Raw genomic sequence first — 129,551 nt, 5'->3', positions numbered from 1 at the left:
TATTTGGTCTTTGCATGGGCACTAGTGAAGCACTAAGGATACTGTGACATTCCCCCTTACCTGTCTCTATATACACTAGAGGTCATACAGAGGGACAGTGAGCTAAATGCAGGATGACATTTCGTGTTAATTATCCAGCTACCTGTCTCAGCTTGCACATTTAAATATATGGGCTCATGTTGATACAGTTCCCCCTACAGACCAGCAAGGATATCACATCTTGAATCAGTGAAACGCTGACTAATGTTATCAAACATTTTGGTATGGTTGACAGGATTACTGTAGGGAAGTAAAATTGTAGTTGTATATGTCAATGTCCACTATTTGAGTTTAAAATGATGTTATTCCGCTGAAGGTATGTTTAGAGCCCTAAACACTGCTAGAGGGGAATCCTCCTTGGATGAATGGTTATTGCCATCAGCATGTCTAGCATGCACTGCAAGTCCCTTAGTCTCCCTCTGAGTTCCACGGCATTGGTTTCTCTTGATGGAAGATGCCATGAAATCCCACACAACAGCACACTTTTGGATGAAGGATGGCAAATTGAATTTCTCCTCAATTTGCTGAATGCCCTTGGAAATGGATGCTTATTGACATCTGTACCGGAGAGCCCCAAACATCCAAACCTCAAGTCAAATCAATATTATCTATCAGCACGCCTATGCAACCAGTCTAGGTGAATTAATAATATAACTCAAACTAATATCTGTGCAAAAATATAGATTTATTGTTGGTTCTCCGTCATATCACTTGACTCCATTCATCTTTGTCATTTCGACAACATTGTCTATCAATCAATAACTGTGGGCCAAAGTAGTCAAGATGAATAATGCTCTGAATTAGGATTCCTAACCATTATCGATTATGAATTTGTCCCTGTCCTTGAACTCATTCACTGGGCCTAAATGCTTTTATGTGAAGGGAGTGCTTCAATCTCTTTATTTGCCAACTTTTTTTAACAAACAATATTTATCCCATGCCCATCTTGTATACCAAGATGCAGGTTGTTAACATTACTGTATGTATGGCGTGAGATTCCTTGACATTACCCTTTAGAACAGAGCGAGCCAGTATTGCTGATGAATCATGGCTGCAGTGGTTATCTGCATCTGATAACCTGGTGAGGGACATAACGTGCTGAGTGCCAGAGAGAAAGGCCTGACAGCTGTGAAAATCAGCCCAGAATATTTCCCGGGAAACAGGCTTTGTTGCGTCATGGCATGAGGCCTTGGCAAAGTACAAGCCAGAAACATGGAGTCTGAAATTATGTCTCTGTCTCTCTGGGTAAACAAGCCAGCACACATTCATTACACAGCCCCAGCACACACTGGGCCTCAAATGTGTATTGAACAGCTGGGGGCAAATGGGAACTATTTCCTTCTATGAATTGAACCCATTTGTTATATTTTAGGATGGATTCTTTGTCATGTGAACCATCAATACCAGTATGTGGATGTGAAATACGAAATTATGTTATCTCAACAAAATGGATTCCCACAAAAATGTCATCTCTCTCTGACAGATTGAAGATCTTTATCAAGATGCCACCCGTAAACATCAAAAGAATGTGGCTGTATTTTTTAAACATAACATTTGCATTTTCATGCATTTAACAGTGTAATCGTGAGCCTTGGCCTGTCCAGCAGCAACAGTCTTTGCCCCCCCCCCCCCCCCCCAAATACCCTGTAGAGAACTATCCAACAAAGCAACTCTGACATGGCATCAGTGTTTCATTTAACTGATGTTTGAGAAGCCATTACCTTGGCACATAGTAGACAGCTTTATTTAATCTACAAGCTGCCAGGCCTGTCGCCTTCCCAGACTGGCACAGCAGGTGCTTGTTCCTCCAATCTGCAGGGGTTGGCACGAGCCAGGTCATTTTATTAAATCTGGGGGGGCTGGAAAATCTGGCAAGGAACAAAGTTCAATGCTGACACCTCCAGGTAAATGTATAATTACTGGTACCGACCATACGCTTTCAATCTTCCAGTATACACCAGACAGAGGACTGCAATGGAGTCAAATTAAGAGGTCAAAATGACTGCGCTGCTCTGGTGGAATTTTGGCCAAATGCAGCATTTGATATACTTGATTATCTATTTAAACCTTTTTTTAATGTATTTTTTCCACATCTAAGCAAAGGAGGTCTGACCAAGTAATAATAGATGCCTAAATATTGGAGATGGTGAAATACCTCCCATATTGAATAGATATTCCCCATCTCTTTTTCATAGAATCTAGATTCAGGATCAGGGGAGCATTGCCCAAGAAGACTGTCATTCAGAGTGGACAATTACCTCGTCTCATACAGGGATAATTATTTTAAATTAGGGAGAGTAGGGCCAGGTGCTAGGATGTAATGTTATGCTGTCAGAGCCACAGTGTGTCTGGGAACAAAGGTTGGTGGAATCCTCTGTCTTCAGTCTGGAGTCTGGGATTACATGTGGAAGAAGAGCTTCTCCCCAGGATCTACCAGGCCAGAGGGGTTAAAGGCACAGCTACAGGACTTGTCAGAGATGCCATGTTGGTGTCCCGATGTCAGGATTAGACCATGATCATGAAATACATGTATGGTAGCTATGTACACTCAGGGAACTACGACATTAGATACTTAAAGCAAAGGGGAGCTGTGGTCATAGTGGACATTCGGGCTGAGCATTTGAGTCATATTTCATTAAGTTAATTGTACATAAATGGCCTTTGTAGACACTTCAACTGAATATGACTCATATTTTCATGTAGCTCATAAAAGTGGTTGTATGCCCACAATCATTTTGGACAAAAGCGTCAACATCAGAGACATCAGAAACAGACCTTTTGTTGCACCCCAATGGAAACATTACCATTGGACAATCTGCTATCAATGGTTGAGATGTTATGTTTTATTATATTTTATTTGACAAGGCCGTCACAGTATGATTGTTTTGTTAACCTCCCCCATAACACCACCACCACACACACACACACGTTTTAACAAAGCACCTTATTATGTTATTTTTAAACAGCATTGTCTTTTATTTTCAAAAACATTTTGTTATATAACATTTTTAAATTCAGTTATTCTGACTCATGTCTCCCTTTAGTGGTGCTCCACCTCTCCATTTCAATTTTTCTGATAGACAGAATATAAATTGAACATTTATATTGTCTTACATTTCTCATGACTCTTGAAGAAGAGAGGACGCACCACTGTCATCTGTTATCTGAGCTTGTTAGTTTCCCCCAGATGAAATGTGATTTGTCCGCACCAAATCCCCGCCATTTAATGTGGGATGTGATCAAGTGTGCTCTGTGTTGCTCTGCACAAGGAAAGGCCTATAATAAGTCCTCTTTCACCACACCATTAGAGAGCATGTCTCTTCATTTCAGTGTACACTGATAATTTACATGGGGCCTGACACAGTAAATGAGAATAACCGGGGTTATTTGTTTTTTTGCTCTCCTTTTCCAGTCTCATCAACATACTGGGGGATAACGCTTTTCTTCTTCATATGCATTGTCTAAAAACTAGTTATTTTATTCTGTAATTGTTGAGCGGTAAACACAACGCTTGTTGACATTTGCAGAAAATAGGTGTTGATCAGTGAGCCAGAGCAGATTCGCAAAGCCAGTAATTGAATAGTGAGGAGTGCAGTGAGGGAGGGAAAGATGTGGCAAAGCTTGCTGTGAACAGCAGATGGCACTGGCGGAGCAGGAATGAGTGTGAGAGCTGAGCTTGGTCTATCTGTGCTCTCTTTTCTTGAGGCTGGCTGGTCCATCCACTCCACCCAAGGTGAATAATGACGGTGTATAACCCACCCGAACACTAGAGTAGCACTTTTTAATCTAGTTCAGATTTATGATGTTAACAGCATGAAAATGCCCCCTGCTTCTTGTTTGGGATGAAATAGAATGTATGTGTGGGCATTTAATAAGAGGAGGGTGTTTTGAAAGGTGATAGAAAAAGGCCTTTGCCTCGGCTCTCACTGAAGTGAGTGGAGTTGTGAGTCATCTCTCAACCTTTTAGATGTGCGAGTGAGGAGGAAAAGCATGAGGTGAACTGATAACCAAGGACTACATCAGACAGGAATGAATTGAAAGACGAAGTGTAAATTGCAGCAACTCCAAGATAGATGAAAGGGCAGAAGCGAAGAATGTTGAAATTGGAACTCAAAACAGGGCCATAAAAAAAAAGATGATGAATAGCAAATATAGATTGACTGTATCTAGTGCCTCATTCACCATGTGCACCCCTGTGGCAGAGTTCCTCATTTCCATAAAAGTCTACTTCCTCCGTCTGACAAGAGAGAAAACACTAGCTGCTGCTTTACAAGAACACTGGGCATGCCATTAAGAATTCTCCATTACATGGCTGTAAATGTACTGTGCATCTAGGTATGCGTGTACTTCACTGATTTATTCATGAATTTATTAATTCACTCGTTCATTTCCGAACGATACCGATGGTAGCAGTTCAATATGAAATCCAACATGGGAATATATGGAAATACAATGTAATGTCGCAATTGGGAGTATAATTTTAAGATACAGAGTAACTCTGCAATTGTCAACAATGAACAACAAAGAACGGATGAATTGTATCGCAAAGGATGTAGGAACTGAAGACCTGATACTCCAACTCCAGCCTCGAGCAACAAATGAGGGGTCAACCAACAAATAGACAGACTGTGAAAACATTTGACAAGCCAGAGTGTGAGAGATTAATGTGATAGATCAATCTAAAGATTTATTCCTTCCCAGCCAAAGGTCTCCATTTCTGTCAAATGCCTCCTTGCTAGATCACTCACCATGGACACAGCGCCATATCATTATCTCCCTGAAAGAATTGTTTTGTTGGCTGGCAAACAGATACCAGCGGATGACCTTAATTATCATGTGCCAGCAATGCTGGGTTTTAGATTACTGAGTTACTTGAGCAGCCTGCTTCAGTAAAGTATGCTGCATGTTATATTGTGATTGTGTGGGCAGGAGCCGATAGCCCCTCTCCTTTCCCCTGTATGGAACCTGATGCCAGCACAGGACACTCTGGGGAAGGTTTCAGCAGGACAAGGCATTCAGCCAAATAGCACTGCTGCTCCCACATAGGTCTACAATTTGTCTCGCTGCTCCCCTGGATACACCTCATGAAAACAAATGAACTCTCACCTTTGTTGCTACGGCAGGGAAGTACACAACATTGTTAGTGACAACGATTCATTACAGGATGCTCAGGGTTATTATGGGATTGTTGAACGCCACCCCCTCAGGGTCCAGAGGCCCTACTGTACGGCTGCATCTGAGATTTGATTGTGATGAAAATTGGATGGGGGAGAAAAAGAAGTGAAGGATATTTAGTGACCTCAGTTGTCCAGTGATGTTTTGTCCTAAAGGGTTTTCAGGACTACATCAAAGACAAGAGCAGGGAGCAAGTGTAGAAAAATTCAGTCCAGGGTCAGAGGTCATGGGCTGTATAAGCACTCCTGGTGAGGGAAGATCATAAACCATGGGGTGTTAAATCGATTTTCAGTGTTCCTGTGTGGCCCGTGGCTGAAACAGTGGGGGAGAGACATGTCCGTCATCTTTATGCGTACCTTTATAGTGCCTATGAGAAAGTGTGACCATCCAAACCTCGTATATCAATATATTTTAGACCAAGTAAAAGTAGTACAGTAGTTGACTTTCACAGTAGACTGAGGCTAATAAGAACATTAGTCTTTGTCATACGGCGATGAGAAAAATAAAGACAGCGATCGTAATGCACTGTAATCACGAAATGGATTTATGAAATGAATGAATATCTCAAATGAATCTTGTGTCTTACCGTCATAACAGAAAAATGATCAAGTAGATTATTAATCGTTATGACATTGTCATCATGTTGGCTTAGTTTAATCACAGTGAAATCCCATGCCATAGCCGTACCCCAAATGACCTTTTCACATATGCTGAAACGTTCATTGGGATGTGCTTAACATGAAGGTACAGAAAGGTCAGCATGGGATTGAGGGTTAAACACGGTAATCCCTGATTTGAAGGGTTTTCAATGAAAATGAGCTTTGTCTTTCATCCCCTAATCAAAATTATAGTGGATTTTTTTAATCAGCGATTGAATGGCTTCTGTGGCGCATCCCACCAACCATGCATGCCTCATTGTTGAGTAACACAGAATGAGTTCAAGAATTCAAGCTCAGATTCAGGCTAATTGAGTTTGTGTCTTCAAATAAATGCAGGTAGTGGTCTTTGTAGCACAAGCCTATTGCCACTACTGCCCATGATTGACTTCAATTATAGGCTTTGGGGATTAGGTTGACCCAGGGTGGAAGTAAATTGTCTGGCTCTGCATACATAAATGCGTGATTATCAATTCTTGATCTAAGGGTAGCATCCCAACGCAATTCACTGAGTGCGTCAATAGAAATGCTGTCACTTTTATAGAGCTATTAAATGTTAGGACGTATTTTCCTGCCTTAGAGCCTAACCATCAGACTGGGTTTCAGACACCACCATTACTATGTCGTCATCGTTTTCCATCCGTCACCCCACAAGCGTCCTCCTTTAATGCCCTTTCATAGCAAGACATCAGATGTTATATCATTAGAATAGTGTTCAGAAGTCATTAAGGTTGGTTGCCTGTGTATAGCGCTAAGTATAGGTATGAACCACATTGCCTCAGTGATCACACAGCTTGGACAGATTCCAGGACTCACTTGCTGCCTAGTGAGCAGTCATGGATGGGTGCAGTGAACAAGGATTGGGTTTTACCCAGGACATGTGCAACCTCTGACTACAGGACCCCTTTTCCTGCTATTATGGACTTCTGAAACAGGACTCAGTTCATTTGATATTTCACGTTTGATGCATAGCTGGAAGAGGAAACAATTAGCAGGCTTCAACCGATATAGATCTCTATGTATAGCGTTGATCCTAGACATAGAAGTGAACATAATCTACGGTATGCAGATTCAACACAAAGATATGTTATCTGCCCTTTATGAGTCATTTGGAATGATTTGGAGGTTCTCACTGGTACCTCATGTTAGAAGTCACCATCTCAGGTATCTCCACTAGAAGTGCACTTGTATACCATCTTAACCGGCAGGGAGGATAGACATGGTTGCAGGATCTCTACACTAATTACACAAAGCATGCATGTTGCATGCAGATATCCAGATGTCTTTATCTCCTCTCCATCAGAGCCTGAATGGAGTTGTAGAATGCAGAGGAGCCAGTGCGGGGTCAGTGACGGTGAGTGCAGCTGCGCATGTGTCAGGAAGTTAATGGAGGCTCCACTGTAACAGATTACAGCAGCTCTGTCAGAGGAAGAGGGGAGGCAAGGCCTGCAGCACATCCATCACTGGGCCCTGTCTATGTGCAGCCTCAGTCTCCCTAAGCCGTGTGATAAAGGTGCATGTCAGCTCCCCTCCGCTGCTCAACTGCGTCCAATCCCTGCAGAATCCACACAGAGGCTCAACACTGGATAGGCTGGTACTGTACTGTACCTGCAGCCTGCTATCTGCACAGCAGGACATAAACATATAGGCTTGAGCTCTCACCAGTGTTATTTCCTTCTTCTTTCTTTGGTCCTTTGGATACCTCAGACTCAGACCCTCTGTCCAGATTCATTCCTGCATATTACACGGTTCTCTCTGTTACCAAAGGCAATTATAAAGGGTCGAGCTTATTGTGTGGCAAATCCCCAATCGGCTTGTCTGCACAGGGGACTCTAGAATTAATCCTGTCTGAGAGAGGGAGAGAGGGAGAGAGAGAGTGAAGAGAGAAGAGAGAGAATAGCAATAGTAGAGAGAGTAGAGAAAGAGTAGAGAGAGTAGAGAAAGAGTAGAGAGAGAGAGAGAGAAGGCACACTGAGTTTTCATGTCATTAGTGTCATGCTAGCAATGTGTTGAGAATACTTTGTTCAGGTTGTGTCTCTGCTCAAGATTACAACATCAGATATTCTTTAGTCCATTAGCGGCACAAGCTTATGTTGCTTTTAGACATGCTTGTGTAGACCGCTGAGAAGTTAATTTATTTCTCAATCATATCGTTTCATTTTTATCGAGGAGGATAGTATGGCGTTGAAAAACACCAACAATTAATTTTTGCTAATATTCCTTATGACATTACACTGTCTGGACCCTAATGACAGTCATTACCAGCACAGATGTATGTTTATAGCACAAATATCAATAATGCTCGGGAATTCCACTTGTAATATTTCATACCTACTGTAGAGGCTAACGATGATACTCTGTGTTATGTAGATTGGTACAGTGGGCAAGCTTATAGACTCATCTGCACTAAACTCAGATGCCTCTGCAACACGCTGATGTGACATATCACCATTCATATTAAATGCACCAATGCAATAAGCATTTTGTACAGCTCACAACTCCTAATATTGTAGCAGCGTTTACAGTTCAACACATGATTACAAATACATTCACAATGCATTACAGGTGGTTTCTCTATGCCGTTACTTACCGATGCATTGAAAACATTCTCAAAAACGGATGACTTATTTCTCTCAAAACTCTGCTTGTCAGATATCACTAGTCTTCCTTGACTCCGGGAATACTCAATTTATTTTAGTTTGCCTGGCATGGGTTTTTCTGAGAGAGAAGCATATGTTATTTTCTGGAATTCTCAAAGCAAATTGTTAATTTCAGTGTGCAGGGGCGTAAATTCCATGCACTCTGTTTAAAGTAGTTAAGATCAATCATATTAAAAATCTTGCTTTCAAAAGTTTGTGTTCCTTCCACAATTAACAAAAAATTTATATTTCCTTTTTACATGAAAAGGGAGGGACAGCTGGAGCTCTACCAAAGCTGTGTGATGGGAACGGACAGCATACTTAATCAGTTCAATTAGACCTAGTTGCCACCAATATCTATTGATAATGTGATGTGAACATGTATCACAAGGCATACCTTTGATCATCAGAAATGAAGGAGATAGCACATCTGCCAGTTACCATCAAACACAGCGTGTCTTTAAAGAATAAAGTTCCAACTGGGTTAGAGAGAAGCCTTTATTATTCAGTAAGCCAACTATTCAGATGTTCGATGTGGACAGAACAAAGATGACAACTGGGTTAGAGTGAAGCCTTTAGTATTCAGTAAGCCAACTATTCAGATGTTCGATGTGGACAGAACAAAGATGACAACTGGGTTAGAGTGAAGCCCTTAGTATTCAGTAAGACAACTACTCAGATGTTCGATGTGGACAGAACAAAGATGACAACTGGGCTGAAGGTCAGCCACAAACGTAAGGGCAGTCATAGATTTGAGCTTTTGTTGAATTAACTGCACCGACTTTACTGGGAAGCCTGATGGGAATCTCATAATTGGAATAAACTGTGTTGCACATTCAAAATGGTGGCATTTGTACAGGAGGTTATATTATTGATATCGATCCATGTTTTATGATGGTGAAATAGAAGAGGTTGTTTTGATTGACACTACTGTGGACGTGTGTCCAGCTGAGGTATATCTTTTCAGAGGGAATGTCGTCCTAGACATATATATTTCAAACTATCTCAGTATCAGTCGGTCTGAATTTACATTCCGTGGACGTGTTTAATAAACAGCTTTATTGTGTTAGGAAATGTGTTGTTATAGGCAACAGATGTATGGTCATAAACAACATGGCGTCTGTATACTTTTTTGGTGACTATGGATTTTATGTGGCCTCAACATGGTTTTATCTCTCTCAATAGTCCCCAAATGATACATCTGAAGACTACAGCATTGCCACGAGGATATTAACATCCATCCATCCATTATCACGTATCTCCCCATGTATATTTACCTTCCTGACTGACTTAAAAGCCTCATAATTCAAGAATATGAGATATACTGCAATTATCAATGTCCCCTGACAATTTGAATCCTATTCTGTTTTGATTAAATGCGTAGAACACCAACCAATAAAGTCATGCTTTGCTGTCTAAAAATGTAGCACTCTCATTCTGAAGCATAATTTCCTCTGAGGTTTATAACGACTGGGCCTCAAATTAAAACGAGATGACCAATGTGCTGCAAACCTTTTTCAGATAGCTTTTTAAATGCACCTATTTGTTTTAATCTCCAATCTCTGCCCTACCATTAGGGTTTCCCATTAAGCCCTGAAAGACAGGCAGGAACCTGGCACATCACAGGAGCAAGAGTCCTAAACAGACATCTGTCTGCCACTCAGCAATGCCTTAAATACAGCAAGGCCGTAAATACATGGAATTGAATTAGTTAACATAAAGAATGAAACCTTCCCTCTAATTGGATTAAGTGATGGATGCCCCACTAGCATAAGTACAGACGTATAAGAACATCACTGATTGTTTCCATGGATTTTAGCTGAGGAAAGAGGAAGGCTGTGCTGTGGATTGGCTTTGCCTCATAATGCAACCTGGTCTCAGAGCATTTCTTATTATTCTCTCTGTAAATCTGAGATATTCCATTTCGTAAGATATCTAATGTTCGTATGATATGTATCCATTTGTGGATGCCCATCACCCGTTTTGTATGTATGATATGTTACAAATTACAATGCGTATTATATGTTACGAATTTACAAATGTACAAAATGTTACGAATTTGCTAAACGTACAATATGTTACAGTCCCCTCCTGTACTCCCTGTTCACCCACGACTGCATGGCCAGGCACGACTCCAACACCATCATTAAGTTTCCAGATGACACAACAGTGGTAGAACTGATCACCGACAACGACGAGACAGCCTATAGGGAGGAGGTCAGAGACCTGGCCGGGTGGTGCCAGAAAAACAACCTATCCCTCAACGTAACCAAGACTAAGGAGATGATTGTGGACTACAGGAAAAGGAGGACCGAGCACGCCCCCATTCTCATCGACGGGGCTGTAGTGGAACAGGTTGAGAGCTTCAAGTTCCTTGGTGTCCACATCAACAACAGACTAGATTGGTCCAAACACACCAAGACAGTCGTGAAGAGGGCACGACAAAGCCTATACCCCCTCAGGAAACTAAAAAGATTTGGCATGGGTCCTGAGATCCTCAAAAGGTTCTACAGCTGTACGGTACGACAATTGCTTGGCCTCGCAAGGCACTACAGAGGGTATTGCGTATGGCCCAGTACATCACTGGGGCTAAGCTGCCTGCCATCCAGGACCTCTACACCAGGCAGTGTCAGAGGAAGGCCCACAAAATTGTCAAAGACCCCAGCCACCCCAGTCATAGACGGTTCTCTCTACTACCGCATGGCAAGTGGTACCGGAGTGCCAAGTCTAGGCCCCTGCACATTGGTTAACCGGGCTATCTGCCACCTGCCACCCACCACACCCTCTTTTACGCTACTGCTACTCTCTGTTTATCATATATGCATAGGCACTATAACCATATCTACATGTACATACTACCTCAATCAGCCTGACTAACCGGTGTCTGTATGTAGCCTCGCTACTTTTATAGCCTTGCTACTGTATATATCCTGTCTTTTTACTGTTGTTTTATTTCTTTACCTACCTATTGTTCACCTAATACCTTTTTTGCACTATTGGTTAGAGCCTGTAAGTAAGCATTTCACTGTTTCACTGTTGTATTCGGCGCACGTGACAAATACACCTTGTTTTGATTTGATTTGAAATTTGATAAACTTATGATATGTTTACGAATTGTAGCTAGGTGGCAATTGTAAACTAGGCTAGGGTTTAAGGTTAAGTTTAATTAAGTTCAGGAGTTAGGTTAAAGGGTTAAGGTTAGTGTTAGGGGAAGGGTTAGTTAAATGGGTTAAGGCTAGGGTTAGGGAAGGGTTAACTAACATGCTAAGTAGTTTCAAAGTAGCTAAAAAGTAGTAAGTAGTTGAAAGGTTGCTAAATAGCTAAAGATGTCCGTGATGAGATTCGAACTCGCAACCTTTGCTTTTTGTTCTACATTCCATTTCGCTTCACCACTTTGTCCTGGATCATCTGTCCTTGAGGGTGTGTTAAGGGCACCTAGGTGTTATGAAGAGAACCATGATCAGGGCCTGGGTTCATTCTGCTAAGGCAGATCCCTCCTGATCTCAATGACTTCACACAAGGAGGGTGCTCTCGGTAATAACACTGCTAGATGATATCTAATCCAGGTACTTGAAGTCTATCTGCACTCGCAATTGGTGTGTTTTTTTCTCCATTTCCCATCTCCCAACAACACATGGGTCTACGAACTGCAGTACATATCAATGACAGCAAGGGCAATAGAAACATTATTAATGTGTTCATTTACAGGACAGGCGAGGTGTGCAGGGCTCAGGAGACTGCAGTTTTTTTGGACCGAAGGGGATAAAGCTGGAGGAAACGATTTCTATGATGATGGGGATCAAATAGGAAATATGAATTATTAATCACAAGCGCTTTGTCCCCAATGCCCCCGAGGAAAGAGAGACTGCTGCTAACACAATCCCCATCCCATTTATTTTTATGGAAAAGTTATTAAAGTGTGTACTTGAGATCAAATGGCACAAGAGGAAACGATGAAATTAATGTCATCGCCCGGGTCCGAACATTTGGAGGCTTTTAACAAGCGATCAGACATTTGCTGCCGTCCAGCAATAAATTATGACCTAGAGAAAACTTTAAAACCCTCCCTATTTATTTAGCTAAGAGTTCCTTTTCAGAAGACAACGGTTGGCTGCCAAGTGACCGGGACTTCTCTGAGGGATTAGGTGAGTACATACAAAATGATCCAGTCTATTTGGCCCTCATTAAACCAACCTGCCTCAGCTCAGCCATATTCTCCAGATAAACCTGGCCACACCCCATTCATCTAAATGTAACCAAATGTGCAGGATCCCAATATTCTGCTGCAAAGCATACACACCATAATGCATTATGTAAAACTCCCTAGCATAGAATTCCATTACAGAAAAATTATCGCTCTGCTGTGCCAAATGATAATTAACCTGCTTGAGTGCAACTTTGTCGACTCAGGGTTGTGCTTACAATGGTAATCACAGTAATCTTATGTGAAATATTAAGCGGCACTAGAGAAATCCAATCAGTGTTGCCTATATGGCAAAAAAAAAAGCATGTGTCACAGTGCATGGTACAGAATACAGCTCAAATCAAATCAAATTGTCTTTATCACAAGCGCCGAATACAACTGGTGTAGACTTTACAGTGAAATTGCTTATGAACCTTTCCCAACGATGCAGAGTTTAAACATAATAATACAAGTACAATAGTAACTAACACAAGAGGAATAAAATAAAATACACAAGAATGGAGCTATACTCTATACAGAGAGTACCAGTACTAGAGCAATGTGCAGAGGTATGAGGTACTTGAAGTAGATTTGTACATGAATGCAGGGCAAAGTGACTAGGCATTCGGATAGATAATAATAAGAGTAAAATGAAGAATACAGTAGCACCAGCAAATGATGATTGTAAAAGTGTGTGAGTGTGCATGTGTGTATGTATGTGTGTTTGTGTTGTGTTGTGTCGGGATACGTGCGTGTGTGTTATGTGTGTGTGTGCATATGTAGGGTTTGTGAATTTGTGGGGGTTTTGTGTCAGTGTAACAGTGTAGAGTGTGTGAGTGAGTGTGTATATGGTGTGTATATAAAGTCTAGTGAGTGTGTCTATGGTGTGTATATAAAGTCTAGTGCGTGTGCATAGGGTCAGTGCAAATAGTTTGGGTACCATTAATTGACTATTTAGCAGTCTGGCTATTTAGAAGTCTGGCTATTTAGCAGTCTTATGGCTTGGGGGTAGAAGCTGTCTCTGAGCCTGCTGGTTCGAGAGCCGGTGCGCCGGTACCGTTTGCCGGACGGTAGCAGAGTGAGCAAATATTTTGGGGGGGCAATTTTTCGAGCCTTCCTCTGACACTGCCTGATATAGAGGTCCTGAATGGAATGAAGCTCGGCACCAGTGATATACTGGGCTGTCCGCATCACCCTTTGTACACGTTGCGGTCAAGGGTTTGGGGGGCGGGACACCTGCTCTTTCCATGATATAGACTGACCAGGGGAATCCAGGTGAAAGAATCCAGGTGATGTCACCTGTTAAATCCACTTCAATCAGTGTAGGTTAAAGGGGAGGCGAAAGGTTCAAGAATCATTTTTAAGCCTTGAGACAATTGAGACATGGATTGTGTTTATCTGTCAATCTGTGAATGGGCAAAATATTTAAGTGCCTTTGAACGGGGTATGGAAGTAGGTGCAAGGCCCACCTGTTTGAGTGTGTCAAGAACTGCAATGCTGCAGGGTTTTTCACATTCAACTGTTTCCCGTGTGTATAAAGAATGGTCCACCACCCAAAGGACAAAGGAGTCTGACACGAATTGTGCAGAGCAACAGACGGGCTACAGTTAGTCAACTGACATTCCATAACAACATTAGTGCCCAAAGACCTATACAAGAATGAACAACTCATCGTACCTTGACATGAATGGGGTATGGCAGCCGACAATCTTACAGAGTTCCACTTCTTTCAGGAAAAACCAGAAACTGCAGTTGCAGTGGGCTAAGGAACAAAAACACTGGACACTGGAGAATTGGAAAAACATTGCCTGGTCTGATGAATCCCAGTTCCGGCTGTTTCAAGCTAATGGGAGGACTAGGGTATGGAGAAAACCACATGAGTACATGCATCCATCATGTCACGTGTCAACATTGCAGGCTGGTGGTGGTGGTGTGATGATGTGGGGTTTGTTTTCATGACTCACATTGGGCCCCTTGATAAAAGTGGAGCAACGTTTGAATGCCACAGAATATCTGAACATCATTGCCAACCAGGTGCATCCCTTCATGGCAGCAGTGTATCTATCTCCATGCCACAAGGCTAGGATTGTCCAGGAATGGTTCCATGAACATGATTGTGAATTCAGCTTACTGCAGTGTCCTGCCCAGTCACCAGATCTCAATCCAATTGAGCATCAATGGGATGAGATGGAACGAGCTATTCGGAGTAGAGATTCACTACCGAGCCAACTTGACACAACTGTGAGAAGCATTGGAGCCAACATGGGCCAGCATTCCCGTGGAACACTTTCAACACCTTGTAGAGTCCATGCCCCGACGGATTGAGGCTGTTCTGAGTGGAAAAGGGGGTGCAACTCAATATTAGGAAGGCGTTCCTAATGTTTTGTACACTCAGTGTATATTTATCATGCTGTACGAGAACACTACAGTATTTCTTGAGGCAAAGATCGCTGAAACAAGTCAATGTTTATTTTGGTCAGTGGAATCCAATCAATCACGTATAGTACTTTGAGCTGTGTCTGTGTTGACCAGGGAGTGTGTGTGCTCAGCTGTAGTACTGATGTAATGTGAATGACTTCAGCTCTCAGCCTTCCCGTGTGGTTGTCCAGGGGAAGCTAGCTGATGAAGAAGTAGAGAGGCATGGCCACAGGTCAGCAGTGTTTATGACTAGTGTCAACACGGCTGACAGACTTCCTGGGGAGGGTTTATACACTTCCCACAGCGAGCGGCACCTGCCGAGGGGGATGTTTCCCATGTTTCCTTCATGCCTAAGGAAGCTTGGCATGTATTATGAATGTTTCCATACACCACCAATGTAAATCACCCACCAAATGTGACTTACCACATATCACAGTGGAGAGGTGAGGAATGATTGCACCAATTGAATCTGGAGATGATTAGATGACCATGAAAATTGGAGGAGCCAGGTTGGGAATTTAGCCAGCACACCAGAGTCAACACCTTGATTTTTACAATAAGTGCCTTGGTATTTTGTCACCACAGAGCCAGAACTGTGGATCAAATGCCCAATCTCATACAATCCCCTAGATCTCAACTCACATGGAATTTAATCTGATGCCAACTAAACATTGACAGTAGGAATTCCATGGAAGTATGATGATTTAGATCTGGCTTAGATCAGGTTTACTTACTGACAGTGCATTCGGAAAGTATTATGGGGTATTGTGTGTAGATTGATGAGGAATTATTTTATTGAATCCATGTTAGAACGTGGGGTCTGAATACTTTCCGAATGCACTGTACCTACCTACTTACTATGATGATGTCCAAAATGAACACTGTGCTCTGAGATGGGCCTCCTCATCTATTCATTAATTGTGCAAACTCACGTAGTGCCAAGTGTATTGGGGTAGATCTTTGTTTGAAAGTTTGAAGAACAGCACCCTTTGCAGGGCAGTGAACCAATCGGTGCCCATGGCCGCTATGGCCTCCGATGTATGCTGCTTTCTAATGTATGTTACTTTCTAATGTACACCACTTTTATTTCCCCGATACTGCTGTTAATCATAAAAAGATGGAGGAGCACACCTACAGGTCCTTGACACTGAGGCTTTGTGACAGAGCAGGATCATTTTCATTCATGAAAGCCATCTTTAATTGAAATCTTCGTTTGTCATTTGGAGTATGTCCACAGTATAAAACAGTCCCTGACATAAGCAGTGCATTGGAATTATTATATCATTAGGAATTAAATAGGTAATACATTCTGGTCTTGACTCTGGGGACAGTTACATTCTCACATTTCTATCACATTTCTCTTTTGAATGACACATTTTTGTTCTTGCAAAGCACAGATAAGGCTAATTGGACAGTTGAAGGCTCATGAATTGATGATATGGCTTGTGTTGCTTTCCATTTAAGATGTGGACGGAATTAATGAATGAAAGGTCTTTCTCAGGTTCCTTGAGTTCTGTGTGACCTTGGGGATGTTTGTGGAATATTTCTTCGTTTTTTTCTTCTCTTTTCCTTGTCTCCTTTTGACAATGACAAGAGGCTTTACATGCATACCAATATGGCACGTGGATGGAATATGGTGACACTCTGAATGTGAATTCTCTGAACGATTTGAGTCATCGCTAAAGTAGTCATTAATGATCAAATCAATGCCAATATAAAGACTGCAGTAAGAGGAAGCAGTACATTGGTCTTTAATAAGTCCCATCCTGTCTCTGCCATAATGATGCTTTCTAAAAGTATCAATCTTTTCTCATCATTGAAAGCCTTGTCCAGAAATTAAATGCAATTCTTAATACATAGTGGATAAGCATTATGGAGGGTTTATTCTGTCATTAAAGCTGGCTGTTAATAAACTTTGTGTAGAACAGCTTGGCAATGCTTGTTCTATTAATGTTGTTATGAACCAATGTTTCCATGAATCAGTCAGCTGCTCACATTGCTAAAATGCCCAACTAGCTTTCACAGTCTCACGACTGAATTAGATGTTTATCAAATGTCACATTTCTAAGTTGTTGCAAACATCAAATGTTTAAGGTTACGTTTAGGCTTAAAACAAAAATCTCAAAAATCTATAACTGGATTCGAACTTGCAACCTTTGGAATCAAAGGCAGAGGCCTATGCCCATCCACTATCCCAATACACAATTAAATTGCAAATCCGAAACCTACTTGAAGGTACAAGCGCTCACTGTTGCCCCTCGTGCCAGTTTCCACGTCATCTCCCAACGTCTTCAGACATGGATGGTCATCTCCCAACGTCCTCAGACATTGATGGTCATCTCCCAACGTCCTCAGACATGGATGGTCATCTCCCAACGTCCTCAGACATGGATGGTCATCTCCCAACGTCCTCAGACATGGATGGTCATCTCCCAACGTCTTCAGACATGGATGGTCATCTCCCAACGTCTTCAGACATGGATGGTCATCTCCCAACGTCCTCAGACATGGATGGTCATCTCCCAACATCCTCAGACATGGATGGTCATCTCCCAACGTCCTCAGACATGGATGGTCATCTCCCAACGTCTTCAGACATGGATGGTCATCTCCCAACGTCTTCAGACATGGATGGTCATCTCCCAACGTCCTCAGACATGGATGGTCATCTCCCAACGTCTTCAGACATGAATGGTCATCTCCCAACGTCCTCAGACATTGATGACCATCCATGTCTGAAGACGTTGGGAGATGACCATCTCCCAACGTCTTCAGACATGGATGGTCATCTCCCAACATCCTCAGACATGGATGGTCATCTCCCAACGTCCTCAGACATGGATGGTCATCTCCCAACGTCCTCAGACATGGATGGTCATCTCCCAACGTCTTCAGACATGGATGGTCATCTCCCAACGTCTTCAGACATGGATGGTCATCTCCCAACGTCCTCAGACATGGATGGTCATCTCCCAACGTCTTCAGACATGAATGGTCATCTCCCAACGTCTTCAGACATGGATGGTCATCTCCCAACGTCCTCAGACATGGATGGTCATCTCCCAACGTCTTCAGACATGGATGGTCATCTCCCAACATCTTCAGACATGGATGGTCATCTCCCAACGTCTTCAGACATGGATGGTCATCTCCCAACGTCCTCAGACATGGATGGTCATCTCCCAACGTCTTCAGACATGGATGGTCATCTCCCAACGTCTTCAGACATGAATGGTCATCTCCCAACGTCTTCAGACATGGATGGTCATCTCCCAACGTCCTCAGACATGGATGGTCATCTCCCAACGTCCTCAGACATGGATGGTCATCTCCCAACGTCTTCAGACATGGATGGTCATCTCCCAACGTCCTCAGACATGGATGGTCATCTCCCAACGTCTTCAGACATGGATGGTCATCTCCCAACGTCCTCAGACATGGATGGTCATCTCCCAACGTCCTCAGACATGGATGGTCATCTCCCAACGTCCTCAGACATGGATGGTCATCTCCCAACGTCTTCAGACATGGATGGTCATCTCCCAAAGTCCTCAGACATGGATGGTCATCTCCCAACGTCTTCAGACATGGATGGACGTCGAATACTGACTTGTATCACGGGTGACCCGGCTGAAAACGTCATGGTCCAGTATAGTATCACAGCCCCAACAGTCTCCATTCTTCCATGCCATATTGACTGACCATCAGCAATAGGCTGTAACTCCTAAAGCAGAGCAATCAAAGTGAATCGACAGGCAGTGGAAGCAATATGACACTTGTTGTTGTGTTTCTTCTCAGTGAAGGGATTATGCCTGATGTTGTGGGCTAGAGGGAAGAGTGGGTGTTTACCTGAACTGATCAATAGGAAACTCTCAAAATGGCTTATTTTTCAAAACAGAGATGTATATTTTTGAGTACTCACAATAAGATCATCAAACAACATTCTTTGAATAATCATAAATATAAAAGGAGTTGTTTGGTTCCTGGATGCTGATTGGTTGACAACAACTCCCACACAATATCATGACGTGTTAATCTCATAATTCCACTGTCCCACAGCCCAGGCAGGAAATTCATCTCCCTCTGGAAAAAAACATCTACACATGATTTTTCAATGCTACTATTTGGTTTGCAACAGTTGGGGGTTGTATAAACCTATCTGTCTGCCTCTACGACCTGTGTGATAATGTATCATTTGACTAATGGGATCTCTCCCATACCAGCAAAGAAGAGGCTGGCTGTCACCAACCAGCTCCCGGACCATGGACAGTTCTTACACTCATGTGCCATCAACGGAAACGTCACTATTAACATCACTAACTATCTTGGTTAGCTCTGACTCGCCAACCATTATAGTTGTTGCCTATTTAGGCCGATTAGATATTTATTAAATTATTATTTATTAAGGTTCTTGTCTCTCATTATCATTTAATCTCTGCTAGCCAGCTACAGAATTATTATTTTTTAGCATAGCAACGTCGAATGAATAGAATTATTAGAATTAACGACTAGGTCAATGAGATAGCTATTTACTCATTAAATTAATATTTGTCATTAATATTTATATAAATATGTTGGCAACCGTTTTATAAAAGCCCTCAAGCATTATTGCTTAAATAGTCGTTTATCTTTGTTTTTAGAATAAGTGTCTGGTCTTTGGTAAATTGGTTGCTAAAACCATTTTTTCTTCATCACAAAATGTCACACTTCAACGATAAAAACTCAATATATCCTGGGTAGAAATGGAAAAACTAAAGCTTAATCGTTATACCTTTTCTCACAACAATAAACTCCCCACCTCCGTCCATATGTTATCCAACTCCTGTGGGCAAGATCATATTTCTTAGTTCGCCGTCTGAAAATGTGTATCTTCCCACTCGCCTGGTATACAACGGCTCTATATGAAAAGGTACTCCATCTCTGTACGCTTAGTGTTTGATGAATAGCCCTTTGTATATCGCATGTCTTATCCATACTAAATACGTAAACAGGGACTACAACGTTCTGTTTCCCTGGAAGTAAAAGAGAATTACGCTCATGGAATTCTGAAGCATATGATACGTAATGCTCTAAATCTTCGCCCGATCGCATCTGCTCTGCTGAAGAAATTAAGCGTTCTGTGTCCCGTCGTCATCGGGACCCTACTGAGCCCTCTAAGGTCACAGAGATCATTCGCCTGTTAAAAATGGCTTAACACCGACTGCAAATGATCACTGCTCGAGAATGATAAAGCTGATGATCTCTGGTGTCGATTCTCTGGGTGGTTCAGAACGATACATCTTCCTCACCAGTAAAACCTTTTTCACCTTGTAGTTCTAACATAACACGAGAAATGATAAATAGGCCAGGTGGAACTCACCATTTTATAGGACTCCTAGCCTGGGGTCCTGAAAGGGCACCTCCATACATTCTGCAGCCCACTACTCCCCCTCTAAAATAATGCTGTGGCCTACTGAGGCTGAGTAAATGACGTAGACTGGAGAACCACAGTGGACATGGCTCAGTGCTCTCTATCTGAGGAGAAAAACGAGACTGGCATGCTGTTTCTGATAAATAAGACACGTTCAGAGAGGATGGTAGTTGTCAGAGGCCATGCTCTGGAAGTTCAAAGTGAAGCGCTTCATGGAGTTCTGCAAAGGGTCTGTTGGGAATATCGCCCACAAAATATATATATATCTCCTTGTCCTTATACCACACATACTGTGATGCATAGATATAAAGCATAGCCTCCAGACACTGGTGATTCTTTCAACTTCACACATACAAGCAGTACAAGTTCTGTAACATATGTAAATATGAAATTCTACACACAAGCTGCTCAGTTGCTATTTTCTCTCCTGCTACAAAGAGTCTTTGTAATATCACATGCATGAGATGTATACTACACGCATGTGATGGAAGATCATCTTTTTTGGTGTATGGCTAATTGTAACAGCCAATTATCCCATGTTTTCATTATACCGGCTCGACAATTTGAGGGTCATATTTCGATTTTCATGCTCCGTTTGGAGAGAGCAAGCAAGCTGTGATTTTTTTGTTGTTGCGGAGTAGCATGCCACGTTTTTGATGTGCGTATTTGTTTATGTCTTGGAGAAATATTGTGAGTATGTATATTTTTAATTGGTAGTGGGGGTGGTGGGAGGCAGGCAGGGGAAGTTGGTTATATTCCGTTTTTCTGCTGTATGCTTGTTGTGCGTGGCTGCTGCTTTTCACTCCAGCTTGCTGTATGTTCACCCTGATATGCACCCTCGGGCAGTGTGCCTTTCATTATTTCTTTTGAAACTTTCATCTGAATTCTCAGAGGGATTAGCCCTCTTGATTCCTGACACAGTCAATGAAAAACAAGCCTCGTACACTGGGAGGCTTACAGCCGGCAAAGCCGTGCTCAACCCTCCCTCCTTGCCTTCCCTGTGCTGTGTGTGTTGGAGCTGGGATGATTCACACAACGAGTGGATGCTCTTTTTCTCTGCTGTTTTGTTTCATGTCAAAACTGGGGTCATCTTCAGTTTTCACTGAAATTCGTCAAAGCTTCAGAGCAAGAGGTCAATTCAGTGGAAAATATGAGCCATTTTCCATTTCATATAAAAATAAGACTAATTTGTATAAGTCATGATCTGTGGCATAGCAGGTCCAACCCTATGTTGTTGGTATATGAGTCAACTCTCAATATGAAAATAATGAGGGGTGTTTGAAAGGATGGAATTGATGATGTTGAAGAAATAGATTTGGTAGAACTCACTCCAAATGTGACTAATTAATGTAAGCCGATTGAATTGATCTCGAGTGAGAATTGAATGCAAGCACTTATCTGGAGGATTTGAATGTGAGTTATCGGGATCAACCCTTACTTATCCCTCATCTTTAGTATTCAATTCGCACGTAGCTCTCAGCAAAAATGCAATTGGTCTTTTGAGCACTACCATGTCCCATTCTTCTTTAATAAGGGATGTGCACCCATACAGGCTGCAGAGCACCTTGGAGATCTGTATGTGAGATACACTGTTCACTTCATGCCTAAGAATAATAATTAGCCTGTCTTACCTCCGGTCCTCCCAAACCAAGCATGTTCATTAAGAATGGACAGGGCACTATGATCACCTTCTGCGCCTGCAAGAATAATGTTAAGCCTGTTTATGTGGTAGTCTGGGGAAAATGTTGGAGTCCAGATTCCTACTGCTGTATGGAGAGTTGGTGGATTATTAAATAGTGTCTCTGAATTCTTTGGGGTTTTAAATGTTGTGTGTTGTTGACACCCTCCCTCCTCCAAGTTCTCCTTTGTAGCTTATCTTTGTCAGCAGTTTTATTACTTTGCAATGCGCTACTAAGCAGGTGGAGTTAATCTATCTTGTTTGCCCTTCAGTTATGGTTTACTGTCCGGGGGACTGGACACAAGTGTCTCCAATAATCCCTTAATTAGGCGATGATGGACTGTTCATTTAGTATGCAAAGCTGCAAATCTTCCTCTCCACTGATCGGGGAGTGCCTCTGCAGTGGTACGGCAGGCCAGCACTAATGATCTCAGCAAGTGGCAGCAATCCATTGCAGCGCTGCAGCGAGGGCACATTAATCTTGCAGGTGATCTGGTTGATGAATGACCCTGGCCCAGAAGCCCTGGCAGATCCCGCCTTAATTATGCTGTGGGAGCCACACTTGGGAGGCACCGGGTCGCACCGCACCGTGGGGACGTCTTGCAGATTCAGGGATGGCTGACTGGCTGGGACTCAGGAGGAGTGGAGCCATCACACCAGCTTACAGGTTGTTCTCGTCTCACCACAGCCTAATGCTGGACGAGGAAGTAGAAGCTCCAAAGCGCCCTGGGAGAGATGACAGTGTTTCCTGATTCCACCCCTCCAGAGAGGAGTTGATGTGTGGGACATGATCCCCAGGTGGAACTTAGCGGAAAGGGCAAATAGAAAGTCATCAATCCCAAACGTCACAATGATAGGTCATTAGGAGCCAAGTGATTTCACAGGGTCTTCTCTCTGAATGTGAGACTCTTTGAAGGAGCTTTTTTTTTCTTGTGATGTGGCTTCGAACGGTGCAGTGCATTTTCACTACTGCTCCAATGGCACTCCATTAATTCACAGTGCTCAGCAGGGCAAGGTGTTGCATCAGCGACACACCCAATGACCCTAAGATAGCTCAATAGTGCAACAATGTACAAGTACAGCATAAGAGAAAGAGAAGGAAATGATTTCATCTGAACAATTCCGGATCAACCTTATTTCTCTGAAAAGGACTATAACCATTCCAAAAAAAAGTCCATGTTAAGTGACACATGAAGTGGCTGAAACAGACCAAATGAGTCTAAAGATTGTCATTGTCTCTTTCAACATTCTTCTTGATCCTCTCCTGCTATTTTACCAATGTGCCAGACCCTTAATACTGTAAAGGTCTGCTGGTGTTTAGGGATGGTATTATGCTTCTGTCTCTCAAAGACAGATTGACCATACAGAATGTATTGCAAATTGCCATGAAGCCTGTCAGGCAGAAACAATATGATTAAGTACAACCCGTAGCACAGTCCTTAATGAAGCAAGAGCCGGGACAAAAGTTCTGCCCCCCAAGGACCTGCTGATGGTGGCCCTATGGTGATCCAGTGGGAGAGGCCTAATACAGGTAACTGACAAAATAAAGGAAACACTTGAGGAGGGATACAAAGTATATTTGAAGCAGATGCTTCACACAGGCGTGGTTCCTGAGTTAATTAAGCAATTAAAATCCCATCATGCTTAGGGTCATGTATAAAATTGCCCAGTGGCCCATTAGTTTGGCTACCATGGCTAGAAGAAGAGATCTCAATGACTTTGAAAGAGGGTTCTCAAAGGAGCATATAGGGTTTTAAGTGTGTGTGTGTGTGTGCGTGTGCGTGCGTGTGCGTGCGTGTGCGTGCGTGTGTGCGTCTGTGTGCCTCAGTCTCCAGATCTCAACCCAATTGAACATTCTGGAGCGGTACGAGACAGCGTTTTCCACCTACATCAACAAAACACCAAATAATGGAACTTCTCATGGAAGAATGGTGTCGCATCCCTCCAGTAGAGTTCCAGAATCTATACCAAGGTGCATTGAAGCTGTTCTGGCTCTATTAAGACACTTTATGTTGGGGTTTCCTTTATTTTGGCAGTTACCTGTACATCTCAACTCTGGTACTGCGTGAGTATCAGCCCCCACTGTCCTCCCTCTAGGTATGGTCTCTTGGTCTTCACTGGTTGCTCTATCGAACATACAGTATGACCCATTCTGAGGTTATTGGATTATTTCGCCCAACAAACCCCACTGTGGATAATTTGTCCCTTTGCTTGCAGTCCTAGACAATTACTTTTTTATCAGGGCAAATTTTGTGAAACCTCATTATCTTGAGCGTTTGGAATGAGGATCAATAGAGATTTATCCTTTGTTTTATTTATTACAGTGGAATAGAGGAAAATACCCATTGTCCATTTTCCAACTGCTTTCCATGTAGGACGTTGCCATACCATATTTACACCTTTAATTGTTCTGCCGTCTTCCGTGGGGTTTTCAAGCACAGAGAGGCCACTGCTATCCCACCACAACCTTGGAGTCAACTGCTGCATTGCAAACATCCAGCAAATTGATTTAATTGCATTCACATACAATAAAGTGGAGATGTAAAAGGTCAGTAAGAAATGATCCAAAGCCCAAAGGAGGTTGTTTTAAGGTGCCAGCTGAATTTAATTCACATCCATCACTTTTTATCATCTAATTAGTTCACAGAATGGCAGGCAACATTGGGGGAAAACAGCATTATCGATCACATAAAGGCCTGATATCTATCACTTCACCTCCGCATTGACAGACTCCAGCCATTTCTAACCATGGGAGTCTATGTGGCTTCAGCAAAGTGTTCTGAGCATCTCACTGAAGTGACGCTTAGCCAGACAGCATGTCTCTACAGCCCGGTGCTGACATCCTCCTGTGATAGTTTACAATAAATACTGTGTTTACTTATTAATTATTTATATCATCGATTGATTTCAATCGATTTAAAGGCAAAGAATGACTTTGTTCTTGGACAATGGCTGCTGCCATTGCATTTATTTTGCATACTGTATCTGTGTGACTATATAGTGCTTTTGTGGTGCAACACATCAGCTCATTATGTCAGTGGGAGGCTAAAACATGCAGGGAGTTAATTCATGTAAACCACCTGTATCGATGGGAAATGATATACATTCCAGTAAGCTCATAATGACTTCAAACAATGATTTGCCACATTGATGAGTTGAGATTCTAATGAATGCATAGATATCATTTGGTAAGACAGGAACTAAAAATGAACTGTTCATTTTGAAACATGGACTCCATTTTATGCCAATTTTGAAGAATGCAATCAAAATTGATTTACTGTAATAATCCCTCCCTAATCTTAAAACACAGACATTCTGAGACAGACTGTCTTCCTCCAGAAAAATAAAAAGCACCCAGGAGACAATGAGTCCTGGATATAGTGATCCCCGTAGGCCGGCTCCAACTACCTCCACATTCCACAACCCACACTGTACCAAAGTACCATCCAACTTTTCTCCTGTTGACGCCAATACATGCATTATTCAAATGTGATTATCTCATGTTAGGCGTTATCAACCAGTTGTAATATATAATTATAACTTACCAACCTTCAATTACCAATCAACAATTATTAAATCAACAGTTATTATAACTTCTAGACAACCAAATGTCTCGTATGTGTGGACTGCAGGATCCCTGATACAGTACTTGAATGGCAGTGGATATACAGGTATACAGGTAACTGACAAAATAAAGGAAACACCAACAGAAAGCGTCTCAATAGGGCGTTGGGACACCACAAGCCAGAACCATTCCTGTCTCAGCCTCCAGTATTTATGCTGCAAAAGTTTGTGTCGGGAGGCTAGGGTCAGTCTGTTATATCTGGAGTATTTCGCCTGTCTTATCCGGTGTCCTGTGTGAATTTAAGTATGCTCTCTCTAATTCTCTCACTCTCTCTTTTTCTCTCTCTCTTTCTCCTTCGCTCTCTCTTTCTCTCCGAGGACCTGAACCATAGGACCATGCCTCAGGACTACCTGGCCTGATGACTCCTTGCTGTCCCCAGTCCACCTGTTCGTGCTGCTGCTCCAGTTTCAACTGTTCTGCTTGCGGCTATGGAACCCTGACCTGTTCACCAGACATGCTACCTTGTCCCAGACCTGCTGTTTTCAACTCTCTAGAGATAGTAGGTGCGGTAGAGATACTCTGATTGATTGGCTATGAAAAGCCAACTGACATTTTCTCCTGGGGTGCTGACCTGTTGCACCCTCTACAACCCCTGTGATTATTATTATCTGACCCTGCTGGTCATCTATGAACATTTGAACATCTTGGCCATGTTCTCCACCCGGCATAGCCAGAAGAGGACTGGCCACCCCTCATAGCCTGGTTCCTCTCTAGGTTTCTTCCTAGGTTCCGGCCTTCTAGGGAGTTTTTCCTTGCCAACGTGCTTCTACACCTGCATTGCTTGCTGTTTGGGTTTTAGGCTGGGTTTCTGTACAGCACTTTGTGACATTAGCTGATAAGCTGATGATTGATTGAAAACAGTTTTAATGCACCTTGGCATAAATTTTACACGTTTCTGGAACTTTATTGGAGGGACACCATTCTTTCACAATAAATTAAATAATTTGGTCTTTTGTTGAAGGCAGTGGAAAATTCTGTCTAAGGTGCTGCTCATGCTCATCAAACCATTCAGTGGCCACTTGTACCCTGTGGGGGCATAGGCATAGTAGCCAAAATAATGGACAGCATTTTTATGCATGACCCTAAGCATGATAGGATGTTAATTGCTTAATTAACTCAGGAACCACACCTGTGTGGAAGCACATGCTTTCAATATACTTTGTATCCCTCATTTACTCAAGTGTTTCCATTATTTTGGCAGTTACATTTACATAACTTTACTATAACAAAGCATACTGTATGCTGAAGTGGCTGTACAGTATGTACCACAGCTGCTAAGAAAAAAGGAAGGGTGTGATTTATCTGCCTTTCTCTGTGTAAGAGATGTCCTATTGGATTGTTCAGCATTTCCTGTCCTGTGGGAGGCCATAGGTCTAACGCAAAAGAGCTGCACTTTGATTTTTTTGTTCACTACTCTAGGATTATTGCGTTTTGGCAATAAAATATCTTTGGTCTCACCTTTCTTCCTCCTTGCTCAGTCATTTCAGCCACTGTTTGATTTGCCAAACTGCTGGTTACACAATCTTAGAGATGTGATGGGAAGAGAAATTTGGCCAAATAAGCATTCTCTCATATTTTCAGATGCTAATACTATAAGATGACCCTGTCATTCTGCTTTGAGAGCAATGAGCCCTCCATTTATTGTTGTACAGGCATTGCTGTGGTGCAGATATTTCTGGTGTGTTTGAGGAGTATGATGAATGAGACTCTCTAATAAAAGGAGACATATCTCAGTGGCTCACAATCTAGAATCTCTTATTTTACCTCCCAAAAGGGCATAAGTCAAATTTGTCAACATTTTTCAATTCAGAGAACAATACTGACTGTCACCTTGTGTAATAAATGTGGTATAGATATGTTCTCCCTACATAAGCATCTTCAATGCAAAATATCTCAGTAAGGCTACACAGCCTAGTGTCCGTTCCAGCTCACTTACAATGCACTCCCTAGCACTGTCATGTGCCCCTCCTTTGTATCAGACCAGCATGCATGAGAAGCAACAACCTCTGTGATATGAATTGGTGGAGTGAAATGACGATTTTCATCACACATAATTTCCATCGAAAAAAAGATTGATCTATTCTCCAACCATCCATCCTACCTTCTTGTGTAAAATCTCCCAAGATCACGGTTACAACTATTGCAATGTTCCAGAGAACACCAGTAGGGAGCAGCCATGAGCTGCTTGTATAATAATTATTTAGTAGTAGTCATATAATAATAATAATAATAATAATAATTACTATTATTATAATTATGACACATTTTATTCAGTAAATAATTTGAGGAAATTCAGATGTAGCCTACATTAGTTGAGCAAATTATCTTCAAGATTTCTTCTTAAGTGCATACAGGGCAATACACCGCTTTCTACTTTTCCCTACTCACCCTTACATTCATCCAGCAACATCTTTGTCGATCATAAGGCATAGAGAAAGGAGAGGAGGAATAGTCATCCCGCCTTCCCAATGCCATCTCAGTGCTATCTGCCTGTCGTATCTGACGTCTCATTGGGTTTCCTACACACTGGCACCGATTGCGAAAAGTGGGTGTTCACTTACAGAGTTTGTGGTGCTCCTACTAATATAATAGTGCTTCCGTGCGGGTGAGCTCACAGAGTTGATGCGCACATCGTATCTACCAATCAACAGAAGGCATTAGGACAGCAAGCAACATTCCTGGCCACTGAGAGAGCGCAGTCAATTAATATTTATGCAAAGGTTGTTCACTTTCTACTGCACAAAGTTAGCAGTGAGAGGACCAATGTGTGGCAGTTTTTTCACCCTTTTTGGGAAGATCCATCGGATTTGTAATTGGCCGCCAGTGTATCGGGACGAAGACGTGCTTTGCACACTACTTCAAACACTTTGGCGTTCCCTTTTTTTTTTCCGTAAAATGCCAAGACTTCGTCCATCACATTCTGCACATTTCAAACCAGGCTGCTCATTTGGAAGGACGCCAGACCGCAGGCTTGCTAATCTGCAAATTCAGTCCAATAAATGGTGACATTGGCTGTCAGCGTTGGAATAAGAAATCGATAGGCTACTCAAAAAAGGGACGCGATATTCTTTCGGAATTTTAACGATCTATTTCCTGTATCCTTATAACCATGCGAATTAGGGGTATGCTGGAGTGGTTCAGCTACTCACATTTTCAAATGGAGCTGTGCTCATAGTGACAGATTATTGTTGTTGAGTGTCCATGCAAGTATTGGGGTGGAAACATGTCTGGCCACTTCTTTGAGAGGATCACTGCTATCAGAGATGGCATTTTGGTCCAGCACTTCGGTTTTTACCTCTAAAGTGCCCCGGAAAATGTTATTCATGTTCATCCTCTCCCTTTCTGTCACCTACTTGTTCTATAGCCTGATGAGCTGTTACAACTCGTTACAGTTCCCCTTGCAAGAGAACTACGTGTACCAAGGGAGGCTGGTGACGGAGGAGACAACTTTCGTAACATTAAGGGAGAAACTTTATTCCACTTCACCCCAGGGCTATTTGGACGAGGAGCTGATAGAGGTGACTGCTGCCGAGAAAACGATTGCAATTTCCACCGTCAAAGATAATGTGGAGACCGAACAAAGAACATTGGATTGGGTTCGGAATCAGGCGGCTCCAACTAAAACTGCCGCGGTGTATCAATCTCCCGCTCTGGAGAGGGAGCACCAGGAATTCAGCACCACGGACAACGAACTCAGGGTGAACTGCACCTCGGATTATGGGGTGAAAAAATTACCCCAAGCCATTATAATTGGGGTGAAGAAGGGAGGTACCAGGGCTCTGCTCGAAGCTTTGAGGGTCCATCCCGATATCAGAGCCGTTGGGAATGAGCCACATTTCTTCGACAGGAACTACGAGAAAGGGCTGGATTGGTACAGGTGCGCGCATCCACTCTCACTTAATAACCCTATCTGGTTCAGAGGTCTCATTACCCCACATAACATAAACCATGTGTTGGTAGATAGCCTCGATTGGTTCACATTTTAAATGCATTAGATTATCTCTAATAATACCTATACCACTATCAATGCAATTATTTATTATAATCATAATAAAAAGAACAACTCTGATGAAAAATTGCCTACCTATTAGATTGGATATCTGCCAAGTAATTCTGCTTAAGCATGTTTCTAGTCTAGTAAAATATCCCCCACTTGTTTTACATCCAATGATACAAAACAGTTGACCAGGTAGCCTCATTTTTCTATCCATTCCACTGCATCAAAATGAGAGCTAGACTGATTTGGATGATAAACTAAAATATTCATATCACTTAGAAACCACACCTAGGGAACAAAGTAGCCTTTATGCACTACACCTTTATCTTGCTTCTGAAGTACAGTGAACCTAGTTTTGCAATAATATACAATGTTTTATCGTAGCGTGCATGTATATGAACATAGCATGCAGCAATAGCCAACCTATTCAGTCGAACAGGTGTTCATGCGAGTGCATTCATTGGAACAATACTCAGATCCCACCTACAGTTGTGGTATTACCTTTCTACAGTGTTCAGAACTGCCCCTGTGCAACAGGCCTGGTACCTTAGCAATGTACTCTGTGTTCGGAATATTATGTCCAGTTAGTATTCATACTGTACAACATGTTCTGATAGTGTCACAAATATAGACAATCTTGCCTCATTTAGACAACATGTATTTCCTTGTTTATTTCCATCTGATAATCGCTAGTTCCCAATATTGCGTTTATTTAGCAAATGCCTTGCAATGTCCACCATTGCAGGAAAAAGTCTGGTAGCTTGATAACAAAATGAAAACATTCTGCGCTCACCAAGATCCATATCTGAGTCAGTGTATATTGTAGGAATTGTGAAAAAGTGGTCATTTTAAAGCTATTTAATCTGACACAGAGCTGAAACCAAATGCATGTAGCTAAAGGCCTATTTAAGTCTATCTATCTAAAAGCCATATTGCCAGGCTTTTGCTGTATGACTGCATGGGGGTAGAGAGATCATCATTTTGATCAGCTAATTCAGATGTTTCTCTGCTGATCCTGAGTGTTGTGCCATCCATGTCTTCTCACATGCAATACATTCAAGGTAAAGATTCCCCCAGTCAGGTTCATCACCCAGTCAGGTTCATCACCCAGTCAGGTTCATCACCCAGTCAGGTTCATCACCCAGTCATGGTTTTTCTTTGTTTTCCAACACTGCACATCTCACTTCCTCCTTCGTGATTATTGTTCTGTTTATTAAAATATAAACATGGCATTGAACCACAGTCTGTTTGAGGGTTCTTCCGTCCCTCCGTTTGACAGTGGCACTCACTCAATAAGGTGCCAGCATCTAGCAAGATGATGGTCTGACCAACCAGGGGAATGCTGGATTTCAAATGGACTCAATGAGCAGAGAATGAAAATGAAGCCAGCCAGTAGTACACAGAGTCCCTGACTCTGTGCTTGTGCCCAGAGGGATGAATTGATGTGCCTGTGAACCCAGTCTAGTACAGTGGCTCGGGGCATTGGTATACAGGGGACCATCTGCCTCAACTCATTGCAGTGTGGATGGGAGCTATGCTCTCCTCTGTCCTCGGCTGTTGGCTGTTCATTTAGCCCGTGTTAATGTGAGACGTTTCATTACGCTTTCGGAGTCAGGCTCATTAGACGACAAGATGACAGGCTTACATAAATAACACCAAAGTGTGCTTGTATGTTTTAGTGCCCCTGAGCCAACCAAATCCCTTAAGCGCTCTTTACATTTATTTCCGCGTTTCGTCCTCTGAGTTATGTTAACCTCAGGATGACGTATGCAGAAATGTAACTATCGGGTAGCGGTGTTTTTTACACCCATGGGGAAGATATAGCAATGTGGCTGTTCTGTCTGCCAAATTTGAACAGTGGTGTAGTGTGACAAGGGAGAAAAAAGGTTACACTCAGAGCTATGTGATCTGCCCACGTCCTGATGCTACAGACAAAGCATGTCATTTTTGTGGTGTTTTTGCCGTTTAAAAAAAATATACTACGTCACGTCTGTGTGCAGGCCTGCTGTGTAGGCAGTGTGCCTAAATCATGATTACGCCAATATAACATTGGCTTAGGAGGTTGAGTCCAAAAAATGTTGTCAAACGCACTGAATCAATTTGGTTGTGCAGCGGTGGCTCGTTTCATACTTTGTGATGGCTTGGAGAGTTAGACACTGGCAGAGGATGAATGTGGTACCGTTGTAAAAGATTTAAAAGAATCCAGTACAAATGCACAGCCTGAAGAGGTGTGCACTGAGAGAGCTATTCTGTGCTTGCCACAGTTATACGGTGCTCCAGAATCCCGGTACGCATACAGAATTCATCTGGTAGAAAATATCAAGTGAAAACATATTTTTATACCCCATCCGCTGGGCATATAATTCACAAGGAGTAAGTTCATCTTCTTGTTCATGAAATATGATGCAGCACCTCGGTGACATCTGTTTTACCCGGGTTACACAGTGTTTAAAAGGCTTGTCGGGGAGGACCTTATGCCTTGTTAAACTCCTTACCGCTTTTGAGGAGAAGCTATAGTCTTTAACCAGAAGGTCATTCTTGCTGTGTGTCGGGTCATAATAGCTATACCATCATTAGAAGAATCACGCCGTTGCCTGGAAGCCTATCTCGGGTTTAAATGGGTGCTGCAAAACAGCAGACGATTCATTGAGCTGGTATTTAGGAACAACTCTATTGCTTGTGTTACAGTTGATTTTCCAGGAAGATGATTTGGGTTGTACTACTATGCTGATCATATTGTGTGAGTTGTCAATGAGATGCACAGCTCTGAAGCGGCTCTGAGGTCTCCGAGCCCCTTATCATTGTGTTGAGAGAATGACACTTTGTAAGCCTTGTAAGCGATAAAAGCTGAGGCAATGTGACTGTAAATCCTTTGAGCTGTTTTGTACCTTTGCAAGGCAAATGGCCCTGTGTTGCACAGTGTGACAAACAATAATGTTAATTTACAGTGGTGCTTGTTCTGAACGTGCTCTCCTTCCCCAAGCTATTTCACCTCAGGCGGAGGTCTTGGTTGCTGCATGCTGGCTTTTATATGAGGTGGCCTTTAAATAAGATGCCAAAGAATCAGCCTTGCCATCACCAAGGACTTTCTCTCTTTGTGTGAATTGTAATGCATTCTGATCAATAGGGACCTACACAGCTCAGAAGCCCACACAGTGCAGGCTCTACGCTCTGCCAAGGCCTTGCATTGAAGTGCTCTCATTCTTTTATCTACTTTTTCATCGAGGCTCTGTTTCCCACTGAATGGTGGAAAAAGCTTAACAAAATAATTTCCAGTTTGCTGCTTCTTCTTTTTCAGTAAATACGAAATGCTAGTAGTGTAGAGACCATGTCAGAGCACCATGTCTTTGCACTGCTGCAGGCCCGGGGGGACTCTGAGGAGAATAGCATGAATTCCAGCCCCAGCTTTATCCGCACCCTTCAGTGTAGTAAGACAGGACCCTCTGACAGGAAGTGTGTGTTGGAGACAGCGATCTACTGCTGAGAGTAGCATCAGTGAGTCTAAATCCTGTGTTTATCCCTTGTTTACCCCTGCGCTCGCACCTCAGCATGCAGCTCCACGGCTCAGCTCCCTGAGTCTTGCCACCAGACTAGGGGCCCGTGACTCCAGTCGGCGGGGAGATGGGATGGAGGGAGGTGGGCCAGATCCCTGAGCAGCAGGCTGGATGCCATCCCCTCCATCTTCCAGCTGGGCCTGTGTTGCTGCTGCTGCAGCTCCTCCACGTCCTCCGCTCCTCCCCGGCAAGCCGGAATCTGTCTGTGTCTGATAAGATGGCGCCAAGGCTCGCAAGGACGCACCTCTGGGTACTGGGATGCCAACGCGGCAGTCGTGGAATTAAACTTTTTAATTAGCAGCATGCCCCAGTGCCTGTCAAGAGAGTGGACCACTGCAGTCAGGTTGGTCTCAACATCCCCCCTCCCCTTTTCCACTTGATTAAACTCCCAAGCACCACAGAGCCCAGAGATTCCACCAGCGTCCACAACAGAAACATATTTATTTCCCGTTCCAGCGCCTTTGACTGGATGCAGACATGGCACAGCGCTATGACACAGACGGCACCTTCCCGCCAGAAAGCCTTTGTGTCATCTCTGTCTGGCTGTTAAACATGAGTTTATGAAGGAGAATAATCAGAACCTTCAGATTGCTGCACCACCAATTACTGTCAGTCTGGATAAATATGGATACTGGATCACACTTAAATAGCCTAATGTAACTCACTCTGTAGCAAGTTCCTACAACTATGAATGGCAGGTTTGTGTAGCCGTTTACTCTAGTGTATTATCACATGCAAGATATCTGTTACAAGTTAGCTAGTGAAATGTCTACTAGATATTTAGGTTTGTGTATAGCTAGCTATCTTATGTGTATGTGTCTCTACAGGGATACTGTGGGAACAATTCACAGCACTTTATCTTTCCAGTTCAACCATATCAGCAGGTATTATCAAGATAAGTCTAGTCATGAACACCATCCACACAGCATTGCACTGCCTGGGAAAATGTTTTTTTCTGCAATGGAATCAGTGTTTTGTGTTGGGAGAATGTGGATTCAATTTGTTTTGTGTTACTCTAGGGTCAGCCTTGGGGGGTTATCTTAGTCTATTTTTATTGTGACACTAGAATTATGAAAGAAGTAACACTGCTGCATCCTTTGTGGCTTAGAGAGAGAACAAATCACTCTGGCAGTGGGTTAGTGCAGACAATTTCATTCTACCCCAGCTCCTTCTTGCTATTCACATGCAACACCTTACCCTCTCTCTTTGACATTAATTTCCTATTCCGTGTCATGGACAAAGCTACACCCAAACACCTAAAGTGATCATTCTCCAATTCCAGTAAAGTTGACTTTACTTGAGCTTAGAATTTAATTTGCTGATTCAATTTGCCAACACAATGAATTGGCAATGGGGCATGGTTGCCATCAAGGCTCAGCCTCCCTTTAGGTTTGTGTCTGTCAAAATAGAACTGGATGGAATTCTGCCTTGCATTCTTCTCCATTCCACCGCCAATGGGAAAACAGGGAATTCTTAGCCCCCTATTTCAGTTTCATGTCATAGATGGATTGCCGGAAAATGACAGCCCCAGTCTCGCCTGTTAAGTGATTTATTTTGGACCAAAAATAAAGTATAAGCACAAGTCATTTTAAGCTTGAAAGGATTCCTATCTCCCAGGGATTATTTACTTGCCGCAGAATTGCCGTGATGTGCTTCTAGTCAGAAGGAACAATGATTCCATTCGGCAAGAATGCTGCTTTACAGCCGTCTTTAAATCTCTCTGAATAATACTTCCTTTAGGGACAAATAAGCATGTCAATCATACTTGTCAAGATTCCAATTTTCCTTTAGCCTCTCCTGGAGCACTTGGTGCTGTGCATACATGCCCCTTATCGGTTGTGAGTGATGCAGTCTCATGACACAAACCCAAAAGCAAGCTCATGCATTGGTTCAGTCAGAGCAGGATTCTCTCTGACAGGGCTGGCCATGGAGCCAAGACGTCACGCAAGGGCTGTTGGGAGCATGTTTCAAATATGTGGCTGTGACCTGACATGTACTCCAGGAGTGTGTTAAGCTGAGGGATGTGGGGAGAGTGGAAATCATAACTTCTCTCTCCATGCTCCACCAGTAGCATTATTCCGCCTGCATGCCCATGACATGTTACACACAGAGCTTATTCATCGGAAATACAGCAGCTTGGCCGTATCAAGATGTAGGAATTACCTTTGAGATATAGTCTGGGATGACATGGAAAGCAATCGCCTTTTTATTTCAAGGACTTGCCAAAGAACAGAGCAGAATGAAAAGGCAGTTCTAGCTATAGAAATACACATGTATCCTGTCAGCTCACATGCACCTCGCGCCACTGACGCCATCCACAGCTCACAACAATATTGAGAGGCTTAATTCAATTATGGCAGTGTGATGTGCTGAGACTCCAGAGGTGTGAGCTAATTCCTCTGTTTATACCCCTGAGTCACTGTCACAAACAAAGAAATTCATTGGCTTCCAGGAGCTTGTTTGCTGCGATTGTCCCGTTGCCTTTGAAGTTTCTCATCGCTTTAAGTTGTTTATTTATTCATGCTCTTTCTTTGCCTGAAATCACCATGGGGTATTCTGCTAGAATATTTTAGCACAGTGTGAAACAATGAAAGAGCTGAGTATTAGACATGTAAACTAGGCATAACACAGTCCTTACATTGAGATGGTATTCTGATTCAGAGGGGCTGGGTTAAATGCGGAAGAAACATTTCAGTTGAATGCATTCAGTTGTACAACTGACTAGGTATCCCCCTTTCCCTTTCTGTGTTGATTGGGCTTTTCAAGTAGGACATCTTCATTGGGAGTTGTGTTTATTGAAACCCTTTTATAACTATTTAGGTTTTCGAGTTTCAACCATCTGCATCAAGAACACTTTATCAATCAGACCTCCACCATGAGAATACTGTCCTCTATTCTCTGTATAGGCTGGTGGAAGTGATTTTTATATAGAGGCTGTGGCATTGTGCCAAGCTCCTTTGAGACTTAGACTAAACTGATGAAATGCAAAAGGATTCTTTTAGGGATTATGCTAATTACTAATTGGTGTATAAGAAGGTGATTGTTTTTCCTGGATTTGGATTATTGACATTAGAGATTTAGTTGCAAGTTAACGTGCTCTTCCTGTTTTAATGGGGCCATTAGCTCCTCCCAACCATGTGAAGTCAACTCTTAGTTAATGTGGCTGATAGTTTTTCTTTATGCCTTTAACATGCTCAGCCACACACACACACGTGTGCAGGGTGACACACGAGGAAATGTGTTTCGGTGCAATCATGTCAAAGATGAGTGTGTGTTTAAAAGAAAAGTGACATATGCCGTAATCCTTCATGTATGGGGGTAAGTACACAGGGGTACACAGTCAGACATCACAGGTACAATCACGTTTCCCCATGGTTTTGTTTTTCTGTTGAATGTCTGAATTTAGCTATGAAGCTTTGTATTGATCCAAAAAAAGGTAGATGCCAAACTGTAGTTACAGTATATATATGTTTTAAATATTTTATTTAACCAGGCAAGTCAGTTAAGAACAAATTCTTATTTTCAATGACGGCCTAGGAACAGTGGGTTAACTGCCGGTTCAGGGGCAGAACCTTGTCACCTCGGGAATTTGAACTTGCAACCTTTCGGTTACTAGTCTAACGCTCTAACCACTAGGCTACCCTGCCATATTCGCAAAATATGTTTCAGAGCAGGAAGAAAAGATAGGAGTGAAAACATGCTAACCCATACCCAGGGCTATAGCAGGATTAGACTCTCTTTTTGTCTGAGGTTTATCTTGAGATATGTGAGCTACACTTGGTTATTCATCCCATTCATTTTCAGTATGCCTGGGATGACTCTGCTCACGGTCGCCTTCCACTCCCATCGACCTCCAGTTTGTTTCACATCTGCACGACTCTAGGAGGGAGAATGTGAAGTATGAATTGATTTTTAAGTAAGCATACATTTACCTTCAGACACCTGCGGAACATGTTGGGCTCGTGCTGCATTGCAAAACAGGCTATTTTAATTGATCTTTGTGATGAACAATGAGGACATATTGTCTTTGGAGTCAAGGTGACTTTGGCATCACAATCCTATGCCGAGTCCCTTGTTTTTTTTTTATGATGGGACAACTTACCATGAAAGCGCATCTGGGCAGAGGTGAGAAGGTAACAGTGCTGTAACTAATGGGTTTATTTTATTTAATTTACTGGCTGTGGCCCCCAGATCATTGGAGGCATGCTGGCCACAGTGAGATTGAGGTTGCAGTGGGAAAGAATGAAAGATTAACCCTCTTTTCAAAAGGGCAAATTTCACTCTCATGTCATGCCGGATTTTCTTGCCGAGATAGCAGGCCAGTATAAATCTGCAGAACTAAATGAATACAGGTTTGCGGTGAAATGGGCCTCTCAAGCTTATTTCGTACAAGCCACCGAATCAACGTCACGCTGGGGCCATGCTCGCTGGGCTGGGGAATCGGTCATAAATGAAGACTTTGTCAACATGTCCTCAGATGGATGCAAGGGAACATTTGCAATAACAATTGCTTCTGGATTCGAAACGTTGACGTACCAACGGAAGGTCAATTAGGCATATCTAACACGACTGAAGTTTTTTTGAGAGGAAAGTTGTGAGGGCAAGTATTTTCCTAATGATTAAAGGTATATAATTCTGTAGAACAGCATGGTAGGGTTGTTGCTGTCATCACTAACACCGGCTTTTAGCTAAATATTATCTTTGATGCCATTGTTGTAGTCACATGTCTCTCCATATCTGTTTCTGGCCACATTGTCTCCAATTAACAGTCTCACAATTTTCTGATGCAATCAGTGGAATATAAATGAAGCAATCCCAGTAGCCTCTGGCTCTGCGTCGTCTCAGCCTCACGCTGAATCACTCGCTGTTAGATCTGTTTTGTAATAAACCCACTTTTTACAGGGCTAAACACGTACTCACTGCACCTTGGGTAAACTCAACAAACGCTTCAGGGTTTCAAAATTAATGTGGCATAATAATTAGTTAACCAACAGTGCGATGCCAGAGGAAGGAATTTTACTCCTTGTGTTTAATAACAGTTTAATTTGCCTTGCTACTAATGTTGCATGTGTTTCTTCATGCTATTTAATAGTTGGGACTCACTTAGCTGGCTCCTTCCCTCCACACATATGGATCTGCACAAATATACCCATTTGCTGATTTTCCACTGATGGTTGCTCACGGCGGAATCCGATCAAAACAAAGAAGCTGTGTTTGGTTAGTTCACTCAGTCAGCCATTGGCTGATCGATGGGTTGGTCTGCATTCTAGTGGATGTTATTGAAGTACATTTTTAGGACTGAGGCATTTTCTCTTATAGGCTACCCCAGGTTTAATATGATCACTTTCCCTCTCACCTGTCTGTTGGGCTAACCCAACTCTAAAGCTGTGAGAGGGGTGTGTGTTTTTGTTTTGTTCGAGACGAGTGAATGTCCAACGTCAAACCAAAAAGGCATTCCACGGCACCACCCATAGATGAAGAGACTAACACTCTTAAAGGCCAGTGCAGTCAAAAGTGTGATTTTCTTATGTTTTATATACATTTCCACACTATGAGGTTGAAATTGTGAAATTGTGAAAATTATGATAATGCCCTTTAATAGAGATAGGCGTTCCGTCAACAGGACAGTTGTAAATCATACAGCGCCTTGTGTCACGATAGCAGATTTTAGAGAAACAACAAATGTCGGTATATATAAGTGTCTTATATTGGTTGAAAGCTTAAATTCTTGTTAATATAACTGCACTGTCCAATTTACAGCAGCTATTACTGCTAAAATGCCATGCTATTGTTTGAGGAGAGCTCCTAACAACAAAACACTTTTTTCACCGCGATAAGTTTGAGAAATTCACCTCTGAAGATGAAATGTGTACTTACGTTCTGAAATCTTGCTCTGATTTATCATCCAAAGGGTCCCAGAGATAACATGAAGTGTCATTTTGTTAGATAAAATCATTTTTCATATCCTAAAAAGGTCCATATAGAATGCACAATCGATTTTGTATTTCCACTCGTTCAATTTACAAAGAAAGGAATCTGTGAAAATCTAACCCTAAATGTTGTTTCAACCAGTCAAATCACATTTGTATGTATTCCTCAGACATCCTAGAATGTAACCAGTCTTCACTATATCATTAGGGGTGTAGTATCTCCTATAGGACACCAAATTTGGTCAGAGAGTGATGGCAAGCGGACGACGCAGCCGGTTTTCATTTGATCGACTGTATCTTTGTCAAATAAGCACCAATCGGGGTCAAACAAAGCTAGCTAGATAGCCAATGAGCTGGCCTTTACGGTAGTATCCGGAAACCCTGTATATGTCGCAAAATGTAGCTGCCAACCTTTTGCGACAACATGCCTTTTCCTTTTTGGTAAAAATTACAAGAATATTCATAGTTATGAAGTTATGAAAACTGGTTGTTTTGCAAATGTTGAATTTATAATTTGGCTACTAATACTGGAAAAGCTAAATCAAAGTCCAAGTATACAGATTTCATGATATTCTTGTAGAAAATGTATTATGAATGCAAATGTCTACTTCATGATTTGCCCAAATGTACCTGGGTGACTTCACACTAAATGCCATGTAGTTCACTCATACTTCACGTTATCAGTATGAAACTTTGCACATACACTGCTGCCATTTTGTGAACACCATCGGAATTACAACCAGAGTGATGGCTGGAACTGGGACCATTCTCTTGCATTTCAAGATGGTGGTAGAAAATAATTGTTGTTTTTTTCTTTGTATTTTCTTCTACCAGATCTATTGTGTTGTATTCTCCTACATTCAATTCACATTTCCACAAACTTCAAAGTTTCCTTTCAAATGGTGCCAATAATATACATATTCTTGCTTCAGGGCCTGAGCTACAGCCAGTTAGATTTGGGTATGTCATTTTAGGCAAAAATTTAAAAAAGGGGGCTATCCCCATGAAGTTTTGGTGGGATGCAGTTTTGGACTGTCTTGTGTAGGGTTGTCGACCGATTAATCGGCATGGCCGAATAATTAGAGACGATATCAAGTTTTCATAACAATTGGTAATCTGCCTTTTTGGACACCGATTATAGACGATTACATTGCAATCCACGAGGAGACTGCGTGGCAGGCTGACCATCTGTTATGCTAGTGCAGCATCAAAAGGACCTTGTGGCTGATTGGAGTCAACGTAAGTTGCTTGCTAGCATTAAACTGATTGTTTTTATAAGATTAAACTTCACATAATCACTAGTTAACTACACATGGTTGATGATATTACTAGGTTAACTAGCTTGTTCTGCATTGCATATAATGAATGCAGTGCCTGTTAACTTCGCCAAACGGGTGATGATTTAACAAAAGCGTATTCGCAAAAAAAGCACAATCGTTGCAATAATGTACCTAACCATAAACATCAATGCCTTTCTTAAAATCAATACACAAGTATATATTTTTAAACCTGCATATGTAGATAAAATAAATGTATGTTAGCAGTCAATATTAACTAGGGAAATTGTGTCACTTGCGTTCAGTGCAAGCAGTCAGGGTATATGCAGCAGCTTGGGCCGCCGGCTCGTTGCGAACTGTTGACAGGCCATTTATTCCTAACAAAGACCGTAATTATTTCACCAGAATTTTACATAATTATGACATAACATTGAAGGTTGTGCAATGTAACAGCAATATTTAGACTTAGGGTTGCCACCCGCTCGATAACATACGGAACGGTTCCGTATTTCACTGAAAGAATAAACGTTTTGTTTTCGAAATGATCGTTTACGGATTTGACCATTATTAATGACCAAAGGCTCATATTTCTGTGTGTTTATTATATTATAATTAAGAGAGCAGTCTGACTGAGCGGTGGTAGGTTGCAGCAGGCTCGTATCCTGCATTTGCCAGCAGATTTTTGCAGTGCTTGAAGCACAGCGCTGTTTATGACTTCAAGCCTATCAACTCCCGAGATTAGGCTGGCAATACTATAGTGCCTATAAGAACATCCAATAGTCAAAGGTATATGAAATACATATGGTATAGAGAGAAATAGTCCTATAATTCATATAATAACTACAACCTAAAACATGTTAACTGGGAATATTGAAGACTCATGTTAAAAGTAATCACCAGCTTTCATATGTGCTCATGTTCAGAGCAAGGAACTTAAACGTTAACTTTTTTACATGGCACATATTGCACTTTTACCTTCTTCTCCAACACTGTTTTTGCATTGTTTAAACCAAATTGAACATGTTTCAATATTAATTTGAGACTAAATTGATTTTATTTATGTATTATATTAAGTTAAAATAAGTGTTCATTGTTCATTCAGTATTGTTGTAATTGTCATTATTACAAATATATATATATAAAAATCGGCCGGTACCGGCTTCTCTAAGTCCTCCAATAATCGGTATCGGTGTTGGAAAACCATAATCGGTCGACCTCTAGTCTGGTGACATCACGAGGCGGTAAATTAGATAAAATAACTCAAATAAAGATAGTTCCAAACCTTTTCAGTCCCCCACTCAGATAAAAAAAAAAAGATCCGTCTTGAATTTACAACTGATTATTTTCCCTTTCATGAGATATAGACAGTTTGCATCATCTCTTGTTTTGTAGCTTTTTTGTGCGCTTTACTATAAATATTGTGAAGCGGAAAAGATCTTTGTAGATCTCATTAAATGTTCCATGAATTTTTCATACAGGCATTTGGTTAAACTTGAATGATAACTGCATTAGTTACCCAATTGTCTTCATTTTACTACATTCTGGTTATCCGTATTCAAGTGTTTCATCATCAGTGCATGATGGCATTGGCCATTTTTTAGTTTTAACGTAACAGCTCCATTGGACTCCTGCTCTCACCGGGAGCTTTCGCACTGAGATTAGCCACACCGCGTCTCTAAACTGTTCTGACAGGTGACTTGCCCATAGTCTTTTGATGAGTTGTTCACATTCTGATATAGCAAAGTTCCTATACATAATAATTCCACCGTAAACGCCATTCACAATTGAATCATAGATGTCTTTGCTTGACTGAGTGCACCAGTTTATTTGTAAATATCTGAACTTTTTGGTAAAATCGCCCATAGATATGGTGGAAATACTGGATGCTGCTTCTTGCTCTCCCTTTCCCCCCACTCAAACCACTCCCAGACTGTCCTAGCAAAATCCTTGCTTGCGAAATTGTTTATTTTTGACCATTTTCATTTAAACAATCGCAGTAAGGTACTTAATTTTTTACCCAGAAATGATTTAATATTGAGAAAAAAACGACTGGATTGGCCCTTTAAATCCCGGTTATCATAAACCAGTCCACTCATGCCACCGTCAGACTGCAGCAGAAGTGTAGGTTGAGTTTAGGTTATTGCAGTGTAAGTCAAAATGATATGCCTCCCGTATCCTCACAAGTTTGAACAGGAAAGGAGAAGGTAGGTAATATAACTTTTTCTTATTGCGACAGCGTCTTTAGAAAGGCATTCAAAGACTATCCCTAGTAATACAGGAGTATGGTAATTAATATCAGTGAGAAACAATATAGTGTTCAGACAAGCCTTGACATTGAAAGGGCATGCCCCCCAACTCAAATAAATGGTGCCCCACAGAGCCAGACATGGCCCTGGCATTCCCCGATTTTTAGTTCCTTTTGTTTCACGAGTCAAGGGCCTTTTTCTATCAGACTTGTCCATTATCTGAGTCTGAAAGACACAGCAAAGTCCACCACATGGTCTGTCAATTTGTGAAACTCACCAGAGCAGTCCTGGTGTGATAATGAATGTAATTTCTTTCCTCCTATGGCACAGACACAATTATTTAAAATGCCTGTGGACCTGTGCATGCGGCGAAGTGTAAGATACACCAAATAGTCATCTTCACCCACTCCTAGATTAAAATAATTGTCAACGATGATGTCTTTCTTTATTATAAGGAAAGTAAATGTTTTAATACAGAAACACGTTCCAGTAGGGCTTCAATAGGAACAGGAATATTTCCTAATAATGTCACGTGGCTTATTAGCCACAGCATCAACCACGCATTTCTTAACATTCTACAATGCTGCCCGCTGTGCTGGTTCATCTATCTGGCTTGCACCCGACCAGAACTGACAACCCACTGGATTGACTGACTGTCACCAAGGCACCCGCTATAAAACCATATCAGCCCAGCCTGAGGTTGTGATCCCAGCCTCGTGTTGTGTCTGGCTGAGGCATGTTTGTTTTGGAGAGAGCACTCTGCCTTCCTTGGCTGTCCACTTTATTGCAGCGGCCCCTAATAGCTTGATTTAATGCACTCTCAGAGGTCAGATATTGCGCTGGCAGCCACAGACCACTTCCTTCCTCACTGCCCCATTAATAGCAGCAAACAAATCAGAGATGCACTGTAAATTCTCTCCCTGGCATATTGGAGCTGTTTGGATGTGAGACGTGGACAGATTTATTATGGGGAGGAAGGATATCTCTAGCCAGGTTTTTTTCCCATCTCTCTCCAAAACATGGGCTGTGTGAACACTAATTAAATGTATTATTCCCAGTAGGATAGCTTAGCTAGTGTTCCTTCACATATCCTCTGATCCTTATGGTATGACTGTGCAAGATGTGTACTGTATGTAGAGTCATGTGCAGAGTCACTCATCAACTTCTTCAGTAACCTCATAAAGGCTTGTAAGTAAAGCCTGTTTATCCTGACCTGCTTTTCACAGGACTACTTCCTACAAACAAGAAGCTCAATCTCAAGTGGTTTATTTTGTCGTTGAGGTTTGCTAATTGTGCCTTGTAAATGCCTTGTAGATGTGTACAGTGACAGTCATAAGCATATCAGTCCAGAACCTTTGACATTGTGCATCTTGGCTTTGGAGAGTCATGTGTTGTGTTTAGGGACTATCACCTAAATAAAAACTACCGGTCAAAAGTTTTAGAACACCTACTCATTCAGGGGTTTTTCTTTATTTTGACTATTTTCTACATTGTAAAATAACAGTGAAGACATTTAAACTATGAAAAACACATATGGAATCATGTAAACTCAGCACAAAAAGAAACGTCCATTTTTCAGGACCGTGTCTTTCAAAGATAATTCATAAAAATCCCAATAACTTCACAGACCTTCATTGTAAAGGGTTTTAACACTGTTTTCCATGCGTGTTCAATGAACCATAAACAATTAATGAACATGCACCTGTGGAACGGTCGTTAAGACACTAACAGCTTACAGACAGTAGGCAATTAAGGTCACAGTTATGAAAACGTAGGACACTAAAGAGGCCTTTCTACTGACTCTGAAAAACAACAAAAGAAAGATGCCCAGGGTCCCTGCTCATCCGCGTGAACGTTCCTTAGGCATGCTGTAAGGAGGCATGAGGACTGCAGATGTGGCCAGGGCAATACATTGCAATGTCTGTACTGTGAGATGCCTAAGACAGCGCTACAGGGAGACAGGATAGACAGCTGATCGTCCTCACAGTGGCAGACCATGTGTAACAACACCTGCACAGGATCGGTACATCCGAACATCGCATCTGCGGGACAGGTACAGGATGGCAACAACAACTGCCCGAGTTACACCAGGAACCCACAATCCCTCCATCAGTGCTCAGACTGTCCGCAATAGGCTGAGAGAGGCTGGACTGAGGGCTTGTAGGCCTGTTGTAAGGCAGGTCCTCACCAGACATCACCTATGCCTATGGGCACAAACCCACCGTCGCTGGACCAGACAGGACTGGCAAAAGTGCTCTTCACTGACGAGTTGTGGTTTTGTCTCACCAGGGGTGATGGTCGGATTCGCGTTTATCGTCGAAGGAATGAGCGTCTCACCAAGGCCTGTACTCTGGAGCGGGATCGATTTGGAGGTGGAGGGTCCGTCGTGGTCTGGGGCGGTGTGTCACAGTATCATCGGACTGAGCTTGTTGTCATTGCAGGCAATCTCAACGCTGTGCGTTACATGGAAGACATTCTCCTCCCTCATGTGGTACCCTTCCTGCAGGCTCATCCTGACATGACCCTCTAGCATGACAATGCCACCAGCCATACTGCTCGTTCTGGGTGTGATTTCCTGCAAGACAGGAATTTCAGTGTTCTGCCATGGCCAGCGGAGAACCCAGATCTCCATCCCATTGAGCATGTCTGGGACCTGTTGGATCGGAGGGTGAGGGCTAGGGCCATTCCCCCCAGAAATGTCTGGAAACTGGCAGGTGCCTTGGTAGAAGAGTGGGGTAACATCACACAGCAAGACCTGGCAAATCTGGTGCAGTCCATGAGGAGGAGATGCACTGCAGTACTTAATGCAGCTGGTGACCACACCATATGCTGATTTTGACCCCCCCCCCCCCCCCTTTGTTCAGGGACACATTATTCCATGTCTGTGGAACTTGTTCAGTTTATGTCTTCTGTTGAATCTTGTTATGTTCATACAAATATTTACATATATTAAGTTTGCTGAGTCTGTGTGAATCAGGCCTTCATGGTCAAATTGCTGCAAAGAAACCACTACTAAAGGACACCAATAATAAGAAGAGACTTGCTTGGGCCAAGAAACACGAGCAATGGACATTAGGCCAGTGGAAAGCCCAAATTAGACATTTTTGGTTCCAACCACCGTGTCTTTGTGAGATGGGGTGTGGGTGAATGGATGATCTCCGCATATGCATTTCGCACCGTAAAGCATGGAGGAGGAAGTGTTGTGGTGTGGGGGTGCTTTGCTGGTGATCTGTCTGTGATTTATTTAGAATTCAAGGCACACTTAACCAGCCTGTCTATTACAACATTCTGCAGCGATACGCTATCCCATCTGGTTTGCGCTTAGTGGGACTATCATTTGTTATTCAACAGGACAATAACCCAACACACCTCCAGGCTGTGTAAGGGCTATTTTACCAAGAAGGAGAGTGATGAAGTGCTGCATCAGATGACCTGGCCTCCACAATACTCCGACCTCAACCAAATTGAGATGGTTTGGAATCAGTCGGACCGCAGCGGGAACAAAAAGCAGCCAAAAAGTGCTCAGCATATGTGGGAACTCCTTCAAGACTGTTGTAAAAGCCTTCCTGTCACACCCTGACCTTAGAGAGCCTTTTAATGTCTCTATTTGGTTTGGTCAGGGTGTGATTTGGTGTGGGCATTCTATGTTTTGTTTTTCTATGATTTTGGATTTCTATGTTTTGGCCGGGTATGGTTCTCAATCAGGGACAGCTGTCTATCGTTGTCTCTGATTGGGGAACCATACTTAGGTAGCCCTTATCCCTTCTTTCTTTGTGGGAAGTTGACTTTGTTTATGGCACATAGCCTTTAGCTTCACGGTTTGTTTTTGTAGTGTTTATTGTTTTGTTCAGCGTCTTTTTTCCAAATAAAAAGAGAAATGTACGCTCACCACGCTGCACTTTGGTCCTCTTCCTTTAAAGGCCAGGTGAAGCTGGTTTAGAGAATGCCAAGAGTGGGCAAAGCTGTCATCTAGGCAAAGGGTGGCTACTTTGAAGAATCAAAAATATAGTTTGATTTGTTTAAAATGTTTTGGGTTACTACATAATTCCATGTGTTATTTCCTAGTTTTTATGTCTTCACTATTATTCTACAATGTAGAAAATAGGTTAAAAAATAAGAAAAACCCATGAATGAGTAGGTGTTCTAAAACTTTTGACAGGTAGTGTATACCCGATATGAAGCCGTCACAACCATACCTGAAAACGAAGCTTGTAAATTGGAAGTAACCTTTTCTCAGACAGCCCTTTCCTTCCAATCACATCTCGGCTTTGCAGCAGTATGACGAAAGATTTATTTTCATCAAATGATGTGTATTTGGTCAGACAGGATAATTATTATTCTAGTCAGCATGTGTTTATCTTGATGTAGCCCTCAATAATCAACTAGATCCAACAAGCACATTTCATTCAGGTGCCACTGCAGTCAAAGCCCTTGCATTTCTAAGGAACAACATCATTTTCAACAATAGTGGTAAAATGAGTTCCTTACACAATGTTAAACATTTGACTTCTATTTCACGCTGTAAATATAGCACAAGGGTGTATATATCAGAGCCTTCATTATTCAATATTTTTTATTGACATGACTACAGCATTTGAGAATCATCAATTATGTTTCCTGGGATAAATGGAACAATGTCAAACATGTGGTTTCCATATGTTTGATGTGTTTAATACCGTTCCATTCCAGTCATTACAATGAGCCCGTCCTCCTACAGCTCCTCCATCCAGCCTGCTCTGATCCTAAGGTGCATTTACTGTAAAGGCGTGACTGTTTTTGAAGCGTTTCCAACCTTCCCTGTAGATGTTACACGAGCACAGCTGCTTTGAAAAAATTACCCAGAAACCCATTTTTTTTCCATAGTTATTGGGAATTGGCCACCACACTTGCCAACAATCATTTAGAGAGACATGGCAAAGCTACATAACTGTTAACCCTTCTGTAGCTTATCTTTAAAGGCCTTCATTATGAGTTAGAGCCATATACTTAGAGTTTTATGAAATCTATGAAACCAACTGGCCGGGGGTCGTAAATGAATCATGTTGTGGTGTATAAACCCGGGATGGTTGTGATTTTTAGGTAGAAAGAGCTCCTGTAATGCTGAATCTCTGAGGCAGATGTCTGTATTTAGACAGGGCAGGTAGCATATTTGAGCAACAGATACTCTAGGGAGTAAAAACCTTTCAGTGTTCTGCCAATTACAGTGTTCTGTGTTCTTACGGTGTTCTGCCAATTACAAAAATTGCCTTGGAAATGCACAGTCCTCTTCTTATACTCCTCTCCATATTGTTTATACACCAATCTCCCACTGCATTCTCACCTTCACTTTTCTTATGAAGAATAAACTGCCCGGGGCTACTCTCATGCAACAATGGTTCACACTGTCCATAACACAGAAAAGCATTCACCTTACTCACAGGAGACCATGACTATTTCAACAGTATAGACCTCTTGTCACAAAAGAGCAGGAGCGAGGGAGGACGGTATTGTGTGCGATTGAAAAGTAGACATTTTGCCCATCCCTACATCACTTGATTATGTTGTGGAGAAAGAGAACTTCACAAGGAGTGGAATATCAATTTTCTCTTATGTTCTAAAAATGTCAGTAATCAAAGACTTGGTATTAATTACACACATAAACAAAGCAGCCTTTTTAATGGTGATCAACATCAAAGGTAGTGGCGGACTCAACAAAAATAATCCTTGGAGAATTCAGTGTGGGGTTGTGTGTGTGGGGTTGTATGTATGTGTGTGTGTGGGGGGGGGGGGCAGGGTTGTATGTGTGTGGGGTAGGGGTTGTGTGTGTGGGGTTGTATGTGTGTGGGGTTGTATGTGTGTGGGGTAGGGGTTGTATGTGTGTGGGGTAGGGGTTGTGTGTGTGGGGTTGTATGTGTGTGGGGTAGGGGTTGTATGTGTGTGGGGGGGGTGTATGTGTGTGGGGTTGTATGTGTGTGGGGTAGGGGTTGTGTGTGGGGGGGGGGGGGGGGGGGGTTGTATGTGTGTGGGGTTGTGTGTGTGGGGTAGGGGTTGTGTGTGTGTGTGTGGGGGGGGGGGTTGTAAGTGTGTGGGGTTGTATGTGTGTGGGGTAGGGGTTGTGTGTGTGGGGTTGTATGTATGTATGTGTGTGTGTGTGTGTGTGTGTGTGTGGGGGGGGGGGGGGGGGGGGGTGTGTGATCGGGTCAGTGCTTGTGTGCATGCATTATGTTTTGTGTCAGTCTGTCTGTGTGTTTTTGTTTGTGCTGAATGAGAATATTTTCAATGTGGAAAGTCTGTGATGATTCATACTTTGCTCAAGGAAAAAGGCAACATGTTGGTCTGCCCCACTAAATAACCAACAACATTATGAATTCTATTTCTCTCCCCTCACTATTAAAAATGAACAGGCCCACTATGGCTGCAAAACTTGGCAGCAGGGACTTGGTCTTGATTTGCGGGGGAACCAATAAAACGGCTTGGCGGGGGCGTCCATTCTCTCAGATGTTAAGACATGAATTATGCAGAAACCAGCTGTTCCAATATTTATCACTATGTGTGAATATTCTTTAATGCATATGGGGGAAGCCAAAGTCATTATATCTGTTACATATTTAGGCATACATTTGGTTGATGGATGCTAAAGGATGAAATATGAGGGTATTAAGAATTGCACTTCATGCAAATCCTTAAATACGGTTTGCAGTGTTCGGTATTGTGCTAGCATAACAATATCCCAATAAACTGTCCTCAGCTGCTCAATGGTAAGTGATCTCATTATTTAGGATTGGGCTTTATAGTCAACACCAAGGAATTTTGAGGCAACCAGGAGAGTAAAAGGATCTCATGTTTCCTTTCTTTTTTTTTAACACCCAATCTAAATTATGCACAGTAGCATTGTTTATGCGTCAAACCGGGCCTCGTTCCAGAATCATCACAAAGAGGCTCAGTATTAATTGGCAACAACAGAATGGAGACACAGCAAACAGACACCTTTCTCACTCGGTCCACGATGCAAATCATATTCAGTATGGGAAAAGCAGAGCCAACTGTCTTTTAAGTTTCATCCCCTCAGTTCTAATGCCAAATTCAGTTGAGCTGTGCAGTGTTTAACCTCTCCACCTCCGGATCCCCAAGGCTCCGAAAGAAATATCCTGACCAAAATGAATGCAGGGGTAGACGGCGATTGGGGAGGTGAATGAGGGATTGTGAATAACGCTGAGATAATTGGGGTCTGCTGCAGCTCTCTTTCCCCCTCTCAGATCCAGGGACAGCCAATGGAAGGGGAGACAGGGGAGAGAAGAGGTCAAAAAGACTTATTCAGCAGTGGAACACATTTGAGGTGGGCATGCACACAACCTCTACTTCCTTGTACTCTCATAGTGGCCCCTTTAGTACACAGGGAGTGAGTTAGGTAGATAGATTGCGTGCATCTCATCTATATTGAGAGTTACTCCTCAGCGGTGCAATCAGCGGCCCTGGTGGAGAGTGCTGACCACGCTTGAGGGGGAATGGGGGGAGTGGCTAAGTGGTGCACCTTGGCGAGGGCTGGGTTTACCCACGAGACACTCACAACACTGACACACTTTCACTTTGGCTAATAAATCATTAAAAGTCTGATGTGCACCGATGGGAATGCAGTGTCAGTTTTGATACTTGATTAGCATTTCTGTCACTTCGCTTTATGCTTAACATAACTCCAGCTGTGCAACCAATTCCCACTGCCCATCGGCATGACAATGCCGAGCCATTCCTCAAACTGACAGGCCGTCATGACAACATGTCCACTAAAGGGGAATTGCACTGAACGTCCAGCACACACATGCAAAAAAATGTTTTCCTTGGAGACATTACACATCTCAAGTGTCACAGTATCAGACTGTGTTGGTCTCTGTGTGTAGAACACTGCCAACGGATTGGGGAGTCATGATAACTGCACAACATAGTTTAGTTCGACACTGGGAATGCTCACTCACACTCGTATTGGATGGAGAAGCTGATGCCACGTCACACACAACTCACCAGCACTAAAATCACTGACTACCGGTGGAAAACAAGCCGCAGCCATGGCTATAAACTTTATATGAGTGTGGCTTATTAATTTATCAGTCCCAGTTGTAAAGCCTACTCTACTGGAAACTTCCCCACTCAGGGATGGATCTGCAGAGCGCAGGGCAAGTAGTATGTCATCCTTGTTTGATTGCTACTGTTTTAATGGTGATCATGACTCTGCTCATTAAAACATTTCATTGTCTAATATTATCTCATTAGATTGATTTAGATTCAGTGTAGAAGATCAGGCTTTGACTCTGACCTTGGGCACCCACCTTGCTCTGGTCTGTGGAAGTTGCTTAGTCTAGGTCCTAACACACACTCTTAGTATGGTAATGAGCGATGTTAATATTCCCTGCCTGACTTCCTGGTTCACCATTGGTATGTTGAAATCTGTCAGTCGGCTGCATCATTTCTGATAGCCCCCAGTCAGTCTGCTCTGACCGTTCCCTGTCAACTAGGAGATCGTTGCGTTGCTCTTTAAAATCAGGCTGGCTAGAAATAGATGATTATACTTAAATGTATTACTGTGGACTTTACAGGACAATGTTACATTTAATTTAATCAAGCTCTTTTGATTTTATGGTTCACTGCCGTTTTGGTGATATAATTCAACTTGAAACAATAAAAAGATTGCTGTGCTTTATTGTTTAACAATAAATTGCATAACCCTTGGAATTGTTCAAAACACTTCTACTACACAGTAAATAAAAATGAAACAATAACTGAAGCATCATTTTCCATCTCTGCACAGATGAGTAGCGTCAAAAAATAGAAATACTCTGGAAAATAGTTGTTACATAACAGCCTAATGTAATTGTGACTTTTTACATGGTTTTGTTTGTTTTATTACTGAGTGTCTTTAACAATGTATAACAAGGCCAAGCTGTTCTCTGTGGGTTTGGTGGGTACTCTCTGATTCTTTACCAGAGCATGACCATAGTATCTATCCACTGTGGGGCCTGACCCTTGCTTGAAGGCGCATGGCCTACATTGTACTGAATATAGTAAGTCCTCTTTGTCTTCTCCTCAGAGGGGCTCTGATTCAAGAACATAAAGGGATAAAGAAACACATGGCTTAGAGAATGAAAATACACTCTAGGGTATGTTGCCATTCCTCGGCTGGTTTTGCCTGTCCATTATGATTCAATTTCACCATGTCTTTATGCAGTGGACATGCAAATAGCTAGCTACAAAGTATTACGCGTTATGCTATTAACATTCAGCTGTGTGCATATCTTGGGAAAAGCATTGTGTTCTACTTTCAGATAAGATATTGGAGATAGCGTGACAGTACGATACTTAGCTTTCAGAAGGCATTTCGCCCTTCAAATGACAACAGACCTGAAGTCATTACATTCTTCCTGTATTCTCTATCCACTATGAAGGTCTGGACTGGAGAGCAGATCATGGTTAGCATCAGCAACAGAACGAGGATGAAAGCCTTTCTAAAACTTGTGTGACCTGACTAACCTGCACAATGACTTTGACTAATTAGATGTCATGGAGCGTGGTGCGCTGGTTCAGAATGCTAAGCCTGCAAATTAATATTCCATCATGTTGTGCTTAACAAGATAATTAAATGCTAATATACGCTAACAAGCAACTCTGTTTGTATAATTGGTGCTAGTGGCATTGTGCTGTATGTGGAAATTATTTGGATGGAGAGTGAAGATTGTAGGATTTAAAATATGAAATAATTCTAAGGAAAGTCAAGTTTAATACGTATCAAAGCATTTGTTGTGACAAGGAACCTGTTCAGATTATGGTCTGTCTTTAGACTAATTGATAAACAATAGATATAGATTCAACCTATTGTTTGGCTTGATAAGTAAGGGGGTGTTTTTGTTTTCTACTTCCAGACAAGATGAGCGTAAGTACAGTAAATTATTGAATCTAATTCTAGTTTTGTTTGACATGGATTGCAGTATATTATTATGCAGCGTTTCTGTCGCTGTATATTTTCCCATCACATCTTGGCTGTCACTCTGGGTGTATCCCTGCCTCTCACTCCATCATATTTGTTGCTGTACATATTTGAGTTTCACTGTAGCACCAGTAATAGCCTTTTAGTGCTGGCAGCTGTACATCTGCAGTGCTATTACACGTCCTGACAGCTTTAGTGGCACAGCTGCATTAACCCAACACTAAGGGAAAGAACTCAGAGTCTACCACGCCAGTCCCTCCTGATCTCACCCGATGCCATTTTCCCGAGTTGAGCTCACACCTGCTGAAACGCCACACATTAATCTGTCAGAAGTGAGTTCCGTCATAAGTCTCGTCTAAAAATGTGTGACAATGGATTCTTTTCTTTTTTTTGCCACACTGTAGGTTAAGGTGGGAACGGACGTGTTTTCAACTGGTCCAACTGACTAAGAAAATGTTTTCTGGTTGGCATGTTTCTAGGTTGCTGAATTTGTTCATTGCATGTGAACTATGATTTTTTTTCCCTCCCTGAATGGTTTCATTGGAGTCATAATATGTTTGGATGAAAACCAAATTGTTCCTTCAGAAGCATTAGTCAAGGTTAAAGACAAATATTGAGTGTTTGTCTTGGATGGTGGCCCATGTTTTCAATATTAATTGGCACTCTGAATAACACAAAATTGACAGTTTTACTGGCACAGCAGACTTGGTTCTGGCCAAAGACTGTTATTCGGGAGTCAAATCAGAATCAATTTAGACATCTATGCACCGAAAGTAATGGTGGGTCTAGAATGTTACTAGTGATTTCAAATATGCAAATTCTCAGCCCTTTAATGCACCATACCAATATTACTACAATTGGCAATGTACTGATTGTTTGCTTTAGACTAGAGTACACTAAATACACATGGTGATTAAAGTACACTGTAAGAGCTCATTCCCACAGAGACATGCAGATGCAATCAGTGACACCCGGTCAAGCACTCAAAGCCTATTCTATTTAACCTCAGACGCCTTGCCAAGAGATGATTTTTAGCTCCAAATTAACAGGTTTGCCGGCAAGTCCAAACTGAACTTTTCTAAATTGAAAAAGTCTTCATTGTTGATCTCAGCTGTAGCCGTATATTTACTATGTTTGATACAACACAATTGTTTTCTGTTAATGGGTTTCACACCTGTAATTAAAACAGAAGGTCAAATATTAGAAATAAGTGCTATTCAAATCCTTTGTAATTGAATAGTTGAATGGCTAATTAAAATCCCTGTTGTAGGGTGAGATAAGGGAAATTAGCCTCCTTTATGCACCTGCTCTGAATATGCCTCTGCGTTTCCCTTGCTATTCCTTTCTATGTCGTAATAGAACGATTCCTTTTCCTGGTCTGTCACGCTGGTTTAATAAAAGATAGCCTGGAATTAGAGTGAAGACAATACCCAGTGTTTGCACCCCACCCCCCACCCCCCACCCCCCCCCGCTGAGGTAATGGCCTGGGGAGCCTGATTAAATACCACAAGAGCCTCTAGCCAACCAGCTCGCTCTGCTCCGTCCCATAAACTGCTGTATGTGGGTGAAGCATCACCATTCCATAGTGTTCACACCCGCCCCTAGAAAAGAATGAAATTAGCCACACATCCCACATATTCCAGGAAAGACTCCTCCTGCACCCTTTATCTTTAGATCCCCAAGTCTCTTTTCTTTCTGTCCTGTTTTTTTCCCTCCTTTTATTTCTATCGCAAGCAATCAAGTCATCTAATGTATTTTGTCTTTTGTCTTAACGCTGCACGTTGGAGTATTTATAGAAGTGCAGTTAACAGTAGCACAGAGCTGGGGGAGGAAAATCATCTGAATGCGTCAGCTTCTGCAGCTCGTATCAGCTCTGTGAATCCAGTCCCCTTGTGGGATCCATGGAAAGACGGGGGAAATTTGCGAATCTGAAAATAATTTTGCTTGCTGTGAAACTAAACAGATTTTCAACTCCCACTAGTCCTGACAGGTCTCACTGAAGTTGCAGGAATCGTGATGACAGTACACTTTCATATAAAACTGCATACATCTACCCTGCTGTCAGTTGAGCTTAATTTCATGTAATGCAATCCTGATGAATATTGTGTCTTATGCACTATATAAAAACAGGGATTAGCCTTGGACTAGTCAGTAAAAAATTGCATTTCAGAGATCACTGTTTGATGTGTGTCCCAGTACTCTGGTACTGATGTACCATTCCAACATGTGCCCATGCTGTGGAAACTGCCAGAAATCTCCGGTTGATTCTCTCTCATTTCAGTGCACTCAGCACGTTGGGCCCATAATGCCTTGAGTGGTTCCCTGAGCCACATGACATCACTCTGTGTAGCCACTCTCTCCAATTCTAGTTTGTCCTCCATTATCCAGGGTAACAAGAGCGGAGATAGTATTGGGGGGGGGGGGGGGGGTGTTGGGTTCCTCGACTAAGTCCCAGAGCAGCCTCTCATGCAGAAGGCAAAAAGCTCGCCCGGGGCATGATACACCAGAGAGCTGTCTGGCTGCACGCTAATCTCACCAGCCACCCACCAGCTCTGACCCGTGTTTCCAGTGTCAGTAGCAGACTTCAGGACAAGCCCACCCCTCCATCACTGTCAGAGCCAGGCCTAATGAGCGCCAGAGGGCACCGGGTCAATAACTAAGCTGATTTGCCTACTGATACGCCGTCACCAGGAGACACAGCAGTAAGGAGCAGGAAAAGGAGACTTCTCTGCTGTGTCTAGGCATAGTTTCTCCCATTACAATGAGTCATGTGGTTTCCCATTACCTGGGCTGGCGGTGGATGTCTACACTGATCATCCAACTACCCCTCACAATATACGCATGACCTACTGCAGAAAATCTCAGGGACACCTGGAACAGATTGTGAGAATCCAATGCGAGTGCCAAGAGCACAATATATATAAACGAGGATGAGCACAAAGGGGGATTAACTCAAAGAATACCCCCTATAACATCCATTGCAGAGTTTGTAATAAATGTCAGATATTTCCTTGTCAACCTCAAAAGAGCCGCATTGTGTCTTCCAAGCTGCATGATGCATTAATAACTTAACACCTTTATTTCTACCTGATCTGTTGTTATTCTTAATGCTGGAATAAGGGATGTGAGACTGAAACTGCTCCTCTGTGATTTTAAGAATGCCATTCAAATATGTCAGCGATTACAACCTCCGAGCTAATTTACATGTGATTATGCAGCTGTTTCTGTGGAAGAAAAAGAAGACAGGATGGCTGTAATTGTCTAACTTTTAGCATGTAATTATACAGCAATTTGCTCACTGTAGTCTTAGATGCTATGGTAAATGCTGTGTGGCAGAATTAATTGCAGAAAAGAGGTGCATGTTGTCTCGATATACACTTTCCTTTTTGTTCACTTTTCATTGTCCCTCATATTCAGATTGATTCATTGTCCCTCATATTCAGATTGATTCATTGTCCCTCATATTCAGATTGATTCATTGTCCCTCATATTCAGATTGATTCATTGTCCCTCATATTCAGATTGATTCATTGTCCCTCATATTCAGATTGATTCATTGTCCCTCATATTCAGACTGATTCATTGTCCCTCATATTCAGACTGATTCATTGTCCCTCATATTCAGATTGATTCATTGTCCCTCATATTCAGATTGATTCATTGTCCCTCATATTCAGACTGATTCATTGTCCCTCATATTCAGACTGATTCATTGTCCCTCATATTCAGATTGATTCATTGTCCCTCATATTCAGATTGATTCATTGTCCCCCATATTCAGACTGATTCATTGTCCCTCATATTCAGATTGATTCATTGTCCCTCATATTCAGACTGATTCATTGTCCCTCATATTCAGACTGATTCATTGTCCCTCATATTCAGACTGATTCATTGTCCCTCATATTCAGACTGATTCATTGTCCCTCATATTCAGACTGATTCATTGTCCCTCATATTCAGACTGATTCATTGTCCCTCATATTCAGACTGATTCATTGTCCCTCATATTCAGACTGATTCATTGTCCCTCATATTCAGTTTTCAATAACAATCACCTGGCTCTATTTTCTCTGTGGAAACGTTCCTTTGTGTGGTAGAGACACAGGCTGTATGAACTCTGTTTAATTTCTTGAAGTATACGCAAGTATCAGGCTCCTACACTGTGTCTAAACTCACATCTAACATAGAGGGGACAAAAAGTGATGAACAATTATCCCCATACCTTCTCCTCCTTGTGTTGCATGGATAGCTCCTTATCTCCCGGTCACTTTGCCAGCTTATCTCCCGTCTCCCATTTAACTTCACTGAAAGCGCCATCGAGCTGCTGATTACTTTAATCTATTGGAAATGAGGCCTATATTTAACAGTGGAGCTCAGAGCATATGACATTTCAGGCAACCAGGGCTTATCCTCTGTCAGTCAGCGGTTGGATCCATCTGCTGGCCATGCCTCTCTGTCTGGGGGAGGTAGGCTTGGTAATTCTAGATACACACTTGATGCCTTTATTTTGGCATGGCCTTCCACGTCTGACTCTTGATAGGGAGTATTGGCAGTTCTCAGGAAGACTGGCAGCAGGCGTAATCAATCGGGCCATCCTGTGTCAGGGGGAGACAGCTGAGCCTAGAGGCTGGCTATCCATCAGGGAGAGCAGGCAGAGCCGGCCTCCACAAGTACCTGGATCTCCACCGGACTTGTAAAAGTTCAACAGCCGTGTGCATAAATAAAAAGGTTGTTTTAATTAGGTAGTGCACTGTTGAAGTTTATTCAAGCCTCTGTGCCTCCTAAGTGCCATTAAGATGTGGTTAAATAATGCATCAGGTAGAACGGTGAAAGGTAGATTTTTTTGCCTTCTCCACTCAGTGGATTTGAAAAACATTGTTACTCTCTGAGACATCAGGGGAGTGATTTGGCCTCTTAGCCGCCCCCACTAGAGGCTGGAGTTGTGCGCGGGGGAGTTGTTGCTCCGAGGACAGGTACAGCAGTTCTCTTAGCTGCTGGAGATGAAGGACTCAAGAATTGTGTAGTTCTGCACAATTCTGTGGCTATTCAAACTGAACTTTATAGTGTGAGGGTGAAAGAGTTCAGTTGGAGGTTCTCTGTCTGTCTTACTTGGTCTGAGTAAGACACCGATATACAGCGGGTAAAGTTTGGTGAGATTGATTTCTGCTTCCACATTTGTATTCTATCTATTTGTTATGTACTTGCCTGCAGTGGGCATGGTATTTGTTTGTCCACCTTCCCACGGTGTGAGTCACTCTCCACTAGTAGAGCCCTAGGGGCTAGGGCACAGTGTCTGCTGCCCCCACAGAGTGTGCCCCTGCCTGGCCTGACTCTGACTGTCGTATGGCCGGAGGGGGCAGAGCACCAGGCTCAGGCAGCTTACTGAGGTGACATTTGTAGTAAGTGATCCGGCACCACAGTAGAGGGACATTAACAGAGTATCAACTTCCATATGAGTCAGTCTTCCCTTGCATCCTGCCCCCTGCTATGACCATTATACAGTCAGGTACACTGACATCAGTGAATCATAGGACATGACCCCAGTGCTCCCAAGTGCATAGGTCAGATCAACCCACCCTTTTGTACTGCGTGGGAAGTCATGTGGAAAATTGTTTATCATTAAAAAAGGACACATTTTCATGATGAAGATCGAAGCAACGATTCCATCCGCCATAAACATTAAACAACAACAGACCCTGCCAAATAACCATTATCATCATCGCCCCCCACCAAACAACACTCATTAAGAACAGAGCTTTCAGTGACACTCTAACCCTGTGACTAATGTGCTCCTACTGTGTGAGAGCCATAATGGTGAATTAATGCTCTGGTTGCACAAACTGTACATTGTGAAAGCCACCCGCTGTGAGTTCAGTAATCAGTGTTTGCATTTTTGTGTGTGAGGCTTAAACATTGATGGAATGTTTACTCAGGACCCACTGTGCTCATCCCTGACAGCTGATGAGGTTTATTAATACAGGGACATGTAATTACAGGGTAAAATTAGACTGGATAAAGTCATTTGAATGGATGCAGTACAAAAAAAAGGAGAGATACCAGTACCACTGTCTCCCCCACTGTTCTTCAAAGCATGGAACGGATGCTATTGGCATCTATGAAGTATGATTTCTTGAGTCATAGCAAGAAACACGTTTAATGTCCTTAAAATCATGTGTATTTTTCCCCCTGCTGCATTATAGGCATGCAACTGCAAGTGCTTTCATGTTCTTTCCCCACATGGCTAAATGTGTCAGCGTCACTTCTGATATGCTTTATTTAGATCAGTCATTTCAATTATGTCATGCAATACATCCTGGGAAGAAAGTCAGGATAGAACTTATGACGGAATCAAGCGTTATCTCTCTACGTGTGGAAATAAATACCGCCCTCCTCCGTTCATGCAGGCTAATAAAAGCTGTGTTGAGTATAATCCTGCCAAAAGGTCCAGCAATACTAATTACCTGCTGTTTACTGGGCTCTATACACCCCACCTTTCTCGGGACAATCGATGACTACACACAAAGGCCGGAGGAATCAAATCACCGCTGATAACCATTAGAATGAAATTGGAGGAAGTTCATTAGTGATTCCTAGGGCATAGACTGGTCTGCAATATTGGAGAGACAACCCTCCCCTCTTATCCTTTGGTCTTTTGTTCTCGTCCTGTGAGGAAAGCATACAAGTTGGGACTTCTAAGACAATTAATTCAACTCGCAGACGATAGGCAATCTCATGCACTGCCTGCCTCACAGCAATCTGAAGGAAGATTAGCTGAATTTGATTCTCAATGTTTTTCCTGCTGTTTGGTTATTTGCACACGCTGTCTCCAGTGTTTGTCATCTGGCATGACTGCACTGATGTTGCCGTCCCATCACTGTGTGTGTTGTTCAGCAGTGTTTTCATGGGTTGGTCTAGAACAGCCTCCTCAAGCCTCCTCTCTGTTGCCAAGGCGCAGTCTTAAGTCCCTCTCCCACCATGGCACAAGCAACACTTTGGGTTGGAATCACTGCCAGATATGTTTAAAGAGAGCATTTTTTTTGTCAACAATGTGTCACCATTATGTGTTTTGGTCTAATTATTATTTAAACATTTTTGTGAAGTGTGTTGCGTAATCTGGTAATTGCAAGGTTCGTTCCATTCTTTGGCGACTGTTATCAGAGGAAAAATAACATGATGTGTTACTCTCAGACGATCACAATAGCTTTGGGATTATGAAAGATGCCATCTGGCCAAAATGCCAGACTTGTAATCATCAATTAAGCATCAGTAGAGGTTGGTCTCAGATAGTATCTAGCAAGTGTAAAAGTGTTTTAGGATGTTTTGGATTTAGTGTTTTAAATCTCTGGCTGGGAGAAACAAAGTTTGCTCTACTGTGAAGACTTGAATTCCTCTAAAATTACTTCTGCAACCTGCACAAAGTGAGGTCACTGCAAGGCTTACAGACAATCTTTTTCAACCTTTACCAAAGCAGAGATTGTGCGGTTGGTTGGTTGCACTGATGCTTTTTATGACCAGATGTATGTGCTGCTTATAGTTCACAGTTCTGCTGTATAGTACACTGCACTGTATAATACATCTGTGGTATATCCAAATAATGACCTTATATTTACTGTGGAGGGCTATTTGCATGTGCTGAATATTTATAATGAATGGTAATGTATTAAAATCCTGTGATTATTTTTTTTTTTTACAAATTCAAGTAATTATATTCGCATGCTACTTATTAAATCATGTCAACTGTAAGGCATGACAGAAACACAATTTAGAGACAATCTGTGCACCTTTAAATCGGTTTCCTTACAATGCCTATTTTCACTTGAATTGGTTGGAGAAGTTAGACTGCACTCTAACTACACCAGCACAGAACACAAACCGTAATACTCTCAATTACACGGCATCATTTTGAGTAATGAACGTGTGTTATGACTTGTGCATTATACACTAAATCATTCGGCCTCTCCTTCATCCCGCTATCGCATTTGAAAGTAGCTGTACGAGGTAGATTAGTGTAATCCACACAATACTCTGGCTTCCATGATTTTAAGACAATTAATTTCTCCATTGGACCCTCAGATTAGGTGAGTTGTATTGGACAGAGTGGCCTCTAACCTATGGCTTTTGCCTTCATCACAAATCGTATTAACTCACATGGCCTATCTAATTAAGCATGCAACAGACCATGAGCATCGAGCCAACGAGTGAAGCGGGAACAATAGATTGGGCAATATCAGCTAGGGATACGCTGTGGCTGTTTATTGTATAAAAGCCCTCTACAGCTCTCACTTCGAGCCGGATAGGAACAATTGTCCTGGAACATTAATTTTGTCTTTCTGTTTAGATGTTCAAACACTTGACTCATTTGTTTTTTCACATGGAAGGCCTATTGTACTAAAGTCCACCTTTACCAAGGTGGAAAGGAGCATTGTGGGTATCTGTATGCTCTAACCCAGGCTCCCTACACCTCAAATATTCAAGAGGTGTCCGGAGGCCATTCTTAGCAGGTTTAGTCCAAGTGCATCACCTGTCAAACTGTATCGATTCAGCCTCTGACTCAGCTGAAATAAAAACAGAGACACATGTGTACCTAAGCACTGCTACTTTCCACGTACACGTGCTCACTACTCCAGGAAGGGAGCGTTACGCGATGTGGCCAAGCCATTTGCTCTGCCTATAAAATGCTTGGCTGGTTCTCTTTCTCTCCCTTTTTACTTCGGTGAACGTATTGGAAACCACAGTCCGTATAAACTGTTAAATGCAAGGAGCGTGGAGCATGTCACTGCATGTCAGAGAGCAGATAGGGCAAACTTTATTTATCACAGGAAAAGCCTTTTCACCTCCTAATAATGACTTTGAAACCATTGTGTGTAATGATTTCATCGAAGGTCTTGTGTTGTGTCTCCTTTTTTCTTTTATACAACTTTTTAAAACCAATATTCAATTCATCATCAATATTGCAGGTGGCCTAGTGGTTAGAGCGCGTTGGGCCAGTAAATGAAAGGTCACTGGTTTGAATCCCTGAGCCGTCAAGAGGAAAGATCTGTCAACTTGCCCGTGAGCAAGGCACTTAACTCTAATTGTTCTAGAGTTGCCGTTGATAATGGCTGACCCTGGCTGTGACCCACATGTAGAATGTGGAGAACTGTAAGCAACTCACCTAATTATGGTTATTAACAGTTGAAGTTGGAAGTTTACATACTCTTAGGTTGGAGTCATTAAAACTAGTTTTTTAACCACTACACAAATGTCTTGTTAACAAACTATAGTTTTGGAAAGTTGGTTAGAACATCTACTTTGTGCATGACTCAAGTCATTTTTCCAACAATTGTTTACAAACAGATTATATCACTTATCATTCACTGTCTCACAATTCCAGTGGGTCAGAAGTTTACATACACTAAGTTGACTGACAGCTTGGAAAATTCCATAAAATGATGTCATTGCTTTAGAAGCTTCTGATAGGCTAATTGACATAGTTTGAGTCAATTGGAGGTGTACCTGTGGATGGATTTCAAGGCCTACCTTCAAACTCAGTGCCTCTTTGCTTGACATCATGGGAAAATCAAAAGAAATCAGCCAAGGCCTCAGAAGAAAATTGTAGACCTCCACAAGTCTGGTTCATCCTTGGGAGCAATTTCCAAACGCTTGAAGGTACCACGTTCATCTGTACAAACAATAGTACGCAAGTGTAAAAATCATTGGACCACGCAGCCGTCATACCGCTCAGGAAGAAGACGCGTTCTGTCTCCTAGAGATGAACATACTTTGGTGCAAAAAGTGCAAATCAATCCCAGAACAACAGCAAAGGACCTTGTGAAGATGCTGGAGGGAACAGGTACAAAAGTATCTATATCCACAGTAAAATGAGTCCTATATCGGCATAACCTGAAAGGCCGCTCAGCAAGGAGGAAGCCACTGCTCCAAAACCGCCATAAAAAAAACAGACTATGGTTTGCAACTGCACATGGGGACAAAGATCGTACTTTTTTTGAGAAATGTCCTCTGGTCTGATGAAACAAAAATATAACTGTTTGGCCATAATGACCATCGTTATGTTTGGAGGAAAAAGGGGGAGGCTTGCAAGCCAAAGAACACCATCCCAACTGTGAAGCACGGGGGGTGGCAGCATCATGTTGTGGGGGTGCTTTGCTGCAGGAGGGACTGGTGCACTTCACAAAATAGATGGCATCATGAGGCTGGAAAATTATGTGGATGTATTGAAGCAACATCTCAAGACATCAGTTAAGTTAAAGCTTGGTCGCAAATGGGTCTTCCAAATGAACAATGACCCCAAGCACACTTCCAGAGTTGTGGCAAAATGGACTACAAAGTCAAGGTGTTGGAGTGGCCATCACAATGCCCTGACCTCAACCCTATAGAAAATATGTGGGCAGAACTGAAAAAGCGTGTGCGAGCAAGGAGGACTACAACTCTGACTCAGTTACACCAGCTCTGTCAGGAGGAATAGGCCAAAATTCACCCAACTTATTGTGGGAAGCTTGTGGAAGGCTACTCGAAACGTTTGACACAAGTTAAAATATTTAAAGGCAATGCTACCAAATACTAATTGAGTGTATGTAAACTGCTGACCCACTGGAAATGTGATGAAAGAAATAAAAGCTGAAATAAATTATTATGAAGGCATCAGATGGACTGTTATTGTTATAAAAACACTCAATGTTCGTATCCCTTCTCAGCTTCTCTCACCACATGTTTCTTTTAACTGTGCTATGTGTCACAGATGTCCAACTTGCACCCCAAAGGGGATTTTGGTGGTTCTAGTTCTACATATATTTTTCAGTAAGAAGGATTATTTACTGTGTGCCGGGGGAAACCTTACTTCACTCTTGTATATGTACATCTTTCAAGTTTCTTCTCTGCAGTCGGTGCTCTAAATCAAATGAGCACAGACCTCTTTTTTCCTCCCCCATCTCCTGAGAGATATTTTGTTTCAGGGTTCAGAAAATAAAACAGTTTAGTCAGGGTTTGAGGGCATTGTTTACTGCATTAGCAACACTCCTTGGAAAGAATTCTGACATCTTATGATTTGAAACAGAAGGTGGTTTGTTTTGTTGCCTCTTGTACATTTACTGCCATGTCACCCTGCTGTATCTCTCTGTGTACAAAGTGTTTGCTAGGGGAGTTATCTTTGATAGAGATCTGTGAAGACCACTGATAACCTTTTAACGTGCTTATCCATGTCTGGTTGGGTGCTTGATGAAAAGAGAAGAGTGTCTCAAACAGAGGGGAGGTGAAAGTGCTGCCTATGCCCTTCCAGTGACATTATCTCAAGTGCGACACTACTGGAGAGCGAGTGGACTGGAGTGCAGGGAACATCTCAGAAAAACTAAAGATGACATTGATCAAGGAGACAAATAGGATGCCTCCACAGAGCCATTCATCATTACCTTTCTCTAATACTAAAACCCCTCTACGTTTCAAAAACATACTAGTCAGATACAGTAGAAATAAAATGCATGAACTAAGAAGTGCACAATACAGATTGCAGCCCAAAATAGTGGAATTACAACAACCCTCTTTCATGAGATAAGAATCATTAAACAAATAAATATTTAAGAAGCTAGCGATGAAACTGTGGACTTTAAAGCTGCATCGGTCAGGTCAGGATAGATGGAATACTGGTAGTCTGGAATAAAGAGAGTTTGTGACCTTAATAATTCCTTCCCAAACCACTGGAGACCCTCCACCATTACCAACACAAAACACCCTAAAGAAACAACTGCCATGGCCTTACTTGTTTCCATGCCATTAGGTATATTCTGGAGCAGGCATTAGCTTTGAGCAAACCTTAGCTTATTGCCTTTTCACCCAGGGCATATTGCTTACATGGCGGAACACAGTATTTCCATAAGAAATGCCCAGGCTTATTCATCGGAGTGTTTCAGGCCATTATGAGAAGTGCCCTCTGTGAAGATGTTTCCTGTCCTCTAACAACTAAAACAGCACAAGGAATAAGTGAAAACCATATGTCTGGTATACCCTCGGCCTGCAGTGAAATCACTGGTAGTTTCACTTCTAAGGAAAAGACAAGTGCATGAAGATCCCTCTTGCTTCTGGGGTGGGGGTGTTTGCTTTAGGAAATACTGAAGCCCCAGCTAAACTGTTTTTCTCAGTTCCATCCACTGTTTATCCATCAGGCTTTTCCCTCCCACTCGGATTAGTTAGAAACCCATGCGCCAGTTTAGAGGGGTTAGCCTACTTGACGGCAATTGTCATCAATGCATCTGGAGGGTATAGCTGTACTGTTTGGCTTGCAGTTCTTTCAGGTAATTAAGAGGGGAAGCCAACCGCCTCCCCAATGTCTAACGGATTTCACTATCAGCTTTGCAAAGAGCTAAATGAAATTAGTAGTCTGTAGGCTACCGGCGGTTAAGTCTAATTTATCTCCCTCTTCAGACACTGTCCTGCGTAGCATTTTTAGACAGGGGGTGCTGTCCCGTGTCGGTGACGCGATCATTAGAAGGTCAGCGGCACACAAAAGAGGACAGCTTGCACAGCCACCTCTCAACAGGACTCATCTAATCTCGTTTACAGCACAGTGGGTGCTCCGCTCCACTCACAGGACGCTATGCTAGCTAAGGAATGTGACGTGGCTAATACTGACAAACTACTGGAAACTATATAAATAAATAAATAAATAAATAAAACACCTCCAGACGAACCACAGAGTGGCCTGCCTGTGTTTTGAGATGCAAATGTGTCATTAAGGGTGAGCTTGTTACCTCGTGTTTCTGGCCCCATTGTCACATGGCCGACTACTGCTGTCTGAGCATTCAGTTTAATGATACCACCTGTAATGAGGCAGCTTTTGATGAGAAGCTATTGCGACGATGTTGATGTCCACTGGATGTAAACGGGATTCCAACTACCTTGAGTAATGTAATCAATGCTGTGCTTCTATACCACTTAGCCTGCTTTGAGTTGTCATGAACGAGATACGCTATGTCGCTACCTGTGCTGTAGCGCTGTAATGAAACTGTTCATTACAATGGGGTTGAGCTTTGTGCTGCATGCTATGTTGGCTATGTCATGTCACTGACCCACAACTGATTCCAATGATTCAATGCTATTATGTTTCACACTAAAGCTAACACCTCGACTTACTGTCTTGCAGTTATAACAGGATCATACATGTAATTTCTTTACATTAGCGGTAAACTATTATAGTTGACCTTTTTAATAAGCTTTTGCTCATTGTAAATCTAAGCTTGAACGATTTTTCCAATTGTCTTAAATTAGTTTTCCAAGCTCAATAGTGTCATTGGTGTGTTGTTGGCTGCTGGACATGAATACAGAGCCCATTGTGATCACTATATGTGTCTACAGTAATGTGTGTGCCTCCCAGCCAGCTCTTAACTGATGGCTGTGATTGACATGACGGCTGCCACAAGGCTCTGGATCTCAATTATGACTCACACCCCATCCCTCTGTGAAGCACACACACCCACAGACTCTCCTCTCTGAAGCACACACACACACACACACACACCCTATGTGAAGAAAACGCATCTACAGTGTCTCTCCCCTGTGAAGCACACATATCCACAGCCTTTTGTCATACACTGTGTCTGACTGCACATCAAAATAGCAGGGTAGTCTCCAAAATGTTGCTAATTCTAACTCACTACAATGATAGCAATATATTCTTCATCCACAAGGCAGTTAGTTATTCACAGTGCTGCTTGTCAGTTTTAGCGCAATGTCCAGGCTATGAAGAGACACTTTGTATGGTGCTTTTTATTCGGGGCAGTAAGGGCAAGCATTCTGGGAATGTCTATGTTCTTTACGGCAATCAATTTTTCATACTTAAGTCATATTTTAGCTTTTAAATGGAGAGAGAGGAAGTTGCCTACTGATTTGCTAGATTTCTACAACGCAAAATGTGGAAAATGTATGACCTACTTTATATTTCTGGAATAAGATGGGTGGAAAAAATGTTGTTGAAAAAATTTGACCACCCTCATCTCTTCCTTTTCGAGTGCTTAATTTTTGCCTCTTCCTCTCTTTCTCCCACTACATTACCTTCTTGCGTTCTCTCTTTTTTTCTTGTAGTTTTGTATGTACACCTTGCTTTTTTCACTCCCCCTTTTGTTTAGCTTTTAAACATTGATAATACCTGCAGAGAACATGGAGGCCCATGTAGGGAGAGTGTTGGTGACCTCAGGTGATGGGAACACCTGCCTCTCTGAGGAGATGTGTGAGGAACAGCTATGTTCCTCTCCTCTGCTCTCCGAAAGGACTCGTACAGACCCTCTTTTTCTGACTGATGATGAGCTCTCTTTCCTGGTTGCCAGTCCCAGATGTGCCTTTGATCGCTGTGTCTATTTTTAGAGCCTTTCATTTTCGCCAAGGAGTGAAATTGATAGAAAAAAATATATCGTTAGAACAAATACAGCATTGTGCAGCATTCAAAATATGTCGAAAAATTCAGTCTCATTTTTCGTACCCGAAGACACATCTCAGATGTTTGACAGCAGGCGCTGAATTAGTGACACATTTATTTTCATTACTGGATCTTCCTTGTGATTGATTATGGCTCGAGCTGTTTAAAGTTGAACACCAGGCACTGCATCCACAGTGATGAAGAGGATGGGCATTCACAACTCACACCTAATTTAGAATTCCTATTTTAGCACCACATGTTTAAGCATCATAGATTTTCCCCTGGCACCCAGTTTTGTACTGATTGCTGTGTTTATGGAACTGACACGGAGCAGCATGTCCTTGTATATTATCGGATGTGGTGCACAATGTCATGCCTCTCTTTGCTTGCCCTAGTAAATGGAGCTTTCTATTTCCAAGGAGACGTTTAGTCATAGCTCATTTGGTTTGAGGATACTCAACACGCTCAATTAGTTAAGTTTATGCTTTTGCTGTCATTCCTTTTAATAATAATTATTGTCTGTTTTTATGGTCAAATCAAATCATGATTGCTCGCTGTAGAGAGCTAGCCTCGCTGTAGAGAGCTAGCCTCGCTGCAGAGCTAGCCTCTCTGTGGAGCTAGCCTCTACACTAATGTTTAGACATAATATTACGCCTGTAGAGAGAGAGGTCTCTAGTGAATTAACTGTTGTAGATGCACAATGTCAACGAGTACAGATTTAGCCACACATCACCTGCTGGTCTGCATTGATCTATGGAACTGGGATTTACTGTAGATGCTCAGAGCACTGTTGGACCATAATGCTGTGTAAAAGCAGATAGATACAGACAAATAGTGGATGAAAGTGGTCGTGCTTGGCGATTATTGTCCTAAATTCCCTGAAATGTGTGGATTTTAGAGGATTAATAGAATAGAGCTGTTGTGCGCAGCCATTTCCAGATGTTGCAGCTGTAATGATTGATGCTTACTGCCTCCTAGTCAGTGGGTGGTTTTAACTTTTTATTTCACTTTATCTATGGAAATGTTCTTTCCCGGGGAGTTGACTTGGAAGCTCGTCAATGTTCATGATGAAATATCACCGCCAAACTGCTTTGATAATGCACTAAAAATGGATTTGTGTCTTACCTGGGACTTCTGACGGCATGTCTTGAGATAAAACAATTTCCCAAACTGACAATCTGCCAATTGAGTGAGAAAGGTCCTATTCTAATTGTTAGTGCCATGTAAATGTTTCCTTTTATCTTTACATCCCACTTGATGTAAAAATCTACAGTGACTTAAAGGGTAATGAAAATCACATTGAATATAAAATGTGCATATACTGTACATACACAAAACATAGAAATATATACACATACTGAAAGGCTTCACATACACCATATACACAAACATCCCTTTTCCAGGACCCTGTCTTTCAAAGATGATTCATAAAAATCAAAATAATGAATAAATAATGAATAATAAACAATGAATCATAAACAATTAATGAACATGCACCTGTGGAACGGTCGTTAAGATACTAACAGCTTACAGACGGTAGGCAATTAAGGTCACAGTTATGAAAACTTAGGACACTAAAGAGGCCTTTCTACTGACTCTGAAAAACACCAAAAGAAAGATTCCCAGGGTCCCTGCTCATCTGTGTGAACGTGCCTTAGGCATGCTGCAAGGGGGCATGAGGACTGCAGATGTGGCCAGGGCAATAAATTGCAATGTCCGTACTGTGAGACGCCTAAGACAGCGCTACAGGGAGACAGGACGGACAGCTGATCGTCCTCGCAGTGGCAGACCACGTGTAACAACACCTGCACAGGATTGATACATCCAAACATCAAACCTGCGGGACAGGTACAGGATGACAACAACAACTGCCCGAGTTACACCAGGAACACACATCAGTGCTCAGACTGAATGCCACCAGCCATACTGCTCATTCTGTGAGTAATTTCCTGCAAGACAGGAATGTCAGTGTTCTGCCATGGCCAGCGACGAGCCTGGATCACAATCCCATTGAGCACTTTTGTGACCTGTTGGATTGGAGGGTAAGGGCTAGGGCCATTCCCCCCAGAAATGTCCGGGAACTTGCAGGTGCCTCGGTGGAAGAGTGGGGTAACATCTCACAGCAAGAACTGGCAAATCTGGTGCAGTCCATTAAGTACTCCACTGCAGTACTTAATGCAGCTGGTGGCCAAGTTTGCTGAAAATAAATGCAGTTGACAGTGAGAGGACGTTTCTATTTTTGCTGAGTTTACTATGAACATCAGTACTCATATCTTAGATAGTCAGTGAGTATGCTTACATGCACACAATAATATGATTACTGTGAATAGTCAGATTAATATAATATAATGATTTAAACGTTTACATGCTTTGCGAGAAGAAGAATTTCCCTAATAACCCTGTTTACATGGACACATCTGAAATCAGGGTACCTCATGGGACTTTGATAAATGCAGAAAAACATCTATCAAAATAAACATTCTAACACAGCGACTGTTATTTTTGGGAAGCCTTTTCGGACATTTAAAGTTTGTATGTGAAAACTTTTTCTAAGATGCATACTTTCAGTTTTTCCAAACTCACTTGACAGAAGAGGGAGGTTGCTGGTGCTGGCACATGCGCAGGACAAATACACTGCTGGAACTCTAAACTGTTTAACATGTCCTAATAATATGAAAGATTGCTCAGAAAACCAGGTGTTTTATCTGTGCATGCTTAATTTGATGATTGCCTTATGCCGATAAGATAAGCAGAGTAAGGTGTTTGCATGACTAATGCTGTACTGGGCCTACTGCCACAATCAGTTTAATAGTGAATGATTAGTGTGCATGTAAACCTACTAGTTTATGATGTATACTGTATGAGGGTAACTCGTCATTCCATGTGCCAGCTGAATTACATGGGTTCATTGCTTTAAACCTCCCAAACAGGCAAGTGGAAAAGGATTACAGACATTTGAGTTGGATTTAGGAGAAAATATGAGCTATAATAAATCTTGCTCTATGCCTAATCCTTGGCATAGAATCTGATAACAGATGTATCACATGCAATCCTTTACATTCTATTGGCTGTACAGTAAAATCATTAACTACTGAAGGTGAAATTGATTAACACTAATCTAATCCCCATTGGCGCCGGAAGAAATGGCAGCAGTTTTACGGGTGCCTAACCAATTGTGCTATTTTGTGGTTTTTTTGCGTTATTTGTAACTTATTTTGTACATAATGTTTCTGTCACCGTATCTTACGGCAAAAAAAGAGCTTCTGGATATCAGGACAGCGATCACTCACCTCGGATTAGACAAAGATTTTTTCTTCAACAAGTACTTCGAACACCCGATAAGGCCAACATCCCCATCATTGGCAAGAGAAAGAGACGCAGGTACAGAGGACACAGAGCGGTGTGCCTCGTTAGGGTCCACAGACGGCGAGTGGGACAGCTGCCGTTACCGTCAGTATTACATGCCAGCGTACAACCATTGGACAATAAATTAGACGAGGTATGATCACGAATATCCTACCAACTGGACATCAGAAACTGTAACATCTTATGTTTCACGGAATCGTGTCTGATTGATGACATGGATAGTCAGCAAGTGGGATATACGCTGCACCAGATAGATAGAACAGCACAAGACGGGTAAGACGGGGGGGGGGGGGGGGGGGGGGGCTGAGGGGGGGTCTGTGCATATTTGTAAACAACAGCTGATGCATAGAATCTAAGTAAGTCTCTAGATTTTGCTCACCTGAAGTAGATTATCTTATGACAAGCATATATTTTGGTGGATGTTTATTTACCACCACAGACAGATGCTGGCACTAAGACCGCATTCAGTCAGCTGTATAAGGAAATAAGCAAACAGGAAACCGCTCACCCTGAGGCGGCGCTCCTAGTGGCCAGGGACTTTAATGCAGGAAAACTTAAATCAGTTTTACCTAATTTCTATCAACATGTTAAATGAGTAACCAGAGGGGAAAAAAATCTAGATCACCTGTACTCCACACAGAGAGACGCATGCAAAGCTCTCCCTCACCCTCCATTTGGTAAATCTGATCACAATTCTGATTCCTGCTTGCAGGCAAAAATTAAAGCAGGAAGGACCAAATCAAATCTTATTGGTCACATACACATGGTTAACAGATGTTAATGCGAGTGTAGATAAATGCTTGTGCTTCTAGTTCCAACCATGCTGTAATATCTAACAAGTAATCTAACAATTTCACAACATCAAAGGAATGAATAAGAATATGTACATATAAATACATGTATATGGATGAGCGATGGCCGAACGGCATAGGCAAGATGCAGTATATACATATGAGAGTAATGTAGGGTATGTAAACATTATATGAAGTGACATTGTTTAAAGTGACTAGTGATACATTTATTACATCCAATTTTGAATGATTAAATTGGCTAGAGATTTGAGTCAGTATGTTGGCAGCAGCCACTCAATGTTAGTGGTGGCTGTTTAACAGTCTGATGGCCTTGAGATAGAAGCTTTTATTTAGTCTCTCGGTGCCAGCTTTGATGCACCGGTACTGACCTCGCCTTCTGGATGATAGCGGGGTGAACAGGCAGTGGCTCGGGTGGTTGTTGTCCTTGATGATCTTTTTGGGCTTCCTGTAACATCGGGTGGTGTAGGTGTCCTGGAGGGCAGGTAGTTTGCCCCCGGTGATGCGTACCCTTTGGAGAGCCTTACGGTTGTGGGCGGAGCAGTTGCCGTACCAGGCGGTGATACAGCCCGCCAGGATGCTCTCGATTGTGCATCTGTAGAAGTTTGAGTGTTTTTGGTGACAAGCCAAATTTCTTCAGCCTCCTGAGGTTGAAGAGGCGCTGTTGCGACTTCTTCACCACCCTGTCTATGTGGGTGGACCATTTCAGTTTGTCCGTGATGTGTACGCCGAGGAACTTAAAACTTTCCACCTTCTCCACTACTGTCCCATCAATGTGGATACGGGGGTGCTTCCTCTGCGGTTTCCTGAAGTCCACGATTGTTTCCTTTGTTTTGTTGACGTTGAGTGTCAGGTTATTATCCTGACACCACACTCCGAGGGCCCTCACCTCCTCCATGTAGGTTGGTAATCAAGCCTACCACTGTAGTGTCGTCTGCAAACTTGATGATTGAGGTGGAGGCGTGCATGGCCACACATTAATGGATGAACAGGGAGTACAGGAGAGGGCTGAGAACGCACCCTTGTGGGGCCCCAGTGTTGAGGATCAGCGGGGTGGAGATGCTGTTTCCTACCCTCACCACCTGGGGGAGTCCCGTCAGAAAGTCCAGGACCTAGTTGCACAGGGCGGGGTCGAGACCCAGGGTCTCGAGCTTAATGACGAGTTTGGAGGGTACTATGGTGTTGAATGCTGAGCTGTAATCGATGAACAGCATTCTTACATAGGTATTCCTCTTGTCCAGATGGGTTAGGGCAGTGTGCAGTGTGATTGCGATTGCGTCATTTGTGGACCTATTCTGGCGGTAAGCAAATTGGAGTGGGTCTGGGGTGTCAGGTAGGGTGGAGGTGATATGATCCTTGACTAGTCTCTCAAAGCACTTCATGATGACGGAAGTGAGTGCTACGGGGCGGTAGTCGTTTAGCTTAGTTACCTTAGCTTTCTTGGGAACAGGAACAATGGTGGCCCTCTTGAAGCATGTGGGAACTGCAGACTGGGATAGGGATTGATTGAATATGTCCATTAACACACCAGCCAGCTGGTCTGCGCATGCTCTGAGAACATGGCTAGGGATGCCGTCTAGGCCGGCAGCCTTGCGAGGGTTAACACGTTTAGATGTTTTACTCATGTTGGCTGCGGTGAAGAAGGGCCCGCAGGTTTTGGTAGCGGGCCGTGCCCGTGGCACTGTATTGTCCTCAAAGCGAGCAAAGAAGTTGTTTAGTTTGTCTGGGAGCAAGACATCGGGGTCCGCGACGGGGCTGGTTTTCTTTTTGTAGTCCGTGATTGACTGTAGACCCTGCCACATATCTCTCGTGTCTGAGCCGTTGAATTGCGACTCTACTTTGTCCCTATACTGACGCGTAGCTTGTTTGATTGCCTTGCGGAGGGAATAGCTACACTGTTTGTATTCGGTCATGTTTCCGGTCGCCTTGCCCTGATTAAAAGCAGTGGTTCACACTTTTAGTTTTGCCCGAATGCTGCCATCAATCCACGGTTTCTGGTTGGGGAAGGTTTTAATATTTGCCATGGGTCGAACATCACCGATGCACTGGCTAATGAACTCAGTCCGTAGACACCAGTGACTCGGTCTATAAAAAGTGGTCAGATTAAGCAGATTTGTTCCGGGATTCTTCTAATGGCATTGAGGAGTACACCACATCAGTCACTGGCTTTATCAATAAGTGCATTGAGGACGTCGTCCCCACAGTAACTGTACGTACAGTGGCTTGAGAAACTACTCACTCCCCTTGGCATTTTTCCTATTTTGTTCCTGGAATTAAAATTGATTTTTGGGGGGGTTGTATAACTTGATTTACTTAACATGCAAGATGCAAAATATTTGTATTGTGAAACAAACAAAAAATATGACAAAAAAACTGAAAACTTGAGCGTGCATAACTTTTCACCCCCCTAAAGTCAATACTTTGTAGAGCCACCTTTTGCAGCAATTACAGCTGCTATTCGCTTGGGGTATGTCTCTATAAGCTTGGCACATCTAGCCACTGGGATTTTTGCCCATTCTTGAAGGCAGAACTGCTTCAGCTTCTTCAAGTTGGATGGGTTCCACTGGTATTCAGCAATCTTTAAGTCATACCACAGATTCTCAATTTGATTGAGGTCTGGGCTTTGACTAGGCCATTCCAAGACATTTAAATGTTTCCCCTTAAACCACTTGAGTGTTGCTTTAGCAGTATGCTTAGGGCCATTGTCCTGCTGGATGGTGAACCACTGTCCCAGTCTCAAATCTCTGGAAGACTGAAACAGGTTTCCCTCAAGAATTTCCCTGTATTTAGCGCCATCCATCATTCCTTCAATTCTGACCAGTTTCCCAGGCCCTGCTGATGAAAAACATCCCGACAGCATGATGCTGCCACCACCATGCTTCACTGTGGGTACGGTTTTCTCGGGGTGATGAGAGGTGTTGGGTTTGCGCCAGACATAGTGTTTTCCTTCACGGCCAAAAAGCTCAATTTAGTCTCATCTGACCAGAGATGTTCAAAGTTTCTGCTAATTTTTTTATAATCCAACCCTGATCGGTACTTCTCCACGACTTTGTCCCTGACCAGTTTGGAGAGCTCCTTGGTCTTTATGGTGCCGCTTGCTTGGTGGTGCCCCTTGCTTAGTGGTGTTGCAGACTCTGGGGCCTTTCAGAACAGGTGTATATATACTGCGATCATGTGACAGATCCTGTGACACTTAAATAAAGTCCACCTGTGTCCAATCTAACTAACTATGTGACTTGTGAAGGTAATTGGTTGCACAATATCTTATTTAGGGGCTTCATAGCAAAGGGTGAATACATATGCACACACCACTTTTCCGTTTAAAAAAAAATATTTTTTATATTTTGAAACAAGTTATTTCTTTCTTTTCATTTCACCAATTTGGACTATTGTGTGTATGTCCATTACATGAAATGTAAATGACAGGTTGTAATGCAACAAAATAGGAAAAACACCAAGGGGGTGAATACTTTTGCAAGGCACTGTACATACCCTAACCAGAAGCCATGGATTGCAGGCAACATTCGCACTGAGCTAAAGGGTAGAGCTGCCGCTTTCAAGGTGCGGGACTCTAACCCGGAAGCTTATAAGAAATCCTTCTATGCCCTCTGACGAATCATCAAACAGGCAAAGCTCCAATACAGGGCTAAGATTGAAACGTACTACACTGGCTCCTACACTCGTCTTATGTGGCAGGGCTTGCAAACTGTTACAGACTACAAAGGGAAGGCCAACCGCGAGCTGCCCAGGGACACAAGCCTACCAGACGAGCTAATCAATTCTATGCTCGCTTCGGGGCAAGCAACACTGAGGCATGCATGAGAGCATCAGCTGTTCCAGACGACTGTGTGATCACTCTCTCTGTAGCCGATGTGAGTAAGACCTTTAAACAGGTCAAGATTCACAAGGCCACGGGGCCAGACGGATTACCAGGACGTGTGCTCCTGGCATGTGCTGACCAACTGGCAGGTGTCTTCACTGACATTTTCAACATGTCTGATTGAGTCTGTAATACCATCATGTTTCAAGCAGACCACCATAGTCCCTGTGCCCAAGAACACTAAGACAACCTGCCTAAATGACTACAGACCCGTAGCACTCACGTCCGTAGCCATGAAGTGCTTTGAAAGGCTGGTAATGACTCACATTATCACCATTATCCCAGAAACCCTAGACCCACTCCAATTTGCATACCGCCCAAACAGATCCACAGATGTGCCATCTCTATGGCACTCCACACTACCCTTTCCCACCTGGACAAAAGGAACACCTACGTGAGAATGCTATTCATTGACTACAGCTCAGCATTCAACAGCATAGTGCCCTCAAAGCTCATCACTAAGCTAAGGATCCTGGACTTCCTGGCGGGCCGCCCCCAGGTGGTGAGGGTAGGTAGCAACAAATCCGCCATGCTGATCCTCAACACTGGAGCCCCTTGGGTGCATGCTCAGTCCCCTCCTGTACTCCCTGTTTATCCATGACTGCGTGGCCAGGCACGACTCCAACACCATCATTGCAGATGACACAACAGTGGTAGGCCTGATCACAGATAACGACGAGACAGCCTATAAGGAGGAGGTCAGAGACCTGACCGGGTGGTGCCAGAATAACAACCTATCCCTCAACGTAATCAAGACAAAGGAGATGATTGTTGACTACAGGAAAAGGAGGACCGAGCACGGCCCCATTCTCATCGACGGGGCTGTAGTGGAGCAGGTTGAGAGCTTCAAGTTCCTTGGTGTCCACCAACAAACTAGGATGGTCCAAACACACCAAGACAGGTGTGAAGAGGGCAAGACAAAGACTATTCCCCCTCAGGAAACAACAAATATTTGACAGGGGTCCTCAGATCCTCAAAAGGTTCTACAGCTGCACCATCGAGAGCATCACTGTTGCCTGCCATCCAGGACCTCTACACCCGGCGGTGTCAGAGGAAGGCCCTAAAAACTGTCAAAGACCCCCGCCACCCCAGTCATAGACTGTTCTCTCTGCTACCGCATGGCAAGCGGTACCGGAGCGCCAAGTCTTGGACCAAAGGATTCTCAACAGATTTTACCCCCAAGCCACAAGACTCCTGAACAGGTAATCAATTGGCTACCCAGACTATTTGCATTTCCCCCCCCCCCCAACCCCTCTTTTACGCTGCTGCTACTCTCGGTTTATAATTGATGCATAGTCACTTTAACCATACCTACATGTACATACTACCTCAATTAGCCCGACTAACCGGTGCCTGTATATAGCCTCACTACTGTTATAGACTCGCTACTGTGTATAGCCTTTGTACTTGTAATGGCTCTCATTTGTAGAAGAGCCATTACAAGTCCTCCCACTTCGGTGGCGCCTCTGGTGCAGGGATCGTCTACCGGGACCTCTGGACCGACTGGGAACCCTCACTGAAGGCTCTGGCCTGGGGACCGTCGCTGGAGTCTCAGGACTGCGGACCGTCTCTGGAGTCTCAGGACTGCGGACCGTCTCTGGAGTCTCAGGACTGCGGACCGTCTCTGGAGTCTCCGGACCACGGACCGTCGCTGGAGTCTCCGGACCGCGGACCGTCGCTGGAGTCTCCGGACCGCGGACCGTCGCTGGAGTCTCCGGACCGTCGCTGTAGTCTCCGGACCGCGGACCGTCGCTGGAGGCTCCGGACCGCGGACCTTCGCTGGAGGCTTCGTGCCTTGGATTTTCACTGCAGGCTCCGGGCCATGGATCATCGCTGGAGGCTTTGTGCCATGAATTATCACTACAGGCTCCGGGCCATGGATCATCACCGGAGGCTCCGGGCCATGGATCATCACCGGAGGCTCCGGGCCATGGATCATCACCGGAGGCTCCGGGCCATGGATCATCACCGGAGGCTCCGGGCCATGGATCATCACCGGAGGCTCCGGGCCATGGATCATCACCGGAGGCTCCGGGCCATGGATCATCACCGGAGGCTCCGGGCCATGGATCATCACCGGAGGCTCCGGGCCATGGATCATCACCGGAGGCTCCTGGCCATAGATCATCACCGGAGGCTTTGGGCCATAGATCATCACAGGATGGATGGATCATCCCGGAGGCTTCGTGCCATGGATCATCACTACAGGCTCTGGGCCATGGATCATCACTGGAGGCTTCGTACGTGGAGCCGGAACAGGTCTCACTGGACTGAGGAGACGTACTGGAAGCCTGGTTCGTGGAGCTGCTACAGGGCTTACCAGGCTGGGGAGACACACCGGAGGCCTGGTACGTGGAACAGGAACAGGTCTCACCGGACTGGGGAGAAGCACTGGAAGCCTGGTGCGTGGAGCAGGCACCGGATACACTGGACCGTGGAGGCGCACTGGAGGTCACGAGCGTAGAGTTGGCACAACCCGTCCTGGCTGGATGCTTACTTTCGCCCGGCAAATGCGGGGCGCAGGCACAGGACGCACTGGGCTGTGAAGGCGCACGGGAAACACAGTGCGCAGAGCCGGCGCAGGATATCCTGGGCCGAAGAGACGCACCGGAGACCAGGAGGGCTGAGCCGGCACCATCCATCCTGGCTGAATGCCCACTCTAGCGCGGCAAATACGGGGAGCTGGAACAGAGCGCACCGGGCTGTTAATACGCACTGGAGACACAGTGCACATCACCGCATAACACGGTGCCTGACCGGTCACACGCTCCCCACGGTAAGCACGGGGAGTTGGCTCAGGTCTAAACCCTGACTCCGCCAATCTCCCCGTGTGCCTCCCCCAAAAAACATTTTTGGGTCTGACTCTCGTGCTTGCTTCGAGGTCGCGAACCCCGGTGTTGACGTTGTTCCTCCCTCGCTGCCTCCGTCTGCTCCTCCCACGTCCAGGATCCTTTACCGTTTAAGATGTCCTCCCATGTCCAGTCCTCCTGGCCGCGCTGCTTGGTCAGTTTTTGGTGGGATCTTCTGTAACGGCTCTCGTTTGTAGAAGGAGACCAAGGTTCTGCGTGGTAGGCGTACATCGTATTTTTATTGACGACACCAAACAAAATAACAAAGACAAAAAAACGAAAGCGCACAGCTCTGTCAGGCTCAGATACTAAACAGAAAACAAGATCCTACAAAACCCAAAAGGAAAATGACAACTTATATATATATTTTTTTATTTTACCTTTATTTAACCAGGCAAGTCAGTTAAGAACAAATTCTTATTTTCAATGAAGGCCTAGGAACAGTGGGTTAACTGCCTGTTCAGGGGCAGAACAACAGATTTAGTACCTTGTCAGCTCGAACTTGCAATCTTCCGGTTACTAGTCCAACGCTCTAACCACTAGGCTACCCTGCCGCCCCAATCAGAGACAACGATAGACAGCTGCCTCTGATTGGGAACCACACTCGTCAAAAAACAAAGAAATAGAAAACAGACTTTCCCACCCGAGTCACACCCTGACCTAACCAAACATAGAGAATAATAGGGATCTGGCGTGACAGTACTGTTATTTTTCACTGTCTTTTTACTGTTGTTTTTATTTCTTTACTTATCTTTTGTTCACCTAATACCTAGTTTTTTACTTTAAAAATTGCACTGTTGGTTAGGGCTTGTAAGTAAGCATTTCACTGTAAGGTCTACACCTGTTGTATTCCGCGCACGTGACAAATAAACTTTGATTTGATTTGAAATACATTCCGATTGTATATGATTTTTTTTATTAATGGCTGAAACAGTTTTCTTTGTACATACTCAGAATGCATGCTGAAGAATAGCTACTGTATTCCAGGAAATTTTAATCACTTGTTTTGACCAGTTTTAATCTTCTGGAGAGTTAAGAGTCTATTGGGTAACTCAAAGCATATGACATGTCTGCTGTGGAGAATTATTTTTAAATAACTCGAGTGCATGAATTAAAATGGATCCAATGTGTTCAGCGAGCTAACTTTTAATTAGCGTCAGCTGTACAAGTTGAGCCGAACAAACCCCTGCTATACCGAGCTTAATTAGAGGCTGACTTGTTGTTTTTATTGATTTACAAAGCCTTTCATAGACACTCAACTCCCCTGCTGACGACTCATTGTGACCAACGGGAACTCACTCACTCAGTGCTATGCCTGCTGGGGGGGCCTGCGGGTCGGCATTCTCATCCTCATATTCTCATCCTCAGCCATGCGTGGAAACAGCAGAACTCATGTCTGATAGAGCTTTTTCCATTCCTCTAAGCATTTTGCCTTTTGACACATTAGTCATTTGGTTTGTGGGGTCCAGATTAAGTCAGCACACTATCATCCAAATGAGGTAGGAGAGATAAGTAATCTAATTTACATTTGTTGTTCTGCTTTAAGCATAAACAGCCAGATGCTCTATTTATGAGACTGTCACAATTAGCAAATAAACATTTTCACATTAAACCTGATTAAAATTCATAGGAGGAATTTGGGTATTCAATCAAAAGCAAGGTAAGAGGCACTTAGTGGTAGCCCGATATGGTGTCTTTTCCTAAGGCATTCTATTCAAATTTTAGGAATAACCTGTTCATTCTAGTAAATATGTTTGGTAACTTAGTTCAATAGGCATTATGAGAATGGTACTCTATCTGCAATCAATAGGGTTCATGGCAAAGAAAGCACACTTGCATAACCCACAAACCCGTCTATGGTCATTGTAAGCCACGTTGCTTCAAACCGAAATTAAAAGAATATTACGTCATCCAGAAACAATGCTTCCTATTCAGCCCTTTAAGAGCCAGTCCATGTGACCTGTTGATAAAAGCTCAAGATGTGACCAGTACAGTCTGATTATATGTTAGTGAAATTGATTGAAATACTGTACTTCAAACACTGCTAAAGAAAATGTTATTATAATTATTATGAGCTTGAGTAGCATTGGTGCACTTAGCCAGAAATGGTATATCATTTGCACAGCTCTTAGATCCCTCCATTTAGAATGTTCAGGACTATGCGTCATTGCAGATATGTCTGTTAGTTGGTAATATTCATAGGATGACAGAGTAGTCGCCCACCTTTTTCCAATACATTTCATTTTCTACAGATTACAATAGCTAGCAACCTTCTACAGTTCATACATGGTACAGTATGTACGTACTGACCGCATGTTTGCGCAACTAGCCTATGCTTCCCTTTTCAATACAGATTTGATACTTCTATTGAATCTAATTCACCCACACACCACAGGCACACAGTTACCCGACTTTATCCGCAGTATTCAGAAAAACATTCAAAACGACGATTATTGTGTGGTCATTGTCCTACCATTTCGTATTTAATTGATTCCTCACATTTTACATTTGCTTTCCCCATGGTTAGGTGATTACTTTTGGGTCCACTTTATTAAATTCTATATCCTGGTCAATTTTTTTTGTGATGTGAGCCTCTCCTCATCATTACCGTGGTGACCACTCTGAGCAGATGAAAGTTTGCTGTAAATATGTCCCCCACAATAGCTCTGTGTCTCCCAGTAGAGATGAGACTTTAAATACGGGGGAAAACTAGTATACTGTATATTGTTCTTTTTAAAACATAAGCTGACTCCAAGGCCACACTTGTCAAGGGAAATGTCAGTGTGCTCCTCAGCCTTTTATCATGCTCGCCGCTGCTGTCATAATGAAGCGCCATTTCATTTCTCTTTCCCCAGATGAAGTGATAAGAGTTGAAAAGTGGTTTTGACATGTAGATGATGGAGGAGAGAAGTAAATAAGTCCCACAGCTCTGTGGAGCTCTGCTCTGTACACTTCAGACAGTGTCTGGAAGCAGGATTGCACAAGGGTTATGTCTCCTCCGGAGATGAAAGAAACCAGGCTTGATTTTGTCTGGGAAACACTTTACATAAAAGCCATATAGCGTGCAACTGTAAAATGTTGATCAAGAAATAAGGAGACAAAACTAATTGAGACAAGGTTGTTTTCTGTCAAGCTTGTTAAAGATGACATGAGGAGGAAGAGTATTTTTAACTGCAGTTGATTGGAAAATACAACAAGCATGTTTCATTATTATACAGCAAATTGGAGAACACAGAAGACGGCCAAAGTAGCTACTACTGGATGGTAGCTACTAACTCCTATGGTATGTTAGTGAGGTTTATTTCTATATGCTATCATTAATAATGATGAAGGTGATGATGATGACAATTATGATTCGTAATGGCTGACAAATCTAGCATTAATGGATATGAGATATTGTTGGCTATAAAGTGGCAATACATAAACTAACCTCTTCAAACAAAAGCCTGTGCTGCCCACTGACATTAAAGGATGTGCATAGTGCTCAGCAACTCTTGTGCCAGTGAGGAGGAAGGCAACGACAGTTAGCTACAGCATTGTGTAGAGAGGATTAAATTGCAAAGCAACTGTAATTGATTAACCATTCAAGAGTTGACTGCCTTCAAAGCAGGAAAATTGAATTCTGACCTCAATGATGTAGCATTTCAAATGACCTGGCTTATAGAAGGGACTTTGAATGTGTGCTGTGCGAATTGCGACGGAGAGGCCCAGTTTTGTGCCTGAGGTTTGTGCACAGAATCTCAGATTAGTTCTCAGAAATGTAGACTTGATAAAACTGTATAGCTAATATTTCAGTTGAATTCTTTTGACATTACATTTCCCCAGACTAAATGAAGCCTACTGACTAAAAGGTCTTCTCATTTCATGTTTTCATCACCCGTTTCTGTTTTTTTGAACTTTCTGATACACTGTAAAAGTATGCCTGTGTTGTAGTAAAGGCTTAAAATGCATTTGTAGCTCTCCTTCAGTCGCAACTCTCTCAGGGCTTGTGTATTCCTTCTCTGTGCCTTGTTTCTCTTTAATAGCCCTGTCTCTATGTCTCTCTGGATTACCATGTAAAGGAACCATTTACTTGGTCAAATACTGTATATTAGAAGAAAAGACAATCATGCATTTTTAATGATATTGTTTGTTTCTGTCTCTCCTTTTTCTCCAGAGTGCCATCCACCCTGAGCCAGGGTAGTTCTGGCGTCAGTTCATCCAACATCAAGTGCATTTTTCATGGGGCAATCTGTGTGATTCTTTTCATGTGAGCAATTCCTGCCCCCCCCCCCCCCCCCCCCCCCCACACACACACACACACACACACCAGCCTGCTTCTCTGTGCCTAAGCAATGTGGCATATGAAAGGGACTCATCAGAAAGGAATTGTTTTGTGTGCAGAAGAAAAGAGGCGAGAGGAATAACAGTGTCTGCAGGTCAATTTAGATGTCCATGACAAGGCCTCAGAAAGGTCATTGTGGCATTTCTTTATTTTGCCAGTTTATAAAGGCCATGTGTTGTAGGGCATGGAGGGCAGCAATGAGCAAGGGGGATCTTGACTGGCAGATTGGCACATTGGTTCAACCCCTACCCATGACATGTGCTCGCTACAATTATATAAAGGACTCTGTCAGAACAACCCAGCAATATTGGAGGTAGCAAAGGTCATGGACATTGATTCCAACTAACTGATTTCATGTTACAGGTCTGTGGAACTCTTCACATGAAGCTGAACTGCTCAGCAGTCGGAGAAGCTCCCAGTCTTCTGCAAACTAATTGCTGTAAAATGGAAGTGTCGTGAACCGGATGGCTCTCATATCAATCTATGGCATATTTATCTTTAATTGGGCGCAATACATTTATAGGGCCCTGATCTGTGCCATTTTTTCAGATGACATTTAACTGCTTTTGACTGCCATTTTATTCACAAGTTTTCACAAGTTCACCAAGACACCAATCAAAGCACTTCTGCCTATGTGGGTAATAGCTTTTTCCTCTGGCAGTAGTCTTCTTTGTGCAAGCTTTAGAAATAGCTATACAATAATTTGCAACAGACATTAGGCAAAGATAACATGGTATTGAGCATAGAATGATGAAAGCAAACCAAATCATTTCTCTCCTATCCATAGAGGACATTTGTATGCAGTGATGTGTATTTTTTTTATTTAACTAGGCAAGTCAGTTAAGAACAAGTTCTTATTTTCAATGACGGCCTAGGAACAGTGGGTTAACTGCCTGTTCAGGGGCAGAATGACAGATACCTTGTCAGTTCGGGGATTGGAACTTGCAACCTTTCGGTTACTAGTCCAACACTCTAACCACTTGGCTACCCTGCCGCCCTAATGTCAGTTATGTAGATACAAGCATTGCTACTCATGTGCTCATGTGTTTTCATATTTTGACAAAAAATTCACCCAAATCAGAAATATCCTGTAATCCTTTAATTTCCATAATACTGACTAAAATCAATTTCCCCTCATATGCTAAATGCATTTTACTCTGTGCACGTACTGTAATTGTAATCTACATTTGTTAAATAGTCCATTTGAAAACGTCAGAGTTATTTATACGGCTAGCTGCTTGTGTATACTGTACCTGTAATGGTGTCTAACTATTTCCAAGCATAATTATGAGAGCAAAAATCATTAGTGCTCTTCCACAATCTATTTCAACCCTTAAAGACTGTTGAACAGAATCACCAGATAAACATGTATGACTTTGATAATAAAAAGAGTAAGAGACACCAAAATCAGCATGGTACCAAATAGTCCAGGCGATATGTGCCAAATTTAACTTTTTCATAAAAGCATGAAACTTGGTACACTTGTACCGTTTGGTGCCCTGAATATTTTCACAGATCTCAAAAACGCTTCCTGTTTGGCATTTTCCATTCCACCATAACCAAATTATGTATTTTGCATTATATAGCTACTGAACCAAACATAATAACCCTGAAAAGGTGATGTTTACACCTCTGTTTTGATGGTCAATGTTTACAACAGTGACATCTACAATATCATAAACAGTTTAGATGTTTATTTAATGGTGGACTTCCAAATTAAGCCATGGGATGAAATTCAATAAAATCGTTGTTTTTGACAACATACCCTATTGGTTATTATTTGTTTGGCACACAGAGCCATACAGTTGTCTACTGCTGTCGTCTTGTCCCTGGTTGTGAATGTGGATACTGTGTGACACTGTGTAAATTCATGGAACACAAGGGAGGTTTTAGAAATAGTCTGGACCCAGGTATTTGGTGATTTCATGAGCACATTTGTACCTCAAGTGCTTGTCGGTCCCAAACGCGACCCACCACTCCTCAAATAATATTTCTGAAGAGAACATTTCCATTCTTGAGCACTTCACAATTGTCCTTTAAACGCACATACAACATAAGAAATGACTCCAGACGGCCATTTTGCTATTCCCCCATAACCAGACAATGTATTTTCCATCGTTTTTGCTGAACCAAACATGATAACAAAAAAATGATGTCTACCCCCATGTTTTGATGGTAAGAGATTAAAATGGTACCATGTACAACACCATAAACAGTTCAGATTATCATATGTCAAGAAATCCAATGAAATCGCCGTTTCTGACAACCTACCCAATATAGTATTATTTCTGTCGTTGATTAGAAAATTGTATTACATGTCTTTTTTTACATAATGCTTGAAAGTGAAGCTCAATGGTAATACCACAGAGGTTTCAAACCCAGAGTTACAAGTGGCCAATACTACCGGGAACGTCTCGAGAAGCAGACTCGACAGACCAGACGTGGGTTTGGAGAGTCAATGGGAGAAAGGAAATTTTCTTCCTTATTAGTTACAGTGCCTTGCGAAAGTATTCGGCCCCCTTGAACTTTGCGACCTTTTGCCACATTTCAGGCTTCAAACATAAAGATATAAACTGTATTTTTTTGTGAAGAATCAACAACAAGTGGGACACAATCATGAAGTGGAACGACATTTATTGGATATTTCAAACTTTTTTAACAAATCAAAAACTGAAAAATTGGGCGTGCAAAATTATTCAGCCCCCTTAAGTTAATACTTTGTAGCGCCACCTTTTGCTGCGATTACAGCTGTAAGTCGCTTGGGGTATGTCTCTATCAGTTTTGCACATCGAGAGACTGACATTTTTTCCCATTCCTCCTTGCAAAACAGCTCGAGCTCAGTGAGGTTGGATGGAGAGCATTTGTGAACAGCAGTTTTCAGTTCTTTCCACAGATTCTCGATTGGATTCAGGTCTGGACTTTGACTTGGCCATTCTAACACCTGGATATGTTTATTTTTGAACCATTCCATTGTAGATTTTGCTTTATGTTTTGGATCATTGTCTTGTTGGAAGACAAAACTCCGTCCCAGTCTCAGGTCTTTTGCAGACTCAATTTTAACCATCTTCCCTGTCCCTGCTGAAGAAAAGCAGGCCCAAACCATGATGCTGCCACCACCATGTTTGACAGTGGGGATGGTGTGTTCAGGGTGATGAGCTGTGTTGCTTTTACGCCAAACATAATGTTTTGCATTGTTGCCAAAAAGTTCCATTTTGGTTTCATCTGACCAGAGCACCTTCTTCCACATGTTTGGTGTGTCTCCCAGGTGGCTTGTGGCAAACTTTAAACAACACTTTTTATGGATATCTTTAAGAAATGGCTTTCTTCTTGCCACTCTTCCATAAAGGCCAGATTTGTGCAATATACGACTGATTGTTGTCCTATGGACAGAGTCTCCCACCTCAGCTGTAGATCTCTGCAGTTCATCCAGAGTGATCATGGGCCTCTTGGCTGCATCTCTGATGAGTCTTCTCCTTGTATGAGCTGAAAGTTTAGAGGGACGGCCAGGTCTTGGTAGATTTGCAGTGGTCTGATACTCCTTCCATTTCAATATTATCGCTTGCACAGTGCTCCTTGGGATGTTTAAAGCTTGGGAAATCTTTTTGTATCCAAGTCCGGCTTTAAACTTCTTCACAACAGTATCTCGGACCTGCCTGGTGTTTTCCTTGTTCTTCATGATGCTTTCTGCGCTTTTAACGGACCTCTGAGACTATCACAGTGCAGGTGCATTTATACAGAGACTTGATTACACACAAGTGGATTGTATTTATCATCATTAGTCATTTAGGTCAACATTGGATCATTCAGAGATCCTCACTGAACTTCTGGAGAGAGTTTGCTGCACTGAAAGTAAAGGGGCTGAATAATTTTGCACGCCCACTTTTTCAGTTTTTGATTTGTTAAAAAAGTTTGAACTATCCAATAAATGTTGTTCCACTTCATGATTGTGTCGCACTTGTTGTTGATTCTTCACAAAAAAATACAGTTTTATATCTTTATGTTTGAAGCCTGAAATGTGGCAAAAGGTCGCAAAGTTCAAGGGGGCCGAATACTTTCGCAAGGCACTGTACTTTTCTCTGAAGGCACAACCTAGATTCAAGCCAATGTCTCAAATATCTGAACATGTAATTACTACAACCTCATAAGTGACAAACTGACACATTTGAATTTTAGTCCAAAACAACTTTATATCAAAGGAGGGCCTTTGATTTGATGGCCTGCACATGCGCAGACCGGCGGGACACCGACCTGATTATGTGTTTCTGTGCATGAGTTTAGCTAGCCAACGATGACATCCCTACAAGCGTGATGAAGGATTTCAATTAGAGAAGCAGTTTCTAGAACTCTTCATGTATATTCTCTTTGCAGTACCCTCTCTAAGTGGTTTCCTGCACAGTCTAGAGTTAGACAGGTCACTCATCTCTTCTATCCTCTTTCTTATTAACATTGACTGGATCATGACCAAAACCAATCAAACAAACCCAGTGGTATTGAGTGGACTCTGTTCTCTCAGCTGGAAGATCTCTAGACAACAATCTCTCATTGTGCATTTTCCAAACTCGTTCCCAGGAACAGGCCCAGATCCTCTTCATTTGCATGAATAGAAGGCGGAGAAAAAGGGGCCAGAGGGCGGGCTGCCTTTTGAGAATTCGTAGGCGATCGAATAAACCCCCACTTCCTTCCATTCTGCTAACAAACTTGCAATCTTTGGAAAATTAAATCGATGATCTACACGGAAGATTAAACTACCAACAGAACATTCAAAACTGTAATATTGTCACGTTCTGACCTTAGTTCCTTTGTTATGTCTTTGTTTTAGTATGGTCAGGGCTTGAGTTGGGGCTGAACGACGACATTATCTACATACAGCTGGCTGGTTATACGCTGTATTGGCAGGACAGAACAGCGGTGTCTGGTAAGACAAGGGGCAGCAGACTATGTATTTTTGTAAATTACAGCTGGTGTACGATATCTAAGGAAGTCTCGAGGTTTTGCTCGCCTGAGGTAGAGTATCTCATGATAAGCTGTAGACCACACTATCTACCTCAAGAGTTTTCATCTGTATTTTTTGTAGCTGTCTACATACCACCACAGACTGATGCTGGCACTAAGACTGCTGAATGAGCTCTATTCCGCCATATGCAAACAGGAAAACGCTCACCCAGAGGCGGTGCTCCTAGTTGCCGGGGACTTTAATGAAGGGAAACTTAAATTTGTCTTACCAAATATCTATCATCATGTTAAATGTGCAACCAGATGGAAAAAAAAACTCTGGACCATCTTTACTCTACACACAGAGACGCATACAAAGCTCACCCTCGCCCTCCATTTGACAAATCTAACCATAATTATATCCTCCTGATTCCTGCTAAAAAAACAAAAATTAAAGCTGGAAGCACCAGTGACTCAATCAATAAAAAAGTGGTCAGATGAAGCAGATGCTAAGCTACAGGACTGTTTTGCTAGAACAGACTGTAATATGTTCCAGGATTCCTACGATGGCATTGAGGAGTACACCACGTCAGTCATTTGCTTCATCAATAAGTGCATTGATGAAGTCGTCCCCACAGTGACCGTACGTACATACCCTAACCAGAAGCCATGGATTACAGACAACATCCTCACTGAGCTAAAGGCTAAAGCTGCCGCATTCAAGGAAAGGGACTCTAACCCGGAAGCTTATAAGAAATCCCACTATGCCCTCCGACGAACCATCAAACAGGCAAAGTGTCCATACAGGACTAAGATCGAATCGTACCTCACCGACTCTGACACTCATCGGATGTGGCAGATGTGTCGCCTCCATTCTCATCAACAGAGCTGTAGTGGAGCAGGTTGAGAGCTTCAAGTTCCTTGGTGTTCACATCACCAACAAACTAACATGGTCCATGCACACCAAGACAGCTGTAAAGAGGTCACAACAAAACCTATTCCCCCTCGGGATACGGAAAATATTTTGCAATGGTTCTCAGATCCTCAAAAGGTTCTACAGCTGCACATCGAGAGCATGACTGGTTGCATCACTGCCTGGTATTTCAATTGCTCGACCTCTGACCACAAGGCACTACAGAGGGTAGTGCGTATGGCCCAGTACATTACTGGGACCAAGCTTCCATCCAGGACCTCTGCACCAGGCAATGTCAGAGGAAGGCCCTAAAAATTGTCAAAGACCCAGGCACCCTAGTCATAGACTGTTCTCTCTGCTACCGCAGGGCAAGCGGTACTGGAGCGCCAAGCCTAGGTCCAAGAGGCTTCTAAACAGCTTCTACCCCCAAGCCATAAGATTCCTGAACATCTAATCAAAGGGCTACCCAGACTATTTGCATTGACCCCCCTTTCTTAGGGATTGTCCCCTTTTAAAAACATTTGGGCCTAAAATAGTTTGTGGAAATGTGAATTGAATGTACGAGAATATAACCCAATAGATCTGGTAGAAGAAAATGCATTGAAAAAAACATTTGAAATGCAACAGAAATGTCCCACATTTAGCCATCACTCTGGTTGTAATTCCGATGGTGTACACAAGATGGCAGCAGTGTATGTGCAAAGTTTCAGACATAAAACTTGAAGTATGAGCAAACTACATGACATTTAGTGTGAAGTCACCCAGGTATATTTGGGCAAATCATGAAGGAGACATTTACATTCACATTACATTTTTCTGCAAGAATATCATGAAATCTGTATACTTGGACTTTGATTTAGCTTTTCCAGTATTAGTAGCCATATTATAAGTTCAACATTTGCAAAACACCCAGTTTTCATAACTTCATAACTCTCCATATTCTTATAATTTTTGTCCAAAAGGAAAAGGCTTGCTGTCGCACAAGGTTAGCAGCTACATTTTGCGCAGCCCAGCTCATTGGCTATCTAGCTAGCTTTGTTTGACCCAGATTGGTGCTTATTTGATAAAGTTAGTCGATCAAGTGAAGACTGCCCGCGCCATCGGCGTGCCATGAAGGCACCACTCTCTGACCAAATTTGGTGTCCTATAGGAGATACTACACCCCTAATGATATAGGAAAGTCTAGTTATGTTCTTGGATCTCTGAGGAATAAATATGAATGTGATTTCACTGGTTGAAACAACGTTTAAGGTTAGATTTTCACAGATTCCTTTCTTGCAAATTGAACGAGTGGAAATACAAAATCGATTGTGCATGCTATATGGACCTTTTTAGGATCTGAAAGAGGGTTTTATCTAACAAAACTACACTTCATGTTATCTGTGGGACCCTTTGGATGATAAATCAGAGCAAGACTTCAGAATGTAAGTACACATTTCACCTTCAGAGGTGAATTTATCAAACCCATCGCGGTGAAAAAAAGTGTTTTGTTGTTAGGAGCTCTCCTCAAACAATAGCATGATATTTCTTCACAGTAATAGCTACTGGAAATTAGACAGTGCAGCTATATTAAAAATCATTTAAGCTTTCATTCGATATAAGACACTTATATGTATCGACATTTGTTGTTTCTCTAAAATCTGCAATCGTGACACAAGGCGCTGCATTATTTACAACTCTCCCGTTGACGGGACGCCTATCCCTATTAACACCGCTGCTACTCCCTGTTGTTATCATCTATACAGTCACTTTAATAACTATACCTACATGTACATATTACCTCAACTAACCGGTGCGCCCGCACATTGACTCACATTGTACCGGTACTTCCCTGTGTATAGTCTTGTATTGTTATTTTACTGCTGCTCTTTAATAACTTTTTACTTTTATTTCTTATTCATATTTTTTTTAAAGCTGCATTGTTGGTTAGGGGCTTGCAATTAAGCATTTCACTGTAAGTTCTACACCTGTTGTATTTGGCACATGTGACTAATACAATTTGATTGGAATGTCTTAGCAGAACAGCCTCTAAACAAATATCCGCCTAGAATAGAACAGCTATGTCAAATCTGTTCTGTTGTATTGTTTGGAGTGTTGCCCTGTTGTCAAGAACGACATGAGAAGGGTGGAGGCTTTCAGCAGTGGATGTCTCAAGAGAATCTGCTGTGTCTTCTAGACAAATAAAATACACTACAGTAAGCTATACAAGAAGACCAGTTGCCAAAATCTCTCTGATGGCTTGACCACATTCTCAGAATGCCCAGATTTAGACTCATTATGGACTTATGTCCCAATGGGGATGAAGTGGATTGAGCGGATTGAGGCCTATTTAGAATATGAGATGTTTGTCGGCCTATGTGGACAACTCTCTGGCTAAAGTCTCTTGTACACTCTGATCTACTATGGTCATCCATGCCGTGAATATTGCCTAAATGAACAACTGGTTAATTAATGGTCACATACTTTACCTGTACTCTCTTGCCTAAATGGACAATTTGTCTGGCCTAGATGGTCATATGCACTCCAAACTTTGCTGCTGCTTGCTCTTTGTGGGTCTAGACCAGGTTGTTGTAAAACACTGTGACACTCGTTGTTGTGAAAAGGGCTATATAAATACATTTTGTATTCATTGATTTTGATGTGCTGCACCAAAGTTTAATTTGTGGGAAGATCTGCACCTTTTCTCATCCTTTCTTCCTGAACATCTCAAAATGAGCTTGATTGATGTTATCTTGACTGTCATAAAAGAGAATTTTGAATTGCTCCAAAATGAAAATGTTATTTTCTGAAACATCATTTGAGGAGTGATGAGTGGCATTTGGGACCGACAAGTACTTGAGGTACATACTGTATGTGCCAATGAAATCACCAAGTCCTTGTGTCCAGACAATTTCAAAGACCTTCCTGTGTTCAATGAATTTACATTGTCACACAGTATCCACATTAACAGCTAGGGGAAATACAACAGCAGGAGACAACTGTATGGCTCTGTATGCCGCAGAAATAATATTCTATTGCGTACGTTGTCAGAAACTGGGATTTGATTGGATTTCTTCCCATGGCTTACCATGGCAGTCCGCCATTATATAATAATCTGAATAATCAAAACATAAGGGTAGACATGACATTTTCTGTGTTATCATGTTTGGTTCAAGAGATATGAAGCAAAATACATTATTTGGTTGGAAAATGGCCGCAATGAGGATTTTTTGCGATTAATAATTTATGCCAGCTTTTGTTTGTTGTAGACTTAGTTCACACCCACGCACGCACACACACACACACACACACACACACACACACACACACACACACACACACACACTGTTCCTCTATCCATGTGGGGGGGATGAAGTTAGTTTGTTTGTGGGGTAATTAATTGTTTAGGGAGTCCTTCAGATGTGCAACTTTCTCTCTGGAGGATATGAATCCAGATGTGCACGGGTCTACCGGGAGTGACACTTCATGATATGTACAGTTGAAGTTGGAAGTTTACATACACTTAGGTTGTAGTCATAAACTTGTTTTTCAACCCCTCCACAAATTTCTTGTTAACAAACTATAGTTTTGGAAAGTTGGTTAGGACATCTACTTTGCGCATGACACAAGTAATTTTTCCAACAATTGCTTAAAGACAGATTATTTCACTTATCATTCACTGTATCACAATTACAGTGTGTCAGAAGTTTACATACACTAAGTAGATTGTGCCTTTAAACAGCTTGGAAAATTCCATAAAATTATGTCATGGCTTTAGAAGCTTCTGACATAATTTGAGTCAATTGGAGGTGTACCTGTGGATGTATTTCAAGGCCTACCTTCAAACTCAGTGCCTCTTTGCTTGACATCATGGGAAAATCAAAAGAAATCAGCCAAGACCTCAGAAAATAAATTGTAGACCTCCACAAGTCTGGTTCATCCTTGGGAGCAATTTCCAAATGCCTGAAGGTACCACGCTCATCTGTACAAACAATAGTACCCAAGTACAAACACCATGTGACCACGCAGCCGTCATACCGCTCAGGAAGAAGGAAGGAGACATGTTCTGTCTCCTAGAGATGAACTTACTTTGGTGCAAAAAGTGCAAATCAATCACAGAACAACAGCAAATGACCTTGTGAAGATGCTGGAGGAAACATGTACAAAAGTATTTATATCCACAGTAAAACAAGTCCTATATCGACATGACCTGAAAGGCCGCTCAGCAAGGAAGAAGCCACTGCTCCAAAACTGCCATAAAAAAGCTAGACTACGGTTTGCAACTGCACATGGGGACAAAGATCGTATTTTTTGGAGATATGTCCTCTGGTCTGATGAAACAAAAATAGAACTGTTTGGCCATAATGAACATCGTTATGTTTGGAGGGAAAAGGGGGGGCTTGCAAGCCGAAGAACACCATCCCAACCGTGAGGCACGGGGGGTGGCAGCATCATGTTGTTGGGGTGCTTTGCTGCAAGAGGGACTGGTGCACTTCACAAAATAGATGGCATCATGAGGTAGGAAAATTATTTGGATATATTGAAGCAACATCTCAAGACATCAATCAGGAAGTTAAAGCTTGGTGGCAAATGGGTCTTCCAAATGGACAATGAACCCAAGCATACTTACAAAGTTGTGGCAAAATGGTATAAGGACAACAAAGTCAAGCTATTGGAGTGGCCATCACAAAGCTCTGACCTCAGTCCCATAGAACATTTGTGGGCAGAACTGGAAAAGCGTGTGCGAGCAAGGAGGCCTACAAACCTGACTCAGTTGTACCAGCTCTGTCAGGAGGAATGGGCCAAAATTCACCCAACTTATTGTGGGAAGCTTGTGGAAGGCTACCCGAAACGTTTGACCCAAGTTAAACAATTTAAAGGCAATGCTACCAAATACTAATTGAGTGTATGTGGGACTGTGATGAAAGAAATAAAAAAGCTGAAATAAATAATTCTCTCTACTATTATTCTGACATTTCACATTCTTACAATAAATTGGTGATCCTAACTGACCTAAGACAGGGAATATTTACTAGGATAAAATGTCAGGAATTGTGAAAAACTGAGTTTAAATGCATTTGGCTAAGGTGTATGTAAACTTCCGACTTCAACTGTATATACAATGCCTTCAGAAAGTGCACCCCTTGAATTTTTCCAAAGTTTGTTGTGCTACAAAGTGGGATTAAAATGGATTTTATTGTCAAAGGACTACACAGCATACTCTAATTTCAAAGTGGATGAACAAATCTAACATTTGTTTAAAAATATATATGAAAAATAGAACACTAATATTTCTTGATTAGATAAGTATTCAACCCCCTGAGTCAATACTTTTGGCAATCACCTTTGGCAGTGATTACAGCTGTGAGTCTTTCTGAGTAAGTCTCTAAGAGCTTTCCACGCTTGGATTGTGCAACTATTATTATTTTTGAAAATTCTTCAAGCTCTGTCAAATTGGTGGTTGCAAATTGCAATCATTTTCAGGTCTTGCCAAAACTGTAACTCGGCTACTCAGGAACATTCACTGTCTTCTTGGTAAGCAACTCCAGTGTAGATTTGGTCTTGTGTTTTAGGTTATTGTCTTGCTGAAAGGTGAATTAATCTCCCAGTATCCGTTGGAAAGCAGACTGAACCTCCCCAGTCCTTAATGATTACAAGCATATCCATAACATGATTCAGCCATGACTATGCTTGAAAATACAGAGAGTGGTACTCAGTAATGTGTTGAATTGGATTTGCCCCAAACATAACATTTTGTATTCAGGACAAAAAGTGAATTGCTTTGCCACATTTTTTGCAGTATTACTTTAGTTTCTTGATGCAAATAGGATGCAGGTTTTGGAATAGTTTTATTCTGTACAGATTTACTTCATTTCACTCTCTTGTTGATCCGTCCTCAGTTTTCTTCTATCAAAGCCATTAAACTCTGTAACTGTTTTAAAGTCACAATTAGCCTCATGTTGAAATTCCTGAGCTGTTTCCTTCCTCTCCGGCAACTAAGTTCGGAAGGACGCCTCTATCTTTGTAGTAACTGCATGTATTGATACTCCATCCAAAGTGTAATTAATAACTTCCCCATGCCCAAAGGGATATTCAATGTCTGCTTTTTTATTTTTACCCATCTAACAATAGGTGCCCTTTTTTCTGCGAGCCATTGGAAAACCTCCCTAGTCTTTGAGGTTGAATCTGTGTTTGACCTTATAGATACTTGTATGTGTGGGGTACAGAGATGAGGTAGCCATTCAAAAATCATGTTAAACACTATTATTGTACACAGAGTCCATAAAACGTATTATGTGACTTGTTAAGAACATTTTTACTCCTAAACCTATTTAGGCTTTTCATAACAAGCTTTTCATATTTAATTAACTTGTAGAAATTATGGGGTATTGTGTGTCTGACACTGACAAAAAAATCTAAATTTAATCCATTTTAAATTCAGTCTGTAACACAATAAAATGTAAATATTTATTTTTTGTCAGCAAAACGGGACTAAGGAAACTTAGTGACACTCCAATGGCCCTAACAACATTATGGGATAGAGATGTGTGGGACCAAACACTACTATACATCAGGGTTCCCCAACTGGCGGCCCACGGGTGGTTTCATTTGCCCCCCCCCCCACAAGATTTCTGAACTACAAAAAAATATTAAAATAAATGTTTATTTTTTTATTTTTACATTTTCATTGTTGAACATATATTACTGTAAAAAGGCCAGGAAATCAACTCCAAATTATTTTAATTTAAAAAATCTGTTTCCAAGTATTCCCACGCATAATAAAGAGATGTGATCGTATACAAATTTAAGCAAGGTTTGAAATGATTATGTTTTAGTCAAACATATCTGTTTGGACTTCTTGCGGTCAATTTGCAGTCTACAAATGATTTATTTGTAATTATGTTCCGGACCCCTGACCATCCGCTCAACAAAAAATCGTCCCGCTGCTGAATCTAGTTGATGGTCCCTGCTGTACATACAGCAAGTTAAGTCTAGGGTTGTTACAATTGCTGGAGTGAACGACACACAGTTTGGCATAGCTTGACAGGTATTCAGAAACTCCCCATACCTCTATTTTAGACAGCCAGGAGTTGCTCCCAGGGCCTTCCAACATAGCTCATCCCACATGAGATGGACTGTCACAGTCTGAGGCAGCAGACTCAGTGCAGGGGGAATGTGTGAGCGGCCTACAGCCTTATGCCTCTCTGTCATCATCAGGGCCAGTGACAGCCAGGCAGGCAGACAGGAGCTGGGGTTTTCTGTGACTCAGCTTTCAGGGTCAGGATCAGGAACCCATAGGGCCCTGTGCGGTGTTATCTCATATGGGAGCGGGGAGGGAGGAGAGGGAGGGTGAGATGGGGGGCTTTGGTCAATGATGAGCAAACTGCCCATGGCTGGTTTATGCAATATGGATGCAAGCTGTCAGATCAGAAATGTCACTGTGAGGGAGGCTGTTGAATGAGAATATTATTTAAGTGATAAAATGTTGGGGAAATTTAAAGTGGGGTTGGTTTTTTTCCTTTTAATGTTTTATTTTTTTTATCAGAACATGTGTTTGTGATTTAGAATGAGAACGAAATCGGTTCTATGTTGGCTACAGATGTAGGATCTTAATTTGAGCCAGTTTGCTACACCAGGAAAATATTCATTTAGCAACAGGAAATATGAATTATTATGTGAATTATAATTAATGGATATTTTTATAGGGGTAGATACGTTTGGGGGTGGGGGTGCTGCAAAAATATTTGTGTCCCCGCTACAGATGGCTTTATCGGTCCGCTAATACCAGTAAAGGCCCAGTGCAATACTTTTGTGATGTAGATATCTTTTTTTTTGTATATATATTTTTTTAAACATATTTTTGTATTATTCCGATTTTTCAGGGGGTGCTGCATCACCCTCAACACTATTTCCCACAGCAATATAAAATACACTACAAGTTTAAAATGCCATTGCAGGAAAATTCTCCTGCAATAGGGTGATAAAATGAAGATCCAACATCTGTGTAGGATATTTTTAGTCAGTCCTGCTCTTGAGTCTGGGCTGATTGGTAAATGGAATGTTTAGGCTAAACAGGTGCTTGAAGAAAAGACAAGGTGCCCCAAAATTGTTCTTTCAATCAGTTTCTCTCTTTGGATCTCATCTCAAGCAGCAATTTCAAGTCCATTGTAATTCACTATATGGAGAAACTAAATACTCAAGTCACTGACTTTCTCTCTGAAGCAAGTTCCCCCTAACAATTGATTCCAATGTCTGGTTCAGAGCACTTAAGAAGCATGAATAATTACACTCTGCGGTAGGATGGGGCGACAACAGCTTGTATGTGTGCATGCATGTGTGTGTGTGTGAGTACAGTGGTGGAAATAGTACCCAATCGTCATACTTGAGTAAAAGTAAAGATTCCTTGATATAGAATGACTCAAGGGCCTCCCGAGTGGCGTAGCTTTCTAAGGCACTGTGTTGCAGTGCTAGCGGCATCACTACAGACCCGGGTTCGATCTTGGGCTGTATCACAACTGGCCATGATCTGGAGTCCCATAGGGCGGAGCACAATTGGCCCGGCGTCGTCTGGGTTAGGGGAGGGTTTGGCCGGGGGGGCTTTACTTGGCTCATTGCGCTCGAGCAACTCCTTGTGGTGGGCCAGGCGCCTGCAGGCGGAGGTCGGTCGTCAGTTTAGCGGCGTTTCCTCCAACACATTGGTGCAGCTGGCTTCCGGGTTAAGTGGTCAGGTGTTAGGAGGGTCATGTTTCGGAGGATGCATGACTCAACCTTCGCCTCCTGAGCCCGTTGTCGAGAAAAAGAGGATAAAATACCAAAAGTAAGTAAAAGTGAAAGCCCCCCAGTAAAATATTACTTCAGTAGAAGTCTAAATGTATTTGGTTTTAATATAGTTAAGTATGAAAGTAAATGTAATTGCTAAAATATATTTAAGTATCAAAAGTAAAAGTATAAATAATTTCATATTCCTTATATTGCATAAACCAGATGGCACAATTTTCTTGTTTTTAAATGTACTGATAGCCACACTCCAACATTGACATAATTTACAAACAAAGCATTTGTGTTTAGTGATTTCGCCAGATCAGAGGCTGTAGGGATGACCAGGCATGTTCTCTTGATAAGTCTGAGAATTTGACCATTTTCTTGTCCTGCTAAGCATTCAAAATGTAACGAGTACCTTTGGTTGTCAGAGAAAATGTATGGAGTATAAAGTACATCATTTTCTTTAGGAATGTAGTGAAGTAAAAGTAAAAGTTGTCAAAAATATAAATAGTAAAGTAAAGTACAGTGCCCGGTTGCATAAAATATATAAAGTGTTTCCCTTAAGGGTTTATCGTAATAAATAATGTTCCCTTACCTAAGGGAATTGTTTAAGGTTGTTGCATGGAGCCCCTCAAATATTTCCTTCGGTAAGGGCATACTTAAGGGGTTTTACGGTAGTTTAAAAGAATGTATGACAGAAAGAGTATCTGGCTACAATGGAGATGGCCTGATTCACTTACTAAACATCTCCTCAAAGAGATCTCTTTTGTTTTGTGAGATTGGAAAAATAGAACTGCTATAATCAAGACAGAAGATAATAAAACAGGTTTCTTATCAACTTGTTTATATTACTTTCTAGTACACAAAGCTAGCTTACAGAGTAGCTACAGCATAATAAACTAGCCAGCTATCTTTGTAGCCAGGGATAGTGCACCTTCCATTGTTTATCTAAGTAGCTAGCTAGTTGAGGTTTTACTTGTGTAACCAGATCAGATGAAAGCAACATTCACCTCCACAAATGCTTTTTACATTGTTATTGATACTGAATGACGCAGTTAAGGGACCTCATGGGGACCTCACTTAATTTAAGGGGCAAATTCACCTTAAAGTGTTTTATGCAACTGGGCCCTGATACCCACAAAAACGACTTAAGTAGTACTTTAAAGTATTTTTTACTTAAGTGCTTCACACTACTGTGTGTTTGAAAACAGCATCACTAGTGAGTGTGTGAGGTCTGACTGTGTGTGACTGTCACCAGCTGCACATTAGGGCAACTTGATTTCATCACTGTTCAACTGGGGCTGTTGTCACACAATAATGAAAGGCAGATTCAGACCTCCCATTGAGCTTGTATCGTGCTGCTTTAGTAATGTCTTTAAGGCCATCGAACCCGCATTGCAGTATTCTTGTTGTAATGGTCAAAGAGAATCACAGAATGGCTTTGAGTACCGTACAAACAAGAGGAGGCTAGTGGGAGGCGCTATAGGAGGACGGGCTCATTGTAATGGCTGGAATGGAATAAATAGAACGGAGTCAAACATGGTTTCCATATGTTGGATGTGTTTGATAACGTACCATTTAATAGCTTTCCAGCCATTACAATGAGCCTGTCCTGATATAGCTCCTCTCACCAGACCTCCTCTGGTACAAATTTACAGGGCCGGCTCCAGGCATAAGCCAAAAACCTACTGTTGAGAGAGAATAATCGAATACACAAGGTGCAAGTTCGATATTTAGTTGTGCATCAGCAATTTTTCAATTTTTTTGGTTAGTCATTCTCACTCATTAGCATGGCATAAATCATGGCTAAATGTTTCATGCAATTCTAATAAAATCCTCTCTGGTCTATGGCAAAATGTGTAGAATCTCAGTTAGGGCCCCCAAAGGGCTAGAGCCCTGAATAAGACACCTGAATAAACATTGCTATGAATTCGAACTCTTCGATAAAACCACAGATTCAGACACTATATTGGTGTAGATTGCAGCACTGATGCACTGAGAGATAATCCTTTCATGGAAAGTAATGTATTGCTGCATGTGAAACTGTCCCCGTCCCCATACTGCACTCGAACCAGTGTTTCTCTGCTTGCAGACACACGTGATCTCCCTCCTTGACAACGTACCAACTTTTTTGAGCTATCTAATTCGATAGCTCCTTCGGTGACATTTCAAGCTAGCCGTGGAGTGAGCTTATGGTGCGTTCTTAACTCCAGTATACATGGTCATTGGGTATAATGGTGTGAAAGAATTCCAAGCTGCATGATGCTAATTTCAACCCTAACCATGCTGTGGACATGCGAGGAGGCAGGACACTTGGGAGGACTGTGAGATGCCGGCGTCATTTGCTCAGGGAAATAATGAACAGTTAAAGGGAGAAAATAAGCTCGTTAATAACTCACTGCCTGTGTGAGGCAATAATTAATGTAGAAACCATTTATAATGAGTCCATCAGGAGCTTGGACCTCATCATAATACCCTTGTGCTCATTTGGTGGACAGCAAAGCCATTTACTCACAAGCCTTGCATGGACGTGTCATGCTCTTACCCTCTTCATAAGTGAATTGTTCACCATGGTCTTGGATAATCAATGTACACATTATTCAAGCTTATAGTGCTCTGTGTATGTTGATTCCTTGAACGGTGCAAACAACTACCACTCGTATACAGCACATGATATTTCTGCCTGTAGTTTTGAATCTGCTCATTTGAGATGTGATCATGTGAAATAAGCAAGCAGGGAATTAATTGCCTGGAAAATTCCTTCGACAAGCGTTTAACTGCTGTGCTCACATATAAAAACTGTCTATTAAAAACATTAATAACACCAATGTTATTCATCAGTGGATGTGAATGCTTGACATCTGTTTCCAATACAAAATATGAGTCAAGACAGAATTAATTAAGCCAATTCTGAAGAAAAATGTACACACTTTCACTTTGATTACATGGAAAGTGAATATGCATGCAGGTGTGTCAATTGCTAAATGGTTGTGAAACTAACTGTACACAACCTTAGCTAGCTAGCTAACCATCTTAGCTAACCTTGGGGTTAAAGAATTCACTTGTGTGTGTGTGTGTGTGTACACTTATTTGCTGTTAGCTGCACACCACTCTTTGCTAGCAAACAAAAGCAGTCTAGTCAATCAATATACAAAGTTGTGTGCTATGCAGATGTCCTTTAACTTCCTTGTTGGTCCACATTTTCAGTTGCTTCTGTGAGGCATTATGGATCGATGGCCCCAACCAAATTATTCAAAGCAACTATTCATTCCTCTCCTAACAGGAATGCACCCAACACACCACCTGTGTCAGATGCAGCCTTCAGTAGGAGTTCAAGGGCCGGTCATCTTACCGCTGATGGCTGTTGCTTTTAGATGATAGTTTCTACTAGATGATAAATCAGTACAAAACCCAGCAGTTAATGACGTATACAGATGGACCACTTACTGTAGTGTTGATGAAGACATGGGGCATTGTTGTAGTGAGTGTTTCATTTTCAGCCACATAGACAGTGAAGCCATTTTTATGGGGAGTTTCAGGATGAGTAGCTCTGTTTCAGGTAGAGTAGGTCTATCTATGTGTCTTATAGTTTAGCTGGAGGTCACGTAGATTTAAACGCAACCAGACAAATGTATAGCCAGTCATGCTGACAGTCTAGACCACCCCCTATGTCATGTTGAAATGTGGTATTGGCATTCCTCATTATGATCAATCTTCAATGAAGAATCCAAATGTATTCTGAACTAAAGTCTGCAGGTTCTCAGACAGGGGAAAATTTAAAAAAAATATGCTTCCTCACTATAGGTTGACTCCACTCCCTCCTTCCTCCCTCATTATAAAGAGTCTTCTCTTTGAAATAACATCTGTTTAGGATTCCTCGCAGTAGGGGAGACACCAGAAAGCCGCAATGCAGTTTGCTGTGTCAAATCATCAGATCACAGTACTTAATTGAATGTTGTTCAGGAACTAGGCAGCAAGGAATAGTCAGCCGGCTAAATTCAAAGTAATTCAAATATACAGTTCAGTTCATAGCAAACAATTTTGATCATTTAACCCTTTAACCTTCTGTACCACTCGGTATAAGCACTTTGTGACAGCTGCTGATGTAAAAAAAAGGGCTTTATGAAATAAAGAGATAGATAGATACTTTGGTTGCAGAGGAATAGGCCTGATATCATTATTATTCCACAGTCAGAGGTGTATGGTGATGAACTATCATTGCATTTTCATGGAATGCAAATATTTTCTTTTAACCTACAGTTCCGCGACATGACAGGTCTTGACAATGTGCTGTGGTCTCAGAAACCGGGGCTTATTATAACAATAGTGTAGATGGGGAACATGTTCCTGATGAGTGGAGTACCCTCCACTTAAGTGCTCTCTGGTAACCAAGCTGGAGCACGGGTAGCAGTCCCCATGAGCTTTCCAGGGCTTTACTGGGATGTTTTATCCTTTTGTACCCTGTCTCGCTCAACTTAATGGGGCCCAGGGACAGTCTCTGGCACTGGGGTGACTGAGGTTATAGGAAGTTCTCAGGTATCAAGTGTAAGGTATAAAGCTGCTAGTGAACCTTCCTTGCTCCCCATGATTCAGAAGTGCTTGGGAAGGGGTTTATCTGATCAGCAGAATGATTCCTGCCAAGGCGGTATTATGTGATTATACATATGCAGCACCACAGGTAGACAATGTAACGAACAAGAAAAAATGTACACAATTCTTGGATAGGATTTTTTAAACTTGTAAAGTCATCAAATTCTCCATAATGTTTGATCACATTAAACAATCTTTGGTCAGATTTGAGATCTGTTATTATATCCAGTGATTCTGACACTCGGGTTAATTGACAGGCAGTGGATCGTCCTTAAACAGAAGAGACTCTCACAGCAGTTGAGGAAAACTAAAGTGGGTCATGAGGGAGTTGTTTGAGGGTCGAGTGTTAAAATGAGGCTGATGGAACTACAATGGTGCATAAGAGGGAGGCTGTACTATTACATAGAATATATCTGCATGTATAATAGGAGGGGAAATCAGCCTCAGTGGAAATTATGCCAAAGGCCATCATTTCATGACCACACAAGTAAGATGACTTTCCCCTCCTAATTTCTCTTCATTCATTTAAAAGGATGTCTCATTTTCTCAAATATTTGCAGCGGTTGGTTGCTAAACTGTTCTTTTGTAAATAAGTTCCTTATATCAGGAGAAGACATGGACTGACACTCTGCAGATGATAAGTACAGACATTCAGTTGCATCGTGAAATCGGTGAAACACATTTACTCTAACAGCTTTTAAGGTAAAAAAAAAAAGAAATCTGCAGAAGCGGAATATAGGCCAATAAAATAGAAATTGTGTAATGTACTGTAGCTAGCTGAGGAAAATAAACAAACACCAAATTCATACTCGTTTGTAGAAAAAACTGGTGCCTCTCTATTATATCATTCCTTTCAAGGAGCTAACTGTCATGGAAAATTGTAAATGTACCATTTCACTTTTCTTCAAAGTTTTTTGTTTTTTTTATTCTCCTGAGCTACCGTAGAAAATGTGATCTAACTGAAGCAGTATGTGGACAAAAGTGGGGACAGTAAACTCTCCAAGAGGTCATTCATTGGCCAGATACCTTTTAGTCCACATCCTTGCCATTTCTGAAGTGGAGCAGGCCTTCTTTGTGGCAAGCTTCAAAGGTTCTGACTGTGCTGCATACAGTCCCAGGTCAATCACTCCATCACACAGGCACAGAGCCAGAGATGTGCCCCTGCTTTAACTAATCAGGACCATCACCGCCCACAAAGTCATGCAATCATAACAGTTCGCATTTAGTATCAGACATTTGTATGTGTATTTCTGCAACTACTTTGGGTTGAACGATAATCTGCGTTCGTACAGAAGGCCACCTGAAGTTTCTGTTTCACCGCAGTGCTCCACCCAGTAAAATGTATTTCTGAGGTGACGTCGACTGTTGTTTAGCAGTCAAATGTGTTATATCGCCCTGCCTGCTAAATGAAGATTTTTCAAGGTTGGCTGTGCAGCTGGGGATCGAAGGACAGGATCCTCCATCAGTGTCTGGAGATGTATCTTATTTCCAGTTAGGAAAAAAAATCCTCTTGGCTGGTTTAGCTTTACTCACTTCGCTTCCTTTTAATGCCAATATTTGGTGAAAAAGGCACATTTAGGCACAACTCAAATCCATCAAAAGGCCTTAGGAATAATAGTCCGACATCTAAGACTGTAACACTGCTGCTGATGATGGTGAATAAGTCAGTTTAGCCTCGGCAGTGTGAGTCAGCCCACTGACATTCTGGAAAAGATTTACCCTAGCACTCATTTTTCCCTATAACCTTGGTGAATAGTGCTGCTAAATAGTTTATTTCAGCTGTGGTCAGAGAAACACCACTTATACTTAGCGCTGTTTTAACCTCGGGATCACAGTCATTTGTCACCATGGACACTGAAGGTAAAGTCTGTAAAGTTCTTCAACTATTTGTTTCTTCCCCTCTTTTTCAGCAAAGGGAGATTGTCAGTTCTCTTGAGAGGGGGAAGATTTGTCAGTGATCTTGCAGATACTCCTAGAAGAGAATAATATTTGAGATTAGAGCAACAAGAGAAAAAAAAAAGCCCCCAGGAGCTGAGAGGAGGGTTTAATATTTGGGTTTTATTTTATCCATAAACGTTTGATACGTTACTTTTTAAGCTCTCCCTTTGGCAGTGCGGATTACACAAGTTAATCTGTATATCTGTAAAACATTATCCTGCATTTGCGATGTGCGTTTATGGCAGATTCACTCACAGTGTCAGACTACCTCTGCTGAGGAGATTAAGGATGTGTACAGTGGTTTATTGGAAGTGCTGCTCATTGGCTCAAAGCTGGCCTCAGAGGGATGCACTGAGATCTATTCCAGGATAACAAACCTATCGCCCCCCATCTTTAGCATTGCAAGCCAGTGAGTCTGCTCAATGACTTGGGATGGCCATTTCACAACTGACATGTTCCCTGTCCCTTTTCCCAAAGATAAAGAATGGTTTTATATTGAGTTGGCTCAGCTTTCTGTTGGGGAGACATAATGCTGAACTTCAACAACAATCTGCACTGAGTTCTCTACCAATGTGGAATATTGTCTAAGATTCTCTTTATAAGATGGTTGCAAGTGGGGTACTTGGGCACAGTTCAATTGGATTGCAGATGCTAGGCTTTGATCCTGAGAATCATAAAATATACAGTGCCTAGTGAAAGTCTACACACCCCTTGCAGATTCTTCACTTCACTTCACTTCTTTTACTGCCTTAAAATTACATCTAAAAAGGGATTATATTGAAGGTTTTCATATAGATCTACACAACCAACTGTTATGATTATTTATTTACACAATCAAGACATCATTATTTATGTCTTCACACCCAATAATACAGCACATTGGGAAAGTATTCAGACCCCTTGACTTTTTCCACATTTTGTTACCTTACAACCTTATTCTAAAATGGATTAAATAATTTTTTCCCCCTCATCAATCTACACACAATACCTCATAATGACAAAGCAAAAACAGGTTTTTAGAAATTTCTGCAAATGTGTAAATAAATAAAAACTGAAAAACAGACCATTTACTCAGTACTTTGTTGAACCCTTGCAGCGATTACAGCTTTGAGTCTTCTTGGGTATGACCCTACAAGCTTGGCACACCTGTATTTGGGGAGTTTCACCCATTCTTCTCTGCATATCCTCTCAAGCTCTGTCAGGTTGGGGAGTGTCGCTGCACAGCTATTTTCAGGTCTCTCCAGAGATGTTCGATCGGGTTCAAGTCCGGGTTCTGGCTGGGCCACTCAAGGACATTCATAGACTTGTCCCGAAGCCACTCCTATGTTGTATTGGCTGTGTGCTTAGGGTCGTTGTTCTTTTGGAAGGTGAACCTTCGCTCCGGTCTGAGGTCCTGAGCGCCCTGGAACAGGTTTCCATCAAGGATCTCGCTGTACTTTGCTCTGTTCATCTTTCCCTCGATCCTGACAAGTATCCCAGTCCCTGCCACTGAAAAACATCCCCACAACATGATGCCACCACCACCATGCTTCACTGTAGGGATTGTGCCAAGTTTCCTCCAGATGTGACGCTTGGCATTCAGTCCAAAGAGTTCAATCTTGGTTTCATCAGACCAGAGAATCTTGTTTCTCATGGTCTGAAAGTCCTTTAGGTGCATTTTGGCAAACTCCAAGCGGGCTGTCATGTGCATTTTACTGAGGAGTTGCTTCCTTCTAGCCACTCTGCCATAAATTACTAATTGGTGGAGTGCTGCAGAGATGGTTGTCCTTCTGGAAGGTTCTCCCACCTCCACAGAGGAACTCTGGAGCTCTGTCAGAGTAACCATCAAGTTCTTGGTCACCTCCCTGACCAAGGCCCTTCTCCCCGGATATTTCAGTTTGGCCAGGCGGCCAGCTCTAGGAAGAGTCTTGGTGGTTCCAAACTTCTTCAATTTAAGAATGATGGAGGCCACAGTGTTCTTGAGGACCTTCAATGCTACATAAATATTTTGGTACCCTTCCCCAGATCTGTGCCTTGACACAGTGCTGTCTCTGAGCTCTACGAACAATTCCTTCCAACTCATGGCTTGGTTTTTGCTCTGACATGCACTGTCTACTGTGGGACCTTATATAGACAGGTGTGTGCCTTTCCAAATCATATCTAATCAATTCAAATTACCACAGATTTTCTCCAATCAAGTTGGAGAAACATCTCAAGGATGATCAATGGAAACAGGATGCACCTGAGCAATATTCAAACCTTGTCTCTGATTTTCAAGAAAATTTAAGTCAGGATTGAGACTAGACCACTCAGGAAAACTCAACACCTCTTGGAAAGCCATTCTGGTGTGTCTTTGGCATTAAATTGTGTGTAGTTGTCCCGCTAAAAATGTTTACTCTATCCCAGGGTAATGTTTTCTGAAGACTGGTGCAGGTTATCCTCTCACTTTTTACCTAGGCTTTGCTCCTTTCATATTTATTTTGATCCTGATAAACTCCCCAGTCTCTGCCGGTGACAAGCATACCCATAACATTATGTCAAAGTGTGAAGACCTTCACTAGGCACTGTACATGAAAATATAACATAGAATGAAAAAAACACTCTTTGTGTTACGTGAACCCTGTCCAGCGTAGAGAGAGACATTAAATCAAGTGGTCTGGCCATAGCATTTTTTTATCTTGAGTTATTTATTTTGACAGTGTTGTTAACCCTCTTGCCCTTATGTTGTTGAACAAGGGTCCCTTAGAGATTCTGGATCAGAAACAGGGCACACTATGGGGATTCCTTTAGAAGCAATCTTTTGAGAATAAGTTATTCTCAGGTGTTTTTGTGAGATCAGATTGCAATTAATTACATTATATCAACAGAACATTCAAGTAGCCAGTGGCATGTTCACTCAAATGTACTCAAACTGAACACTGCATCAACCCATCCATAAAGAGCCAGGCTTGCATAAACCAACCCACATAGAGTAATGGTAATAATACTACTATTCCCTAAAGACAGGCCAGAACTCAGTACAACAACACATCTGCCCATACATATTGAATGATTTTAAACCCATTTCAAACCATTTTGTCAGACATTACCAGGAAAAACAATCCCCGCACTAACCAGATGTAAGTAAACATAGTTGTTGTTCTTATATAAGCATGTATTTCCTGTGCTTCACTTACTCTACTATCGTGCCTGTGAAAGGTCTGTCGCTCAATACACCCGTGTGTGATGTAACTATACCACAGCTGTGGAAGAACTATGAAATGTCCAAATGATAGCATGCTAAATGTCATAGATACAGTCAGGTCCAGAAATATTGGCACCCTTGATGTAGACTGTATAAAATAAATAATACAAATACTGTGCTGTATTGTATGTTCATTTTTTCGGTTAAATTCTATTATCTTATACTAATACAGTTCAGAGAAACACATTTTGTTTAACAAGTAACACTCTTTTCTCACTCTTTTTGTCTCCCGGTTTCTATATAGAACTTTCAGATCTTGTTATGATGAGAAATCAGGCCAGTGCGCACGCTAGAAAAACAAACTCTGTAGCTGATTGTCCGATTTTTGGGCAATTGAGAAATAGAGGCACTTCCTCAATCAAGAAAGCTAAATCAAGCTACTTTCTACGTTCTATCTCCGACTTTCCTGGTGATCCATCAACATTTTGGAAAACAGTTAATGTACTGAAGCATGGAAATTCCTCTCTTTCCCTGCCTAAGCAAGTTGTGTCAGACTTGGGCATCATTACTGAGAAAAACTTGATAAGTGATGCTTTTATTCAGCATTTGATATCGCCCGCTTTTTATTTGAAAGAAATGGTGGTTTCATTTACCCCAGTCAGCCAACCAATCGAGTGACCACCCTTCCCTCAGCCTCTAACTGGCTCGATGTAAGTTTTGTTAACTTCTAGTGAATCTTTGTTTTCATTTCAATACTTGATACTTCTTTTCCAAATCACTTTGTATGGTGCCCTCATTGATTGTGTCCCCGCATATACTGTAAATACCTGGGAATCTGAATTGACGAAAAGCTATCTGTAACACAGACGCTGGGAGTCAGGAAGCAAGTGCAGGGGGTGAATTTAATAATACAAAAAACATGGAACAAAACAAGAGCAGCGTTTGGACATGAGAAACAACTAATACTGCCAAGGGGAAAGAACCAAAGGGTGTGACAGATATAGGGGAGGTAATCATAAAAGTGATGGAGTCCAGGTGAGTCTCATGGGGTGCAGGTGCGGGTAGTAATAAGTAAACTTGCGACAATGCGTGCCAGAGAGGGGGAGCAGGAGTAGACGTGACACTATCTTTCAATAAAGCATGTTGATGACTTAGTTAAGAAATTACGAATTAAACTGTAGGAATTCCTATAGAACTCTTCTATAACTCTTCTATAGGAACAGGTTATGTATTTCGTTAAATAGCTGAAAACAAATAATTCAGTCAACATTCATTCCCATTATTGACTACGGCAATATTGTCTATATGAATGAACGCAGTTCATAATAGGGCATTGCATCCTCATTTCGACACCAAACCCCACCACTGATATGCGTGGCCTAAGAGCTTTATTTTCATGTCATCCAACAAATGTTAACACCTGGAGTTTGCTAAATGGCATTGGCACCTGGATTGGAACCAGTGCTATGTTCAGATGACATGAAAAATAGAGCTCTTTGGCCATGCACACCAGTGTTGGGTTTGGCATCGAAATAAGGATGCATAAGCAGAAAGGAACCCCATACTTACTGTAAAATAAGGTGGTGGATCTTTGATGTTGTGGGGCTATTGTGCTTCCACTGGTCCTGTGGCCCTTGTTAAGGGAACCGGCTTCATTCACTTTATCCAGTACCAGAACATTTTAGCCAAAAATTTGGTTGCCTCTACCAGAAGGGTGACACTTGGCCACAAGCGGATCTTCCAGCAAGACAATAACCCCAAGCACACATCAAAATCCACTAAGAAATGGTTCATTGACCGCAAAATCAACATTTTGCAATAGGCTTGGCCAGTATTCAGATTTTTATAACATCATACCGTTCTTCTGCTATCCCGGAATTTACGATATTACCTCTGGATAACACACAAGGTGGCATTAAAAAACACAAAATGAAGCCTATTGGGGGTCTACTATTAACCACAATGCTAACAAAATCATCACAAGTAATAGCGAAATCACATAGACGTTGTTAGCTAAATGCTAACGTGTGAAAGCGAACATAAACTAATTGCAAAGACAGGTGAATCCAGTTCATAAGGTTATACAAGCATATAGCTAGGCGCTAGCAGATGTCCTTTTCGATGAGTGTCGACATTTACAAGCGAAAGTGTACAAGAGAAATTGTGCAAATGAACAAAACATGCCGTTTCTGAAGGAAGAGCAGCATGTGTACACGGAGCAGAGGGAAGAAGAACGGAGGAGAAAAAAAGCACAGGGGAAAAAAATGGCAGCTGTACAGATATTTCACCCAGACTTCTCACGGCAGAAAGCCGTTATAAGATAGCTTATGGCAAACATGTAGTTGTGAATTGCATTCAAGTGTAACTTCATCAACTCATATGCGCAGTACAACAGAGACTCGCTGATAGATATTGTATAGAACGCTATGGACTGACTAGCTTCTGCTTTCTCCAGCTGTTCTATTAACAAACAAACATGTGACTAGCTCAACTGTTCTGGGGGACTAAGGTACTGTAAGCTTCATAGTGTAAAATGAAGAACGCAATCTGTTTTTATCTCCTAACGTATTGCACAAGTTGACTGCAGGTATTAACTTAAAAAGTAGCCACAAATATTCAAATGTCAAATAGTTTTGACGGCATTGACGGCATTTAAAAAACATCCCATGGCTTTTTCCAAATACCCCAATATATGGTGCAGTATACCGCCCAAGCCTATTTTGCTTTGGCCATTTCAGTCTCCGGGCTTGAAACGGATTTGAAAACCTGTGGTTTGAATTGAAGAGAGCAGTCCATAAGTGTAGAGGGAGGATATCAAAGGAAGTGGATTATGTTTGGAGGAATGGTCTAAGATCCCTCCCAATGTGTTCTCCAATCTCATAAAACGTTTTAGGAAAAGGCTCAGTGCCGGTATCCTCGCAAGGTGAGGTATTGAAAACAGGGGTGGCAATCATTTATAAAGAAAAATATATAGCTTTTTTTAAACCAAATATTTTCATCTGAGCAATTGTATTAGTACAAAATAATATAATTAAAAAAAAAAAATTGCATACAATATAGCTCAGTATTTGTATTATTTGTATTAGTATTTTTGCTCATCTTTAAAAGGGTGCCAATAATTCTGGAAATGACTGTATATGCCATCAATGAACGTTTGTATATCAAAAGAAAAAAGACTGGTCTTGGTGTACAGAGATAATCGAACGGATAAGTATTTGCGTAAATGGCTATAGCTGTTCACAAACCTGGTCCACCCTTTCAGAGTATTTTCAGCTCACTGGTTGAATTGAGCAATCTGTGCCAGCTAAAGCACAATTTGGATTAGCAAAGGTTCCACTGATAGGTCAGTTTAGTCCTTAATGGAGCGGCTTAGGCCTTCTGTACATGATTATAACATTCTTAGCAGCCTATTTCCTTGTAGACAGATGTTCCGGAATAAACACCAGGGTGTAATCATGTTGCTTTTCCCCTTAAACCCAGGCCTGGTGTGCTCTTTTTGTGACAGGGAAACTAAGCCGTGCATACAGATGTCTAAGTAACTTTCTTAATACAAATAATATAGGAAGAATCTACTTAAATAGGTGGGTAGGTAAAGCGCAGACATTGCGATTTAGCTACTGAACAGTGCTGACATGTTTTGACACTGCAACAGAAATGCATTATAAAAACTCATTATCTTCTGACCAAGGTTAACCCCTCTTCCTCTCAGGACTGTTTAAGAAACAAATACCTTCCATTCATATATTTAATTTAGTCAAACATATATTTTTGAAGCGCCTCCTGCATATGAAGAGCTTCTGTGAGTGGCATAGGATTTTGAAATATTATTCAGATTCCTTAATGAATGTGGACACATAGCTGACATCTTCAGATTGCAGCAAATAGCTTTCATTCTAAGTGACCACCTACTACTGCATGTTTAAAATGCTTTCTGGCAGCCCTTTGCTGAGTAACTTTATAAATAGTTGCAGAAAAGAGCTCAAGATTTTGAAGGGAAGGCTATGGTATTCCACACTTAGAAATTATGTATACAAAACTCTGGGATTTCTACATGTTTTATGACATGCTATAATCGAGTTAAGAGACAACTCTGACTTAAACCCTATTCATAATTCTCATTTGATTTGATTTCAATAATTCAAGTGTCATTCAGAGCTCTATTGAACAGATCATGCTGGTTTAATGGAGCAGATTGATAGGTGAGTGAATTATCTCCACACTCTTTGCACAGGTATTTACTCTACGTGACCTTTTTGTGTCTACAAACCTCCGTGTGATTTCACCCAGACACCAAAAAGGGATGAGTATTGTGAATTGTCCCATGTGCGTGATTCCATTAATGACTCCATATCCTGGGGCAATCAATAAACCGACAACAGAAAGAGACCAGAGGCAAACTGGAGGTTCAATATCATACTTGGAGTGTGATTATACAAATTGAGTCAGATTAGGGATAAACCAGGTTAAACTGACAAAAATGCAGTGAAATTCTGACCTCCAATTAAATTGATCACGAATGAAAGGAATCTACAGTAGCTTCTCTAACTTGACGTGTCCTGATTTCATAACTTAAACATAAAAAATAATGCCTCAGCAACATGGTAAATGTCTGAAGGTTCCTGCAGGCCAGTTCTTTTCTCACAGACAAAGAAAGTACATTGAATCATGAGCTCATTTGAAGACTGGGGGAACAATTGACAAGTCAGAAATAAATTGAATGGAGATTTATTGGTGGGTTTACATTCAAAGCAATGCGACCTCTATATTGTAAGCACTCATCAACACCCACTACAACACAATACAAAAGGAAGGAAGAAAGAAAGAAAGACAGTACGGTATATTGGAAACCGATGATTAAGGCCGATGATTAAGGACGATGATGAAGATGATGACAAATCCAAAACTTATAACTATAGAATTATCTGCAACTTGGAGCAGATACTGTCAGGGATATCATCAGCATTATTTGTATTAAATCCATACACTATGAACAGTAAACAAGTGTTTGATATTAAGTTTGTGGGAGAGAGGATATATCACATCGGTCATATTACACCAACAAATTGACTGTCACAGAGCGTGAGTTGAGTCTTGGCCAACTCCAAATTCTAGTTTGGAGTGCAGTGCTGTGGACAAATATAGTTCTGGCTAGGAGAATTGCACAAGCTATTAGAGGCTCCCGAGTGGCACAGTGGTTTAAGGCGCTGCATCTAAGTGCTAGAAGCATCACTACAGACCCTGGTTCAATTCCAGGCTGTATCATGGGAGTCCCATAGGGCAGCGTACAATTGGCTCAGTGTTGTCTGGGTTAGGGTTTGGCTGGGGTAGGCATCATTGTCATCACTGACTTGCCCAGTTAAATAAATAATCTATGAATAAAATATTGTTATTCTGAGCTAACACTCACACTTGACTTATTCCTACTATCACTGACTTTGCTGATGGCTACTTCATTGATGAAAAAAGTACTTACTATGACTGAGATGTGGTTGTCCCACCTAGGGCTGTTACGGTGACCTCATTACCGCCACACCGGCAGTCACGAGTCATGATGGCAGTCAAATTCCATGTGACCATTTAGTCACGGTAATTAGGCTTCTCCAAGCTCTGATGCTGCTGATGGACATTAGTGTCCTACCAAACGTGCTAACTGCCTGGTACTCCGCACTCTATTGTCCCTCTAATCACACTGACAATGCAAATGTAATCGAAAATCAAATCAAACACTTCATGAGAGCCCATGAGCTCATGTTGCCTACTATATTTATTTCTCAACCTTCCTAATATTAAGCAGATTGCTTCTCATTAAAACAGGAGTATAGCCTACCTGGCTGGCATGAAAATTAACCACGGGAAAAGCGTCCTCATTCACTATTTAAGTGCATAGATTACATGTATTTTCTTTCCACCATCCCTGTTTCGAGAAAGGTGCATGACAACGGTCCATTCTAAATCAAAACAAATGTATCACACATATTATTTAGTATATATATTTTTTTAACCTTTATTTAACCAGGCAAGTCAGTTAACAAATTCTTATTTTCAATGACGGCCTAGGAACAGTGGGTTAACTGCCTGTTCAGGGGCAGTAAAGACAAGATTAAATCGAAAATAGTGTGATGGGTGACAATATTAGCCTATCACTTGTAAATTATATATTATCACTTGTGAATGATGCCCAGCTAAAGGCAAACAATGCATGCTTTTTTTAACGACTTTTTAAAATCATAGTCGCACACCTCATGTAGCCTCTCCCTTTAGCCTATATGTTTTGATAAGGTTTGTATCACAACTAAAGTGGCCAAATAACATCTTAAAATGAAACGCATTAATCCGCTTTACAACGGGTGTAGAGCCTAACTGGCATACATACGCAGCGCGTGATTTTCAAGTCTGGGGAAGATCATTTTCACCATAAAAATGCGTCTTTATAATAAAAGCATAACATGTATAATCGCATTTGTGGTCACTTTTAAGAATGAAGTTTTCCTGCTAATGGAACATTTGCACTTATAGCTACTGCCGTGTGCACATTGCTGCGCTTATAATGTGATAGCCTAATAGTTTATCAACATTTTCAGCTAAACGTTCTCATCTGTTGCGTCAGGCTCATTGCTTAAAACAGTTTTATTTTATGCTAGTGGTTGTATTAATTTGGGATCTATCGCTTCCCACAACTGTCCCGAACTATGTTTGGAATATTTATTTCTCCCGCAGAATAGAATAGGTCAACTTTTAGATTGACATAGGCTAGTGCTTTTGCTGTTCGTTAGGCCTACTTATCTTGTTGGCTGACAAAAAGTCAATGTGGACAGTTCTTCCAATATATTCAATATGTGTCTCGGAATTGGATAAGAACGTGCGCAATCGCATTCCAGATGTGTCTGTCTTCACTTGTAGCCTATGAGAAAGACCCAATCATGTGACTGAGTGCCATGTGAGTGAGAGGTGGTTCAGAACGCAGTTGGGAGAAGGGAATTATAATTATTACATTCAGACCAAGGGCACAATGGCCACTGGCCGCAAAAGGCATGGATTGTTTTAGGGGGAGTATGGCCACACAAAGGGGATTCAGCCGGGAAATTTGAGGCATTATCAAGTGCTTGTTAAATTGTGAACAAGACACTGATGAAGTGTGTACAGCCTGTGCAAAAAACAAAGTAGAGCTCATGCCTTTCATGCAACTGTTTTCAAATCATCATTAGAGTTGAATCATGCAGCCTTAGAATGTATTAAAAATCAAACATATAGCCCAACATTTGTATCAAAACTAAATAACTCTAAATTGAGCATATAGGAGTACCTGTTTCTTTGTTAACCTTTCAAAACAGAATAGCCGCATGTGTGCACTTCCTCAAATCGTTTGGAGAAAATGTCCTTTCTATTTTATTCAGTTATGTTCAATTCTATTCATCATACAATAAAATAAAGGAAAATAATTCCACAGAATTCTAAATGAACTAGTATAGCCCACAGCCATATGGCACAGCCAGATCAGGGCCTAACATAAGGACAACGCAGAGTATGCTATTCTGTTCTTCTGAAATATACTACATTTTCTTCATATCATGATTCTTTAAATCATGGATTTATTTTGATGGTGTAGGCTATACTACATTGATTTATTAGACTTTTTAAAATGTAGATGTTCCAAAGATCTGCATCAGTAGGCTATGCGTGAAAGACAGGAGATGCTAAATGTGTTTATGTTAATTACAGTCAATGACCGTGAGACCGGCAGTTATTTCCTTGACAATCTTAGGCTGACAAAATGTAATGACCGCCACAGACTTAGTCCCACCTAGCTACAGTATTTTAAGATTAATGCACAAACTGTAAAATGACTAAAATGTCAAATTCAGAATCTAAAGCCATTTGAGTTATTAATCAACATTCAGTCTTTTCTTTTTTAATTCCATGATTCCTGGATCAAGAATTCAACTAAAACATCCTGTTGTGAAACATGTACTGTATAGTACAATGACAGTGTGCACTGTACTGTCAAACAGCACTCTGGGTTGATGACAATGTCTTAACATGGGTATATATTGAATGTTATCCATGGATGGTTTTATGTCACTTTGTTCGAACGGTGGTGTGAGCCATTTGGGGCTTTCTCTGATGTGAAGTGGTTTTATATATTTTATGCCCACATGCTTATCCACGCACTAATAGATGTCCTTCACTCGTCACTCATGCAAAGGCCTTAGTATGAGAGAGATGTGTGGAGTTTCTTCCATCCATGGTCAGCTGCAGCCAAATCTCCTAAGTGGCCAGATGAGTGTTCCTAGCTGTTTTTCCCATGCAGGATAGGAAATCTATCAAGTTCAATCTGTCATATTGTTAATTGGTTCTGCATAACCGAACCAGATTTGCAAAAATGCCCTGGATACACATTTTACTCTTTGCTTCTGACATACTCAGGTGTGACCAGCAATTACTGTCTGGGCTTTTATTTTATTCCAATAAATTCTTGACTGTGTTTGGGTAAGGTAAATAAATGACATTGAGAGACAATGAGGGTGACTGACAATTTGTACTTGTCTATTCACTGTGGTGCTCTGAAGCAGAATACAGGCCATCACATCTGCTTGTTGTTGTAATTGCAACACCAATCGTATAATATAAGGGCTATTGTGAGCAAATTGTATGTGTTTAGCCTGAAGCACTCTCATCAGTTCATCCAAATGCACATAAACAAACACAAGTGAGGAACATTTAGAAGTAACAACGTATATATTCAAATGAGGGGCATGTTCCCAGTATTGTAGACCTGTGTATTTGAGTGCTGATAAAAACAGTAATGTTTGAAAATATTTTTCTCTTAGGGATGGATCTGCAGAGTACGGTTTCGGTTTCTGATCTAAGCCACAGAACTTAAAAGAGTGACACAGAAAATGAACTTGAAAGCTGCCGATAATATCTTCTGAATCCTTGAAATGCGATTGCTCCTATTCTCCTCATCTGGCTTTAATCTTGTGAAAAATAGGCTAATTTACTGGCCAATGTATAATAATAATGGCCTAATCATGCAGTTTATTATGATATTCCAAGGATCCATAAAGTTTTTTTCCCCCCTTGCCTTTGTTTTATTTCATGATGTTCTATGTCCAAAGAGAATGTGAACATTGCTTCAGATCTCAGCGCGCCGGTCTGCTGTTGTGGGTAGAGAAAGTGCCTGGCTCCCCCACTGTTGGAAGTGGAATGGTCTTCAGGGGATCTCAAGAAGTGAGCGGGAAAAAGGTTTTGATCAGGACCAGCTGTCAGTTCTCTAGTTAACTCTTCCATTGAAGCACACTCTTCTTCTGCAGTATAATGGGCTTATTTACAGCGGGGAGTCTGTGTTCTGTTTTAATTCAACTCACCTCTCCCTATTTTCGCACTAGCAAATTGTACACCAATGTTGTGCTCATTACCACGTTCCAAGTACAATTCCAAAGCTGGGAGATGGAAGTGTGCCAGAAAACAGCTGCAAAATGCCCCCGCTTTTCTTCTACAAAATAATGCCTTCATCCACTAACAAAGACAGAATAAGTCCATTTACAGTATTCCTCACGAGAAAAAATCAAATGTTGTTTTCTCCCTGGATAGGACCCACAGTGTGTGGACTGCTCAGGGATTGTACAAATGCCATTGACATGACATGGCTTTGTGAGTTCGATTCAGTACCAGTGCCACGATGAAGCCAAATGAGAGATTGGAGCAGCTTTTATTACTGTGCCAGTGTTTTATTAGAAATGACCAAGCCTCTCAGCAGCAATGTTTTCCATACACCAAGAAACAGCTTGGCCTTATTAGTGTCTGGGATGCAAATGAATATTATCCCCAACTCGTCATGCCTCAACATTTTCTTCTTTAATGGTTTTGACAGGGCGTAATGAAACATATTCATTGAGGGAAATGCATGGGCATGTTCCAGAGCACACTCATAGTGAATGTAGCAGAATACTTCCTCAGTCGACGTTTAAGAGATGGACATTAAATGGCACTGTTGGTAGTCTGTGTGTTGAAAGGAAATATGCATTTCCTGAATGTTTTGTAACTGCTCCAGACGTGTGAATGTAGCATTCATTTTGTCTCTATGTGAAATGGTTTAAAGCTGTGATGGTCGGTGGGGTGAACCTATACCTAGTTCACAGTGCACAGATAGTGGCACCCAACCTGGCGAAGCAACTATATTTACAATAGGTGTTTGTCTGAGTCTTGGCCTAACATCTGTAGCTCTCCATTGGTTGGAGGATTCAAAGGACATTCCATTTGCATGAGTTTGAAACACCTGACAGAAATGATCAGTGCTGTCATCCTCTTTTTTCCCTCTGTATATTAGAAATCATGACGAGAAGCAATTCAATTGCTTTTAACTTCAAAGCAGCAAATGAAAATGAATTTGAAAAAACAACCTTTTTCCTGTTTACAATGTGCTACTTCAGAACAGCATGCTTTCAAAGTACTTATTGAAATTACCTTTTCTACCCTCTCATATTGAGAACTGCAGCTTTGTTGTCATAATATGTAGTAGTCACACAGTTTTTTTCTCCTGTCTAAGTTGATACAAGCACGACCACCATGTACTGTACTGTCATATAACCACTGTATCCCCGTATGCTTCAGGAGCAGGACGTGAGTGACTCACTGTCTTTCAGGAAACGGGAAGTCCTTACACTTATGTTAGATAGGACTGGATTCAATACGTATTGCCGATGCTCGGCGTTGTAGCCCTATTATCGTGTAAAGACAATATTCCCGCATTAGCGGAGACTGCATTCACAATAAGCGCTGCATATGCTGGCTCAATCAGATATAACATTTACATTTCAAGCGCGCTATGAATTGAATCCAGCCCTCAGTGTATAAATTAGAGGGTCTGCCGTTATGGTACAGAGGTAAATGCTAAGAGATGTGTTATGTGGTCTAACTGAGTAAACAGCAGATGGTTCGCCGGGCCTCTTTAGCGTTCTGTGTTTTATTTACTTACCCACCTGAATGACCCAAGTTGAGCTCAACAGCTGATGCGTAGAGAAATTAGAGTTAACTTTTTGCTCTTGTTTACTTCAGTTCCGCCAGAGTGCAAGGCCAGAGGAGTCATCTGCCTGGCGCATGCAGGAAAATTAGCTTGTTTATCAGCATTGTGATTTCTGTTCCGCCTCTCTGTTCCACTGACATTTTCGATGTACACGATCCATGACGGATTCATTCTCAATCAGTTCGACCTCAATCGGAGATGAAGGTATCGCGTGCTTGTTCAACCTCCATATATATATATTTTTTAATTAAGCCTGATTAGGACAATAGCCTATTATGTGGCTGACTTTTAAATAGAAGAGGTCACCTTGAGAATAATGTATCTGTCTTGTCAATGGGATGTTTGCGTCAAAGAGGCATGACACGTTACTGTTGAGACATGCTATTTTGTGCTTATGGTTCTATATAGGATGTGCCGTACATAGGTTGCTTCAAGGCGATTCATTGTGGTGTGTTTTATTGAGTTTCCTCTCTGTGCTTTAGTTCTCATACACAGTGATGGCACACCCTCGCTACTATCTAACATGCTCTAGACTTGACTTGAAATAGCCATCAGCTGAAGACCTTGAAGGGAGAAAAACAATCTTTAGCCATTCATTACCCCACTGAGGAAGTGTGGAACATTGATGGAATGTAATGCAAACTAATACTCCTTCCAGTCACTATGCAATCTGTAGGTATGTTTTAAATCCCATTACAGCTTAAGAAATAGCCACAGCCTCTATAGTATCTTGAGCAAAACAGAATCCAGAGGGAAATTACCCATCGGGAGTGCAATACTGTTACAGAAATGACATTAACAGACCACTTGTGAGACTTGAGGGCCAGTGTCCATGTGTGTGTTTATGTGGTGTGAGGGGAGTCAATATGTATATACATAACACTTGATTTGTTTCTCCCAGTAAATTGGATTCTTTGCAAAGAGAACAGTTCATATAGAATGTGTCGTGGATGCAAACAATGGATGTGGCTATATTGTACCATCTTAGGTCTATGCTGATGACCATCTAAATTGATCAAACATTGTACTCTCCGTGTCTGTGAAAGTGGAATCATTTATTTTGAAGGAATGTAATAATTATGAGATGTAGATTTCACAAATTCAAAGAAAATATAGCATGACTAAGACTATAATTACTTGTATACAACAAGGAGATTGTAAAACATCAAATCAATAGCATTTAGTACCGTGTTCATAAACTTGTATTATATTTCATGTTTCTATTTGGTGTAAGTATATAAAGGCTATACCATTCACAGCTTTTAATGTGGCCAATTTAGACTGTAATCATGTCTAAACAAATAGAACATGGATTGCAATGAAAAACAATGTAAACATTTAATATTGATTTGCTGGAGGTAAACATAATGCTTATCCATAGAGGTAAACAGTGAAACTGTAGGAACTAATCTCTCTTTCGTATGTATGAATTACATTTGCTTCCACATTGATTTATCCCCCAACTTAGTCCCAGAGACAAAGTTGAACATAACATTTGCGGCACTGGCAAATGGTTTCCTGTTATCCCCGAGATAAATCTCTCAAGGCAGGGGCATTTCTGTTCCACTACAAATTATCACAAAGAATTGTATAATTAATCACTATTCCCTTCAATGAACAGCCTCTAACCTTAAGAAAGAAAAGGAATGAGTGTGTTGCACACAACGCAGAAGTGGAAGTGAATGCTAAGGAATGGAACTCAAAGCAGGCACACAGTGTGGAGCACACAGAATAAATGTATGACAAAACAATACCCCAGGCACCAGCAGTATTAATGATATGCAGTGAACTCATTATTAAAGTTCCAAAACAGCTCCTGGAGTAACACAGATGGAGCCAATTAGGCAATGAGCATACTTGCTCACTTGCCGTTACATCTTCTGTTTCTTTTATCTTGCCCATATTACTCCACGGATGAAATAAGTTGTATGTTTCTCCTCGCTACATAATGTCCCGTGATAATAACAGTTATTTTCACTTGTAATTTCAAATAATTTATTGCTCATTAAATACCAAATTTGCTTGTACCCTGTCCTTGAGTACCTCATTTGTGTTGCAGTAGGTGCAGAGAGTTCAGTATTAACAGAGCTGAGGTAACTGCTGCTTTGTGTTCACAGAGATCTGATGCCTTCGACGCTGGAGGGACAAATCACCATGGAGAAGACACCCAGCTACTTTGTGACTAGCCACGCCCCAAAACGTATCCACACGATGGCCAGGGACATCAAGTTAATCATTGTGGTCCGCAACCCTGTCACCAGGGCCATTTCAGACTACACACAGACTCTGTCCAAAAAACCTGAGATCCCAACCTTTGAGGTTTTGGCATTTAAGAACCGGACGCTGGGCCTAATAGATGCATCGTGGAGTGCTCTACGTATAGGGATCTACGCGCTCCACTTGGAGACGTGGATGCAGTACTTCCCTCTCGCCCAGATGCACTTTGTCAGTGGAGAGAGGCTTATTGTTGATCCCGCTGGCGAGATGGGCAAGGTACAAGACTTTCTGGGACTCAAGCGAATCGTCACGGATAAACACTTTTACTTCAACAAAACGAAGGGATTTCCTTGTCTCAAGAAGCCAGAGGACAGCAGCACCCCGAGATGTCTCGGCAAATCTAAGGGGAGAACTCATCCTAAAATTGACCCGGACGTTATCCGCCGACTGCACAAGTTCTTCAAACCCTTTAACATGATGTTCTACCAAATGACTGGCCAGAACTTTGAGTGGGAGCTGGAGGAGGGCAGTGACTCTCGGGGCTCTCAGAACTAACAGACGGTTGCCCCACGTCACAGCCACAGCTACACCACCAGCCTTTCTCAATAACACATCCACTGTCTGTCCCTACCGCTTCATCCTCTGAGAGAGTGCTTGAGTACGTCAATCAATCATGGCTGTCTTTGAGAAGGTGTCTGTATCCAAAGGGAAAAAAGAGTTTACCGATATGCTTCTATTCTCTCCCTCAAAACTAAAACATTATTGTACATACTATACATAAAATTATATTTATATTTGTGAAGGGGAGAGGATTTCATTCCTTTTGTTTTAAAAACATAGAGCTGATATATGAATCATGTCGACTATGATGATGCATGCGATAAGTTAAGTGTCCTTACCTCCTGAGCCCTAAGGGTGTATTCTGCCTGCTTCTTCTCCTTTTACTTTCCGTGCAGTTTGTTGCCCTTTCACCCACACCCACCAGCGTACAGTACAAAACAGTCATACTACTCAGATGACTGAGGCCATGAAGTATTCTGGATGATTTATTTCAACACTCTGTAGAGATATAAGAAAATAAATGAATCTTACAGTACAATTATCCCTTGACGTGACACTCATGTCGTATTTGAGGTTGTCCGTGTATGTATTATAAATGGAGACTATTCCTTTTTTGTCAATCCAAGTTTACCAAAGCATAGCTTTAATTTCCTCAGAATCAATATTTTTGTTGACCTGCACTCGTAGGTAACATGTTTTAAACGAATGTACAGTACATATATTTCAAATAGTTTTTGTATATCATCATTTGTGAAGCTGGAATTGGCATATGGTGTATAAACTAAATTGTATTTCTCACACGCATCAAGCGATTACTGTAAATGTCACACCCATGCAAAGTATCCTATGCCCAGTAATCTGAAGTAACAGTATTTGAGGTGTGCACGAAGTATATTATAAATGGAGGAAAACTATTCTAAAAACTATTTTATATAGAGCTATTATATGATAAATGTGACAGAACTACAACGGAAAAAAAATTGCAGTGAGATTTGCGAGCCAATGGGGTTCTCCTGTTATTGTTAAGTCGATGAGGTGAAAAACAACAGAGGAGGACCCAACAGAAGGGTGTTAACAAACATCTGGTGCCACGCAGTCTTCTGTCATTAAGAGATAAATGGGTTAATTAAGTAAACCTGGAACATCATTGTCAATGTCAAATTGAGGATTTGCTTCAGACAAAATGTTATTATGCACAGGTTTACCCAGTAAATCTCCCACATTGTTTTGAGAGTATCATGTATCTGACTGGAATATGTCAACCTGTTGAGGAAACATTATGTACATCATCGCATTTCAACCCACTTGTGCTCATCTTCATCCAGGTTTGTATACATGGCACAGATTATAAGAGTTTTGCAGTTCTTTTTTGCTTTTCTATAAATGTTACTTTATGTCTCACTCCATGAAATAAGAACCCTCATCCTTTTTGCATAGCTTTCTGTGCGTCTGTCTGCTGTCTTACTACTGTCTCTGGACTTTTCATCAATTGAGACAATCAATGCAGTCAATGAGTCAATAAATACAGTCTTCTACACATCAATGGTCGCCCACAGCTATGATGCATTACACTGTTCATCTTCCCTGTTTTCTGGTCGGCCATGACAGGCTGGATTGGTTCACTCTCTGCCGGCCTCCCTGTCACCCAGGGGAGGCTGGGTGCAGCAGCTCGTTACACAGAGCAATTGATTCAATCAAGGTAAGAACTATACTACCCGTTCGAGCACTGAGCATGAACACTTACCTCAGAGCCTCAGTTTCCCAGTCACACCTTCCACTGAGGCTTCCCTGTGCCGATATCCCCTGGTGTCTTCCTCTGAACCTCTGTCTCTCTCTCCGTCCCCGGAGCACACTCTCTCATTCCTCACATGATTCTTTCTGTCTAGCACTACTCTCTCTGTTCAGTTTAGAACAGAAATGCGGGGTCATAAATAAGATTGTTTATAGTTTGACTACTTTGGGGAAAATGGTAGGTTGCATCAAATCATCAAATTATAATGGGATTCTGCTGCCTGTTTTAATAGTGTGTTGGTTTTACTCTGATGAAGAAACTGCATTGAATGCATATGCTTAGAGGTGGAGAAATGGGATTTCTTGCAAAAATAATACTTTCCATTTGCCAAATAAACACAAACAAAATATTCTAGCTAGCTAATCACTATATTGCACACAAAAGCAATTCTTTTTCTGGCAACTCATTTAAACATTTTCCATTCTAAATATGTAGCAAACTTTCAGATATTGCTCGGAGAAGTTCTTCCCTTTTAATTAGGGTCCATGCTATTAAGGCAACAAAAAAAAATCTGCTGAGTCAGTGTGCTTGAGAAACTAGGGCTGCACAACTAAGAGATTAAACAAGAGGGTTGAGAGGAAAAATGGGGAGAGAAGAAGTTGACATTATAAACACACAATATCAATCATACTTTTAGGAAACACCTCCTTGGTTTCTCACTTCAACAGAGTGATCAAAGTAAGATCCAACATCTGTATGCCCTGATGGACTCAAATTCATAGTTGTTTTACCAATTAAAACATAAATTCCCCTCGAACATTGTTCAGAGATGCCGCGTGGAAGGACAAAGACACCTAACGTGTCATGAAAACAGATAAAAATGTATACAAAGCATGTAAGTATCTTCTCTTTGTGTACCAAAGTACAGTCCTCAGTCGGTGGAGTAGTGTAGTGCTTTGAAACGCCTTGTGAGAGTTCCATTGTATGAAAGGCATGCAAAGCTGTCCTCCACATGTTTCTCCCTATGGGGGTCGTGGGGTGTTTTTGGCTCGGCACGGTGGTGGTGTGAGGAGACAGAGGAGAGAGGAGCTCTACTTAGACAACGGGAGGAGCCTCGCCCACTCATCACAACCACTATTGTTTTGCCGTCATCATGCTCCCCGAATGTACAAATGAATGTCTGTCACTCAATACCTGTAAGGAGATAAAAGAGACCATGTATAATTTCCTCACAAGTGGCATCTGCAGTACTTCACAGTAGCCTACTGTCCAATGAAAAAAAGCTCTTTATACACATAGCCTAGCTCGTAGAATGACGGAGAAGAACATTAAGGCATGAACATAAACAACAATGATGCAAATCTACCATTGGAAAAACGATAAACTAAGGGCTGGATACAATCCGGAGCATGGAAGATCCGAGTTATAGTGCAATTGAAATGTCAAGGTAATTTCTGACAACATTCTGTATGCAGCTTTTACCATGAATGCAGTCTCTGGGTGTTACTCAAAATGCACACTATCGTGCTCTGAGCCTGCAAGTTGGAGCACGGGAGGGTCGGAGTATGTGTCCAAATCCAAAGTATGCGAAACGGAGCACGGAGAGCACTTCTCGAATACGTACTTTGTTTGTATATATTTTGAATCATGCATCGATGCAAGCTTTAATGGAAAGTGTGCAAAGAAATATGACGCAGCCACTTAAAAAATGACCAAAATGTTATTGAAATCAATGGCGGCCATTATTTGAGTTGAAGCAAGAGAAAATACACTCTGACTTTGAAATTAAATGTTGCCTATTCACATCTCATATGTTGCCTGACTACAATATTTTATCTTGACACTATCTTGGCATTTTTACCTGCGTACGTACCGTAGATCGCAAGCCCATAATAAGTCAATAGGACTAACTGGCTAGCTACTATTGTTACAGTAGCTAGCCACAAAGAATTGTTAACTAGCTACTCACAAAGAATTTACATCTATCTTGCATAATATTCGTTTTAGGTCATTTTGCCTTTTAAACTATCTGGTTAGCTACATTATTATGATTCACATATAGCTAACTGGCAGTTATGAAGTAAAACGGTTGCTTTGTGTATATGCTGTTTAGTCTATTGTTGTCCATTGTCCTGGCTGGAAGAAGGTTCAGTGAACGGGGAGGTCTAGACTGAGGTAATACAGTAGGGGGAGTGTGAGTGCTTCTCAAATGTTATGTTTTATGCGTTCTCCACACTCTCGTCCTCACAAGAACGTATTCAAGAGAACGTCGTCAGAGAACGCACTCGGAGCATGAGAGTGTGGATGCATATTGTAGTATGCATATTGAGAAACACCCTCTGGCAACGTGGGTACATTGCCTTTAAATTTAAATCGTGCTGTAGCGCGCTACGTCCACATTCCGGATTGAATCTAGCCCTTACTCTCTCTCTCTCTATTGAAACTGTTACGTAATTTTGTTTTGTTATTCAAGATTGGGGCCTTTTAAAAACAGGAATTTGTCATCAAATATGTTAGGAGAAAGGGTCCTTTTTAACACAGTACAGTAGTTTGCCATGTCTAGAAAGAATCATTCTAGTTAGCTACATTGCAGTCCAATCTTACTCCGACTGGCTAAAAGCGAAACGTAATCTCAAATGGAAACAAACAATTCCTGTAAAGTACAATAGAATGCATCTCAACAGGATCCAGCATATCATTTACCTGACCTAAACTGATCTTGTCTAGAGCCATGGAACGTTTATGATCTAGCGATCACTGTAGGAGTGGGGGTGATCTAAATAAGTAAACTGTTGTCTAGAGCCATGGAATGTTTATGATCTAGCGATCACTGTAGGAGTGGGGGGGGGGGGGGGGGGGGGACGACCTAAATAAGTAAACTGTTGTCTAGAGCCATGGAATGTTTATGATCTAGCGATCACTGTAGGAGTGGGGGGTGGGGGGGGGGGGTTCACCCTCATCTCCGAGTATCAATTACAGTGCACGGAGGCCTGTATTGTCTGGGATCACCCTTCTGATGCCAGCAGAACAAAGTGTTGTCTATATAAAGAAGCATTTTTTTCTCAATCAATATCTCTCTGCATCCGACATGCTCCTCCTCCTAAAGGAGACTAATTTCTTGATCCATCATTGTTGGTAATGGGCTCATTAATACAGTGTTGATTCATTTTCTGCTGGGTGGATATTAACCTTTTGCCAGCAATCATTAATTATGTTTGTCAGAGGTGTGGTCAGTATGTATTGTGAATTAGATTCTTGGAGGCCACATAAACAAACCTCTTAAAGAGCGACTGAACACACTGACTCTGCATGTGTTTCTCTGTTGCTCATTAAGAAAAAAGAGATTTCAGTCTTGGGGGTGTGGTTCGATGTGGCTTTTACTGATTTTTGTCCCCAAGGAGACACCATAGAACAAAGACAGTATTACTTCCTCAAAATAGTAAAAATAAATCTAATATAACTCAAGATATCTGAAATTAATTTTGACATGTTTTGCAGAGGTTTAAGTCGTGCAATTTTATGTCTAGCTAAGGTGTTTATTGCAGTATTTGTCATTTAAAATTTTTTGCAATTAATCGTTTTATGTTAACATAAAGTCAGATCCAATGTCCCAATGGGCAGGTCTGTCTCTCTGTCTGTGTGTTCTGAAGAAGGAATGGCTAGAGTGCAATCATTTCATCTGTGTATTGTTCTAAGCCTGTCACATGCTTCCCAGTCAAACCAGTTCGCGTATATATTATGACAACATTTTGTGACATTTTTGTTCGTTTTGGTGTGTGGCAGGTTTTTGTCCGTCTGTTTGAGCACACAAATTATTTTCTTGAGGCAACTCGAAGTTCGGTAGCCGAAGTCTACACCCCTTTTTCAATGATTTGTCAACAGTACCACTCCTAGTAGGAGTGGGAGCTATGGATGGTATTCTTCAATTAAGTGTTTGTTGTCATTCAATGAGAGATGACTCGTTTTCATGCAAAACAAATCACCTGAGAAATACTGCACCAAACATTTGAGTTAGATTTAAAATTGCGCGACTAAGAACCCTGCAAAAAAGTCCAAATGAATGAATTACAGATTTCTTGATTTATTAATTCTGACTATTTTGAGGAAGTTGTTTGGCTATGTTGTTGCTATGGCATCTCAACAGTAGTGTTGCTTCTTTTTTCTAATTTTTCAAGTGAAGGTCTTTTAAAGGACTATGCGAGGCACAGATGTTCGCTTCGCCTAGCTTAGTTCTACTGGGAGCAAACTGAATCTAGTATGCGGGTGCCTTTAATGGGCAAGGGAGCATTGTCGGAATCAAAACCCAACCCTCAAGTAAGTCATGAAGAATTCACTTAGAAAACCTTGTTTTGGACGAGAATAACATTATGAACAATATTATCTTTTACACTTTGTAGTCAATAAATGTTTCTGACTATGTGCTTTAAAATGGAAATATTACAGTTCACTGCATTTACTGTCTGTTGATTACAGTTGCCATACCGATAGACTCGCTACTCTCTCCCTGTTCATGTTCTATTTTCCTTTGTACACAATCATGTATGTTTGCCCTGAAACTGGCAGCAGTGGTCCCTCATCTTGCTTTGTTCAGTGATGCATGCCTTCGGGGGCAATTATTATGCTCTGAAAAATCTAAAAACTCATGGTACAGTAGGTGATCAAAAATGCCTGGCCTGATGCATCTGATAACAGCTTCATGTAAGGGGATAGGGTAATGTTAGCTTTAGACATGCTAGTGATTGGTCAATGTAAGGGTTTGAGGACGCCTGGGGTGTTAAAACTCTGCAACTGGAATATAAACCACTTAAGTTCTCAAAATAACTTTTCACCAATTATACACTCACTAGATATCACATACGATGCTGCACTTCTTTCTTTTCTTAATTAGGCTTAGTGCCCATCCATCAATAACTCCTATTCTCCTATGAGGGTTTGGTCTCCACTCTCATTTGTCAGCAAAGTAAAAGATTCTCAGCCTAATTAGAAGGTATGTTTTTCATGAGGGTATTGAGAGTAACAATTATCATGTTGATTTTTAAAGAAAGACATCTTGCTCGCATGGAAGGCCACAGTTGGGTGAGTTGTACAAGGTTGTTAATCTTTTATCAGATGTGTTATATGAATGACTTAATTATTGCATCTGAGCTCCTAGAGTGTGCGGCTCTCCTTTTGCTTTTCATGTGAATGACCTAAAACTGATTCACTATTCCGACAGCATTATTTCAATGAGTTTATGATCCATTTGTGTCATGGGGGAATGTCGCTAACGAGAGACCTACTTCACGTTGTTCCTTGAATCATCGATTTTTATGAAAGATAAAATGTTATTTTTATATGTTGTTTGACTATGCACCTCTGACTGTAACCTAAGAGATACATTTATTCATGTATTCTTTTCACCAATCTATAATGCATACATTTTCGTTGTGATCACTATCAGAAGCCTTGCAAATTTCCTCTCTATTTTGCTCTTGCATGCAATGAAAAGAAAATACATCTCTGGAGAATTGTCTACATAATCTTCATATTCTGTGAGGTATGGTAATTTTGCATGAACAATAAACCGTAAGTAGGAGATGAATTAGTCTGTTCCCACTAGACCAAGTCAACCTGTCTCCCTTGGAGGTAACTGTACAGTACTAGCTTCCTTCAAGTCACATGTAAAGACCAGCTTTCATTAGATTTGTCTAATCTCCCAGCAGTTTCATTTACATGTAATCAGCTAACACCATTCACAAAAACGTCTGAGGAATTAACGTTTGATAGAGGTTGGACAATTTCCATTTATCAGGTATGCATATTGTTTTGTATAGCCTTTTGATTTGAATGCTTATTGGGTTTGCGGTTGCTGGTGTGTGGTTTGTAATGTAAACATATAGTACACAGTAAAGTATACACAGTAGAATGGATTTTGTGTATTGAGAGTAGTTATCTGCTAGAATGCAACTTTGGTCTGCTTTATGTAGATTGTCATCCAAGCTCCACCTCTTAGTGTAGATCATACATTAAATTATTTGGAAAGCCTCCATTGTTAAACAGCCTTCTGTCCTATTTCTAAAAGTGTTACTTGAAATGAACGATGATAATGGAAACACTTACTCTCATGGTTAACATTTATTTACCATTGCCCCAGGTATTATTTGAATAATTTATCAAACTTTTCTGGGAGGTTTTATGCAGTTGTTAATCATAATACGTACATATTTGCTTAGCATTGTTATGGTTCTCCATTACCAGTGATACAACATGTGTTGATTTAGCTAGTTACTTACATTGTAAGACAATTAAATGCACAGGATTTACCACGATCATAGGGTGAGAAATCTCTGGTTGGCATTTCAGTGCATTTGCAGAAAAGGCATGTCACTCTGGACGTTTCCAATGCATATGTAGTCCACGTGTTTTGCAAGTGACAGAGTGAGAAGGGTACAACATGTTCAAGAAACTCATTTCGAAAGCCTACAGGCAATACAAGAGCTGACACGAGCTGAAGTACAAAGGCAAAGTTTAAACGTATTAGAGCTCTAGTCAATCTGTTAAACTGACACAAAAGCTGAGGTACACAGGCAAAGTTTAAACGTATTAGGGCTCTCTATACAATCTGCTAAGTTGACACAAAAGCTGAGGTACACAGGCAAAGTTTAAACGTATTAGGGCTCTCTATACAATCTGCTAAGTTGACACAAAAACTGAGGTACACAGGCAAAGTTTAAACGTATTAGGGCTCTCTATACAATCTGCTAAGTTGACACAAAAACTGAGGTACACAGGCAAAGTTTAAACGTATTAGGGCTCTCTATACAATCTGCTAAGTTGACACAAAAACTGAGGTACACAGGCAAAGTTTAAACGTATTAGGGCTCTCTATACAATCTGCTAAGTTGACACAAAAACTGAGGTACACAGGCAAAGTTTAAACGTATTAGGGCTCTCTATACAATCTGTTAAGCTGACACAAAAACTGAGGTACACAGGCAAAGTTTAAACGTATTAGGGCTCTCTATACAATCTGCTAAGTTGACACAAAAACTGAGGTACACAGGCAAAGTTTAAATGTATTAGGGCTCTCTATACAATCTGCTAAGTTGACACAAAAACTGAGGTACACAGGCAAAGTTTAAACGTATTAGGGCTCTATACAATCTGTTAAGCTGACACAAAAACTGAGGTACACAGGCAAAGTTTAAACGTATTAGGGCTCTATACAATCTGTTAAGCTGACACAAAAACTGAGGTACACAGGCAAAGTTTAAACGTGTTAAGGCTCTATACAATCTGTTAAGTTGACACAAAAACTGAGGTACACAGGCAAAGTTTAAACGTATTAGG

At 41.7% G+C, this 129,551-nt stretch overlaps 1 protein-coding gene across 1 annotated transcript; it reads left to right on the top strand.

The window, feature by feature from the left end:
* The first annotated feature begins 29,086 nt into the window (after positions 1 to 29,086).
* LOC139422217 (heparan sulfate glucosamine 3-O-sulfotransferase 4-like) lies at positions 29,087 to 120,558 on the top strand. The gene is made up of 2 exons (XM_071173383.1): positions 29,087 to 29,700; positions 119,830 to 120,558. The coding sequence occupies exons 1-2, from the start codon at positions 29,087 to 29,089 to the stop codon at positions 120,482 to 120,484; spliced, it is 1,269 nt and encodes a 422-aa protein (XP_071029484.1). The 3' UTR covers positions 120,485 to 120,558.
* Positions 120,559 to 129,551: the final 8,993 nt, after the last annotated feature.

Source organism: Oncorhynchus clarkii, chromosome 12 (genome assembly GCF_045791955.1).
Source record: "Oncorhynchus clarkii lewisi isolate Uvic-CL-2024 chromosome 12, UVic_Ocla_1.0, whole genome shotgun sequence".
NCBI classification, from domain to species: Eukaryota; Metazoa; Chordata; class Actinopteri; order Salmoniformes; family Salmonidae; genus Oncorhynchus; species Oncorhynchus clarkii.
This window is presented reverse-complemented; position numbering and strand designations above follow the sequence as displayed.

Excerpts from the sequence above, each read along its gene's own strand:
- LOC139422217 (XM_071173383.1), top strand. The coding sequence starts at position 29,087 with ATGGCATTTTGGTCCAGCACTTCGGTTTTTACCTCTAAAGTGCCCCGG. Across the intron at positions 29,701-119,829 it reads AAAGGGCTGGATTGGTACAG|AGATCTGATGCCTTCGACGC; the intron begins GTGCGCGCATCC and ends TTGTGTTCACAG.